The sequence below is a fragment of the Hippocampus zosterae genome, chromosome 2 (assembly GCF_025434085.1).
Source record: "Hippocampus zosterae strain Florida chromosome 2, ASM2543408v3, whole genome shotgun sequence".
In the NCBI taxonomy this organism is placed as follows: domain Eukaryota; kingdom Metazoa; phylum Chordata; class Actinopteri; order Syngnathiformes; family Syngnathidae; genus Hippocampus; species Hippocampus zosterae.
The window spans coordinates 11,498,078-11,642,256 of record NC_067452.1 but is presented as its reverse complement, the minus strand read 5'-3'; the positions used below and the strand labels follow the sequence as shown (position 1 = coordinate 11,642,256).

At 44.4% G+C, this 144,179-nt stretch overlaps 2 protein-coding genes and 1 long non-coding RNA gene across 7 annotated transcripts in view; 1 reads left to right on the top strand and 2 right to left on the bottom strand.

Moving 5' to 3' along the window:
- The window catches only part of slc2a4rg (SLC2A4 regulator), a 78,819-nt gene extending 46,906 nt beyond the window's left edge, over positions 1–31,913 (top strand). Inside the window, exons 3-8 of the mRNA XM_052056672.1 lie at positions 14,365–14,465; positions 15,964–16,208; positions 19,417–19,517; positions 23,451–23,715; positions 25,726–25,856; positions 26,790–31,913. Coding sequence (XP_051912632.1) covers positions 14,365–14,465; positions 15,964–16,208; positions 19,417–19,517; positions 23,451–23,715; positions 25,726–25,856; positions 26,790–26,901 — 955 coding nt within the window. The 3' untranslated portion in view covers positions 26,902–31,913. The remainder of the gene's footprint in view (positions 1–14,364; positions 14,466–15,963; positions 16,209–19,416; positions 19,518–23,450; positions 23,716–25,725; positions 25,857–26,789) is intronic.
- An 8,099-nt stretch (positions 31,914–40,012) lies between these two features.
- Positions 40,013–142,939, bottom strand: zbtb46 (zinc finger and BTB domain containing 46). Of its 5 annotated transcripts, XM_052056450.1 has the most exons (9): positions 142,583–142,939; positions 135,747–135,854; positions 112,120–112,340; positions 111,080–112,013; positions 57,241–57,546; positions 52,396–52,736; positions 49,405–49,458; positions 49,100–49,142; positions 45,348–49,005 (listed from the first exon to the last, which is right to left on the bottom strand). In XM_052056450.1, exons 3-9 carry the CDS (start codon positions 112,303–112,305, stop codon positions 48,233–48,235), a joined length of 2,637 nt encoding a protein of 878 aa, XP_051912410.1. In that variant the 5' UTR covers positions 112,306–112,340; positions 135,747–135,854; positions 142,583–142,939; the 3' UTR covers positions 45,348–48,232. The 5 variants fall into 5 exon arrangements, with proteins under 5 accessions (XP_051912420.1, XP_051912410.1, XP_051912400.1 ...); XM_052056440.1 differs by lacking the exon at positions 135,747–135,854 and having other exon boundaries at positions 142,583–142,936; XM_052056420.1 differs by lacking the exons at positions 135,747–135,854; positions 142,583–142,939 and adding an exon at positions 122,138–124,318.
- On the bottom strand, positions 103,225–111,073 carry LOC127595407 (uncharacterized). The gene is made up of 2 exons (XR_007961265.1): positions 106,379–111,073; positions 103,225–106,016 (listed from the first exon to the last, which is right to left on the bottom strand). It is a non-coding gene; the product is annotated as an uncharacterized LOC127595407 (long non-coding RNA).
- Positions 142,940–144,179: the final 1,240 nt, after the last annotated feature.

Below are 144,179 nucleotides of genomic sequence, written 5' to 3'. Positions count from 1 at the left end.
TCCCCGCTGTACACAGTGTTAGTGGTGCACTGCTTCCCCCTCCTGAGACATCGGATGGTTGACCAGAATTTCCTCGAAGCCGTCCGGAAGTCGGCTTCCATGGCCTCACCGAACTCTTCCCACGCTCGGATTTTTGCCTCGGCGACCACCGAAGCCGCGGTCCGCTTGGCCAGTCGATACCCGTCAGCTGCCTCTGGGGTCCCACAGGCCATAAAGGCTCGATAGGACTCCTTCTTCAGCTTGACGGCATCCCTTACTGCTGGTGTCCACCAGCGAGTACGGGGGTTGCCGCCACGACAGGCACCAACCACCTTACGGCCACAACTCAGATTGGCCGCCTCAACAATAGAGGCACGGAACATGGGACTCGGACTCAATGTCCCCGTCTCCCCCGGAACATGGGAAAAGCTCTGTCGGAGGTGGGAGTTGAAACTCCTTCTGACAGGGGATTCCGCCAGACGCTCCCAACAAACCCTCACTATACGTTTGGGTCTGCCAGGACGGACCGGCATCTTCCCCCACCATCGGAGCCTACTCACCACCAGGTGGTGATCAGTTGACAGCTCCGCCCCTCTCTTCACCCGAGTGTCCAGAACATGCGGCCGCAAATCCGATGATACAACTACAAAGTCGATCATCGAACTGCGGCCTAGGGTGTCCTGGTGCCAAGTGCACATATGGACACCCTTATGCTTTAACAAGGTGTTCGTTAAGGACAATCCGTGACGAGCACAGAAGTCCAATAACAAAACACCACTCGGGTTCTGATCGGGGGGGCCGTTCCTCCCAATCACGCCCCTCCAGGTATCACTGTCATTCCCCACGTGAGCATTGAAGTCCCCCAGCAGAACAAGGGAGTCCCCAGCAGGAGTACTCTCCAGCACACCCTCCAGGGACTCCAAAAAGGGTGGGTATGCTGAGCTGCTGTTTGGTGCATATGCACAAACAACAGTCAGGACTCGTCCAACCACCCGAAGGCGGAGGGAGGCAACCCTCTCGTCTACCGGTGTGAACCCCAATGTACAGGCACTGAGCCTTGGGGCAATGAGTATGCCCACACCTGCTCTGCGCCTTTCACCGTGAGCAACTCCAGAGTGGAAGCGAGTCAACCCCTCTCGAGAGAACTGGTACCAGAACCCAGGCTGTGTGTGGAGGCAAGTCCGACTATATCCAGTCGGAAATTCTCTGCCTCACACACCAGCTCGGGCTCCTTCCCTGCCAGAGAGGTGACATTCCATGTCCCAAGAGCTAGCTTCTGCAGCCGAGGATCGGACCGCCAGGGTCCCCGCCTTTGGCTGCCGCCCAGCTCACATTGCACCCGACCCATTTGGCCCCTCTCATGGGTGGTGAGCCAATGGGAAGGGGGACCCACGTTGCCTCTTCGGGCTGTGCCCGGCCGGGCCCCATGGGTGTAGGCCCGGCCACCAGGCGCCTGCCAACGAGCCCCACCTCCAGGCCTGGCTCCAGAAGGGGGCCCCGGTGACCCGCGTCCGGGCAAGGGAAACCTAGATCCATTTATTGTATTCATCATTGGGGTCTTTGAGCCGTGCTTTGTCTGGCCCCTCACCTAGAACCTGTTTGCCATGGGTGACCCTGCCAGGGGCATAAAGCCCCAGACAACTTAGCTTCTAGGATCATTGGGACACACAAACCCCTCCACCACGGTAAGGTGACGACTCACGGAGGGCCCCAGAAAATCCAATTCATTTTATTCTGCTTTGGACATTGAAACTGGAAAATATGACTTGCATTCAATAAGTAAAGAATTCCAATTCCAAGAAACCAAGAAACGATTAAATTCCATATTAGCGTTTGGAATTATGTTGCTTTAAAAACAATTGTAAATTTTTAAGTCAGTTTAAATATACTGTGTGTGCGGTTGTGTTTGTGAACATATATATAATTTTATTTTCTGTAATTATTTTAGGAGTATGTGACATTGGTGGTCCTCGTTACTCAAATACTGTATGTACATGTTGCTCAAAATTTATCATGCTCTCCTTCACATCAGACCTCAAAGTTCACAAAGGCTGTGGGAACTTTGATAATTGACTTAATCATTGGCCATGCAGGGGAGGGCTGTTACCTGCTCCAAAACGAAGTTTTTGCAGCACCCCTCCCCCCAGACATGAGTTTGTTTACATTTCATTTAGCAGAGCTGCGCAGAAGCCAGGCACAACGCTTTGCAAGAAAAAAATGAGTTAGGTACTGTATTGCAGAAGTGTCCCCAGCATATCCAATTTATTTCATTCAGCTTTGGACATTGAAACTGGAAAATATGACTTGCATTCAATAAGTAAATAATTGTTTCATCTAAATTCCATATTAGAGTTTGGAATTATGTTGCTTTAAAAACAATTGTAAAATTGTAAGTCAGTTTAAATATACTGTGTGTGCGCGGAGTGTGACATTGGTGAGCCTAGTTACTCAAATACTGTATGTAGATGTTGCTCAAAATTTATCATGCTCGCCTTCACAGCAGACCTCAAAGTTCAAAAAGGCTATGGCAATTTTGATAATTGACTTAGTCATTGGCCATGAAGAGGAGCGGCTGTTACCTGCTCCAAAACGAAGTTTTTGCTGCACCCCTCCCCCCAGACATGAGTTTGTTTACATTTCAATTAGCAGAGCTGCGCAGAAGCCAGCCACAACGCTTTGCAAGAAAAAATGAGTTAGGGACTGTATTGCAGAAGTGTCCCCAGCATATCCAATTTGTTTCATTCTGCTTTGGACATTTCAACTGGATCATTATGATTTGCATCCAATAAGTAACAACAGTAAGTATTCTTTAGTAAGAAATCATGTTTGCGTTGCTCAATCAGTCTTGATAACAGAATTTCCTTATGTGGGACATGACTACGGTACACGTCCTTTATGAACATGCAAGTGTGTTAACAAAATACATGTGTAAGAACACAAGCAGTAACATGCAAAAATATATGCCCCAACAACACAAATAACACAAAAACGGCAATATACAGTACAGGTATATGAACAAAATACATTATAACAAGAGTAGTCACAAAATGAGGGCTCTTTGCTCCAAAATGAGACCTATAACAGCTGGTGGCTTTTCTTCCAATCACTCACTATCTCGAACTTGACCTCCCCTCGATCACCACCCAAGACAGCGTTGCTCAGCTGATGTTGTGCAACAAATGTCTGAAGGCATCCACGGGACCCTTCAAAGTCCTCCGTGCCCATAGCGCGATGGAACTCGCCTTCTCTCTGATTAGCGCTCCAGTTAGCGCAAATTGTTTTCAAATCTCTAAATGACCTTTTCAAATCTCTAAATTACCTCGTGCCACCTTACCTCGCTGACCTCATCTGGTCTGCGCACCAGACATTATTAGAAGGACCAAGAACTAAACTGAGGCTCAGAGGGGATGGAGCCTTTTCTGTTGCTGGTCCCTCTCTCTGGAATGACCTCCCACTGAACATTCGGCAAGCCTCCTCGCTGCCCATCTTCAAAACGCGCCTCAAAACTCACTTGTATTCTTTGGCATTTGACTCACCATGACTTAGATTTGTTCTTGGTTTTGCTGTTCGGTGCTTTCTACCGTATTTATTACAGACTGCGTTACTGTTTGTTGTATATGTTAAATTGCTCCATGTAAAGCACTTTGTATGCAGCGATGGCTGTTTGAAAGTGCTCTATAAATAATGTTGAGTTGAGTTAGCATGATAGCAGGTCAAGCATTCCAGGAAACGTTCATTTACTCTACAGTCCGTCGAGCCACAAGCAACTTGCTTTGAGCATCTAATCGGATGCATTCCATGTTCTCTTCCACAGTCATTACCATTCCTTTGTTTGGATGCAACGATCGACAGGACGTAAATGTAAATGAATGGAATAGAAAGTCGTTCACGATTCCAGTAAACTCATGCTAATAGAAAGATTCTGCTGTTTTTGTGCCAAAGAGAGTAAAAAGTGGTGCAGACAGTTATTCCGCGGTATCGAACGGGAGTTGCTTGAGTTTGCTCTAATTCGAGCTTCGTAATGGCTTCCAGGTTCCATTTATCGGAACGTTCGTCCGTTGTTATGAATCGATCACTAATGTAATATCCATCCATCCATATTCCACCGCTTATCCAAGGTCGGGTCACAGGGGCAGCAGCTTTAGCAGGGAAGCCCAGACTTCCCTCTCCCCAGCCACTTCTCCTAGCTCTTCCCGGGGATTCTGAAACGTTCCCAGGCCAGCTGAGTGACACAGTCTCTCCAGCGTGTCTTGGGTTGTCCCCGGGGCCTCCTGCCGGTGGGACATGCCCGGAACACCTTTAAAACTCATTTCGGCCGCTTGTATCTGGGATCTCATTCTTTCGGTCACGACTCATTGCTCATGACAGTAGATGAGGGTTGGAACGTAGATCAACCGGTAAATTGAGAGCTTCGCCCTTTGGCTCAGCTCCTTCTTCACCACGACTGACCGATACAAAGCGCGCAGAGCAAGCAGCAGCCGCTTCACCGCTGCGCCTGTCGATCTCTCATTCCCTCCTGCCCTCACTTGCAAACAAGACCCCAAAATACTTAAACTCCTCCACTTGGGACAAGATCTCCTCCCCGACCCGGAGAGAGAACTCCACCCTTTTCCGACTGATTTTCATCCCAACCACTTCATACTCAGCTGCGAAACGCTCAAGTGAGAGTTGAAGGGCCCTGCTTGAAAGAGCCAACAGTCCCACATCATCTGCAATAAGCAGAGATGTAATACTGAGGCCACCAAAATGGACCCCCATCAACACTTACACTGCGCCTAGAAATTGCCAATGTCCGTAAAGTTTATGAACAGAATCGATGACAAAGGGCAGCCTTGGCGGAGTCCAACCCTCACTGGAAACGATTCTGACTTACTGCCGGTAATGTGAACCAAATTCTGACATCTGTGGTGGAGGGACCAAAGTGCCCGCATCAGGGGATTCGGTACCTCATACTCCTGAAGCAATCATATAATGTAATATCGTACTCAAATGTGTAATGCATAGATTTTTATTCTGGGTGAGGGAATTTTCGTTTGACAGAAGTCCATAGATGGCAATACTTACTGTAATTATGTTTCATTGAACAATTATAATATTTAAAAAGGTTTAAAAAATATGAACAGGTATATACATTTGTGTTATTACAGTTGCTGAAACATATAGATGTTGCTTGAAATTTATCATGCTCCCCTCAAAACAGACCGCAGAGTAAAATAAAAGTTAAAGGCTGAGCAATTTTAGTTTATCGTTGGCCATGAAGGGGGGAGGGGCTGTTCCCAGCTCCAAACCCTCGCAGTTGCACTGTTTGAACCTAGTTTATTCAGCTCCCCTCCCCCACACTAGTTTGAGCACGTGATCACTTAGGAGCGCGGTTCATACAGCAGCAACAAAGCTTTGCAAGAAGAGTTGAGTGTTGCAGTCGTGTCCCCAGAAAATCTAATTCGTTTTATTCTGCTTTGGACATCGAAACTGTATAATACGAATTGCATCCAATAAGTAAATAATAATGATGTTTCATCACAATTCCATATTAGCATTTGGGAATAATGTTGCTTTCAGAACAATTACAATATTTTAAGTCGTTTTTAAAATATGTGTGTGTGTGTATATACTGTATATATATACAGTATGTATATACACACACATGTATATATGCTGTGCTCATTTTAGGAGTACATGACATTGGTGTAAACAAGATTTCATAAAATATGTTGATATTGCTTGACATTTACTATGCCCCACTTCAAAACGGACCTCAGAGGAAAAGTGAAGGAGTTTTGGTTATGAAGGGGCGGGGCTGTTTTCACACCCCAAAACGTCACAGTTACGTTGCAGGAAACGAGTTTCTACAGCTACCCTCCCCCACATCACACTCGCTGACCATCAATTAGGAAACGCGCGCTTTGCTACCTGCACAAAAGGAAGGCGTTGAGAAGAGTGAGCGTACGAGTCAGCATCATCGAGAAAACCCCAGAAAGTGACGAATACTTCAGAATTAAAGCAGGTAAGACACTCAAGTTTTGAATATTTTCTTACAAGTTAGTTATTCTAAGTAATTCGGGCAGGCTCAAAGGTTCGTGTTATATCAGCATTAGAGTGAAACCGACTATATGAATAACTCTACTATGCTGTACCTAAGGAGTTGTCTCCAAGATGCAAAGTTTCCTCTCAAACAATAAACTTTCAATAGGCCGTCAGACACAACATAGAGCGCCACAGAATAGGCCGTTGGTGTGGTAAAATCAAGTTTCACCCCCCCCCCGCCGTCGTCTCGCCGTCGTCGTCGTCGCCATTTTAGTTGAGCAGAAAATTAGTTACAAATGACCCAGCGTCTTTCGCCGCCGCCGCCATCTTAGTTGAGCAGAGAATTAGTTGCAAATGGAACCAGTGTCTTTCCATATACAGAAAGTAACTGCAAAAAGACGATGTAAAATACCAAGCAATTTACAGATAACGAAGTGGGTTGAACGAAATATTATACTGTGAACCATTATCAACACAAAAGTTAAAATAAAATAATAAATAAATAAAAATAATAATAAAGGTTAAATGTGTGGATCACCAAAACCTATGCATTTTGGGCTGAAAAACCCCCCACTTATATGAGGAGAGATGCATATTTTCTATGTTTGTTAAGCTTTCTACTATTTTATGGGGACATTTTGATGATTTTTTTTGTGGCAACATACATTGTCACTGTCATCAACCTTTGCGATTTGTAACCACACTCGCTCATCGTTTATTGATCCCAAATATCCTTATTGGCAAAGCCGAATTAGTGGTGATTGAAACTTTGACTTTTCAAACGTCAAACCAGTTATTGGCCCAGGCTTATAAAAACACACTAGTGATGCATTCTCAGCATGAATCTTAACCGTATCATACTCATATCAACTTAGTGATTAGACGTTAATCGGCAAATTAGTGGATGAATGTTGATGTAATTCAAGGAGAAAAAAAATGCTCTGGCGTGCAGAGATTTAGTGAATATGCGCTCATTTTAGTCGCCACATACTAAGAGAAATTTCCTCTTCTGGGAATATAATAGGATGAACGTGGAAGGAATTCAAACAAATTTGATTAAAAAGTACACATGATGCGTTCAAAGAATTAATGTAAATATTTTAATTATATACAGAAATTGCATCTTAATAGGTGTATGAAAAGATTGACCTGGGTACAGCTCACGTGGAAAATTGTTCTCTCCGCACTCTGTGTCGGCCATCATTGTTATTGGATTGCCAAATACTTGGAAATAAGCCTCTCTTTGTGACGCAGATGATTCGCCAAATGTGTAGTGGCAACTAGTACAGTATTAAATTTACATTTAAGTTTTTAATTTTCTGAAATATCGATTGCTGGTATTGGCAGCCTCCACGATAACCTTAAAATAATGCCGGTATCAGCCTGATACCATTATTTGGTTTCGGCACTTACCTATCTTTGCCAAGCACTGGAAATGAGTGATATAGACATTTTTAAAAATTATAATAAGTTGACTTTTAATTGATTACCTGGTCAGTTTCAAATGCTTTATTTGCCCATATTAAACAAAATAAGTTATTTCTATAAGGTATTTCTGTTTTGCCATGTTAATGTGTTCGATTAATATTTTATCCCACAGAACTATCTTGTCATGTAAGCCTGAATTATCAGTACTATTCTCTAACATCATTAATTGCAATGGAATTTTCTGATCTTTTTTTTTTTTTTAATAACAGATGGACAATCCCACTGAAGATGGTGATTATTCTGACTCAAGTCTTTTTGGATCAGATGAGGAATACAAACCAACTAAGACATCCTCTGAGTCGAGTGATGACGAGGAGATATTCCATCCAAAGGTAGAAAAATTGTTCTCTTATGATACATCCAGTGAAGACTCTACAAGTCATCAGACATATGAAGCAGAGGAGCACAGTCATGTCTGCAATTCGTAAAGAAGGTAACCCATTAACCTATGTAAAAACAAAAGATGAGCAAAGAAGATCCTTCTTTAACCATAAAAGCATTTACAAAAAGGGAAGGCAAACGAGTTTGGCACAGAAGTCATTATTGCTTCTACTGTGGCCAATCAAATTTAAAGATGGCAAGGCAATTGGAAAGGAAACATAAGGAATCACAAAATAAATTCTGTGGGGGGGGTTTGTGAACACATAACAAAGGAACAAACTACACAATCAACTCTGAGACGGTCCAGTCTCCTACAAAAGGAAAGATGACAGAAGTACAAACGAGCACGAAAGCAACACATTCTACCCGTATGTAATCAACTCTTTTCACACGTAGCAAGTCTACTCCTGTAGCGTTCACACGTCCCATTTTATATCGGTGCTGCCCCGCATACTAGCATTTACTCCAGAGTAAATGTTTAAACCACCTCCTGAGCAGGGTTACATTTGCTCCGTTTTAAGCTGTTTTCAGGGGCTACACTGGTGTAACTTTGTACGTGGCAACGCTCGACATGGGGGCAGTCGGCTTTTGGGGTGGGGGGGGGGGGCAGAACGGATGATTGGACATGTCAAGAGTTTTAATTTCTCCATATTTTGTTCCGGTCAGTTGTCACGCAGTATGAGGAACATATATAAATTATATTTAATCCTTGTGTATTTTTAGCCGTTATAAATCAAATGTTTCTTGGGGGAAATAATCCGGCGTAAATTCACTCTTGCACCTAAAGCACTATGAAATGACATACAACAAAAATTTCTACTGTACAATATTACACGATCGATTACAGCATTGTTTTGGGTATTTTTGTATTTAGATTCATGTTCTTACCATTTCATTTATCAAATGCATTGCCCACACTGGACAATGTAATCTATCAATATAAAAGTTGTTTTTCGAAACCCCTGCTATTCGCGTTCAATAGAGACCAGGCTCGTTCACTGGCTGCCACTGGAATGCACTTGAAGGGGGAAGATAATTTATGGATGATGGTTATTTTGAATCAGGAATCAGTATTTTATTTCTGCCAAATATTTGCATTGGTCTAACAAAATTTAATTATGTCGGTTGGTTCACACTGACTAGCATGAAATCATACAAGATGTTCTTGTAACATACCTTTCAAATGTTATATGTTGCCCAGTAAATCTTCTCTATTCTTAATGGAAGCACGAACTTGTATTTAATACATAATACAATGATTTGCATGTCATGTTCAACCTCTATTTAATTGGCTACACTACTATGTTGGAATTGATGGCTGCAACACGTTCCAAACAAGCTGGGACAAGGTGGTTTTGGATGCAGTGCTCTCTGATAGGTCGAAGGTCATGGCCTTTGAATGTTATCTGTTTTTGGCCTTGCCGCTTACATGCACTGATTGGTCCAGATTCTCTGAACCTTTTGATATTATGGACCAAAGATTACGTAATCCCTCAATTCCTTGCAATTATACGTTGTGAAACTCTGTCCTTCAACGATTCAACTTGTGGTGACCCTCACCCAATCTTTGCTTGTGAATTCAGGATAGCTACTTTTTGACCCAATCATGGCACCCACCCATTCACAGTTAGCCTGTTCACCGGTGGGATGTGACAAACGCGTTTGATGAGCATTTCTCAACATTATTTTTTTTGCTAGCTGCTCCATCTTTTATGGAACGCATTACAGCCATTAAATTCTAAGTTAAATATTATTGGAAAAAATTAAATGTACCAATTTGAACATTGAATGTTGTCTTGTCTTTGTAATGCTTCACTTAAATATAGGTTGGACATGATTTGCAAATCATTGTATTCTGTTTTGATTGATGAGCATAATGTCCCAATTTCACTGGAATTGGGTTACTAAATGAATGCCTTGATAGCATATTTTTGTTCAACACTGATTTAGTAAAATGTGTCACTTTGTTCTCCTTTTCATGTGGTGGTATCGACCTTTAGCCCCAAAAAGGGAAAAGCATCTCTCCAAAAGAGGGAAGACTGAATTGGATGGTAAGCTTTGGATGAGGAACTATATCTCTTTTTTCATAATTTAACCAGTTAAAATGCATGCAACGTATTTGACAATGAGTGTCAAATCAGGGATGTCCCATTTCATTGCAGATTCGAGTCCAGGCGGGGACCCTGGCGGTCCGATCCTTGGCTGCAGAAGCTAGCTCTTGGGACATGGAATGTCACCTCTCTGGCAGGGAAGGAGCCCGAGCTGGTGTGTGAGGCAGAGAATTTCCGACTGGATATAGTCGGACTTGCACACAGCCTGGGTTCTGGTACCAGTTCTCTCGAGAGGGGTTGGACTCTCTTCCACTCTGGAGTTGCTCACGGTGAGAGGCGCAGAGCAGGTGTGGGCATACTCATTGCCCCCCGCCTCAGTGCCTGTACATTGGGGTTCACACCGGTAGACGAGAGGGTTGCCTCCCTCCGCCTTCGGGTGGGTGGACGGGTCCTGACTGTTGTTTGTGCATATGCACCAAACAGCAGCTCAGCATACCCACCCTTTTTGGAGTCCTTGGAGAGTGCTGGAGAGTACTCCTGCTGGGGACTCCATTGTTCTGCTGGGGGACTTCAATGCTCACGTGGGCAATGACAGTGATACCTGGAGGGGCGTCATTGGGAGGAACGGCCCCCCCGATCAAAACCCGAGTGGTGTTTTGTTATTGGACTTCTGTGCTCGTCACGGATTGTCCTTAACGAACACCTTGTTAAAGCATAAGGGTGTCCATATGTGCACTTGGCACCAGGACACCCTAGGCCGCAGTTCGATGATGGACTTTGTAGTTGTATCATCGGATTTGCGGCCGCATGTTCTGGACACTCGGGTGAAGAGAGGGGCGGAGCTATCAACTGATCACCACCTGGTGGTGAGTAGGCTCCGATGGTGGGGGAAGATGCCGGTCCGTCCTGGCAGACCCAAACGTATAGTGAGGGTTTGTTGGGAGCGTCTGGCGGAATCCCCTGTCAGAAGGAGTTTCAACTCCCACCTCCGACAGAGCTTTTCCCATGTTCCGGGGGAGACGGGGACATTGAGTCCGAGTCCCATGTTCCGTGCCTCTATTGTTGAGGCGGCCAATCTGAGTTGTGGCCGTAAGGTGGTTGGTGCCTGTCGTGGCGGCAATCCCCGTACTCGCTGGTGGACACCAGCAGTAAGGGATGCCGTCAAGCTGAAGAAGGAGTCCTATCGAGCCTTTATGGCCTGTGGGACCCCAGAGGCAGCTGACGGGTATCGACTGGCCAAGCGGACCGCGGCTTCGGTGGTCGCCGAGGCAAAAACCCGAGCGTGGGAAGAGTTCGGTGAGGCCATGGAAGCGGACTTCCGGACGGCTTCGAGGAAATTCTGGTCCACCATCCGACGTCTCTGGAGGGGTAAAGCAGTGCACCACCAACACTGTGTACAGTGGGGATGGGGCGCTGCTGACTTCGACTCGGGACGTTGTGAACCGGTGGGCAGAGTACTTCGAAGACCTCCTCAACTCCACCAACACGCCTTCCTTGGAGGAAGCAGAGCCTGGGGACTCTGAGGTGGGCTCTCCTATCTCTGTGGTTGAAGTCACCGATGTGGTTAAAAAGCTCCTCGGTGGTCATCGCGTGGTCAACAGGGAGAGTGCCTCTGGATTGGCAGACCGGGGTGGTAGTCCCTCTTTTTAAAAAGGGGGACCGGAGGGTGTGTTCCAACTACAGAGGGATCACACTCCTCAGCCTCCCTGGTAAGGTCTATTCAGGGGTGCTGGAGAGGAGGGTCCGTCAGGAAGTCGAGCCTCCAATTGAGGAGGAGCAGTGTGGTTTTCGTCCCGGCCGTGGAACAGTGGACCAGCTCTACACCCTTAGCAGGGTTCTCGAAGGTATGTGGGAATTCGCCCAACCAGTCTACATGTGTTTTGTGGACTTGGAGAAGGCGTTTGACCGTGTCCCTCGGGGAGTTCTGTGGGGGGTGCTTCGTGGGTATGGGGTACCGAACCCCCTGATACGGGCTGTTCGGTCACTATACCACCGATGTCAGAGTTTGGTTCGCATTGCCAGCAGTAAGTCGGAATCGTTTCCAGTGGGGGTAGGACTCCGCCAAGGCTGCCCTTTGTCGCCGATTCTGTTCATAAACTTTATGGACAGAATTTCTAGGCGCAGCCGAAGCGTTGAGGGGGTCAGTTTTGGGGGCCTCAGTATTACATCCCTGCTTTTTGCAGATGATGTGGTGCTGTTGGCTCCTTCAAACGGGGCTCTCCAACTCTCACTGGAGCGTTTCGCAGCCGAGTGTGAAGCGGTTGGGATGGAAATCAGCACCTCCAAGTCTGAAACCATGGTCCTCGGTCGGAAAAGGGTGGAGTGCCCCCTCCGGGTCGGGGAGGAGATCTTACCCCAAGTGGAGGAGTTCAAGTATCTTGGGGTCTTGTTCACGAGTGGGGGTAGGAGGGAGCGGGAGATCGACAGGCGGATCGGTGCAGCGTCTGCTGTGATGCGGACGTTGTATCGGTCTGTCGTGGTGAAGAAGGAGCTGAGCCAAAGGGCGAAGCTCTCAATTTACCGGTCGATCTACGTCAACCCTCACCTATGGTCACGAGCTATGGGTCGTGACCGAAAGAACGAGATCCCGGATACAAGCGGCTGAAATGAGTTTTCTCCGCAGGGTGTCCGGGCTCTCCCTTAGAGATAAGGTGAGAAGCTCATTCATCCGGGAGGGGCTCAGAGTCGAGCCGCTTCTCCTCCACATCGAGAGGAGCCAGATGAGGTGGCTTGGGCATCTGATTCGGATGCCTCCTGAGCGCCTCCCCGGTGAGGTGTACCGGTCATGTCCCACCGGGAGGAGACCCAGGACACGCTGGAGAGACTATGTCACCCAGCTTGCCTGGGAACGACTCGGGATCCCCCGGGGAGAGCTGGAAGAAGTAGCTAGGGAGAGGGAACTCTGGGCTTCCCTGCTAAAGCTGTTGCCCCCGCGACCCGGCCCCGGATAAGCGGTAGATGATGGATGGATGGAAAAAACCTTACACCCAAAGAGCAGGCAAAATCTAAATTGGAGAAAAAGACAAGTACTTTTATTTTTTTTACGTATAAAATCCACATTGTAAAGCTATCACAAGGTGGTCTTTGTGAGTATCATTAAATTGCAATTGTCATCATATTTAGGGTCTCCCAGAGCAAATTTGAGGAGACCATGGAATGAAGAAGAAAAGGCTGCTGTGGAAAAACACCTGGGGAGACTTATAAAAGGGTGTCAAGCAAGAACAATGCACTGACTGCAAAATGAAAGAGCCGCAGGCCTTGGCTCAAAGAACCTGTAAAGACGTAAAGAACTTCAAGAAAAGATCTGCTTCTTGAGTTCTTCATTTTTAAATTTAAATTTTCTTGCTGGAGTATTTTTTTTTCAATTCTTTTCTACTCTTCCTGAGCAGTGTTGTAAAAAATGTTCTACTTGAGGTGAGATTTAATGTTGACATGTACTTATAAAGTTTTACAATATATTTGATTTAGTTCCGTAAATTAATTGGCCAAAGCATGGGTCACTTTTTTTGTAGTAGTAATTGTACAGCAATCAATCGGTTCAAGTTGTGATTGATATATAATGTATAAATGAGGAACTCTGCTTATCTTAAGTTGAAACTATCAAATTATTCATAAAACAGACTACTCACACTTTTTAAAATTAAAATACAAAATGTCTGCTGTGTAATTGCAGGTTAATAAGAGAGGAAAAACTCTGAAGGCCATACCAAAAGTTGATTTGTATGCTTAACTGCAACAAAACCAAAAAAGATAAGATATTTTAACCAAAGTCACAACAGGAGTGAGGACTTTGAATGTGCCCATTCAGAGTCCTCACTCCTGCTATGATTTCAGTTTCAAGTCTACTTTTTATTGCTCTGTTTTTTAAAGAAGTTGAAGTGGGGAAAGTAGTTGGGGTGACATCTAGTGTACAAATCTAAGACTAGTTCCTCTCTAAACCTATCAGAAAGGGTGGTCCTCACTCCCTATCTGGAGTTACCCGGACCTCACAAATATAGTCTTACAGGAATGTGTGTGTGTGTGTGTGTGTGTGTGTGTGTGTGTGTGTGTGCGTGTGTGTGTTTTGAGGAATTCTCGGCCCATCCTTAAATATATCTTCCCCCATATTTTGCTTTCAAGGACAACAAGAAGTTAGTTGAATAGTTGTACTCTGAGCACACATATAACTTTAGGAGTATAAAGTTTGCTTGTGTTTGTCCAAGCGGGCAGTGTACGGTTCAAGCTCTCATGCATGTAACTGAGCTGGAAGACAAGAGTGGGTGGGAGGTTGTTTTCTTGCATCTCTTTCTCTCAGAATTGTCTGTCCTCAGGCTGCTGTTTGTTTGGAGTTGTGTTGGTCTCTGGTGTCGGCCTGAGCTTCCTTAATCGAATAAGCAGTTGTATCAAGAAAGTTGGAACGGCACCTAAACCTCGTCGGCCTCCGTGTGTGTGTGTTGTGCAGGAAGCCCTCAGGTCATGCTGATAAAGAGGTGATGGCCGCTGCTGTCCTGACATCGCTGTCCACGTCCCCGCTGGTGCTCTGCCCGTCCTTCGCGCCAACAGGTAACGCCATGACCTAACCTGCTTGGGCAAACCTGCCTGGCAGCACCCGCAGCCGAGTCTCCTCACATCCTCGCAAACCAAATACTCAGTCATGTGCCAAGCCAACTGTTCCGTCGCGACCTTATCACAGCTCCATTTTGCTGTGCTTTATGGCAAGCCATTTGAGCATTTATTCCAAATCCCTGATATCAAACAGAAGTGTGTTACACTAGTTCGATCTCTTTAAATGCTCAAATGGCTTGCCATAGTGCTTGCATTTGCCATGACAACATCGTCAGACGGTCAAAGTCCTGCCAACTTCCCCTCCCCGCCCCCCCCTTTTTTTTTTCAAAGCTCAACTTACCCGACGCTCTTTGCTCCCAATGAGTCAACTTGCAGGTATACTGATTGACGACATCATCCCAGCAAGACACAAATAGATTAGAATGTTTTATATTATTATATTATGTTTGAAACTGGTATTTGCCCTCGGCAGAGTACACTTTTGGGCGTAGTTAAATTTGATAAACAAAAGTCACAAATGCAGCTTTGTGTCGGCGTTGCAACAAAGGACAAACTGGGACATTTGCTGCATGCTTTTTGTAGTTTGGGGAAATATCTGTGACACTTGGCTCATGCATGGCTGTACTCATTGTAGTTTGTTTTTTTTTGGGGGGGGGGGCAGTGAGGGGCTGGATATGCTCAAAACTTGGCCAAGAACACATTACCATCAAGTTTTCAACAAAAGTAACTTTTGTAACTATAAAAGAAACATTTTTTTTGGACTGACAACCATTTAATTTGCATTTTCCACTGAATTGACATTCTTAAATTGACTGCTACTCAGGATTTGACAGCTGATATTGGGGCACTAATTGAAGGCTCAAAGATGTTTCAGGAGCAAAGTAATTGGTCTTCATCCAAAACGCGCTCGCATCTTTGCACTGTGAAGAATACAGTTCTGTTAAAATGAATACACAATGCTGAAATATTTTAACACAGTATTGTAACGTCAAAAGAGGTTGGTTTGGTGGAAGCCTTTTATGCTTTTTTTTCATGGAATGCCACAACTTGTATGTATTTTTTGTGTCTACAAGGTTAGTGGATAACTTCAGGAATAGTTCTTACTTTGGTTTGCATGATGTGGTCAGTCGAAGTTGTCAGGGTTTCCATATGCTTGCGGACATTTCTGTCATTTTAAAATGATGTTGAGGTCTTAAATTATTCGCTATATTAAGCCGATATATATTGATTTTACGCATAAAATAAACTCATGCCGCTGAGCAAACTCGTTCATCACATGTAGTTTGTAACCTCGAAACGTCGTATGCCCGTACAGTCGTAAACCTAGGACCCCTATAATTCTTTTTACCACCTCTCCGCGACCCACACATGATGTAAGCGGTTCTGCTGCTGGGTCCTGAAACATCATGTGAGAACGGCTGCTCCAAAATGAAAACTAATGGGACAAGATCACGACATTTGACAGCTTTAGTCAACCCAATGTGTATGCTGTCAGCTGCGGTTCCAGAGCCGGCGATTCGGGCTTGGAAGGAGGCGCTGTCAGGCAGCTACAGCAGCTCCACCAGCGGCAACTGGAGTTGGGATGCCAGCGACCAGTCGGTGCCCTCCACGCCATCCCCGCCTCTGTCCAACGACGCCAACAAGAACTTCCTGCTCCCGTCGCAGGGAGATGATGGCAGCGAAGACGTCGCGGAGAGCACACACTTCATGTTTGAGGACCCCATACCTCGCAAACGAAAGGTGGGCCGGCTGTATGTGGTGTTCCTGGCCTGTCGATATGCAGATTGTATTTGGCCTTTCAATTCTGCCCCCCCCCCCCCCCCCCCCCCAAAAGTGACCATCTGACAGTGGGTCCTGCTCTTACACGTCTTTTTTTTTTTAAAGGAATAAACATTTCTGACATTTTGACTTTGACGGCCATTCTGTTTTTTTTCTGTGCTGCTTGAGGGAAAGGACACAGATGTGGAGTGCGAGCAGAAGCAACAGAAGGTGAAAGTGATGCATATGGATGAGGATAGTCAAGTCAAGTCAAGTCAACAGTATTTATAGAGCACTTTCAAACAGCCATCGCTGCATACAAAGTGCTGTACATGGAGCGATTTAACATACACAATAAACAGTAAGACGAATCGGTAATAAAGGCGGTACAAAGCACCAAGCAGTAAAATCAAGAACAAATATAAGTAATGCTGAGTCGAATGCCAAAGAATACAAGTGAGTTTTGAGGAGGGCTTTAAAGATGGGCAGCGAGGAGGCTTGCCGAATGTTCAGTGGGAGGTCATTCCAGAGAGAGGGACCAGCAACAGAAAAGGCTCGATCCCCTCTGAGCCTCAGTTTAGTTCTTGGTACTTATGACAAAGACTGGTCCAAAGACCTGAGGCGTCGGGCAGGTGTGTAGGGGCGGATGAGCTCAGAGAGGTAAGGTGGCGCGAGATTATTCAGAGATTTGAAAACAAAGAGGAGGATCTTGAAAATAACTCTAAAATGAATGGGGAGCCAGTGAAGGGATGCCAGAGTGGGAGTTATATGCTCCCTCTTACGAGTACCAGTCAAAAGGCGAGCAGCGGCATTCTGGACCAGCTGAAGGCGCTTAATGGAGGACTGGCTGACTCCAAAGTACAGGGCATTGCAGTAATCCAGCCGGGATGTGACAAAGGCATGAATTACTGTCTCAAAGTGTTCATGTGAGAGGAGATGTTTTATTTTGGCCAGCTGTCTAAGGTGAAAGAAGCTGGATTTAATAACGGCACCAATTTGCCGATCAAGCTTGAAATCACTGTCCAGTTTAAGGCCCAAGTTTGAGACCGTTGATTTCAGATAAGGAGACAGGGGGCCCAAATCTACAGGATGGAATGTACAAGGGCCACTGGGACCAAACAATATCACCTCAGTCTTCTTTTCGTTGAATTTCAAGAAATTTTGTGCCATCAAGGTTTTGATTTCTTCTAGACAGGATATGAGTGGCCTTAATGAGAAGGCGTCTTTCTTGCTCAGTGGGACATAGATCTGGCAGTCATCTGCATAGCAGTGGAAGGGAATACCATGTTTCCTTAAGATGGAACTAAATGGGAGCAGATACGGCGAGAACAGCAGAGGCCCCAGAATTGAGCCCTGTGGAACACCACATGACAGGGGAGCAGTGCGTGACTTAGAGCAGCCAAGGCTGACACAAAAGGTCCTGTCAGCTAGATAGGACCTAAACCACTCAAGAGCACTGCCGCCAATGCCCACCAAGTGCTGCAAACGAGTCAGCAGAATACTGTGATGTCGAGACGTACAAGAATTGAGGCACAAAGTAAAAGCATGTGGCAAAATGAAACTTAATAGTTCCTTTGGCACCGCGGTGTTGGAGGAGTGTACACAGACTGCGCAAGCTGCGTTAGTGGACTCATTGGAACAGGGCAGCAGTAAAGAGCGCTGGGATGCACAAACTACTGGATAAGCGTTTCAAGGGAAATGCTTTTTCCAAACGTGTAGGCTGTGAAGAACACTGATGACAAGTATTTCCACCTCAGACCTGATCACTCTGTCTCAGTTTCTGTTCTTCGCAGAGAGTTAAGAAGATTGTTCATTATCGCTGTCGCCGACCTTGTCGTAACCACGATTAAAAAAAAAAAACACCGGAGGAATTAGGCGATTTGTATTTGTTGGACTGAAGAGCTTTGCTGTCAAGTATTTATGAGTATCATTTAAATGTGCCGTTAGAAGCTCTCCAGCACTAGAGCCGTGTAGGGGTTAACTCTCAACACACAAACTGGCCTCGCCCCCTTCTCACCGTTCTTCTCCAGAGGCTGTTGAAAGGTAGCACGAGTACACACCCACCGCCTTCCGCGGCAGGTCCGTGCCTGCTCACGGGACAGCTGCGAGCCTCTCGTACGCAAAAGAGGAAATGAATAGATAATAAAGAAACCGTTCTCCTCTTCCCATGTATGCAAGGTGAGCTTTGCGGTTGGTTTCAAGGAGGCCTGTATCGAAATGGCACTAAGGCCCTTTAATGGACTCAAGATCGAGACCCATCTCTCATTCAATTAGTGCTGCAACTACCAATTATTTTGATCATCGATTTATCATTCCATTATTTTTTGTCAATACATTGATTAAGCCACTTGAACAAATATCCATCGCTTGATTCAGAAACAGGATTCATTATTTCAAAGTGACAGTGCGGAGAATGCACAAACAAATTGATGCAGATTGATTTATTGGCCACCACTCACGCCGAGTCGCGCAACACGCAGACTGGCTAAAGCGTTCGCGAGATAGCGGCCAGCCAACTCGAGTCTCGCGATCGCCGATCCCCATGTCACTCACCACGCTTATCCCCACCATTTGAAAGCCATACAAACTCAAAAGTCAAAGATGCTATAGTAGAAGGCGAGGATAGTGACCCCAAGTGAACAAAGTTAATAACTGCACCCCACATGCAAGCTATTGTTTTTAATCTACTTTTTCCTGATCACTCCATGGAATATTCTCCTCCCAAAAAAATATTGAGAGCTGCAGACCTAATGCAATTTGTCCAGATAACGGGCGCTGGCACCTGCTCTGACAGGATGTACGGCCAGGAAAAGCGCATTTATTCTTCACGTTTGCAAGGGTTTAAAAGAGGTGAACACTCCATTTCTCTGATCGTTGGACGTATCAGGACTGTTTCGGCAGCTGCAGCAGTTGTAATCGCGGTCGAAAAGGCAGATAGAGAGAACCCCTGTATGGCAGCGTTCAACATGCCTCAAAGTCCTTTGTGCTGAGGCTGCCAGTTAAAGCGTGCGCAGAGTTATCTGGGAGCGAGCGTCATGGATCATATCCCCTCTCTAAAATCTCATCAGGGGCCCTCTAACGAGCCAACACAAAGAATGCCCATGACGTAAATGAACAGTGTCAAAAGGAGCCATGTCAGTTCCATGTTGCATGCCCCAAATCTTCTGACTCCCATGTCTGGCTCTTTCAGAACTCCATGAAGGTGATGTTCAAGTGCTTGTGGAAGAACTGTGAAAAGGTCCTCAGCACTTCCTCAGGAATTCAGCGGCACATCCGCACCGTCCACCTGGGGTGAGTTGGTCTTCTGTGTTTAGTGTTTCTGACATGACTGAATGCTAAGCTTGTGACGATGCTATTGCAACCAAAAATTGCGAGACTCTTTCGACCCAAATCTTTGAAGTGGCAGAACCGCAACACGTCCCTTCCAACTCCCAGGGTTTATGACTCCAGTCCTACTAAAAGTTCATATTTTAAGCACATTTTTAAAAGGTAAGCCTACCATCGTGGTACATTTCTGCGGCAAGCCTCTTCCAACATCATGTCATGTGACTACTGTTTCTAGTGACACTCATCTGACCGACGTGAGCAAAACTGTAGCTACCGCCAATGCTAGTTCTGTCAAATTACATGAGAGCGGACCAAAGGAGAGAAAAAGGCATGGCTCGCAAGACTTAATAACCGTGAAATTGCAGATCCTGCAATTTCATTCAGGTATGCGGTACGGGAGCATTTCAGCGACACGGTTCAGTGGCCAAGTCACACTGTAAATACACCTTGAAAGAAACCACCCCAAACTACATATGAGTGGGGCATGGAAGAAAATACAGGCACAGTCTTTCTGACAAGCGAGGTTAGAATGATATTGTGAAATGAACTATGACTCAACATCGCTCCCATTTTCAGCTTAACGCTGTCTGTGTACTTGGTCAATTAAAATGCAACTCTGTCAAAGATGACAAAGGCCCCTCTGTTCTTATGTTTTGCTTCATACATGTCATCGCTTCATGGCAAAGAAAAGAAGGGGACATAGAAGAATGTCATTTAACGTTGAAGGGCATCGGAGGGCCGCCTCAATAATGTTTTACTTTTGGGGCTGTGAATTTTCTCCCATCGGCTTAATTGTGTCAGTTATGCACCTTCATGAAATGGTTGCACTCTGGACGGAGCGACGTTTAAATAAGATGATCCCCTTTCAAATCTAGCGCTCCGCTTATTCTCCCTGAAACCTAAGTACCTTTCCTCCGACGCACTCGGGTTCTACTAAGGACTGGCACCTCTTCAAGGTGAAACTGAAACTTTATATTGCCCGTTTTGATCCAATGATCTGCTTCCGTGTTCCACTGCATGCATGACAGCCGCGTGACCTAGCGACTGCTGAGTGGTGCTGATGGCTTGGGAGTTTGTCTGGAGGCGTAGCTCACAACAGCTGCAGGCATTCGAATGGTGGCAATAGTCAATTAGATCTTGAATCTTCTTTGTTTTTTTTTTAAAGTTGACATCTGCCGGTCGTGAAATCCATATAAGTGCCACTCTCGCTGTGCAGCAGGAAGTGTTGCTAAGCAATGCTAAAACAACAGCCAGCACACCCGCGTTTCAGCTCCAAATATACATTCAGGCCAGAGCACATTCCGCTGATTAAATTATTTTAATTGCATTTATGAAATGTGAAGTGCAAATACACATGCTTGTTCAAAGTACCCCATGGGATGAGACACGCATGATACTGGGGACGATCGCTCTCTTGGTTCCGGATCCATACGCAAGTTAATTTGATACCACATTGAGAGTTTGACATCTATTCCAAATGGAGCACTATGGAATTGAAATGTGTCAGGAAGACTCCACAATCCAGCACTTGCAGGCATCCTCCGATTTCATTGTGTCACACCGGTCACGCACGTGGGTGTGGCACAGGACTAGAGCGGAAAATCGCCATACCATGAAGGTGCTTCACCAAAGCCTGTCAAGAATTGATCCAAGCGCGAACGGGAGAATGTGCCCCATAAAGCATACATTTATAGAAAGCAAATCTATCAGTCCATTTTTTTTTATTAAGTAAATACAAAGAGTATTGTAAAACAATCAGATGCTCTGCCCGTAATTCATATTTTTGTCTTTGTAACCGTTAAATAGGGTATTTTATTCAGTATTTTTCAAATTAATCGACTGCTTAATCAGTTATCAATTATTATTATTATTATTATGACTACAATATTGTCATGAGCCCCAAAAAATCCTAACAAAATCCAGAAATTGAGCTGCAAATCAAATCTTAACCATCGGGGTAGATATCATTGCAGGCCTACTACTCTCAGGGGAATGCCATTATACAACTACTGTTGTGAATCATTGCCCGCATGCTTCAGGCTGTTTTGTGAAAGTTGGTTTTTAGATCAATAATATTAGGAGATGCACCGAGGCTACAGAGCGTGTCTCGAGCAAGATTAGGCGAGCCAAATGAAGCCCCAATTCTCGTTTTGTGCCGGTGACATCATTTGTTCATTCAACGTGTCGATACGTCATCATAACAGTCGGGACCTTGCGCTGCTTTACTAGGTGTCGTCTGCATTTGTTGTGAGCTTCAAGTCACTTATTAGAGAGTCACTCTGTGCGTGAGACAAAAATTCTGGCAGAACTTGTGGAGGAATAGCGCTTGTGTTTTTTGTCTTTCTGCGGCCGGTGCGCGGTCATTGTATCTGTGTTTGTGTTTGACAATTTAGAGTGTTCAATAAGCCTGCTACGCATGTTTTGGAATGTGGGAGGAAACCGGAGCACCCGGAGAAAACCCACGCAGAACATGCAAACTCCACACAGGGAGGCCAAAGCTGGAATCGAACCCGGCACCTCCGCACTGTGAAGCCGACGTGCTAACCACTGGACTACCGGGCCACCGCACTATATATTGTCCAGTAATATTGACTGAGCAGCAATATACATGCTATCGAAAATTCCTCCGAGAACACAATGTGTGAACACGTACTGAAATAAGTATTTGCTTCCCAAGCAAAACATACAGTAAGTCTCGACTAACATCTGATGGCAAGCACAGTGATCTCTTGTTATTTGGTCATTCGGCATTTTGGCTAACTCCCGTTAGCCGAACCTCTTAAAATACTTCCAAGTTTCTTAGCTGCCATTTGGAAATTCAACGTTTCAACTCCTTCCATGGGTTGTTTGGCCACTCCTTGCCCTTAATGTGTTCCTTCTAGAGACACCTCTGTCATTTATTGCCGTGGAAGGATGCTTCTGGGCAATGTCATGTTGGACAATCCTTCCGCACTCATCTCAGTATTCCTTTTGAGAAAAGGAGGTTTCCATTCATGTGTTCATAGGACCTTCAACGCAGAGGAGTTTCTCAGTACACTTTGCATAATATCAGCCCAAAGCATAATCTTTCTACCCTCCATGCTGCGGGGAAGGGGAAATGTGTGGGAATTCTTTGGGTCCTACTCAGATTTTTTTCGTCTGTGTGTGTGTGTGTTTGTTCTGTCGAGCCGATGCCAAATAGCTCAGCTTTGGTTTCATCTGACCACAGCGCTTTCGCCTTCTCTGATTCATTTCGATATTCACAGCGCAGGCCTGTGTGATTTCTCCCCCTCTGTATGTATCCCCAGGGTATATCCGATTTAAATATGTCGAGTAAATACCACTAATAGTAATAATCATTTATATAGCACATTAGAGAAGTTGCAGTGCCCATATGTACATTAGCGACTCAAAATGTATACAGCAGTTAATAGTTGTACAGTGTATTGTTGCTGGTGTCTTTCCCCCACTTGCCTCGTGACATTTGCCGCGCGTTGCCTTCTACCGCCAACTGCTGGCAAGAAATCTGCAAACAAGATTGCGATTCAGAGTTTCATCACAAATTTTGCCTCTTTGCGGAGATGATCATGACACTCAGCTTTGGCTGCTGCGATCATTTAACAATTTGGTCATTCGTTTGGATTCAAGTTTTGTTTTTTCCTAATCTTGTGAGCCACTTCCGTAATAGAAGCACCACTCACTGTGATACTAGGTAGTGAGATAAATACAACCACAATATTGACAATGTAGTCAGCTGCGATAGGCTTCAGATGACCTTCAACCCTAATGAGGACAGACAGGATAGAAAATGGATGGATAGATCATTTCAGGTGAACGTCATTCATGTTGAATTCCAAAATGAACTGATCAGCAGAGTTAGTGGAATGTTTTCAGTGAGTTGTCGTGGCTTCCTTTCAGGCGTAACAGTGACTCGGACTACAGTGACGGAGAGGAGGACTTCTACTACTCAGAGATCGAGGTCAACATGGACAGCTTGACGGAGGGCTTGTCCAGCCTCACGCCCACCTCGCCTACAACGGCCGGCCCCCCGCCCATCTTCCCACCGCTCCTCGCCGACGTCCCAGACATCAACATGAACGGGACGTGCAGCCACGCCCCGACACCGCTCAGCCAATCGGCTCCCTCCACGCTCTGCCACATCCGCACCGACCATGCCTACCAGGTACGTCGTGCCGCAGGGGCGGATCGTGGTCGTGCGCGCGCACGCCCTCACACCCACAAACGCAACGTTATCACATTTTGCAAATGCTTTGCCCTGAGCCGAGGCGGTTTGGGAGATCAGCGTGGGAAAAAAAAAGGTCTTGGGTCAGCTACAGCTCAGCAGTGTGGGTGTGATAAAGTGAAGAAATTTTGCTCTAAACATCAGTTCACACAAAAAATGGAGTCAGAGTTTCTTTAAAATGTTTATTTATGATACTCGCTATGTTCATTCTTAGACTCTGCTGTACACGATACATGCAAAGCACGCAAGGTGGGATGTGAAAAGGTGAACAAAGCAGTGCTGCACCACTTGAGCTGTGGGGTGGGGGAGGTGCCTTGCTCGAGGGCTTGCTCGGGAGTATACTTGCAGGACCTGGCAAGTATACTCGTAAAACAACAGTTAACCTGAACACTTTTGCATAACAGCCACATTCCTTGCTGGATTGAGAGAGGCCAAGAATCCAAAAATTTTTCCACCAATTTTGTGACATTACGAAGCCCAAATCCATCTCAGATATTTTAGGATTGTATATTTTTCCTGGCATTTTTGCCTCCAAAAAGAAGGATGAAGGTTTTGCGCTAACTTAGACTGGGATTTAGAATTTGCTCCAACTTGTCAAAGGACCAACTTCCAGCCGAGGAAAAATAGCCTCAAAGGGCGATGCTGCCACATGTTTTTTGGCTACATTGTGGCAAAATACTTTGAAATGATGAATCTTGGTCCCCCCCCCCCCCCTTCCCAACAAATCTTGACTAATTTCCTTTATTGCAGTCTACACAAGCCCATAGCGATCACACACAAGAGCAAGGTGTTTATTTGTGTGCAATTTATCAAGTTTAAAAGTACAATGTGTAGAATGCATTGCCATCAAGCGGTGAACTAATAGAATGCAACGACCTAAGCTCCAAGCCGTTCATTTTGAAGCGCGTGCACTACGTACGGTTTCTTCAGCAGAGGTGTCTACAAAATGTCCTCACAAACGGCTTGACTATCCCCTATTGTGACGGAGTAAGTGCAAGTCACTTGTTACACATGCTCTCGTCATGATGTTGAGGAACTACATTCACTAATAGTTTGTCTTCATCTGGTATCCACAGCGGAATGACGGTGGCACAAAATGGCCGCCTCCTGTTGGGGCGGAACGCCCTACTAAATGAAATTTGCAATTACTTCACCCACGGCGGTGGCTTTATTTATTTATTTATTTTTAAATGACGATGTGATGGAAACTTTTTTCTTTTTTGCACACTACAGAAATTAATAACGGGTTTTTGAAAAAACGAACATTGAAAAATCCACAAATGTAGACACCGTCCGTGTCCCTTTAACCAAACTTTTTGAAATAAAATCTGCGCTTTCCAAATTATTAGGTTTATATGTGCAAGCGGCTTCACGAAACAAACACAGAAAATTGCATATTGGCAATTTCTTCCCAATGAAATGGTGAATCCCTTTTCTGTCTCCGCTGCATCGTTGCTAGTCTTCCATGTCTATCCTTCTTCTTTGGGCTGCGTGGGTCGGTAGTTATGTCTCAAGCAAATGCGCCTGTAATTTTCCCAGTGGGCCAGGACCCACCTGGCTCAGGACACATTAATGTGTTCCGGATAGGAAATGGCATCAGTGTGCCAGGACAGGTCCCGTCCAGCCATTTTCAGAAGCATCTGGCGAGTGAGACTTGGTCTTACGGCTTCAAAGTGGAAGGCCTTCTGTGTTTCCTTTTCCTGTGCTTTGTTTCTCTCTCTTGTTGCTCTTATTATCTAGGCTTGATCTGCTTATAAATGACACTTGATGGTATTAAAAGAGTTTGATGTGTAAAGGAGATGTCTTTCCCTAACCAAGGGATGGATGGTTTGTTTAGCCGATTGGTCAGTAGATATCAATACACCGATCGATTCAATAAAAATAAATAAATAAATTGTGGGATAGGCTCCGGCACGCCCGCCGTTTACTTACATCTTGTTGTATGCGCAGGGGCCTGCGGTGACTCACGTGCGTACAGTGAGTATCGGGGAAAAGCGGCAGCCGGCATCCGGCACAAATGTCATCGGTAACAAGAACCAGGCTTTAATCATGACGACGCCTAAATCTGCAGCAGGAAACAGGTACGCGGCGACGTGTTCCTTTTGTCGTTGTGTCTTGGATTTCAAACTACACATTGATTTTTCTTTACAATGCACAAAATGTGGCGAAAAAAAACCGAATAAAAAATCCTGCTCATGTTATTTATTTTTTATTTATAGCTAATTTATTTTCAAATAATCAATTTTTAATAAAATACATGCACCATTAGACATTGTTTATTGCATTTTATATCAAAGTTATTAATAATAAAACAATCATCAACTCTGTTGTTTGATTGGTGTAACTTGTCATTTCCCAAATACTTCCTTTGTTAATTCATATTTGATCAACAATAAATCAATAATTATGACTAGAGGAATATAGTTATTGCTATAAAGATTATTAACACAGTTGAAATGCTCAGTGGGCCCGATTTTTTAAAAAAATGGCGCGGGTTGTATATGGCCCAACAGGCAGATACTTTCCTCGGCCAATTAAGATATCCTTTATTTGTCCCGCAATGGGGAAATTACAATACATCCATGCACTCTATCCATTATGGGTCACCAACCTTTATAAGACGGAGAGCTTGGCTATGGATTAATATGAATGGCTACCTGTTTGATACACCCTTCTCAATGAACACATTTGCTCAAATGGCTTTTCCTCGCGTTATTCTTAAAGGCTAGTGATAGCCATCGACCGTATGTGAAGACACTGCTCATCTGAAGCATTTTCCACATGGGTGATCAACAACGATTTAACAGATTCTTGCATACAACACCTGTTGCCAGAAATGTCCGCATGCGTTTCTATTTGCAAGGGAAACATTGCAAGGGAATCACAATGCCCTACGATTGATGAGCTACATTTGATGGTGACCCTTGGTATACATCAGACATGTGCGGTGAGCGTGTGGTTGAAGTGTACTCGATATGCGTACACTTAATGCCTTCTCATGTGCTGTCGCTAAGGAAACCCCGCGGGGAGGCCAAGAAGTGCCGAAAGGTGTACGGCATGGAGAAGAAAGAGATGTGGTGCACGGCCTGTCGCTGGAAGAAGGCCTGTCAGAGATTCACCGACTAAAAGCCCTCCCTCACTTTTAGTAGCCCCGCCCCCATTTGCCAGCAAGATGAGCTCCGCTATTTGGGGCTGGAGCAGGCTTCTTCTTCTTCTGCTTCTCAGTGCTCCGTCCTGCAGAGCAGCGGGAGGTTTGACTTCGCTCTCTACTCTTTCCAAACAGAAAAAAAATGGAGAAAAAGGAACCTTCTGCTGGTTTTGAAACTTTTTTCTTAAGACTGAGAGACTTTTCACTCGCTCACTGTTGATAATTAATGGGGGATGGGGGTGTAGGGCAGAAACTTCTATTAGAATTGGGAACTGTCAGATGATATTTTTCACTTTTTTCCACCCAATGTGTAAAACGACAAATATTTTGATATACTCAGTTGGTCACACTAGCAACAGCGCGGCGTAAGCTATTGTTGACGGATCAGCGAACGGGTACACGAACCTCCAGAGCACATCAGCGTCACACTGTTAAAAAGTTGGCCAAACCTCCGGTTGAGTTCCAGCCACGTCTCATCATGGTTGTTGGAGACCGAAGTGGCGCGCGTCTTGCGCCTGTCCATCCAATCAGGCTTTCGTTACTGCCAGCCAAGACATTGTCACATTTTGCAACGATGCACAAAACCCTCTCACCACGTGGTACAAAAAGAATACGGATTCCTTCCTTTGACTTTCCCAAAATATGCCTGAGAGATGTACAGAATATAAGATGTATATTTCCCCTTCCTCTTGCGCCTAAAGATATGCACCTTGAAGAAGCGAGTCGACTTTTACAAGTATCACTGTAAGCCTGGGAGAGATGATATGCATTTGATATAGAGAGTTTATTTTCGGCACGGGCGTGCTGAATCAACTAGCAGTTGCACCGTGCAATCGGCAGCATTACAACTCGTTGAATTATTGTCTTTCTTTCTTTCATGTTGTCATTGTTGTGAGCCCAGACAGACAGGCTCGACTTTTCTTTGGGTTTCATTTGACAGCTGATGTTTTGACATTCTGAGATCGTTTGTTGTCACCGCAGATTGTCCTTAACTGCCCTTTCAACCCCCCACACGCAACCCCGACTGACCTCACGTACGCTGGATGGAAAAAGTCAACACAGCCACGCTTAAATGGCAGGTCTTTGTGCTGAAAAATAAGAGCAAGATAATGCAGTCAAAACCGACAGTATATCATGTACAAGTCAATTCAAAAGAAACATTGGGAAATGTTATGGCCCGATGAAACCAAGGTGGTTGGCCATCATTTCAGAAGATATGTTTGCCGCAACCACGTTCTCGCTTTTTTTCCCCTCCAAAATATTGAATCATTCTTTCAATTGAGTTGTACAGGTTATAAGTCACAAATACACAATTTTATCTTCGTCTCATTTTTGCATATCGCAAACCCTGCCCTTTTTGAACAGGGGTGTGGAGACGTTTTATTCCCACCGTTCACAGTGAGCCCACCATCACTTTCTGTTTGTCGGGCAGGCCTTTAATGTGGAAGGCTTTAACATTAGCACACCTGACCTCGCTGGAACATTTGTTGTTTATAATCCTTCAAGTGATCCTACGCTGGGTTGGATAACGTTCGGACACTCGTCATCAAATACATTTGAAATGCAGCTTTGACGTGATTGATAATAAGCTGAAGGTTCTTAGTTTGCTTGTTTATTTGTTTGTTTGTTTGTTTGTTTGTTTGTTTGTTTGTTTTCTTCCCAGATTTAAACTTGCTGATTGATTTTTTTAGATGAGTTAGTGAGGGGAATGCTTCACTTAATCACGAACCCATTTTGAATTCGCCCAAGATATGCGGGAGAGCTGAGGAGAATGATAGCCAGTGACAATCAAGACATTTCGATTCACGCCACCGGCAGCTTTGTGTTTTGCTAAATGACCGTCATTGGTGATTTTAGTGATGAAAGTAGACTAAACCCTCGCTCATCGTGTAGTTCGTTGGGTGTATTTGTTCCCTAAAGAGTGACATGTTTTGCTAATTATTGTAGAATTCCTACATTCAAATACCCAAGAAGCTCTTGACATTTCCCCTCTTTTACTTGACTAATTTGTGTTTTAAATTTTTATACGTTAGAACACCGGCGCAGGGACAGAGGATCCATTTCTCCGAGCATTTTTTTCAGTGCAGATTTGATTGCGTCTCGTCTGCGCAGCCCTCCATCCATTGTCACGGAAACGTGGCAATCATACAGGCTATCACAGCAGGTGCACTTGTGACCTTTGTCCTCCGTTGCCTTGGAAACGTCCCCTTTCTTGAGGATTGCCCAAGTGTATGCATAGTATCTTGTCGGTTTCCGTGTTTCTCCTTTTTTATTTAATTTTTTAAAAACTCCAGTAAAGTGATAAGCTAGCTCTCTCTTGCCCTGTGATTGGCTGACCTCGTAATGGACAGAAACCTCACAAAAGTGCCAACGACAAGAACATAACAAAAAGGAAAGCTATACTGATCTGAATCAAATTGCACTACATTGCACTGCGTAACGATACTTTTTTTTTTTTTCATTTTCTACATCAACATTTTCTATACACACGATTTAAAAGCCATTGTTCCGATTTCCCAAAACTGATGTTTGAGGGCCATTGCCCAATGAGAGAAATGAGACGTCAGGGATTAAAAACGCCTCCCATTATCATCATCATCATCTTCATGGTCCTCATCCGCTGAACTGTTCTGGCCCTTCTTTGACTAACATAGAGTTGTGTTAGTCGTGTTTCCTCCAGTGCGGTACCATTGCGTGCTTGAGGAGTTGTGTGCTCGATTCTCGCGATTCATCACGATCCTTCACGATCCTCGGACCTTCATCTGCACTGTGATTGCGCTTCCCACTCACTTGAATGAATCCCTCTGTGCATTGTGTGCGGTGTGTGTGTGTGTGTGTGTGTGTGTGTGTGTGTGTGTGTGTGTGTGTGCGTGTGCGCATGCGCTCATACCACTTGTCACCAAGATAGACGAGAAACCCAGGCGATGACTTTCCAAAGCAAGCACTTTTACAGCTCTTCCACTGGGATATGCGTTGACCCGGGGGGTGTCCAAAACTTCAACCACCCAGGGATGCATACAGATTAACAACAAAAGATACGAGGCCATTTTATTATGATTCATCTTAATTTATTCAAGACATTAAAAGCAAAAGTGTCAACGGGAGAAGGAACAGCGAATATCCGTGACGAATGGATCGCTAAACTAACTAAAAAGTTTGTAATTGCCTATAAACGGCACTATAACGCGGCAAAGCACTTTTTTAAATTTGATAAGCCGATGAGTTTCACTTGTTCCGTGTCCGCGCTTGTAGCACAAAACACTTCTCAAATCATCTTTCGCCAATTAAAATGAATGGGAACGCCATCAATTTGTAATGTGTTTATTACTCAGAAAAATAGCACTCCATCATCATATTTGTATGTTATAAAGCCGCCAACAATCCCATCCTTAAATAGAATTTAAATTATGAAACAATTTTTTTGGCCTCATTTTTTTGCTCCACTTCCACAGACACTGTGCTGATCCTTGTGCCCCCAATGGCCACTTGGGGGGAGTGTAATACAGACAGCAAATATACATGGGGGTGGGCATAGCTTCACAGTAAGCCGCAATAAAATTAGGCGATCCTGGCAGAAGATAAAGAGTATTTGCCGGTGATTTTTGTTAGATGACTCATGTCATCTGTATTTTTCTCAAGCACTGCTATTCTCCCTCATTAAAATCCACATGACAACTTTTTGGTGTTTTGGGGTGGAAGCTGTTTCCATTCATTTCAGTGGGAAAAGATGGTTTAAAAGTATTTTGTGTTACGACCGCGGTCATGCCGCGAATTGAACTTGTCTCTCAAGACATCGCTGCAACTTGATTTACTGGGGCGCCACAAAGCAAAAAGACTGCTAACATCGACGTCAGGCCCCATTTTGGACACCCCTGATTCACGTGGCGATTGCGCTTCCACGTATCCAGCTGAGCTGCGTGTTACGTGCGTGTGCGCTGCTACCCTACATCTGCTTTGGGACTTTTGATAGAGCAGCAACCCCCAGGTGACCAACCCAAGCTCCCAAGCAAGCACTTTTATCTCCTCCGTCAGCACGTGTAGCGCAAGCGCATAGAGCGCCTTCAGTCTAGCTTTTGTGTTGCACTAATTTGGCCAGTGACGATCAAGCCCGTCGTGGTGTAACCTTGACCACGCTTAACTGAGGTCGCTTGTTGCTCATCGTGATTCATTTCCACACACAAAAAGACATTGGGAGAAGAGCGCTGATGGGTGGGCGAAGAGGCGATTGTCGGCTGGCATGAGCTGACACGAGACGGCTTCAGGACTTTTGTTTTTGTACATATGCAGCATAAAGCGAACCCTGATGCTTTTTCATATATCTTATTTTGTTGTTGTTTCTCTCTTATATTAAAAGGAAACTTTTTTTTTACAGCAAGATGCTCTGGAATTTTTTTTTTTATATTGATTTGAGAAGCTGTTGTGAACATATGATAAAGCTGATGTCAAGTCAAAAATGTTGTTGGCAATAATATATTCTGTGGCCCCACACTAGTCTAAACATAATATTGTAATTAAAATTGTGGGCTAAGAATTAAGGAGACTGATCACCTGTTTTACCCCATCCGAGAAAGCTAATATTTTATGCGGCACTGCCACCGGCTGTTTTCAGATTCAGAAAACTTTATTTATCCCCGCGGGGCAATTACATCGTGTGGACTGATATTAAGCGCTCATCGCGGCTCATCCATTTAAGCCCGTGAGCATTTTTACATCAATTTCAGTCGACCGGAGGGGGCGGTGCTTCATAAAATGTCAGCCTCCTTAGATGGTTGAAAGCGGCTGAATTCGTTTTCCTAATTCCGAATCCATGAACACAAAAGTAATCAGAATACCACGTTTCAACTAGTGGGACCACATAGAACAAATGATTGCAAAGAACATTTTTGACTTGACTTCCGCTTTAAGATTCTATTGTGGCTTTGAGGACGGAGCAGGGCGGAACCTGTTGAATGTAAAACTTACAAAAATAAAAGTTGCTTTGGCCGTTGTATGTGCCGTGTGACCTGCCTCTACGAATGATTTTGGCATCCAAGTCTTTCGCCGCACTGCTTGGTCATATGCAGTATTGCTCAAGTTACAGTACCCGTTGGCAGTGGCATAAGCATTAAGTTAAACTTCTACTATTTGCTTTTTGTTTGTGACGTCATGTTGTTTGCAAGGCAGGACAACCAAGCAGAAGTTGCCTTCCTGCCTTGCGCATTCCGTCAAATGGGAGCTTTTTGTGTCTTCATACAACCTCTATGGAAAGCTGTTTGAGCTTTACTTCAATCTCCTTGAGCTCCATCATAAGATCCACGTACTAGTAGATTCTTGGTCCTCATTAGTAAGCATGCTAATAGAAAAAGGAACTCATGCCAGAAGAAGGACTATCTTACTAAAAATGTTTTATTCACTACTGCCTTCCTATGCAAAGCCGTTTGAGCATTTAGTCACTTCGTGTCCATGTACTATTTGTCCTCACTAGTAAGACAATTCAGCGCTAGAAGAACAACTAGGGTGCATATCCATCCATCCATCTTCTACCGCTTATCCGGGGCCGGGTCGCGGGGGCAACAGCTTTAGCAGGGAAGCCCAGACTTCCCTCTCCCAAGCTACTTCTTCCAGCTCTCCCCGGGGGATCCCGAGGCGTTCCCAGGCAAGCTGGGTGACCATAGATGAGGGTTGGCACGTAGATCGACCGGTAAATTGAGAGCTTCGCCCTTTGGCTCAGCTCCTTCTTCACCACGACAGACCGATACAACGTCCGCATCACAGCAAACGCTGCACCGATCCGCCTGTCGATCTCTTGCTCCCTCCTGCCCTCACTCGTGAACAAGACCCCAAGATACTTAAACTCCTCCACTTGGGGCAAGATCTCCCCCCCCGACCCGGAGGGGGCACTCCACCCTTTTCCGACTGAGGACCATGGTTTCAGATTTGGAGGTGCTGATTTTCATCCCAACCGCTTCACACTCGGCTGCGAAAAGCTCCAGTGAGAGTTGGAGAGCCCTGTTTGAAGGAGCCAACAGCACCACATCATCTGCAAAAAGCAGGGATGCAATACTGAGGCCCCCAAAACGGACCCCTCAATGCTTCGGCTGCGCCTAGAGATTCTGTCCATAAAGGTTATGAACAGAATCGGTGACAAAGGGCAGCCTTGGCGGAGTCCTACCCTCACTGGAAACGATTCCGACTTACAGCCGGCAATGCGAACCAAACTCTGACATCGGTGGTATAGTGACCGAACAGCCCGTATCAGGGGGTTCGGTACTCCATACCCACGAAGCACCCCCCACAGAACTCCCCAAGGGACACGGTCAAACGCCTTCTCCAAGTCCACAAAACACATGTAGACTGGTTGGGCGAATTCCCACATACCCTCGAGAACCCTGCTAAGGGTGTAGAGCTGGTCCACTGTTCCACGGCCGGGACGAAAACCACACTGCTCCTCCTCAATCTGAGGCTCGACTTCCTGACGGACCCTCCTCTCCAGCACCCCTGAATAGACCTTACCAGGGAGGCTGAGGAGTGTGATCCCTCTGTAGTTGGAACACATCCTCCGGTCCCCCCTTTTAAAAAGATGGACTACCACCCCGGTCTGCCAATCCAGAGGCACTCTCCCCGTTGACCACGCGATGTTGCAGAGGTGTGTCAACCAGGACAGCCCCACAACATCCAGAACCTTGTGGAACTCCGGGCGGATCTCATCCACCCCTGGGGCCTTGCCACCGAGGAGCTTTTTAACCACATCGGTGACTTCAACCACAGAGATAGGAGAGCCCACCTCAGAGTCCCCAGGCTCTGCTTCCTCCAAGGAAGGCGTGTTGGTGGAGTTGAGGAGGTCTTCGAAGTACTCTGCCCACCGGTTCACAATGTCCCGAGTCGAAGTCAGCAGCGCCCCATCCCCACTGTACACAGTGTTAGTGGTGCACTGCTTCCCCCTCCTGAGACGTCGGATGGTGGACCAGAATTTCCTCGAAGCCGTCCGGAAGTCGGCTTCCATGGCCTCACCGAACTCTTCCCATGTTCGGGTTTTTGCCTCGGCGACCACCAAAGCTGCGTTCCGCTTGGCCAGTCGATACCCGCCAGCTGCCTCTGGGGTCCCACAGGCCATAAAGGCTCGATAGGACTTCTTCTTCAGCTTGACGGCATCCCTTACTGCTGGTGTCTACCAGCAAGTACGAGGGTTGCCGCCACGACAGGCACCAACCACCTTACGGCCACAACTCAGATTGGCCGCCTCAACAATAGAGGCACGGAACATGGTCCACTCGGGCTCAATGTCCCCAGCCTCCCCCGGAACATGGGAAAAGCTCTGTCGGAGGTGGGAGTTGAAACTCCTTCTGACAGGGGATTCCGCCAGACGCTCCCAACAAACCCTCACAATACGTTTGGGTCTGCCAGGACGGACCGGCATCTTCCCCCACCATTGGAGCCTATTCACCACCAGGTGGTGATCAGTTGACAGCTCCGCCCCTCTCTTCACCCGAGTATCCAGAACATGCGGCCGCAAATCCGATGACACGACCACAAGGTCGATCATCGAACTACGGCCTAGGGTGTCCTGGTGCCAAGTGCACATGTGGACACCCTTATGTTTGAACAAGGTGTTCGTTATGGACAGTCCGTGACAAGCACAGAAGTCCAATAACAAAACACCACTCGAGTTCCGATCGGAGGGGCCGTTCCTCCCAATCACGCCCCTCCAGGTCTCACTGTCATTGCCTACGTGAGCATTGAAGTCCCCCAGTAGAACAAGGGATTCCCCAGCAGGAGTACTCTCCAGCACACCCTCCAAGGACTCCAAAAAGGGTGGGTATGCTGAGCTGCTGTTTGGTGCATATGCACAAACAACAGTCAGGACCCGTCCCCCCACCCGCAGGCGGAGGGATGCAACCCTCTCGTCCACTGGTGTGAACCCCAATGTACAGGCACTGAGCCAGGGGGCAATAAGTATGCCCACACCTGCTCTGCGCCTCTCACCGTGAGCAACTCCAGAGTGAAAGAGAGTCCAACCCCTCTCGAGAGGACTGGTACCAGAACCTAGGCTGTGTGTGGAGGCAAGTCCGACTATATCCAGTCGGAACTTCTCTGCCTCACACACCAGTTCAGGCTCCTTCTCTGCCAGAGAGGTGACATTCCATGTCCCAAGAGCTAGCTTCTGCAGCCGAGGATCGGACCGCCAGGGTCCCCGCCTTTGGCTGCCGCCCAGCTCGCATAGCACCCGACCCCTTTGACCCCTCCCACGGGTGGTGAGACCATGAGAAGTAGGGTGCATATGTTTAGTGATATTTTGGAATTTAGGGTTAGGTCCAGCAACGGCCAGAATTTGTTTTCCTAAAACGTCATAGCTATAAATGACAAGGCATTACTGTAGTAAAATGCGTACTGCAGAAGTTTTGATAGGTCAAGCTTTCAAAACAAACACTGGAAATACCTCCGAAACCTGATGTGCTTGAAAAAGTGAAGGCATTTTTGAAATTGGACGTCATAAACATGTTTAGGGACACAAAGCTGTGATGAAAGCCTAATTACAATTTGCTGGTGACCAGTGTTATTTTTAGGACAAAGAGGATCCTTAGTACATGGACCTTAAGCTGAATGTCAACCAACCGCCTTTCCATAGTATACTCGTTTTTTTCTTTTTCTTTTTTCTTTCAGTTTTTCTGTGGTTTCTGCCCCCCAAAAAGCTTTTTTTGCCATCATATTAAGCTATCAGGACCCTTCAAATGTGCACCAAGAACGCCGCCATATATATATTTTTCCAAATATGTTAGAATTATGCTGCAGTGTTATTGTTTTTTTTTTTTTTAATTGTGTAATGTCAATTTTTATGTGCATCAGCAGCAAAGCTTTTCAAATCCAACGTGGCGCCTCACAATGGCAGCCACTCTCTGATTGCTTCCTTCCGTCTTTCACATGGACCAGCGTTTCTTTTCTCTCGGGTTGGTCGAGCACCACAAGGGCCGCAAGTCTTGGGCTTTTTTATGTTGTTGTTATTTTTCCCATTGATTGATTGATGGGTTTTGACTGCTCGAGTTTCGAGGTCATTTCACATGTCCAGAATGCTTCTGGTTTCATTCGGAAATATGACACTGAATGCTATATATGTTGCCCACTCTGTACAGTAATGCATTACTGAAATGTAAACATGTCCATCATTATGGAAACACATGGAGCATTCAGTCAATATCCAGCCTCAGGTCCAGGTACTCGTATACTCTTTGTACTCACTCGTAAGTCAATGACCATCTCACCAGTAATGGTCTTGCCCCCGCGCCCCCTCACCTGTGTGGCATTTCTACAAATTAGTATGAAGACTTCGGCGTACTGGTGGGGACTTAGGCAACACAGCTAGTTGGGCCTTTTGCTGCTATCAATTGGGTTCAGCAGGCTACTAGTGCACCACAGGAATTTACTAGTAAGTTTGTCAACGAGTTGCAATGTTCCAAATAGCAATCATCGTTGTCCAATTATTCTAGGAAAGTTCATCTTCAAGTGAGGATGAAGAGCGCACAGTTTTGTATAACTACTAACATGTAGTTTTGTATACTAGTATGCCAAATGAAAAACAGTATGACAAAGACTCTAACACTGCACAGCTACATGTTAATAGTGTGGTAAAACACCTACTGGGCAATTTGGTGCTGCTATTAGCGTTCAGGAAATGAATTACCTGTCCACAACACAAGCCGAGTACTTCAGCCTTGTAGAGATACAAGTGTACAGTAGTCTACTAATTTGGATGTCCTGTGTTGCAGTTTTTCCTTAATGATAACATGCAGTTGTTGTTGTAGTATGCCAAGTTTTTGTCCAAAGAGCGTACGAGTACACAACTACATTTTACTGAGACAAAAGTAGTGGCCGTTTTGGTGCTACTAAAGAGCGTACGAGTACACAACTACATTTTACTGAGACAAAAGTAGTGGCCGTTTTGGTGCTACTAGTCGGGTCTAGGATGATACACAGTCATGACACAAGCATAGTAGTAGTCTAGTAGCGTTTCAATTGCATAGTAGACTACTTGTGCCCAATCTTGCCGAACTAGCATCATGTCTGACCAATTTAGTGAAGTTGTCCTGCGACATGGACTTTAAGATGGATAACAATACTGACATCCAGCCTATGGTTGTACTAGTAGGTCAAAAGTGTCACGGGTAGTGGGAAAAAATGACAGTTGTTCTACTAGTGTGCCCTTAGTTGTTGATGACAAGTTTAAGGTCACAGTAGTAGGCATGATTATTTAGGGAAAAAAAAGTTACAAATCCAAGCTGGATTTCAAGGCTGTCGGATAAATGCTTCAACGGCTTTCTGTATGTCTGCCATACATTTGAGGGTGACCGGATGGTTTTGTCGTCTCATCAGCAGCAGCAGCAGCAGCAGCAGCAGCGCCGCTCTGACAGGCAGACTTTGCCAGGAGTTTTTGTGTGAATGTCAAGCACCTGAGGGCTGAGCACGTTTGGTGGTCACGTGATGTATGTGATGTCATGTGAGTGAAAGCAAATAAAAAGGAAATGGAACACACCTGCGATTGATGTTTTATTTGTGTTGGGAACGTAATTTATACATTGTGTACAATGTACATCTGTCCATTGTCTAAAAACCTCATCCTCATGAGGGTTACTCCCCCATTAATCCGTTCCTGCCTTCAGAACCCCCCCCCCCCCTCTCCAAATGAGAAAAAGAGGTTGAATGCTCGACCCTACCCTGAAAACCAACTTTGAAACCCTCACACAAGATAGGAACCCTATTTTGCAAGGCTCGAAATTGGCGTTTTTACATCATAGTATGTGAGTCAAAATTCTCATTTTGCACCGTAGTCAAACACATTAAAACCCCACTACTGTGAATTGGCGTTGGGTACGTAGCGAAACGCAGAGCGGCCAACTGTTAGGGGAATCCCTGAGCTCACGGCAGCCCCTGGGAATCCCTCAAAACCGATCATGGCCTGTCTCGTGTGAGCCAGTCTGCGCCAAACCCAGAATATTGCCGCGACGTACGCATCAAGTGTCTCAGTAGTCAACGTGGGATTCACATTCGTTCTTGCGGCCACGACCTGCCTTCTCTTTCACTGCGCGAGCCGACACGAGCCGCGAATCACCATGGGAATGTCAACTACTGTTGTGACGTCACTGGCTCAGCGCGAAGGATTAGCAAATCGACTGGGGCCCAAAATAAACACCAGCAACGAGCTACCTTCTTGAGGATTATTATTGAACTAGTGAATCAGCTAAACCGGGGATGCTAAATTTACTTTTGTCACGTGCCATTATGACTGTAAACCAGGGGTGTCCAAACTTTTTGCCAAGGGGGCCAGATTTAATGTGGTAAAATGTCGGGGGGCCGACCTTGGCTGACATTCTTTACATTGAACAACAATATTGTTCAACAAATTTTAGTAAGCCAGTCTGTTTCACATTTCCATTTTTATTTTAATTTCAACAATCTTAAGAATTTCTTTTGGTTCATTTGAAACAGGTATCTCACATGCAACTGCTCATTCACTTGACTTTTTCTTAAACAGAAGTCTCCTGAGTGCAAATGGATTGATTTGAAACATAAGATGTATCACCATGACTTTTCAATAGTCACAAAACCTTTGACTCGAACAACAGGGAAATGAACAAGCAATACACATATCCACAACTGCAAGGATCATTTGAAATATGACATATCAGTCAATATAAACACGGAGTGATGTCTTGTTAACTCGTGAGTGATGCCCTCTAGTGTCTAAATGCTATTACTCATTTAGTGAATGCTATTACTCATTTAGCCACTAGAGGGAAGCAGTACTCTATGAAACATCACTCACCAGTCTACGAGACCTCAGTCAATGCAACACGTGTTCCATTGCGCCCAAACTGCGGGCCAGACACAACTGATTTTATGACAGGGGCCGAGGGCCGGATGAAATTCGACCGCGGGCCGGATTTGGCCCCCGGGCCGGACTTTGGACATGCCTGCTGTAAACCATATCAGCCTCATGTGAGCATATACGGGACTGTATTGTGTAAATTATCGGATCACTCCAAGCAGTTATTATAAAAAGTGTGATTAGTAACAAACACATGATTGCAAAATCGCAGTGTTATTAAAATTGAATACAATTGGCAATTTTGGTATTTTAGCAATGTGAACTCTATGCACACGATTTGCCTTTGTGGGTCATACAAAGTGAGATGGCAGGCGAAATCGGTCCCCTGAGTTTTGAGTTAGACACCAATGATGCAAATACAGTCTAAAATAACTGAAATTGAGGACAGTCGTGAACCTGTTGCATGACTACGTCGCATGCTAAAATGCTCGCTACTCAAGCGAAGTTGCACAAAGGCAGTTAAAGCCTTTTTGTATGTAGTTCCTTACGTTTTTGACACAAGAAATCATGTTTGTTCAATTGTATACTCACGTGAAAGTGGCCCACTGGAAATGCTTCTTGACCATAAAAGTTTGCTGTGAATTTAAGAAATATAATGTTTATTTTAAAAAGGGAAACCGATTGGTTGTTCATTATCAAGTGAAATGTAGTAAGAAAAAATATTTACATCAATACATTATCCAGGTGAATTTTCAGCAGGATACTCTAGTGTCGAAATATTCGACAGAAGCAGCTCTACGTTCATCCTTCCCTTTACGTTGTTGTATTTTTATTGTTGAATAAAACGTTTGCCTTCGGTCTCGGGGATCAACCTGCAAAAATAGCTGCTCAAATGAAGTCACAGATAAACAAACCTGCTTCTCAAAGGCAAGGTGTATTTTTTAATGTTATCCGTAGCCTATTTAGCGTTTTGGTCTTTAAAAAAAAAGACTGCATGAAACGGGATTTTTTTTTCTTGAGCACAATATTCAGTGTGTGGGGAAAAAAGGACGTGTGCTTCTGTTTTCTTGTGCCAATTCAAAACAGGTCATTTACAGTAAGACGTTCAGAACAACAGAAGAAGTTAAATCAGACTTACAGCCAGTCTTGTTTGTGCACTTGAAGAGTGTTTGTTTTCAGAGTGGGAGTACTTTTTGGAAGCTGAACAGCTTTGAAAGGCAAAATCGGTCGACGTGTCTTTTTCGCCCTCTTGTGGACAACTTTTTGTACAAAAAAAGCACGCGTGAAACAGCTTTCAACAGCAGCAATTTCAAAATTTATTAAGACTGATTGATTTTTGCAAATAATGGTCAAGCTAATTCTTCCACGAAACATGACATTAGCTTGCACGGCCCTTAGGCCAACATCAAAACTGGATGCTGAAGGTCAGCTGAAAAACATGGCGTGATCAAAACTTGCAAGGAACCCAAAACTATCTGCACAAGAGCACTTCCTCTGCCCAAATCAAGAACAAACAAACAAACAAAAAGGACAGGACAGATTGTTGTTTTTTGGGGGGTTATTTAAACACATTTTGTTACAAACACATGTTTTGTATCATCAATATAAAGTCTGTTTCATACCGAACAATATTCCCAGTGAAAATAAGCAAAGCTCAAGCTTCAAGTGCGACCTTGTACAAATCAAAGACCCTCTTAAAGTTGAGAAAATAAATATCATCGTTTTATAAATGCATATATATGAAGGTACACACATCACTCTTAGTAGAAGAACAAACTCTAAAGTAAAAAGCGTCAATTTTGAAATATAGTATACTGTAGAGATACCCATATCTATGGCTTCATGATTTGCACGTGTGAGTCAAGCAAAATGAGGAATTGTCAACATCGAAGAATTACCCATACTCCTTTGCACTAGAGCAAATAGTTCCAGTTTTGCATCGCGTGGAATGAGAGTTGTGCGCGGACGCTGAAGACATCGCTTTGGTATAACGAAACAAACACGGGCATGCAGTTGGACCACGACCACACGCACCCCGACAACGAAAAAGGACACAGGCGCTCATCGACGAAAAACGGCGGGAAGGGGAAATCTTGATTTGTCTGGAAAAGGTTTCATCTGATCCCGCTGGAGAATCAGCCAACGTGTCTCACAAGCGCGCAGGTCAACGGGTCATCGAGGCACATATTTGAGGCGTTTGTTGGCAAACGTTTTCCTGAAGTTCAACCCGGTATGAAGAAGAAGATGAGGTTGAGGCTATGAGAAGAGTGCAGGGGTTTCTCTCACACAGACACGCGCACACAAACATGAACATTCGTTGAAATCCACTCCCCAACGTCTTCGTTTGCCGCCCATCCACACCCGATCAAATGGCCACGAGCTCATAAGTGGGTCAAACAAGAACCTAATAAATAACACAAATGCAATCAAGAACGGGTATTGAGAAGTGCAGTCCATCCACGGCACCTTTTGAAGAGCGGCAGGCCTAATGTGAGCCGGACTCACGATCCCAACAGTGTTCGTTTGTCTGCACGCTGCCTCTCTTTGTCGATTGTTTGTCATGTGAGATGCGCTTTTGACGAAACTCGCCTACGCAGCCCTTCAGAGTTGCGACAACAATAACGTGTGCACTTCATCAAAATGTGACAAAGGAAAGAAAAACAAAAGCACATCAAAAATGTCCAAAAGCACCTGCACACACAGACGAAAGCACTTCTGTATACAAGGTACGAGATTGTTTTTGGTTCACTATTCATCAATTAGTGTCCATTAGTGATGCAAAAAGCATGTGCAGAATATATGTCGCAATTAATATCAAACAGACAGCTTTAATAGTGTCCCCCCATAGAAAAAAAGCAAATACGACAGAAAAAGCGGCAACTGGGACAATAAAAAGGTTGAGAAAAGCCCCATGGCTTGCGGTCCACAACAAGGCAAAGTATAAAATCTTCCTCTTCTTCTTTTTCGTTTTTATTCCCAAATTGACCACTTTATAAAACATCCCCAAATTAAAACACAACAAAGCTTAGAATCCAGCACTTAATAATAATAATGAATAGTAACATCAAGAACAGTAATCAGAGTTGCGATAATCATAATAAGACATGTCATCTCCAGTTGTCAATAACGCACGTTGAAAACATTACAACAATCTTGGGAAAGGAATAAAGACTTTGCGAGTGTCCTTGCATACGTCCCACTCTGTTCACACACACGCGCGCGCGCACAAACACACACGCACACGGCAATGTGAAAGAAAAGGGAAGAATCCGCCACCACACAACCAATAAATAGCCAACAATAACAAAATTCTCGCAATATCAACCACATATTTTCAGTCACTTTTTGTCACAACATGAATGCAAGCCAGGCCTTCACTCCCGCCCCCTGAAAAAAGATCAAGCGTGGGGGGGGGGGGGGTAGTCTGCATATTGTGAATCTTGGTTGCGTGACTGAATCAGAAGAGGGCGGGGGAAAAAAAAACATCATCAGATTGAACGAAGGCGTGTGGCACGCGTCCGCCGAGACGGACAAGCATCCACTCGGTTCACATCCATTTCCATTCCAAACTATTTTATGAACATATATTCCAAAACTCCACTGAACCGTAGCAACTGTGAACCAAACTGAAGGAAAAATGAAAGACCCCCCATATCCCTCTCCTACCTCTCTGACACTTGAGTTTGGAGGTCAAAGGCGATAAAAAACAATAACCTGCACAAAGGGTCAGTGATTCCGATGCGGCGATAACAGTCAAGAGGACGTCAATCCTTAAAGGTAGGTGCGGTCACCGAGTTGTTCAGGTCAGTCAAAATCAGATTACAAATTGTAAACCGTGGGCTCGGTTGCTTCGATAGGAGTCGATGTCATTAAAGTGCAAGTCTGTGGCAGTAGGACTCGGTCCACAGTGTGCCGTGGGACCGCCTGCCTCTCGTCCCCATGACACGTGGAGCTTTGCAATAGATTGAGACCCCCCCACCCAAAAAAAAAAAAAAGTTGATTGAGATGCTCCATTTACTCACAGAAAGACAAAAATCGGACATGGAGGGGAACCACTTCCATTTCCTCGTGCTGACAGCGATCTCTGGTTTCCATGGTGATTGCGGTGGCAAACGCACCAAGTCACAGGCCAGAGTCGGCCACGCCCTCGGCCTCAAACTCAAAGAGACTGAAGGAGCAAAACACTGCATCAGAGGTAAAAGGAGGCAAGCAGAAAAAGACGCGCGATCACTCTTGGTCAGCTGTGTTTTCCCGTTATTTATAAATCTTTGTGACAACATTTCCATCCCCAACGGAGGCCGAGCCACCACGGCGAGGTCAGGAGATTCCTGTAAGATCCCCAACAAGATCTTCACAGATGGGTCATCGAGCCGCAAGCACGGTTTTAGGAGATCCAAGCAAAGTCCCTCTCGCTCCCGTTCTGCGGCTCGCCCTCCTGCGCCGAGGAATCGCTCTCCTCCTTTTCGTTGTCCAGTGCTCGGCGAGTCTCCGCCGGCATGCCGGAATCCTTCCACTTGGACACGTGATGCTCCCCATCACCTGTCGTCTCGCCGTCGCCTTCCGCCATCATTTCCTCCTCGCCGTCGCCGTCGCACTCGGCCTGGTCTTCGTGGAAGCGATCGCCCGGGTACAACTCCTCCTCGGGAGAGATGTCCCCCCCGGCTTCGCCGCCGTGATCCAGGAGCGCCGCCATTCCCCGACCGGAGCAGTCGACGCAGACGCCGTGGCGCCGAGAGCCGTGTTTGATTCCGACACTGGCCGCAGACATGAACACGCGGCTGCACACTTTACACACGTACTTCTTGTCTTTACTGTGCACCTGCAAGATGGACGCACATCGGCAAGCACGAGTAAGTCCATTGGATACATAGGGGGCACAAGATGCAAGTCGGGGTGTATTCTCATGCTTTCCTGGCCGCAGGCACTCTCACATCCACTCAAATCTGTCATTAAGTCACCCCGAAGTCAGCCGCGCGCTATGGGTAGAGCAACCTTCAAAGGTCAAATTTGGCCAGTAAGTAAGTAACTCTAGCGCTCCATGAAGGCAAAAAAAAACTTTAAAAAGGGACAATTTAGACTAGAGTGTTCCATTAACTTGCCACGCTTGTTTATGGAATGTGGGAGGAAACCGGAGTACCCGGAGAAAAGCCACGCAGGCCCGGGGAGAAAATGCAAACTCCACACAGAGAGGCCGGAGCCAGAATCAAACCCTGCGCCTCTGCACTGTGAGACCCACGTGCTAACCGGTCGTCCGTGGCAGAATGCATTGTTTCATTCAGGACTAAAAACTCATTTTCATCCTGAATCAGCAAAGAAGCTTGTCCCCCCTTTTTAAATAAAAGGTTTCCACCTTTGGTGGTGACAGAGTATTGGTCTTGTCTTTTTTTTTTTCCTTTAAAAAACAAAAGGCGAATCCTATTTTCAAAATGTCGAGCAATTGGGCAGACAAAAAAAAAATAGCTGGCCCATCCAAACCGAGCCGCAAATTTTACTCCCAAAATTTGGAAAGGATGATACCATCATGCACCAGTTAAAACATCCCGCGATACTGCCCCCTTTACGTTGGTGACATCATGGCAACTCACCAGTGTGTGCCTCTTCATGTGTTCCCTCCTGGTGAACTTCTTGCCACAGATTTCGCACGGGTAGGGCCTCTCGCCAGTGTGGGAGCGCATGTGCCTCTTGAGGATGCACTGGTGCATGGCAGAAAAACTGCAATAGGGGCACTTGAACTTTTTACGGATCACTGTGAAGTCATTCACTGCAGGGACAGAGAGAGGAGAGTGGGGGAAGGGGGGGTAGCAGAGGTAGAGAGAGAGAGAGAGAAAAAAAGATTAGACTTGAATAAATGTCTTTTAAATAAACCCATCAATTTTCAGTGATTGCACTTCATTAGCAGGCTGCTTAACAAATAAAAGTCTCATCAATCCCCATGGCCACCCGGATCCCAGTCAAAGCTACAGTAGCCCTAGCAGCAGTTCTTCCGCTACACTAAAGAGTCAAAGGAAAAGGGATCGGGTAAACACTGGCGCTACATTGAGTCGGCTTTAGATGCTGGAGAAGGTCTTTGCGACGGACAACACTGTTGTAAACACAAAGGCTGGCTGACATAAAAACCAAAAAAAAAAAACAACACACGCACAAAGGGAAACTCAAGGTAAAGAGTGCTGACACGAGTTTCACATCTGAGGTAAAGGTCAGGTGAGGTAACGTCTAGAATTACGTCTCCAGCTGAGTCTTAAATGGTTGTTCAGAAGTGTGTGTGTGTGTGTGTGTGCGCGCGCGCGTGTAAGACACGTGAGAATGTATGACCATGAAAGCTCAGAGCTGGAGTGGAGTGAATAAAAAGCAGCGTTGAATGACACAGTTAAACGACATAAAATAATTACCTCCATTTTCATGACTTCTGCTCTGAGTAAAGCAAGCAAAAGGGATGGGGTGGAAAGAAACACGCACGCACGCACGCACACACACACACACACACACACACACACACACATACACAAAACATGCAAGAACACAAAGAGTTCAAGCTACTGCATTGACATATTGTTAGTTTTGTTGTGTGGCTGTCAATGTACATACATGACACCTGGACAAAGGAGCAAAAGCACCAACAACAGCAGATACGTTTCCACGTTTTATTAAACTTTCATTGCAACATGTTTTCAATTCTTTTTTTTTTTTTAAGGAAAATACATGTTGTCATACAGCACCTTCTCAAAAGAGACAAGATCAGAATACACACAGCAACATACTGTATACCTTATGCAAAAGAAGAACTAATGAAGTGATCCTGATGAGATCCTTCCAGCTGTTGCAGCTGCTGTCCAGGACAGCCAGCGCGTGTTATTACCTGAGAATTGGATTTTTGTGTCTGAAGGGATTTGGCATGTGGGGAGCTGGTATCAAAAAGGCTATCAGTTCCTGCTCTGCTTCTATTGGGCACATGGAAGCGCAATTACTAAGACAGAGTTCAAGGGAAACTCAGACGCATGTCTACTGCCACTGCAGGTGCACAATATTAGATAGAGCTCAAGGTTCGCCACACACAGAGCTACACGGACGAACACGTCTGAACTGGATGATCGTGCAAAAAAAAAAAAAAATACAGTATTTACTGAATCACAAACACTATATCGCAACGGTCAAAGAAGAAGTAGATGACCCTGGATAGCATAGCTGTATTGCCATAATCAGGGGTGTAAAATCTAGATTCAGAAAGTAAAAACTCTGCCACAGTTCGGCTTCAGCCGCAGGTGCTTCGACTCTGAGGAGATCGTTTATTTGCTGAATGAGTCGAACCAGCCGTGTCGAAAGCCAAAATGTGGCAACGTTTTTACTTGATGAACCTGGATGTCACACCAGTGCTAATAATACAATGAAATGAAACAAAAGGAGAGAAATGTGAGAGTCTCTTGGCCTATTTCGGCTTTATGCGATCAGCGATCGGAAGGTTTAAAAAAAAAAGAAGACAAAACCCCGATACTCGATCACCGATTCGATAAGAAGATGGAGTGATCTATTTATTCTAGTCTACAGACAACTGCCATCATAGCGTAAATGTTTTTGAAAAAAATAATAATTATTATTATTCAAAAAATAGAATGAATAGAATCTCCTTTTCTTCCATTAATGAAAAAAAACATGCATGAACATCTCGAGTCATTCAGGTGGTCGGGGCTTTTGCTCAAACTCTTGCTATCTTGAGCTTTTTCAGCTGCTAAACAAGTCTTAGGAACTACGTCAAGTTCTGCAACTTTTTGGCTCCTATCGGAAGCTGGATGAATTGTACAAGTCCGCAATGATTATTTGGTCCTACGTCGTTTGCCCCCTTTTTAGCTGCCGTCTATGTGCCGCAGTCACACATTCTTAGTCGTTTGTGGCTCGGACCGGAGCTGTATCGATTCGCCCCGGCCTCGCAAATTGCATTGACTCTATAAGTCATTGCAACGCGATCGTAGATCAACAAACGTTCGTCATGATCACAGGATATCTCGTATCATCGTTTAGCAAACGTTTCGTGTGTCTTATCAAAAATAAAAAAAATAATAAAAAATGGCGCTATTTTCGTGTTTGTTCAAACAACACGTCTGCCTGCTGGTGATATCTGTGATTGGCTGAATGTGTGCGGCCGCAAGATTACGTAATTTACAAGGGGGTGATGAAAGCTATTTGAATTAAGGACAAAAAAAAAATTGAATTAAAGAGATGTTCAAATTAAATAACACACATGCGGTAGTCGTTTTTCACTTAAATAATATGTTTTTTAAATAACTTTTTAACCACAGAAAAAAGATTTGGGACAACTATTAGTCGCACCCGACGCAAATTTAGTCTTTCTGAAAGAGTGGCAAGAAGACAACATGTAAAGTCTTGTTTTGAAGTTTGACAAGCCACCTGAGAGACACAGCAAAAAAAAAAAAAAACGGTGGGAGAATTTGCTCGTGTCTGATGAAACCAAAATGGATTTTTTTTGGAGCCAAGATGCAAAACATTACGTTTGGTGTAAAACAACACTGCACATCGCCCTGAACATACCGTCCTCACTGTCAAACAAGGTGCAGCCAATATCATGATCTGGGCCCGCTTTATGCTCGCTCTAAATCTTTGGCGGAAATGAGTGTGAATCCAAACAAGTACGATCTCCTGCAGCTAGTTGTTGTATTACTCCGGTTCCTTTCATTGAGTCCTGAGCTCACCAGTATCTTCCCGCACCAGTGACATCACTGAATTCATCGTGTCTAAAGGGCACCTGCCCCTCTGTCGCCACTTCCTCTTTTGATTAGGGGTCAAGGGTTAAGGAGGGCTGTAGCCACAAAGGACCAATTACGGGCCATCTCTGGCCACTCTCAAAGGCAAAGACCTCAAGATGCGGGATGGAGAGAAAAGGACACTACCCAACCCCCCAGCTGACTGCCACTGGCCCATTGTTTTGGCTTGCAGCTTTCCATTTAAACCGCACGACAGAGAAGACCTCAGGTTATTATGGTGACAAAGGACAAGCTTCTGCTAATCCTGCACCTGGAGGTGGACGCGGCACTTTTGTTCAAAGCATCTTTGAGATTCAAATGCTTCTGCGGGAGAAGAGCAACTGGTGCAGTGCAACTAATGTCCTGCAGGTGATGGTGTTGCTTAGGGTGTTGAGACAGCACGGCCTGGCAGATTGGGATTATTTCGAGTTGTGCTTTCTCCCTAATTGAGAGGAGGATAGGAAGATAATGTTTGGAAGGAAATGGAAAGTTACTGGCAGGCATCACAACATGTGATTGTCTGTAAGGACTTCAAGTACTTCATACATAAATTCATTCAACGGTAATAAGACCAGCTTTGCATAGACATTTTTAAGATCGTCTTCAATATTCTGAGGGTATAAATTAAATTCACTTCTATCAAAATCGAAATAAAAGATTACATGTCAGGAAGCCTTCTCATCACATGAGTGGCGTGAGTGCACATGTGAGATGAACAACTGCTGGCTTTGAATAGAACTCTGCATCATTGAGATTCTCTCAGTTCTCTACATCCAAAATGCTACGGTTACTAATTTCGACGTTCAACTCTTCGGAATACCTCCACAGGGGGACTCGATCACCATCCTGAGATGTGCTCGTGCTACTACCTAGCACAGCTCCTGGCACAGACCCCACCTGGCAGCATACTTTAATGTGGGTGGCCAGGTTTTTCTGGGTGCTAAAAGACTTTGCACACGCCGGGCAGACGTGGCCCCTTTCTTTGGAGTGCACCGAGGACAAGTGCCTGTGCAGGTCTGTGCGGTCCCTGAAATGCTTCAGACAGTACACGCACTGCATGAGCTTTTTCTTAAAATGGATGGTCTTCTCATGGCGGTCCGCGTTGGACTTGAGGGTGAAGCTCGCCGGACACCGCGAACATAGGTAGCGCGCCGGCGTGGGCTCGGCCACGGCGGGGCGATACAGAGATTGGGGGTATGGGAGAAACTGGGACTGGCAAGACCGGCTGAACGGACCGGGCACGCTTGGCCAGTCCAGGGACATATCCACGAGAGACAAGGTGTGGCGGTACTCATGCTCCCTCAGAAACTCCAGACTGCCGAACAGCCGCTTGCACAGGGAGCAAGCAAACCCCTGCGAGGTCCAGGCACCGGTCTCTGGCAGGACCCCTGATTTGCTCTCTTTGGCCATCGCCGCCAGACCCTCGACCTGGCTGGAAGCGATGAACACTGACGTCGGCGCCGTCAGAGAACCGGCACAAGTCGAATTGGCCATCTGATCCCCTTCAGGAGGTGACGCGTCACCTTCCGAGCCTGAACGACACGGAGAATGAAAATTATTCAAAGAACTACGTGCAAGCCGCGACACAGGCACTCATGACCGGAATACTCAAGGCTTTGGCATTACCTGTGTTGTATTCCTTCAGCTCATCTTTGTCCTTTTCACCGTCCTGGAAGCACAAAATATCAGGTTATTCCACAAAAAAAGAGTAAAGAGTGTTTATGAGAGCTTGTCGTGCATGTAGGAGGCGGGCAGGTGAGAGAAGCAAATTAAGGGCTGGATCCGACTACTACTTGGCAAATTTGCGCTCTCGCGTTGGCACTACATCACAGCTATACAGCACTGCTTAGTGCTGGACGATATTGGCCATTTCAGGTATTCTATTGAAAAAAAATATGTACTCCACACTTGCAATGCTAACTTTTTCTCACTTTGTTTTGAAGGGAGATCTGTATGAAATGATTCATGCATCCCGTGCTGCTGCTCTATAAAATTATCAAACGTAAACAGAAGCAAAGTTAGTTGACATATTTTTGCACACATTGGCGTAAGAGGCATAAAGAATAGTGTTTCAGACACATATTGAGATAAAAAAAAGAATAAATAGACATACTTTACTTCAATGTAATATTGAGAACCTTTGCAGATCCCAAAAGTCAAACTCAAAACTCAGTGCTGAATTGTGACGACAAATCACATTTGTAACATTATATGGATTCAATATACTACATGCATCCATTTTCTGTATCGTTTTTCCACAACATTAATATACTTTCAATCTTTTAGGCCACTCCTCCTGGCTGACAGACGGGGAGCCGTAACATTGCTTGTTCAGCGGTGTGTGTGGCATCATTTTGGATTCTCTCCGACACCAATTAAATTGTCTCCTTGTTGACTCCTCAAAACTGGATGCGCGCGGCTTTAACGCGGTTCCAGCGAGACCTCCGCCAGGTCACCCAAGCACTTTTAATTCTGGTCTTTCAAAAAGACATTAAGTTAGCTTAGCAATCGGCATGGCTTCCCGTCCTTTCCCTCAGTGAATTACTCTCCGTGATGACTTCATGAGAACGATACTTGTAAGAAGTGCAGCTTATTTGCCGCCATTGAGGGGAGACGATGGCGGTTGTGACTGCTGAGTTAGCAGCGAGACATCAATGCGTTTTGCAGGTTGCCAGCATTAGCCAGACGAAACTCACTGCTAAACTTCCCATCTCTAGCTGCTGCAGCGTCTCGCCGGCTGCAGGAAACATAAGGAGCCCATCACAGCTTTTTGGGACGTCTCCGCCGTTCAAATTTTGGAAAAACTGTGATTATCAGTTTTGGTCTTCTTTTTGTTTGATGAGGTTCAAAATAGAAACTGCGACGCTCTTGTCGTTTAAAGACATAGCCAGCATGCTGTGAAGGCTTTTTTTTCTTAAATAATTACGATGTTGTTGTTAGTTTATTCTTTCCCAATGCAGGTTATTAGTATTGAAATTATTTCACCCACCTGGTTAATTATGAATTTTCATTGTCTCTTAGATTTAATTTTGCACCTTAGGTTTGGTATGTTCAGTAACAATGTATTGTGATTCCTTTCGCTGTATAATTTGATTAGTGGAAGCTTTTGGCCATCAAATCAAGCAGCATTTGACATATTCAGTACTTGCAGTATGCTGCAGATGGCATATGACAATAAGATTGTAAAAAAATAAAATAAAAAAAGACACGATTCAATGTTATCTTTTGTCTTCCTGATATATCGCGTCATATCGCCCAGCTCTACTAGTGTTGAACCTCTTCTCGGTCAAAACACTGGCAACACTACACGACAGATATTACAATGTCACTGATTCCCATCTTGTACAGTCATTGGGTGAATCGTGTCAAATCAAGCCGTCGGTGGAGGCGGGACAAGAAAACGTGTCAACGCTGCCGCTGTTGTGAAAGCGCTATATAAATCAGCATGTACTGTATATATTGTATTGTAACGCTACCGGATGTAACTTTTATCACAGTGCCAACAACAATCCTATTGACAAAAGCGATCACGTTTGTTACAAGAATCCTATTGCTGGGAAGTCGAGGTGCTGCAGGTGTATCGTAAGTCTTTCGTTGATCCACTATGCTACACGGAAGGTACTCCCCAAAAAATAAACAAACAAAAATCAAACATGACAGACTTCCATTTTTGCATGACAGGACTTTTCAGAAGCCAATTTGTTGATTGTGGATTATGTCCCACTACATGGAGATAATTCCTGACAAAATACTGTATGTTGGGCCCAATCAAGTCGAGATAGCGAACCTGGACAAAAAAGTGTTTGAAAACGTTGTAGTCTGATCCAGCCATAACATACGATGTGAATGCAAAAATCTCTTGTTGGAGGCTTGGTGAGAATGAAAAGTTGATCTAAAATAACAACGCAAACGGGACCCCCCCCCCCCACCCCGTCCTTTCTGACATATGCTCTCCTGACTACAGTCATCTACCTTTATCCACTCCTTCACCCACACCCATTTCCTCGGCCCCCTACATCATCCCTCGTCCTGATAAAAGGGGAATAAGAGGAGTAAAGCATGCACTTGGATACACGGATGGCTTGTCCTCAGAGACGGGGACAATAGGCTAGTCCCATTTAAATCAAATATTGCCCATAAAGGCTTGCTTACCCACACGCACAGGCTGGCACCAAAAAAAAAAAAAACAACAACCCACACACGGCCACACAGACACACGCAGAAAAGAACAAACAATTTCCTGCACTGCAAGAGCAAACTTCTCATTGTCTTCTAGCTCGGCCGCTATCTGCCATCAAACAACACATGCTGGCTGTCATTGTGTCCACATGTGTCATCTCAAGAGTCCCAACTACAGGCTACATTAGCACTAGCAAACCTCAGGCCCTGGCTATATACAGTAAATAATAATAATATTAATACATTTTATTTGAAAGCGCTTTTCATCACACTCAAAGACACTTTACAAGAGCTTAAAACACAGGATAAAAATGTGCATTTAAAACAAGCATACATCATTTACAAAAACACATTTAGATGAACAAAAGATGTAAAAAAAGATCTAGTGGATCTAGTGGACACTAAAAAGATGTAGTGGAAGAAAAGAGACAAAAGTCAAGAATAGAAAATCTGGAACGGAAGACAAAGCAAGCTGGAAATGTGCCAGATTCCACACAGAACGAAACACGGCGAGGAGACTGAGTGACGATGGGCCCAATAGCCTCCACTGTGTCCCGTAACTAAGCTTTGTGCCCACCCTCCACCACATCGCTGGTCACTTCATACCCTCCATCACCACTCAGCCCCCTCAGGGACTTAACGAGACAGGCTGAGACAGCCTCCCGGACGCTCGTAACCGAGTGCGCGAGCGAAACCCGGAGAACAGCCTCCACCTGGAATTGAGCCGGGCTCTTTGTGCTTACCTCAGGCAGGGTGGAGGACGCCAGGTCCTCAGGGGCCTCTTCCACTTCCATGTCCAAGGTGTCTGATTGTCGCCGAGGTGCCCCCGCCCGCAAACCGGAGGCCTCCAGGGACCGAGGCTCAGCGGGGACCGGGGGAGTGGGCGGAGTGGAGGGGCGGTATGACGATGATGTTGATGTTGATGATGATGATGATGATGATGGTGGTAACGGTGGGGGTGTTGGTAGAAGATGAGGAGGAAGAGTAGGAGGAAGAGGAGGAGGAGGAGAGGAGCCAGACCCCTGTTTGTTTTGAATAGTGGCCCCTGGCCGGAGCGTGCTGCAGTAGTTGTTGGAGCGGAGCCCTGAGGAGCACAGGAAACGAGTCTCACCCACCCACTCACGTACAACTGCAAACTCTGCTAGCAGCTGGCCGCTAGAACATAACGGGAGAGAGTGGGCAGGAGGGGTGTGTGGCGGGGGCGCTGGTGGAGGGGCACACAGTGGCTGCCAGTGCTGTACTGTACCATCAAACACGATGGAGAGGGGGAGGAAGAAAAATTCTGAAGTTTCACTTTCCACCAGCCGAGGGGAAAGGGTTAGGGCTTCTCTTCTCTCTCTTTTCTATTTGCTCCTCTGCTCTCCTTCTCCTTCCACCCACATGCATGCACATAGGATGATGTGTGTGTGCGTGTGCGTGTGCGCGTGCGTGCGCTGGCGCTTTGTGAATGAGTAAAATGCATACAAGGCGAGGGCTTGATGATCCAATGTAGTGTGGAGTTGGAAACTGTTTTGGAGAGGTGCCATCTTGCAGCTCAATTGAAGACTTTCTGTACACGCAGGGCAAAAGGACATGGGCCAGGAAGGATGTAAACCAGCAATGCGTTCAAACACAGAGAATTAAAACATAAAAAGAAATCTTCCAAACCTCCCACTAACTATTCCCACACTGAGATTTTATGTTCACCGTGCATTCATATTGGTGAGCGCATTGCTGGTACCGTGTCCTGTGAGAGTGCAACAGTCTTATGTGCCAGTGAGGCCAGCAAAGTTATGCGGTGGGTGAACCATTTATTGGCCTCCTCTACACAATGGACACAATCTCCCAACACCGAAGCTTGACCGTGGACAGATTCCTGGAATGTTGAACCGCCGCACCCGACACTCCCACTTAGTGAGAACACACACGAATGCTCAACTCCCATTTTACTTCCCACCTCGAGCCACATTAGGAGGGGCCAAATAGCGAGGGAGGAGGTCCAAGATGAGCAACATGAAACACACACAAACACTCACTGGACTACTCCTTCAACAGCACATGCACAATATGGCAAAAAAAAAAAGTCGGTCTCAAAGACACTTGAGAATCCCCTCAAAAGGGATCAATACCATCATTGGAAAGGTGTTTCGATAGTGCCGCTTGTCATGGATCTTGTTGGAATTGTGCATTGGATGCATATTTTTCATACCTGCGAATGTTTATTTCGTTCAATGTCACACCACCTTAACCTCCATAAACAGAGCGTCACCTGAAAAATAGTGTTCACTTCTAATTGTGCTCTTTTTACCAGCCCCAGTCCCAAAAAACAAAACCAAAATGTAATTTCCTGTAGTTGAATGACCTCAGCTGTCCAAATGTGTGGGTTTTTTTCTGCTTCCTGGCCATCACCTCCCCACTAAACAAATCATGACACGGGCAAGTTATTTTGGGGGTTTGTGTTTTTCCTCACAATTGTTTGAAGATAGACAAGAGGAAGTTTTGAGTCAGCTCTTAAAAAAATAAAAATCCTACTTCTGCTCTTAGTGCTTTTGTCTTCCATTTGCAGACATCCGAGCACCTGAAATCCAGATGAAATGATCACCCAAACCGTGTATTGAAATTGTTTCATCTCAATTGGAAATTTGCTGTGAAGAGTCCGAAGACGATAGTTTTTGTTCTCAATGAAACATACTGCAATGCGAGCGAGATTGAATGTTCTGCACACACAGTACACAACGGCAGCATGGACAGGTGCACTGGGAACGGTTCGGGGAAATCCGCTGTCTGACATGGATTGTCTGACACACAAAGGAGGAACGGGGTCAAATCCCATTGATCCTAATTGGATTTGGGAGTCTGACTGACGTACACACATCGTATTGACCACATGCTGGGACGCATGTTGCAGCAGACGCCTCTGCGAGACAGCAAAGTGATGCATTTGAAAAGCACCTTTTGAGGTGAGGGGCAGCTCAGCAGCAAACACTTCCTCCACAATACAGCATGCATCTATTTATATGCCTTCATATAAACGTTCTGTGCAGACGGACTCGGTCCAGGCTGTCGGGTTTGTGCCATTTATCTGGATATAAGAACAATAACGAAGGGAAGCCTTTCCCCGCTACAGTTGAGAAAAGGGCAAGTATATGAGGGAATACGTAAACAAATGAGCTCGTGAGGGGAATGTTCAGATGTCTTCATTGGATTGGACCGGGTCACTTTTCTTTACCTCCTTCCTGTCCGTGATCAATACTTTCCCAGGATCTTAAACAGCCCCACTTTGATGTTCCGCCGCACTCAAGCATAGACAGGGGAAGTGAGCCAAATGAGGAGGATGCGAAGGATGCGGCCAGAAGGGTAAGGGAAGGCAGGCTAAGGAGGGGTGAAGGAGAACTGGATGGATGGGTGGAGGGAGTCGGGGAAGGGAAGGGAACAGGAAGAATGTCAAGTGGCGGGTGAAAACAAGCGCATGGGGGGGGGGGGGGCAACACGTGAAAGTCTGATGACTTCTACGCCCAGTAATCGTACAGTTTATTTTATGCCTCCATAAAGACACAGGGACCAGTAGTGGTAGGTAGGGGAGCTTGTCGACCATTTCGCTGAACCCCTTAGTGTGCGGACATATTACAGAATAACCGACCAACACCTTCCCCAAGGTCTCTTGAAAATCTGCAAAAATAGGGAGACACATAAAATACACCACACAGCGGTCCTCGAGTACCGCACCTGGACATGTCTGATCGACACAGACCTTTTTCTCTTTGAAACCAACTTTCTTTCATGCACCAAGCAAATTGAATTGAATACAATGCTTAATATTTTTTTCATTCTCTAAATCTCTTATTCATATACAGTCAAGGCTGGGTCGACGCATGAGAGTGAGCCTCTTGTCTTCTCTGGAGCTGCAGTCACAGGCTCGTGGCCTGTGAGAGCATCTCAGATCTTTTGAAGGCAACCGAAACATCTCAATCTCACACACTTTGCACTCGCATAGGTGAGGCGCACGAGCGAGCACATGCGTGCGTGTGCATGCGTTTCGATCTATTCAGTCGCCGGCTTTCATTTTGTAGCTGAGTGGGGCATGACCGGGCGCAGAGTTGTTCCTCTTTTTCCTTTTCGTTTTTGCAGTGCTCAAAGGCAGACGCAGTTAAGGACAAAAGATCCAATTACGACCAGTAAAAGCAATGAAACACAAACACACAACGTGCATCATCTTGACTACACACGCCAGTACGCACACTCAAACACGCACACACGAACGCACGAACTGGAAAATAAGAAAAAAAATTGCTAATGTGGTCAATTAGGATGTTTCACTCTCAGTTGTTGAAATTATTGATGGGATTTTTTATGAGCTTCTGGGTTCTACTAAATGCTGCATCACTTAGCAGAACATGAAGTGTAAGCAAATGTCTTAGAAAGAAAAGATAACGGCTAAATGCAGTTCCAACAACAAATGAATCTATTTTTTTTTTCACTTTTGGAGACATTTCATGTGCAGTTAATTGAGTGATAAAACTGACAAACAGCTGCAGTGATGCACTCAAAGGAACTTTGACAAATAACCAAACAAATCTTCCCACGGCAGCACAAGCTATCCCAACAAAATGTTCTCACACTGAGTCACCGCTGACGAGTCACCATTGACAACCACATGCAGTCGAGTGGCTCCACTCATACGCGCGCGCGCACATGCACGCAAATGTTTACTCTACAGTAGGTGCATACCGCAGGCATCTTCAATTGGCAGACCACAGTCCTTGTGCGGAACGAGTGAAGGTTTCATGCGGACCGATGATCAACTCCTGCTGAATATCGTACGTGCATCGTGACCCAATTTTTTTCCCTCACACAGATCGCTGTCAGATCTAAGATGAATAAAGAAGGCCAGTGAACTGACCGCACATAGACTGAGTCTGTGAAACAAAAGGTGATTCAATCAGGCCGGTGTATCAGCAGATGGCGCGGTGGCAACAGTTTTTGCCATAATAACTCGGATTTTTCTCCTGTGCACGGAGCATTTCAGTTCTACCATAGCCCTTATTGTGATCATGTGACCAATTGGATCCATGGATTCCAAACTACTTATTTTCTATATTGGGTCAGCTTTTCTTGAAATTGTTGAAGTATCTTTCTCTTTCGCTGACAACTTTGGTTGTATCTTCTCTTATGGCTGGGGTGGTACAATCAAAAACAGTTCTTCTGTACTCTCCTGACATTTGACTCTCAGTTTGGAGACAACTTTCTGGTTTACTTTGGTATCCATAAACATAATGGTGTTAGTATAGTGAGAGCAGAAATTGACCCATATAATAGACCTCGGGTATTTTTGAAACTGAGAGCAACTTCTTGGTTGTCAGTTTGATACACACTTTTGAAATAAAAAAAACATATTAAGAACGATTAATAATATTATTGAAGGGCGGACACTGATCATCTTCATGATTTCTCCCAATAATGACAAAACAAGGTAGAAAGCTGATCAATAAAAAAAGCAATCGATCTATTTTATCCAGATTCTTAGGTAATCGCAATGTGATATTACTATTTTGTGACACGTCAAAAAATAGGTCTCGAATGTGTGTTTGTGTGAGTAAATAAGGACTTACACGTCAAGGAGTGTCCTCCTTTGGGAAGGTACTCATAGAGCAAGGGGTTATCATCTCCCATCAGCTCAGCCCGCAGTGACAGCAGGCTGTTCTTACTCATCAGCGCCGCCTTCAGGTTGGCCACAGAAGAGATTATCCCACCGCCGCCTCTGCCTCCGCCTCCGGCGCTGCCTCCACCTGCCGCCTCCTCCGATTCGTTGGTACCCAGGAAGCCAGACTCCACTGCGAGAGCCTCTTCCTGCTTGAGAAAGAAGTCCAGGCGTTCGCCGCGGCTGTCGGAGCTGTTGGGCTCGTTCACGTCTGCGTCTGAGTAGACAGGAAGTGACAGGAAACGTGAGAGGGCTGAACGATCTTGAAGAATAATCATCTTTTTTTTTTCTTTTTCTTCTTTCTACCCACAATCTTGCTGCTGTCGACTGTAAATTTCCCCAGTGTGGGACAAATAAAGATAAGATAAGATATCCTTTATTTGAAAGGATATCTTCTTCATAATCACGATAATTTGACATTTTTTTCACAACATTGCGATTGGTATTTAACATTCTTTCAAGGTCCTCTTTCAAATTTTTTTTTTAAATAATCAAAGAGTTAATCTGTACTACAGTAAACAAGGTCATACATAACCGTTTTGGTCTCATTGTTTTTCGCCTTGGATGATGCTAAAATGAAGGCAAATGACCCTTGAATTAATATGAGAGTTTATTTATTTACCTCAATTACAGTTGTGAACTTACTAAATGCAGTCTTGGCTTCACAAAAACTTCACAAAGTTCCACCAAACAAGTGTAGCATAAACGAAAGTCCATAAAACATAAATCCGATTGGCAGTAATAACGCGAACAAATTTGTGGCTTTAGCTCAGGGGTAGGGTAGGGAACTCCAGTTCCTCGAGAGCCATTTCCTGCCGGTTTTAGGTCCCTCCCTAAAACAAACACACATGATTCAATTGTTCAGGCTTCGACAGAGCTTGCTGATGAGCTGATCATTTGAATCAGGTGTGTTGGAGTAGGGAGGGACCGAAAACAGGCAGGATATGGCTCTCGATGCTCTTCAACCTTTTCAACGTTTTCAAGGAACAATGACGCATGAACGTGTGGATTACACTTCTTAATCACTCAACTTGTCCAGACACAACATAAATAAATACATCAATAACTAACTAAATAAAATACACATACAGTATGTTTCTCCTGACAAAGTCAAGCTATTTTTCATAGTTTGGCTGGTCCTGTGACTTACACTCGAGAGCTCGGACTTAAAGACAAAATCCCTGTTTCATTATCATAATAAATCGCTGAGTATAATTGCACGCACACAATTTCAGGAGGTAGTTGAAATCCCCGAAGACGAATTGGAAGAAGAAGAAAAAGTAGTCGTGGCAACTGCGTGATTATGTCGTGTCTTTGCTGCCGTCTCTCACGGCAATAAACGAAGGGAGTGTCTCTCTAGCTAGCTTGCTAGTCTCGCACGCAACATCCAATCAAGATGTATTGTTGACAGCACCAAAGGATGTAAAATCCAAGTCAAGGTAAGCCATTTTAAACAAACAAAAAAGAAAAAGAAAAATGTTTCCGTCGTTGGAAGCGATAGTTTCAAATCCAATCAGAACACCGGCATCCACCAACAGGATAAGAGTCTGAAATCTGCTGTTCTACGTCTTGGTTTTTGTAAAATAAATTACCCCCAAAAATGTGACTTATAATCATGTGCATGTTGTTTTTCTTCTTCATGATAGTTTCTTTTTAGTGGTGCAACTTACAATGCGAAGTAACTTGAAATGTGAAAAATATGTTACTTCATGTAAAAACACAGACCGACAGAAATGAAGCAGAGGTGGTCACCATCACCCCACCCTAATTGCAGCCTTTGCAATTTGGAAATTCCATGCTACTAGATTTCAATTTCAAATTGATTACAAATAATTGTTCAGCTTCTACCAAACTGTTCATGCAACTCGAGCCAGAAAAGCGCAAGTCAAGTGAGCGGCAACGGGCAATGCCTCACACAGCGTTGCCTCAACTTTACAAGCCTCTGTGTAGGCTGTAGACTCCACCAGTCTGGATTTGTGACTCACTCGTTGAGAGGATAAAAAGGATAGAGCTCATACAAAAACGTATTTGAAAAAGCCGTCACGATTTCAAGCCTTCACTTGACAGTGATATCATCTTGAGCGAGAGAGAACACTACAAACGCCGTATTAAAGCAATTCTTCTCACCCTCTCAGCAGAGCCATTGTTTACACGCAGACAAGCGTTACATTTCATTCAACTCTCGTGCTTCATCACCAGAAGTCCGTCCGCTAAGGTTAGAAAGTTCGGAAGGAACTCACACATTCCGTCTGAGTATGGACAGGCGAGAGTGTCGCGAAGCTGTCAGCATTCGTTGTGATGTTGGAAGTTCCACAGGAGCGCTGCAACAAAGCTGAGGGCAGCCAACATTTCCACAAACCTACAACTACAACTACAGCACTGATACTTTTCACTGAGCACTGTGAATACCTTTGCATGGCTTATATGATTGACATATATTGCTTATCATTTGCAAGGAGCTGAGACAAGCTGAGACATCTACTGCATACCAGGGGTCACCAACCTTTTAGAAAATGAGAGCTAATTCTTGGCTTCTGGTTGACACAAACTTCTGAAATAAATTTGCTTAAATTACCTTGAACAAAGTTATGTTTCAGTTTTGATTAATGATGTACATGTATGCAAAGCCACTAATCATGTCAATGAATTCTAACAATGATTTGGTAGCTGAACAATGTCATACGCAACACTTTTTTTATGTATCTCTCTGCCAATGTTTACATTTTCAAATGATCACCTTGTCATCACTCTGAGAAAATCAATCTCCCAGCACTGCTGAGCTATTTTTAGAACAGGCCACAACGGGCTGCTCACGTGGTCCTTGCAAAGCTACATGGTGCCAATTGGCTTGCCGGAAGCTCAGGGGCCCTACAGGATTCAAGGGCCTATTTAGATTAATGTATTTTTTAGATTCAAATTTGATGGTTTTCAATCAATCACTTTACATTCTCGGCACGGGTTGGATTATGTGCAGCAGCACTGTGGCCGTGATTATGGTGCATGCCAAGAGAGTGCCAATTAGAAGTCTTGTTGAACTTTCTCTCAGTCACTTTGTCACTGCACCAGTTGACAAAGCCCATTCTACGGTTCCTAACTGAATGCCAAAAGGCGTATAGGATGGCATTAAATTCCACATGATTCTGGCATTTGTTTATTCATCAGTCATTTATGATCATCTCAAGAACACAGTAGTAATCGGCAATGACAATTTTCAGCCAATTGGACAGAGACAAGGTTCCCATTATAGAGCTCCAGACGTCGTATGACTGATCCCTGTGTGCATTTGTTTACGCAGTCATGCTGGGAAGATGGTAGCGGTGACAGTCGAAGGATTTACGGTTGAGAGCTGTGATAAAATAAGTGTTCATCATTGAATATTCCCTCCAAGTGAATTCATCCATCCATCCATTTTCCGAATCGCTTGATCCTCACTAGGGTCGCGGGGGGTGCTGGAGCCTATCCCAGCCGTCTTCGGGCAGTAGGCGGGGGACACCCTGAATCAGTTGCCAGCCAATCGCAGGGCACACAGAGACGAACAACCATCCACACCCACACTCACACCTAGGGACAATTTAGAGCGTCCAATCAGCCTGCCATGCATGTTTTTGGAATGTGGGAGGAAACCGGAGCACCCGGAGAAAACCCACGCAAGCCCGGGGAGAACATGCAAACTCCACACAGGGAGGCCGGAGCTGGAATCGAACCCGGTACCTCTGCACTGTGAAGCCGACGTGCTAACCACTGGACTACCGGGCCGCCTCCAAGTGAATTCATGGAATGGAAATAATGAGAGACAGTGCAAGCTGAACAGGTTTGATATTACAGCTCGCTATCACGCGCCAGGAGTACTTTTTCCAACTATGTCGACGGCAGTCACTGGTGAGCTCTTGCGAGCGTTCGCTGTCGAGAGGGCGCACCGGATGGGGACGAGGGAGGCGCTAGCGCTCTCATTCATGGCAGGAGCTGAACGCCAGTGCTACGACTTGGTTCTGCCTTTGGTATCCTTTGAAATGCTCGCTCCTTCATTTGTCACCTCTTTTGATACACTGGTGCACAACAGCTGTCTACAATTGTCAGAGTGCGGAGTTTTCTCAAAGTTTTCTACCCAGCTAAAATGGCATCAGGGATGTGTGTTCCCAAAGTCTGGAGCTCTATCATTTAGTTGTGCGTTTTGGCACTTTGATTCTTAAAGACTATTTTGACCTGAGCAACTGTTGAAGGCGCATGAGTGTGCTAATTTGGTTAAGTGCAGTTCTTTATTATATCAGTGCAAGATAAACAAAAATGAAAACATGCAAGCGAACGTCAAGGGTTTAGTCCACGTGAACGACAATGGTGGACTGTAATGTATGTTGGCTGTGTAGTCTTGCCTTGTGCAAAGGAAGTCAAGGTGACAGTGATGGGAGTTTGCCTCCATGTCTGGAATGCTGATGGCTCCACAGCCTCTTCACACAGCGCACTCGGTCAATGTTGACCACTCTCATACTTGTCATTTTCATCACCCATAGAGATGAATGACCATTGACTCAGGGGGGGAATGTTCAAGTGCAGATAAATGTTTGTGACCATCATCATCATAAATAAGACAATGGAATATGCTGTTGACAATTGTGTAGAGTTGTATCATAGTATGTGGGGGTTGTCATGTCTCATCTAATCAAACATGCATGGCAGGCTGATTGAACACTCTAAATTGTCCCTAGGTGTGAGTGTGAGTGTGGATGGTTGTTCGTCTATGTGTGCCCTGCGATTGGCTGGCAACCAGTTCAGGGTATCCCCCGCCTACTGCCCGGAGACGGCTGGGATGGGCTCCAGCACCCCCCGCGACCCTAGTGAGGATCAAGCGGTACGGAAGATGAATGAATGAATGAATTAGTACCGGGTCTGCAAATGATGCATCTCAGTTCAAGAAGCTAACAGTGTTGACTTGAGATGAGAGTGAATTGAAAAGAGAGGGTTGAAATGATGGGAAATGCCATGAATCTATTCGAGCCACCCCCCACCCCCAAAGATAAATAAATAAACAATAAAAATTATTATAATGCGTTTTCATCCTCTATCCTTTGTTAATACATTTATCCCCATAAGGGTTGCGGGTGGGCTGGAGCCTCTCCCAGCTGTCTGCCCGAAGACAGCTGGGAGTACACCATGAACTGGTCGCCAGCCAACTGAGACGAACACAGAGACGAACAACCATTCGCACTCACAATCACACCTAGGCACAATTTGGAGTGCCCGACCTGCCACGCTTGTTTTTGGAATGCGGGAGGAAAACGGAGTACCTGGAGAAAACCCACCCAGGCACGGGGAGGGCACGCTAACTCCACATTGGAATGTGGGAGCCGGAATCGAATTCTGGACCTTTGCACTGCGAGGCCGACGTGTTAACCAGTTGATTACTGTTATGTAATTAAAAAACATTATGTAATGTGTTTTTAACTAAGCTAAATAGTACTCTCGGGCTGCCCAGTGGTTAGCACGTCAACCTCACAGTGCAGATGTGCAGTGGTCGATTCCAGCTCTGGCCTCCCTGAGGGGAGTTTGCATGTTCTGTCCATAAGTGTGCGTTTTTCCGGTTTCCTCCAACATTCCAAAAAATACATGCATGACAAGCTGATTGAACATTCTAAATTGTCCCGAGGTGTGAATATGAGCGTGGATGGTTGTTTGTCTCTATGTGCCCTGCGATTGGTTGGCAACCGGTTCAGGGTGTCCCCCTCCTACTGCCCGAAGACAGCTGGGATAGGCTCCAGCACCCCCATGACCCTCATGAGGGTAAAGCAAAAGGAACAAATGAATGAATAAATAGTACTCTATAATAATGTACTTTATAAAAACATCATAATAATAACATATTTAAAATTACTTTAAAGAATTAAACAGGTTCTGCATCACGATTTCATGCTGCAATGCAATTTGTTGCGATCACCGGGGTAGGGGGGGGCAATATAATACAGACAAAGTTTGTACTACAACTCAATTAAATGCTTAAATCACCATTTTTCGTCGAGGATAAAGAAGATATCCATGTGGGTCTTGTTGTATAATCTGTCTTTCTTTGTTGCTTCAAAAATCCCAACTACAGTACTCATGCTAACTGTTAGCATGTTAAATGGCTTCTTTACATTGTTTGTTAGCACTAAGCGAATCGGACGTTACTAATGCAAAGCTGTATAAAGGTGTTGTTTCTTTCAGTTTGATTGTAAACACCAGAATAAATTCACTATACTTTGAAGTGGTATCAAACAACAAAAACCATTAAAGTTTCAGAATTGTTGTGAAATTAATTGAGTTTCTGTCACTGCCACCATAAAGTAATATTTCCATTAAAAGAAAATGATCCCGTAAAACTCAGAAGTATTATCATATGTCTCGAGGCACCACTGTGATTAATACCAGAAGTGACTTTTTTATTAAAAAGGTTGTGTTGATGTAGTCATTTTGTGATAGGTGCCTCTTGTGTACAGTGACAGAAAGGAGAAAGTGACACAAAGGTAGATGGAGCTTTGGATTGTCGGAGTGAAGAAGGATGTTGAAAAAAAATGGCAAGGGAACATATAAAAGAGCGGGGATGTTGATCTGTGGAGGAAGGAGACTAGATACGTAGAAAATGTGCACACGCGTACACACATGCACACACACCCACACACACACACACACACACACACACACACACACACACACATTCAAAGTTAATTAAGAAGAAGGTGTAGGGGTGGGTGCAAGGGGACATGAGGTGCAGGAATTTATCAGAGCTCTGCCCCCTCCTTCAGTGGGCAGCCTAGCAGCCACGGGAGTCAATCAATAACATAGATCTGCTGTTGGCCAACATCAACAACAACAACACACACACACACACACACACACACACATACACAGGCAGACAAATGGTAGGAGAGGATGCGATTGAGAGAGAGAAAAGAGTGTGACCTCTGACCCTCGCCTCACGCTACTCATCTTTTCAGCAGACGAGTGCGTGACCATTGGCCACTTTTCCCAGCACGGCTTGGACATGCGCGTCTACAGACGGAACGTATGCGCTAATTAAACAGTCATCAAACAGTGACAATACTTCATTCACATGACGCATGGCCAACAAGCAGCATGCACTCAACACACGGCAGGCGTCCCTTACCCAAATCTGTGACATGGCTCTCTGCGTTAGCCGCCAGGGACTCTCCCGTTAACCTGATTTTTGAGGATTTACCCACATTCCAGCGACTAAGCGCCAGATATTAGAAATTAGTATTCAGCTGACCACAAACAGGCTCCCGCACAAAATAATGGGAGTACACCACATAATCCTCTTTCATTTATGTAAGCGTAATTGGGTCGGCATAGATTGTGCGTTTCTTCAATCTCATCCTGTTCCGACAGATAAAATAATTTACGGCGGCAGGAACAGTCCACACCTAATCCAGGCCACGCAGTTTATGGATTTTGTCAGAGGGATGCCGGGCTTGCTCAGGATTTGCACAGACAAATGTTGCGGTGTCTTTTGGAGGCAACAGGTTTATCTGGAGTTTTAGACACGCAGCAGTCACATCACTCCTTTGGGCACATATGTTGAATTGCTAACAACCTCCCAATATCAATGGTTTTGACGTGGGAGCAGGGGGTGTTTTCCTCATTTTTGCCTCATTTTTTTGGCCTCCACAGTGGTTTCTGTATGGAAAGGGGAATTTCAATTTCACTCTGATAAAGGAGTGAGAATAATTTCGATTTCCGCTTTTTGAAGAGATCCTCCGTTTAATTTTGTTGCCATGGAAGCCAACCACTCGGCATGCACAATTTTGATAAATAAAACCCTCTCTTTCAAATAAAACAGCAAATATGTGGTTCCCTTTGCACATGTGTATGAGCGGGGACCCGAAAAGTCTTTCTGAGCACTGTGGTGAGCTTCAATGCGGTAACAAGATTGGCCTTGAAATAAAAGACATGACTTGTGTTGGACTAAATCTGGCAGGGGACAGAGCATTTTTCAGCTATTTGCAGACCTCCACTTCTTGGATGATACAGCTGATTATGTGGTTGCAGTGTATGTGTGCGTATGTATGCGGGGGTGTGTGTTTATTTGATGATGGGAGTTGTATTGTTGCAGTGAGTGCTAAAACACATGAAATGAAAAAGGAGGAAAAGGAAGAAAAGGGAGGTCAAGGTCATCTGACAGTTTGACCCCTGATCCTATGTTTTAATGTTCTGATTGTGCTCATGGAATGTGTGTGTGTGTGTGTGTGTGTGTGTGTGTGTGTGTGTGTGTGTGTGTGTGTGTGTGTGTGTGTGTGTTGTACCAAATATTCCCGTCCCCCCATTCCCTGAGAAACACTACTGCGGGGGAGTACAACTCAGGATAGCTAATAGCACCTTCTCGTAAGATAAACAGATTTTAAAAAATGGAAAAACATCATTCGTTTTTCACTCCAACTTACCAACATGCATGCACGCACCGACGCACACACAATGTGGCACTTTCCCTCGGCCTCTCAAATATCTTCAACCCTAACCCTGCTTTGAAAACCTCCTTGGACACCCGAACCCCAATGCAGTGGTTCTTAACCTTGTTAGAGGTACCGAACCCAAACAGCTAATATGTGCATTCACTGAACCCTTCATTAGTGAAAAACAAAAATGACTTTTTACAAAGACATTAAAAAGGCATTTAAAAAAAGTAAATAACATTTCAAGAAATGATTATAATTTTTCAAAAATATATGATGTACTATCACAACACTCATAACGTCGACTACTAAGCAAACTAAATGTCCCGCAGCACTGATTGGGCAAGCAATGTCATGTGATCATCTGCAGCCAGTGATGGCCAAGCGGGCGTGTCACAACTAATTGACACGTTGAGTCGGGTGTGTCTTAACCTCCATGGCAGAGTCTCCGTCGGACCCCTGAGACCGATTCACCGAACCCCTGGGGTTCGATCGAACCCAGGTTAAGAACCACTGCCCTTGTGTAAAATCATCCTTTGGAATTAAATCCTAACCCTACTTTCAAAGCTGAGATCCCACACTGTGACAGTTGCGCAAAAGTAACCAAACACAATGGAGAGCATTTCCAGGATGGTTAAGGAGCAAGTTACGGAGGCTTGTAGTGCATTAGGGAGCTGTCAGAGAAGAAAAAGGGCCTTGCCTGCATGTCTTGAAGTGCAAACAAGAGAAAGATTTAATGTCTCTGAATTTGTGTGTTTGTGTGTAAGTAAGAGGCCTTGAAAGAATAAGTTGACAGGATAAAACCTAATAAACAAAAACAGAAACTGGTGTCTTTATGCTTTATGGGAAAAGACTGAAAAAGCTGCAATATGCCTAGCGGGCCAGCCAGTGTCATTTTGTAATGAATGCTTGCTTTTCCTTGTCTTCAAAAAAAATCATGCTTTATTTTAAGGAACATTTGGGAGCTTTTTTGTGCACTCCTATTGGCTTGTGATCAGTTCATCATAGGCTGTAGCATGTCTGAGAACCTAGTAGGGATACGGGATAAGTCTGATAAACAGACCGGGTGTCATTGTTCCTGTGCAGTTTTACATAATTGGGATTGGGTTTTCGCCCCCCACCAAATTTGAAAAACTCTGCGAATTAATGGAAATACTTTTGACATCACAAGATCCCAAGTGTGACTGGTGAAGTTGGCAGTCTTGATTGCTGAATTTGTGTGGGACGAGAGGCAATTTGCTGTTACAGTAACAAGCCAGCCCAGAGTGGGTAGTCAAGAATACTAGGAGATGTCTTGGTGGGCCGGGCTGCTACATGCACTGCTTGGGGCCTGCTCTTTCAGGCCGCACATTAATCTCCTCCATACGTTGGATCCATTTTGAAAGCAGTAGATAAAGTGTGTTCATGACATTCAAATCTATTATTGTTTTCTCAAATATATTAGCAGGCCATTATATTATTTATAGCACTGACTGCACAACCTTTATGACGAAATATGTACCAAGCGGCAATAAATTAAAATGAACTTAAAAGAGCAATCATGTAACAGACCACTAAAACCAACAACACTGAAACATGACACCCTGTCTGTACAAAATAATCAGAGGTGGGCATCGTCAATTTGTCAGTGAACTCCTATCCTGTCTGGAAGAAATCAAAACCTGGATGGCACAAAATTTCTTGAAATTCAACGAAAAGAAGACAGAGGAGATATTGTTTGGTCCCAGTGGCCCTTGTACATTCCGTCCTGTAGATTTGGGCCCCCTGTCTCCTTATCTGAAATCAACGGTCTCAAACTTGGGCCTTAAACTGGACAGTGATTTCAAGCTTGATCGGCAAATTGGTGCCGTTGTTAAATCCAGCTTCTTTCACCTTAGACAGCTGGCCAAAATAAAACATCTCCTCTCACATGAACACTTTGAGACAGTAATTCATGCCTTTGTCACATCCCGGCTCGATTACTGCAATGCCCTTTACTTTGGAGTCAGCCAGTCCTCCTCAATTAAGCGCCTTCAGTTGGTGCAGAATGCCGCTGCTCGCCTCTTGACTGGTACTCGTAGAGGGAGCACATAACTCCTACTCTGGCATTCCTTCACTGGCTCCCCATTCATTTTAGAGTTATTTTCAAGATCCTCCTCTTTGTTTTCAAATCTCTGAATAATCTCGCGCCACCTTACCTCTCTGAGCTCATCCGCCCCTACACACCTGCCCGGCGCCTCAGGTCTGTGGACCAGTCTTTATTAGAAGTACCAAGAACTAAACTGAGGCTCAGAAGGGATGGAGCCTTTTCTGTTGCTGGTCCCTCTCTCTGGAATGACCTCCCACTGAACTATCGGCAAGCCTCCTCGCTGCCCACCTTCAAAGCCCTCCTCAAAACTCACTTGTATTCTTTGGCATTCGACTCAGCATGACTTAGATTTGTTCTTGGTTTTACTGTTTGGTGCTTTCTACCTCCTTTATTACCGATTTGTCTTACTGTTTATTGTGCATGTTAAATCGCTCCATGTACAGCACTTTGTATGCAGCGATGGCTGATTGAAAGTGCTCTATAAATATTGTTGACTTGAACTGCCATTGAGATCACCCCATTCCGTCCGAGTGGTCAACGACAGCCAACCGTACTTACTGGTACTACATAATACGGAAAGATAAGAAAAGAAGAAAACCTATGCAGTATTTGTCTCACAATGGAGAAATCCCCACAAAATGCAGACACATAGCCAAATAAAGAAAAAAAGAAAAGTCCCACAGACCACAATGATATTGTCCCCCTATTTTATTTTTGGTTCCACCAATCACTACGCTGTGTATGTGTGTCTGTCCATCCATTCATTTTCCGAACCGCCTGATCCTCACTAGGGTCGCGGGGGGTGCTGGAGCCTATCTCAGCCGTCTTCTGGCAGTAGGCGGGGGACACCCTGAATCAGTTGCCAGCCAATCGCAGGGCACACAGAGACGAACAACCATCCATGCCCACACTCACACCTAGGGACAATTTAGAGCTTCCAATCAGCCTGCCATGCATGTCGTCTTTGGAATGTGGGCGGAAACCGGAGCACCCAGAGAAAAACCACGCAGGCCCGGGGAGAACATGCAAACACCACACAGGGAGGCCGGAGCTGGAATCGAACCCGGTACCTCTGCAGTGTGAAGCCGACGTGCTAACTACTGGTCCACCGGGCCGCCTGTGTGTCTGTTGTTAGGTATTTTTTATTATTTCCGTATTTGGTTGCGTCAGTTCAAGCTGATCAGTGGCATTGGTAAGCAATGGAGGGGAATCCTACGCTGTATATTTTGTTTAGAAGTAAGGTCGCGGCGGCAGTTAGCTTCTTGTAACAAAGACCTTTCATTATTTTGTGGGAAAATTCTCGTCATTATAATGAAGTTTATGTTATATCTAGTAGTTCAAATTTGTCCTCTGTGGAGGACATTTGTGAACCTAAATATCTCCCACCCAGTGCCTCCAATCACATTAACTCCTTTTGTTACTCTAAAGAGGACATTCAGTGCTTTCCAATGATACCAAATTTGTAGGGGTTAGAAAAAGTAAGAAAATGGCTTCCCTCAGTGCAAGCACTTTTTATGGGAAGAGGAAAAGTAATACTTTTTATCAAACACATTTTGTCTTGAAATGCTGATGGCATTTTAATTATAAGACTCTTATGAACACGTTAAAGTGTTGTTTGAGTTGTTTTAAGTGTATTTGAGCTTGTTTAAAAAATGTAGCGGAATTTCAAAAATTTCTTTTGGAATAGTCCAATTACCGGTACTTCACATGGATTGGAGAATTTCAAAATAAATGTGATTGGACATCATTTTTTTTCCTGGTAGTCAGGAGGATAAAGGTGTTCGTTGTGAGGAAAAGTTAGCAATTGTAAAATTAATTACGTGAAATTGGGAATTTGAAATGTGAACGTAAACGGGGTACATTGAAACAAGGAGGTTTCTATTCTCATACTTAGTGACTGTGATATTGTAAGCACGTCCAATTGTAATTCAGAATTTTCATCTTGGTGAAAGGAAAAGCTATTCTGGAATATTACACTAGCAAGGGTTAAATTGTACATCTTGATTAAAAAAATCTGTTTAAGTTTAAGTGGGCCGGACTCAGCCATGAAACTCCAGAGCTGAAAATGAGTCCCACTCCCAACTTCTTAAGAATATGTGTACTAATACCGTTTGCCCCAAATTTTTGAACAATTTTGCACCACTGCTCCAATGTCAACAGGCAAGCCATGCTTCCAAAAATGGTAAAGCCTAAGAAGTGAAATGTTGATGATCTCACATTCGTCTGAATGACTCCTGAAACAAAACAAAACAAAACAAAACAAAACAAAACAAAACAAAATAAGTCCCGTAAGAGTAAAATGACTTTTGGGAAACCTACACGCTATGTCGGCGCCACATGATCTGTGGTTCTATGCGCAACAACATGTCTCCTCATCTGCATCTATCGCCTCTTATCTTCAAACTGTTCCCATGCTCCACATGCATGATTAGTGTGTTTGTCCTCGAATGGACAAAGAGGGGAGGCCGAGGTGGAAGGCTATACCTCGGCTTGCTGATGCTTAAGAGGGTAAAAAAGTAATTTCAGACGCGAGAAGAGGGAGGGAGGCACTAAAACAGCTCAAGAATTCAGACGCAATTTAAAAAGCGGTGTGGGAGAGGGGAATGAAAAAAATGTCGGGTTAAAAATGGAGGGCGAATGGAAAGCAAAAAAAGCTGTTATTCTCTTTTGCTCCCAGTCCTCCTCTCTGGCTCGCTCTCCCTCTGTTGTTTTTAGGGACTAGCCAGGGCCACAGCCTCCACAAGAGATGGGGAAGGCTGATGGTGGTAGTGTGTGTGTGTGTGTGTGTATGTGTATGTGTGTGTATGTAGCGTAGGTATAGGGAGGGCAGGCATAAATCAAGCAGAGCCTGAAGGCTTTGGAGTAGGGAGGGACCGAGGGGTGAGAGTGGTAGAGGACAGGAGAAAGCAAAAGAGAGAAGGAGTGAGAGACACGGAGAGAGAAAGAGAAAGAGAAAGAGAGAGCGAGAGAGCGAGAGAGAGAGAGAGAGAGAGAGAGATGTACAAGTGGAGACGGTAGTACTGCTGGGGGATGTTGGAAGGGGATGAGGGGGAGATAGTGTGGGTGGAGGGGATGAGATGAGGAGAATCAGCGACTGCACGAGCAGAGGGGTGAGAGGTGGACAGCGGGGTGATGGAGTGTGGGTGGGTGGGTGAGTGCAGGGGATCCAGGATGGCTGGGGGGAGGGGGGGTGCCGTAGGTGGGAGTGTTTGCAGGGGGCAAGATGAATTTATAAAGTGAATCATTTGAGTGGAGTTATTTTGCCTTCATCTGCAGCTTTTGACACCCCTGAAGAAAGGTTTTGGATGAAGATCGCCAAGTGCTGCATAAACATGTTTTTCTTCAGGAAGTTAAAAAATCAGGCTGTGAAATGAGGACTGTGCTTTGGCGTACAGCGCACTCGCACAAATGAGTTGCTGAGGCAACATGGAACTGTTCTGTTTCAGGGGTCATCCTGAAACGATCCTGGTGTCACTCAGGGTTAGTTTCACGGCCCAATGGCACTCACTTGTCCTAATCACAAGCATTTTAATTCCATGAAGAGCTCAGCGCGTCTCATCAGAAGCCACCTACTGCCTGGTCCATCACTCTCAAAGGACTTGTGTGACTAAAGTGACAAATCACTGCCACGCCTGATTGAAATATTCATAGTTGTTACAATGTTAAAAATAAGAAACTTGAAAGTGAGACTCATACACTTAGAAAGAGGCAGGAAGAGCATGAGCACCATTTTTGTGATGTGTGAATAGTCATACAGGGTGAATGAAGTCTTGTAAAATGATATTGTCATACAGCAATAATATCAAAGCCTTTTGAAAGCATTAGAGATCCTGAACACGATTTTGCACGAGGTACTTCTGTGAAATGTCACTTCATCAGGCTGGAATTCCGAGCACTTCTGCGTATTTATTTTATTTGAGTTTTGTTTCATACATTTTCACTCCTTGTTTCCTTGGATCATGAAGAAATTCTGGAGGTGGATAAAACTTGATGGCCTGCTATTTCCTTTTCATCACCCACGTTACAGCCTTTCATCATTGATTTCACAGGTGACAAACACTTAAGTATTGATAGAGTTCTGTGCTTTTAACTTTTTTTTAGACTTCTAAAGAAACAGCGAGACATGCTTATATACGAAGACATTACTTCTAATTGAGTCAAAAGCATCATGGTCATTATTTGTTTAATGACAAGAAGATGTCCTCGAAAGAAATGCAAAATGGGCTGTCGCACTGAATGGCGGTGAATATTTTAAGGTGAGCAAGTGAATAAGGATCTCGGGGCGGGGGGTGTGCACAGGGGTGGAGGATTGTAGGGGTTTGACGTAATCTCGAGAGTTAATGCAGTTTTAGAGGGAATGCAAGGGAGGAAAGTAAAGCGGATGAGTGGAGGGGTGATGACAGAGAGAGAGAGAAAGAGAGAGAGAAAATGTGAAGGTGTATGTATTTTGTTGCAATATATTTTGCACCGCAGCAAATTGTGTGGAGCGTTCACACGTACAAAGCCGCTGAGCGTGACTGCGCCGGCACAGCGTCGGTGCAGCCCCACTTGCGTTCACACGGTAGTTTCTGCAGCGGAGCAAAGCGACAGAAAACAAATGAGCTGTCGTGTTGGTTCTTTTTAAAACGTATACACAACTCAAGCAACTACTTGACAGGCACGTCCTTCTCCTTCTCGGTCTCCGTGCCATATATATATTCATTCATTCATTCACCTTCCGAGCCGCTTGATCCTCACTAGGGTCGCGGGGGGTGCTGGAGCCTAGCCCAGCTGTCTTCGGGCAGTAGGCGGGGGACACCCTGAACATGCAACATGCAAACTCCACACAGGGAGGCCGGAGCTGGAATCGAACCCGGTACCTCTGCACTGTGAAGCCGACGTGCTAACCACTGGACTACCGGGCCGCCCCCCATATATATATATATATATATATATATATATATATACACACACACACACACACGCGCACACACACACACACAACCGTATTTTCTGCGCTATAAAGCGAGCCTAAAAGAATTACATTTTCTCAAAAACCTCACAATCCAATGTGCCTTATATGTGGATCAATATTCAGATTTCCTCGACACAGTATTTAATTTTATTTATTTATTTATTTATTTTTTCCCCAAGATGGCGCCCGAGTAGGCAGCCTTCGGCAAGTGCTCTTCAAGAGCCTTGCTTTTTTGTTCTTTTTTGCTGTTTTTGTTTTGTCACATGTTGTTTGTTGTTTCATTGTGTGGACCTGATATGGACTGTTTTCAGCGCTTTTTGGCCACGACATTCGTCAAAGGAGCAGTATCTGTGCTTGGTGGTTGCGCCTTCTCGGCAGCACGCCTGTACCAGCACAGATTTTGATTGGGAGGAATATCGGCGCCATTGACTGTCGGTGCTTGACAGACCTAGGGCGCTTGTGTTTTTTGCGTCAGTAATGGGCAGCATTTTTCACAACCCTGATTTGTTCAGTGGCTATGTCAGCGCTGTTGGACAGTTGGCGTTGGTGCGGCTGGATGGATGGCCGCTGAAGTTGAGGATGAGGAGAGAGGAGCATCGGCGCAGAGCGCCGATGCGTATTTGGAACCGTGAGTCGCCGCTTGGAATTGAAATGGATTTCCATGGGACAGGAGAAAGAACCATTCTCTTTTTTCGTCAATGGATGCTACAGCTTCTTGTTGACTTTGAAACTTAGCTTGTAGCCGACGTGTGCACATTTTGAGCATGACGTCTCTGATCCACTGGTTAAAGGACACTTTGATTCTCTCCTCTTTCATCTCAAACTGCTTCAAACAACAAAGCGTGTGACGGAAAAGTGGTTAGGACTGCACGGCTGTCCGTGTTTTATGTTTTATGTTATGTGATGTGTTTATTATTTTCCATCCATCCATCCATCTTCTACCGCTTATCCGGGGCCGGGTCGCGGGGGCAACAGCTTTAGCAGGGAAGCCCAGACTTCCCTCTCCCTAGCTACTTCTTCCAGCTCTCCCCGGGGGATCCCGAGGCGTTCCCAGGCCAGCTGGGTGACATAGTCTCTCCAGCGTGTCCTGGGTCTTCCTCGGGGTCTCCTCCCGGTGGGACATGCCCGGAACACCTCACCAGGGAGGCGTTCAGGAGGCATCCGAATCAGATGCCCAAGCCACCTCATCTGGCTCCTCTCGATGTGGAGGAGAAGCGGCTTGACTCGGAGCCCCTCCCGGATGACCGAGCTTCTCACCTTATCTCTAAGGGAGAGCCCGGACACCCTGCGGAGAAAACTCATTTCGGCCGCTTGTATCCGTGATCTCGTTCTTTCGGTCACGACCCATAGCTCGTGACCATAGATGAGGGTTGGAACGTAGATCGACCGGTAAATTGAGAGCTTCGCCCTTTGGCTCAGCTCCTTCTTCACCACGACAGACCGATACAACGTCCGCATCACAGCAGACGCTGCACCGATCCGCTTGTCGATCTCTCGCTCCCTCCTGCCCTCACTCGTGAACAAGACCCCAAGATACTTAAACTCCTCCACTTGGGGCAAGATCTCCCCCCCGACCTGGAGGGGGCACTCCACCCTTTTCTGACTGAGGACCATGGTTTCAGATTTGGAGGTGCTGATTTTCATCCCAACCGCTTCACACTTGGCTGCGAAACGCTCCAGTGAGAGTTGGAGAGCCCTGTTTGAAGGAGCCAACAGCACCACATCATCTGCAAAAAGCAGGGATGCAATACTGAGGCCACCAAAACGGACCCCCTCAACGCTTCGGCTGCGCCTAGAGATTCTGTCCATGAAGGTTATGAACAGAATCGGTGACAAAGGGCAGCCTTGGCGGAGTCCTACCCTCACTGGAAACGATTCCGACTTACTGCCGGCAATGCGGACCAAACTCTGACATCGGTGGTATAGTGACCGAACAGCACGTATCAGGGGGTTCGGTACTCCATACCCACGAAGCACCCCCCACAGAACTCCCCGAGGGACACGGTCAAACGCCTTCTCCAAGTCCACAAAACACATGTAGACTGGTTGGGCGAATTCCCACATACCCTCGAGAACCCTGCTAAGGGTGTAGAGCTGGTCCACTGTTCCACGGCCGGGACTAAAACCACACTGCTCCTCCTCAATCTGAGGCTCGACTTCCTGACGGACCCTCCTCTCCAGCACCCCTGAATAGACCTTACCAGGGAGGCTGAGGAGTGTGGTCCCTCTGTAGTTGGAACACACCCTCCGGTCCCCCTTTTTAAAAAGAGGGACTACCACCCCGGTCTGCCAATCCAGAGGCACTCTCCCCATTGACCACACGATGTTGCAGAGGCGTGTCAACCAGGACAGCCCCACAACATCCAGAACCTTGAGGAACTCTGGGCGGATCTCATCCACCCCTGGGGCCTTGCCACCGAGGAGCTTTTTAACCACATCGGTGACTTCAACCACAGAGATAGGAGAGCCCACCTCAGAGTCCCCAGGCTCTGCTTCCTCCAAGGAAGGCATGTTGGTGGAATTGAGGAGGTCTTCGAAGTACTCTGCCCACCGGTTCACAACGTCCCGAGTCGAAGTCAGCAGCGCCCCATCCCCACTGTACACAGTGTTCGTGGTGCACTGCTTCCCCCTCCTGAGACGTCGGATGGTGGACCAGAATCTCCTCGAAGCCGTCCGGAAGTCGGCTTCCATGGCCTCACCGAACTCTTCCCATGCTCGGGTTTTTGCCTCGGCGACCACCGAAGCTGCGTTCCGCTTGGCCAGTCGGTACCCGTCAGCTGCCTCTGGGGTCCCACAGGCCATAAAGGCTCGATAGGACTCCTTCTTCAGCTTGACGGCATCCCTTACTGCTGGTGTCCACCAGCGAGTACGAGGGTTGCCGCCACGACAGGCACCAACCACCTTACGGCTACAACTCAGATTGGCCGCCTCAACAATAGAGGCACGGAACATGGTCCACTCGGACTCAATGTCCCCCGTCTCCCCCGGAACATGGGAAAAGCTCTGTCGGAGGTGGGAGTTGAAACTCCTTCTGACAGGGGATTCCGCCAGACGCTCCCAACAAACCCTCACAATACGTTTGGGTCTGCCAGGACGGACCGGCATCTTCCCCCACCATCGGAGCCTACTCACCACCAGGTGGTGATCAGTTGACAGCTCCGCCCCTCTCTTCACCCGAGTGTCCAGAACATGCGGCCGCAAATCCGATGACACGACCACAAGGTCGATCATCGAACTACGGCCTAGGGTGTCCTGGTGCCAAGTGCACACGTGGACACCCTTATGTTTGAACAAGGTGTTCGTTATGGACAGTCCGTGACGAGCACAGAAGTCCAATAACAAAACACCACTCGAGTTCTGATCGGGGGGGCCGTTCCTCCCAATCACGCCCCTCCAGGTCTCACTGTCATTGCCCACGTGAGCATTGAAGTCCCCCAGTAGAACAAGGGAGTCCCCAGCAGGAGTACTCTCCAGCACACCCTCCAAGGACTCCAAAAAGGGTGGGTATGCTGAGCTGCTGTTTGGTGCATTTGCACAAACAACAGTCAGGACCCGTCCCCCCACCCGCAGGCGGAGGGATGCAACCCTCTCGTCCACCGGTGTGAACCCCAATGTACAGGCACTGAGCCGGGGGGCAATAAGTATGCCCACACCTGCTCTGCGCCTCTCACCGTGAGCAACTCCAGAGTGAAAGAGAGTCCAACCCCTCTCGAGAGGACTGGTACCAGAACCTAGGCCGTGTGTGGAGGCAAGTCCGACTATATCCAGTCGGAACTTTTCTGCCTCACACACCAGTTCGGGCTCCTTCCCTGCCAGAGAGGTGACATTCCATGTCCCAAGAGCTAGCTTCTGTAGCCGAGGATCAGACCGCCAGGGTCCCCGCCTTTGGCTGCCGCCCAGCTCGCATTGCACCCGACCCCTTTGACCCCTCCCACGGGTGGTGAGACCATGAGAAGGTCGACCCACGTTGCCTCTTCGGGCTGAGCCCGGCCGGGCCCCATGGGTGTAGGCCCGGCCACCAGGCGCTCGCCAACGAGCCCCACCTCCAGGCCTGGCTCCAGAGGGGGGCCCCGGTGACCCGCGTCCGGGCAAGGGAAACTGGATACCATCGATTTTATTTGTCATTAAGGGGCTTTGTGAGCCGTGCTTTGTCTGGTCCCTCACCTAGGACCTGTTTGCCATGGGTGACCCTGCCAGGGGCATAAAGCCCCAGACAACTTAGCTCCTAGGATCATTGGGACACACAAACCCCTCCACCACGGTAAGGTGACGGCTCACGGAGAGGGTTTATTATTTTACTTTATGTTATCTGTTTTGTAAAGCGCTTTGTTACAGCTGCCGCTGTTGTGAAAGCGCTATATAAATCAGCATATATTGTATTGTATTGTATTGTATTGTATTGTTCTGTAAAGCACTCTGGTACAGCTGCAGCAGTTGTGAAAGCTCCATAGAAATAAAGCTGTATTGTATTCCCTTTAGCAGAGCTCTATCTACTGGATGCATTACGCAACCGCAGCCACAGTTTTAGCTTCTATTCATTCTATGTGCCTCATAATGTGATTGATGTGTGCCTTAACTTCAAAGCATCTTATAGTGGCGGAAGATTTTTGAAGAAATGGATGGGTGTGGTGCATTCTGGCGATATCTGTGACCAAAATTCAGACAAAAATTGAAAGTAGAATTTCCACTTTTTTATTTCCTACTCCTGATAAGAATGGAAAGTAATACTTAAATAATGAATCACTTCTATCAGTTCGGCGATTTAAACATGTTTTCATTTGTTTGCATTTGTCTTTGTAGAGTCAATGCAGTCAGACTTGGGTTATTTCCTTTTCCTCTCTTGTGAATGCTTCTTTATAGTCTTCTTCATTTCTTAGTTAATTGATGAACAGTCACTTCTGAGGGAGCTTATCTCATATGCCCTCTTATCTAAAGACAAAAGAATTAAGTGAACAATTCAGTAAAAAGACATCTAAAATTGTCCCTTTCCCAACATTATACATATTATAGTATAGATACAGAATATACACAAATATATATATATCATATAATTTCCACACCGTACAGCAAAACATGTTAAAGAAGTTGATCTGTCGTAATTACTATTAACGTTTACGTCTCAAACTTGTTACGTCACATTGTATTGATATACTCGACTGGATTGCTCACTTTCTATGATAGATATAGATCTAGTAATACTAATAGTATAATGAGTTGCCTTTAATATTTGTGTATATATTTAAATAAATCGACTTCTAGAAAGGTCGGCAAACCTGGTAAATCATATATATGATTTTAACTGACGGAAATTTTCTTTGCTATTAGAAAGGTCGACAAACCTGGTAAGTCAGTTAAAATCATATTAACTGACTTTCCAGGTTTGTCGACCCAGTCAGTTAAAATCATATTAACTGACTTACCAGGTTTGTCGACCTTTCTAATAACAAAGAAAATTTCCGTCCAAGTTGTTTTCCTCAAGCCATGACCACTTGAATGTGTTCCTAACACTCACGTCTATTGCACGTATGTCACCGTGCCTGTCTACCTGTTTGAACATTGCGTTGGGGCCGTACCTGGCCGATCACGTATGAATTAGTTTACACAAAACGCTATTCAAATACTAGACATTCAATGATTAATCTGCCTTTTGTGTGCACACGTGCACCCTTTGTGGCTTCCGCTCTCGCCAAAACTGAGAAATCTCCGAGATATGGCGAGGCCATGAGAATACGAGGGAGGGGGTGTTACTGTTACTAGTGTTAGTGCCTCAACATGGCTACGCTCGAGAAAGCAAAACAACGAACTCAAACGTGTGTTCGTTCAATGTTGTCAACTAATATCCGGATTAATTTTAGGCCATTTTTTGCCTAATTCCGGGAAAATTCTGTGGAAAAGAAATGCATGTTGCCCAAGCAAAAAATGTTTACCCAAACGAGCAAATAAACCCACTGCAATGAAAACACAAACTCCCTGGCCGAGATAATTATAAGCAGCAGGGAGAGGAAGAAATAAATGAAGATGTATCGGCAAACAAGGCCGCGGGGGAGGTGGGGGTAAGGAGGGTCAAAGTAAAAGCCGTAGAGAGGGAAGCGGGGAGGGGAGAGAGCAAATCAAGTGAGAATGTGTGATAAAGAGTTTGCTCCTGAAAGGTGGGGTGAAACCGAGCCAGTTGGCGGCAAGGAGCGAGGTGACCAGAGAGCGGGGGAGAGCTGTGCCTGGGGAAAGAATGCTGGGTGGGGAAGGAAGGCACACACGCATGGCTTTGTGCTCAAAGCAGAGGGAGAAAGAACTTGCATATTGTGGCTCCAGCATGGGAGGAAGTCACCAACGGCCAAGAGCTCAAAAGTCCCGGGGAGGAATTAGCGGGGTGAGGCAGAAGAACGAGCTCTTGAGTGGACGGGTAATGGAAAGTGAAGTGGGCGCGAAACAGCACACGTCCGGCATGGGACCCTGCACGCAGCCATTGTGGCAATTAGTAAACGTTACAGAATTTCTGGAACTCATGACCAATGTTTTCAGACCTTCATTGAGTCAAGACTGGGTGGGAAAATGTGCTTGTCAGAAAAGTATATACAGGGCTGATGAACACTTAATACGTGGAAAATGTGGGCAAAGCCCTCACCTCAAAAATAAAACAATAAAATGAATCCGACTGTATATTGCTGAGAAACCTGGGATTATTAACGATGGCAGCACAGAACATCCCGGAGTGAACGTTTGCTGTAATGGGCTATTTTGCAGATCCCATAAATGATGTCAACGATCGATCAACAAACGATGTCATTACAACCGATCACCGATTCTGCATAAAATGCAAAATATCTGCCAATCAGATCTGTGTAATGTGTTTTTTTCCTTTTTTGAGGGCGGGGTCTTTATTCTTTGCCTGAAATGGAGACCAACCCTTCAATTGTTACTCTAGACATTAGGGTCAACCAGTTCTAGAAACCTATATTTAATACCAGTACTTCCGTGCAATTCATCAAAAAACAAGCGAAGCATCCTGTATATTAGTCAGTCCACGTGTAGCAATTTTATGTAGAATGAATAAAGGTCGGACGAAAGAGCTGCGGTAGACTCGAGCTTACTTACTTTATTCAACCTCCGCGGCCCAACACAATGAAAAATATGGCCACCAAAACCGCGATGGAAGACAAAAGTCTCATCCATATAGTAGCTTACATCTCCTAGTTGACACCAAAAACATAGAGAATCAAACACTGTACAGCACATATACCGGTACACGACAACATGGTCAACCAAGCCACAGAAATTTCACAAATGAAACATCTTCTAATTTAATGTGCAAGTAAAGTATGGAAGTCAGAATTTTGGTATTGTGAAAAAAGTACTCTAGGATTAATCGGGAAATGTGCCAATGGCCCCAAGATTTTGGTCCACATAGTGTACAAGTCTGATTAAGCCTGCCATTTTCTGTCTGTGACTCCGGAGTGTTATTTGCAATAGGATAAAATAGAGAGTTTAATTTCTTCCATGATCAGGCGCTGACAAAACCCAAAGACAGTAGACAGACAGACAGACTAGTGTTTCCAGAATGAAATGGGATGTGGTGAAAAAGACTTGCTTTGAAAAATATTTATTGCTATCTGAGCAACCCACAAGAAAAATAAAAATAAATATTAGACATCATATATCATATTGGAAATAAAATGCATCTTTTTTACAACTCCTACGTATTGCTATTAAACCCCCCTAAAATGTGCAATTCTGCAATATATGTGCTCATGTGCGTATGACCTGCCTCCTTGATTTTGTCCCTTTTTTTCCCTAAATGTTCAAAAGAATTACAGGAGTCGTCACATGAAAGGCATTGTACTAGCAATCTCCATATTGTCGTTCTGATTTCTTCAAGCTTTTAGGTGCCGCAAACAAACGGCTGCCTGACAAAGGCAAAAAATAAATCAATACAAATCTCAAGACAAAATGACAATCCTAAACAAACAAAAAGAGAGAGCAGATGACCAGCGGATAACGTTTCTTGACAAACTGCCCATGTCCGTCAGCGTGCCGCGTCCAAACAGTACGAAGGAACACTCCAAGGAGCCGAGGTTGATCAGGGCGGCAAGAGTACATCCCCTCTCTGCGCTCATCTTTCCCATCTCATAACATGAAGACTGCTTCTCTGTGCTCGTATCCTTGGCAACCTGCCTCCAACAAAGGAGAGAGCTCTGGCCTCAGCATGGGAGGAGTACGGTGCCATGGAGAGGAAAAGCAAGGCTAAGGGAGATAGAGGGAGATGGAAAACTGGCAGACAGTCTGGGCAGCGAGGGAGAGCGATGGAGCAAGTCGCAGTGTTTACGCTGCACTCTTGTGTAGCTCAACATGAGCAAGAAAAACTGAGGGTGAAACAGGAAGGAAGGGAGATAAAGTGAGATGAAGGAGGAGGGGTGCGGGGGGCGGGATGGCCAGACCTGTGCAAGCTGCAGCCTTAGCATTTGTGAACCTTTGTCACTCTTGAGCTTATGGAGAGTGTAGAAGAGCTGGGCACTTGATCAAAAATCATTTTGATTTGGGCTTCTCACAATCCTCAAAATATTTCCATCGAAGAAAACCGATTAATGTGTATGCAACTTCCTGTGAAATCCCCCCGAATACACCTGTACTGCTTGCTGCACGTAAATCCCTTAGTAGGCTTTCAGATGTTATCCGACACCCCAGTTGGAGTATACCACCGAAACAAACGCACAACAATGAGTATTACACACATTGTATGTTTAAACAGAAGACACAGCTCGTTTTAGAAACACTGCTCGTGCTTAGGCTGGCAGTCAATGGAAAATCCCATTGATGAGTTGGCAAATTATTTTATTCTCTTAAATAACGAATATTCACATCCAAACGCTGTAGGGACAGACATAGACACATAGACATAGACATATCAGACAATCATGATAATGATTGCTGTTACGTAATCACCTGGCCCTGAGGTGTACAGCGTGATTTTTAAAGTCGCTTCCCCTCTAATGGAGGAAACCGTTTCTCTTATTGGAAAGAGGATGAGGATGGAGCTTGAATGGAGTGTGAATCGTCACGCATGCATGCCTCCCCATCACCCATTTAACGAATAAGTAATATTACAAGTATGGTGGTGAAACCAAAACGTGTTCATCTCCCTTTCCTTCTTTGCTACCAAGCTGAGCCACCACGATTAATTGCTTATGATCAAATCAGCATAAGCTGTGCAAATTAAAGAGCGGTCCGCCCCCTCCTCCAACCCCCACAGCTCCACTTCAGCCTCCCACCCGCCCTCTGATGACAGACCCAGTGGACAATGCAATAATGGACAGTGAATGCTCGCATATTTGCAAATGAGCAGATTTTTGGTGGGCTAGCTACGGTATTGTAAAAAAAAAAAAAAAAGGAACTACTGTATTTAAATTTGTATCTTTGCTGTGTTCATGATGCCATATGAGTACAATAAAAGTGTAAGTGTTAAACAACATATTTCGATCCATTTATTTTATTGAATAAACCTGGAGTACACAGCTGCTGATGTAATAATGTTCATTGTAAATGCATGGTTTTCAAACATTTGCCCTTGAAACATTATACTTTTGAGTATCCAAATTCTTGGTTATGAATATCAGTCAAAATAGAAAAATGGGGTCTCATGATGAATGTTTACGGAACCTAAAAATTAGTTACAGTGGTTCCCCACCACATGAACACTTTGAGACAGTAATCCATGCCTTTGTCACATCCCGGCTCGATTACTGTAATGCCCTGTACTTTGGAGTCAGCCAGTCCTCCATTAAGCGCCTTCAGCTGGTCCAGAATGCCGCTGCTCGCCTCTTGACTGGTACTCGTAAGAGGGAGCACATAACTCCGATTCTGGCATCCCTTCACTGGCTCTCCATTCATTTTAGAGTTATTTTCAAGATCCTCCTCTTTGTTTTCAAATCTCTAAATAATCTTGCGCCACCTTACCTCTCTGAGCTCATCCGCCCCTACACACCTGCCCGGCGCCTCAGGTCTGTGAACCAGTCTTTGTCAGAAGTACCAAGAACTAAACTGAGGCTCAGAGGGGATCGAGCCTTTTCTGTTGCTGGTCCCTCTCTCTGGAATGACCTCCCACTGAACATTCGGCAAGCCTCCTCGCTGCCTATCTTTAAAGCCCTCCTCAAAACCCACTTGTATTCTTTGGCGTTCGACTCAGCATGATTTTACTGCTTGGTGCTTTCTACCGCCTTTATTATCATTTTGTCTTACTGTTTATTGTGTATGTTAAATCGCTGCATGTACAGCACTTTGTATGCAGCGATGGCTGTTTGAAAGTGCTCTATAAATACTGTTGACTTGACTTGACTTGACCTGGTAATCCAACGGAACCGAAAAATGGTTCCTGTTCATTTCTGAACAAAATTTGTCGTAGCTAAAACGACTTCTATAATTTGTCCATTGATTTTTATTCATTGTTTCTTATTGAAATCAGAGAGAATAAACTTACATTACAAAGATAGGGAGTTATTATTTGGTTTCCAACTATGGCGAATCACTTTCTTGGCCCATATTTTATGGAAATCTCCGGCTTTACGCCTGTGCCATTTCACGTACGAGTCCCGACAGCAACAAATGTGCATATATTTCGCAGTATTTTTTTCAAAAAATTATCAAAGATTCATAAAAAGGCATTAAAATCTGCGTCAGCGACAGTGAGCAAATAGCCAATCGGCAACAAGACTGGCGAGAAGCGGCAGAATCTTTAAGGTGGCCAGACTCTGTTTATATACACCGCTGGACATATACTCTACCGGAGGCTCAGCTCTTCTCTCGGCTTCTCAGTATGGCTGTATTATCATTGGTTCTTTGCAAAGATAAAGAACACATGCATGCATGCAGGTCCTGTTTTACGGCATATTTATTAACTTGAGTTGAATGACTTCATATCATGTGTGTTAAGCGCTGCAATTCGTATTTGTTTGTTCACGTGTGGTCATCAGAATCAGAATCATCTGAGCCAAGTATGTAGAACACACAAGGAATTTGTCTCTGGTATAACACGCTGCATTAGTATTGTTGTAAACAAGGACATGACAAATAAGTATGGAAACTCGTGAGAGTTTGTGCTAACATGTTATTCAGTCTAGCATAAAAAACTAATACGAGAGTATTTATGAGCTTCATGTGAAAGTGGTTTGTCTGTTTTGAATAATTTAAAGCTGTTTATGCAAAATGGGTTCATGATTGTGTACATGACACAAGCACGGTGTTGACAGTTGACGTTTCGCTCCATTTTATGTGATTTGCCATCATCTTGTTGTATCTACTGTATACCCAATTTCAAATCCTTTTTTGAGGGGGCATTATTTAATTGTCGATTTTCGCCTTTCACGGCAGAACCTGGTGAATATAGAGAATTCACTGTACAGCTTATTCAAGGCTACAAACGTGTTATTTCCTCCTTCTCCAGAGAGGAACATAGTGCTTGGAGATGGCTCGAAATGGAACAAGGGGTTACTGTGCACACACGCGCACACACACACGCGCACGCACATGCGCACGTACACACACACACACACACGCGCACGTATACACAAACACACACACACACACACACACACACACACACACACACACACACACACAGAGTCAGCGCCCTGAGGAGAACTAGCGCTATCTTGCCCTGCCTCTCAAAACTGCTCCTCTCCCGGCCTCTCGGACGCTCTCATTAAGAAGCCATTAAAGCGAAGGTCAGCGTGAGACCACATGACCCCTTCCTAACCCCAGTAACCCACCCAAGGGAGGGCTTAGAGATACACACAGCCGTCTAGGATGTGCAAAATAGGATGGAAAGAGAGCCACAGGGAAACAAAAACATGAGCATGAATGCGGACAAAAATACAATTAAAATATTTGTAAAAACTTAGGTTCACACTGTACTGTGTGTCTCGTATGTATGTATGTATGTATGTATGTATGTATGTATGTATGTATATATCGTCATTAAAAAAGTATTTTCCTCCGATATATATTTTAAGTTCTATGTTGACATGAAATTGTCAACAGATGTTGGGAACAAACCAAGTACTTCAAAAATACAAAGAAATTAAAATAACAATAATGAACTGTGTGTGTAAAAGTGCAAAATACACAAGGAAAAAGTATTGAAGAGACCAACTGGTATTTATTTAAGATGTTGGAAACAAGAAAGCCTTTGTTTGCAATGACAACTTCAACATGCCTTCTGTATGGAGAAACTAGTTGCATGCATTATCGCTTATCCTCACGAGGGTCGCAGGCATGCTGGAGCCTACCCCAGCTGTCTTCGGGCAGTAGGCAGGGGACACCCTGAACTGGTTTATAAATCCTACTTCACGGGTTTCACTTATCACTGGTTCTTTTTGGAACGTAACCCCCGCGATAAACGAGGGATTAGTGTGGTGTGTGTGTGTGTGTGTGTATAGATATACATATATATATATATGTATATCTACATATATATATATGTATATCTATACACACACACATCCTTTGTGTGGCTTGTCTCACTGCCAGTTTGTCGATTCTTTGTGGATTTGTTTGTGGATTTCAGCTCTGCGTTCAACACCATCATCCCGGAACTCCTCACCCCCAAACTACTCCACCTCGGTGTGTCCCCTGCGATCTGCCAGTGGATCCTCAGCTTCCTGACGGGACGGACACAACGGGTGAGACTGGAAGCAACAACATCATCAATACGCACTACCAGCACTGGAGCCCAACAGGGATGTGTCCTCTCGCCACTGCTCTTCTCTCTCTACACAAACGATTGCACCTCAACAGATCCAGCTGTCAAACTCATAAAGTTTGCAGACGACACCACGGTCATCGGTCTCATCAAAGACGGCGACGAGTCTGCGTACCGCCAACAAGTGGAGCAGCTGGAGCTCTGGTGCGGCCGACACAACCTCGGGCTGAACACGCTCACGACTGTAGAGATGATCGTGGACTTCAGGAAACATTCTTCTCCTCAGTTGCCCCTCACACTATCCAACTGCCCTGTGTCAACCGTCGAGACCTTCAAGTTCCTGGGAATCACAGTCTCCCAGGACATGAAGTGGGAAGTCAACACCATCTCCATCCTGAAAAGGGTCCGGCAGCGGATGTACTTCCTGAGGCTGCTGAGGAAGCATGGCCTGCCACAGGAGGTGCTACGACAGTTCTACACGGCAGTCATCGAATCAATCCTGTGTTCTTCAATCACGGTTTGGTTTGGGGCCGCCACAAAAAAGGACAAAATCCGACTTCAACGGACAGTTAGGACGGCAGAAAAAATCGTTGGCACCACCCTACCCACTCTTGAGGACTTGCACACTGCAAGAATCAAGACAAGGGCACGGAAAATCCTCCTGGATCCCCCGCACCCTGCCCACCACCTTTTTCAGCCACTCCCCTCAGGCAGACGCTACAGATCCATGCGCACCAAATCCAGTAGACACTTAAACAGCTTCTTCCCTCTAGCCATTAACTCCTTAAACAGTCACTGACATAGTCACTCCTCTTGCACCACAAAATGGTACTACAAAACTACTGGTTACTCTAAAATGGTTCCATGATTTTGTTGTTTACGATGATACTAGTGCAGTGTGTTATACCGGAGACAAATTCCTTGTGTGTTCTACATACTTGGCCAATAAAGATGATTCTGATTCTGATTCTGATTCTGATTCTGATTCTGATTCTCTACATGTCACGTTCCACCACTTTTTTTTCATAGTGAACCGAACCTTTTCGCTTTTGACCGCCTATTATACCTCTTGATCATTTTGTCTCTCACATGTACCGACTTTCACCTGGATTAATGGTTTTATTTTTGCCCTCACCAACGCTGATTCAGGTATTTGAGTAAAAATCAGCTGTGCCTAGTTCTAAACAATAATCCGAGTGCAATATTCTGTATTTGTGTAAAATTCGTCTTAACAGGTTCTATCCCTGATAGCTCATCTACATGATTGCCATTACATATTCACTGCCCTACATGAAAGCTCCTTGGCATGGGGGGGTTGGGCCACCATTTTCTAGAAATTACTGTCGTGGCAATAAGCTGTGCACCTGAATTAAAAGATGTGGCTTTTTTAACCTATTTTCAGAAGCCGATCCTTCTTTTGTATGTACGCATGGTCTGAAGCAGTTCTAAATTTGTGCTCAGAATGCGCACAAATTCAAGAACAAGGCTGTTGATCACACATACCGACATTTTGCACATAAATTGGAGCGATTGAGTGTAATTATCTTCCTTGGGACTGCTGTAATTCTGATTTTGGATGGTTTTGGATTATTCTTTTGTTAGATGATTGCTCTTCGTGTAATTGTGACCATTGCTGTTATGACATTCCAATTTCTACCTACCTACCTACCTACCTAATTTAAGACACAGTGTTATCAAGCAAACTACATTTGGCGCGGTCATTATAAAGTGTGCATCCCTTCCTTTATAGATTTGTCGTTACCACAGTGGTTTGAAACTCCAACGTTCTGATATGCCATGAATCATGGGCATCTGACTCACATACTGTAAGAGTGCGCTCTCACTGTGATTGAGAAGAGTGGAGGATAAAAGCATTACAGACAGGGGCAGGCTGAATAAGTCAGAAATCACAAGAGTGCAGTCTGATAAGTTCAATGCGACTTTCGGAAAAGGGGGTAATTTGGTAGTGGAGAGGAAGACGGTGAGGCTGCTTCCTTAGTCGGACGCTGGAATGTAGAGAGGGCGTATCCCGGTGTGTATGTGTGTGCGTGTGTTTGTGTGGGGGTGTTTTGCAGTGAGTGTATATGTGTGTTTGTGCCAGACAGGAATCCCTAACCCCCGCAGATTCCGTCTCCACTTATCAAGGACTGAACAGAGGGATATGCAGGAGGAGTCGGGTCCGGGTGTCTCACACTATTAAATCCACCTTTAAGGCCCCGTTGCACCCTTCCTCCTCGAGTGCACACGCACACACACACACACACACACACACGCACACACACACACACACACACACACACACACACACACACACACACACACACCAGGACCTTGAAGCCGCATGTCTGATGCACCAAAGGAACCACGGGAAGGCCAAATAGTTTCACTATGAAAAGAAACATCAAACTATGACCACCCACTCCCACCCCATGATTCCCATTTCTAAATGGATCTTTGAAAATCAGAAATGTACCCGCAAATCTCATTTGTTCCCCACGCACTCTGAAAACTACGGTAATTTCAAAGCTGGTGCCTCAAATGGATGAAAGAAAAAGAAAAACATAACTACTGTTGTTGAAGGTGCTACCTGTCATTTTCCAGAAAGGTCACGGATGACATTTATCCATTGTGTTGGAAAAAAATGTTGTGACTGGTGGGGGTGCCCTCTTTGACAGCCGTGACAGAAATTTACACCGGCCTGTGCGGGGCAGAGTCTAAATATGGGTAGTGGCCCAACACAGCAGTGTACTTGTCACAGGCCAACAGGCCACCTGCGATGTCGAAACTTGCATACACCATAGAATTTAAAGTAAGCAGACTTGCATTCAAAAAACAAGTGTCTTTTTCTTTGTCAACCAGCAGTCACGGATTTGCATTATCACTCAAACGAATTGCATGTGCTATTGGCAAAAGATGTAAAAAGGGCTTCAAATTTAAACACTGGCTATTACAGACAAGAGTTGATTGTTGAAAACATCTAAGCAAACTACATTAACACAACATTCTCTATCTTTTTTCCTGCCTTCGTGTGAGTTCCACCATATATAGTACTTCAGACAAGCCACGGATTTTCCTGGCATGACACAATTGTTTGTATCTGTAAGGTCACTTTATTAGAGAATTGTCGGGATTCAGAAGACCGCAGCCAGGTTTGTCGGCTTCATGCTCATGGTTTTGCACATGACAACTCAAATCCCGTTTTATATTTAAAAGAGGCTTTCGGTTACCATGGCACATTTGGGAATGCACCGCAAGCGCAAAATGAAGTTTGAAGTGGTGGAATTGGAAGTGTTAGGAGAAGAGGCTCGCAGACATTTGTACATTGATCGCTCCGCTGATTTTGTAGGAGCCAGCAACCATGTGACAGCCATGTTGTTTGATTTAACCCCTCCCTCTTAGTGTGGTAATTGAATGTCGAGGTATGTCCTTACCCTGCGTATCATTGTGTTTAATTTTAAGACTTGGAACAGCGTGCCCCAAAAACTGCTCTCGGAGAGGCCAGCCCCAGTTGTCACACTGTGCTGAAATAACCAGACTCACAGAAATGAAGAGTGAAAGTTGAGATGAAAAAGCTTTTGTCATTGTTGATGTGGGATGACTCCTTGTGAGTGGCTCCAAGAAGCTGCAAATTTGTTTTGCGAAATAGACGATATGTTGCGATCATTTTTGTTGGCATTTCAAAAATGTTGACGGTGGCGTTCTTCCCTCTGCCTTTCAGATCGCTCGCAGGCACCCGGTGAGCAACTACCTTTCAGATGTAGCAACATTCCGCTTACGCAATTCATCTCAGTTTTGACTAATCATATTGAATGTGCTAATTAATTAATTTGCCTACACTGATCCCACAATGAGCAAAATTAACTGCACAACAATTTAACGTGTTTGGCAGACACAATCTTGGTTGCGACGGTAGAAAATCTGACACTTCCACACACATTCCAGTTTATTGTCAACATTGAGGCCGTGTCCTTTTGTCTTTTTAGTTTAAATATCAACAAAATTTTCCATAGGCTTGAACCAATCTTCAGCAAATTGTTTGATCAAAAACAAGAGTCAAGTATGTGCTAGTGTGTCCATACATTCCTACTGACAGTGTTTGAGTGTGCGTGCATGCATGGTGCCTGTGTTTGTATGGGGGGCTGGGGGGGGGGGGGGGGTGTTGGCTGGGAGTTCAGTCATTTCAAGAATCATCGAAATAAATGAAGCGCAGACTACAAGAGCTTTTGCACACTGTACAAGATGATATGGTGCTGGGATGGTTTAAAGAGACCAAGTTCGGCAAGATAGTTGCAAAGGACAGATAGCAAACTATCTCCAGCTCTTCTATCCAACACACCCACCCACGTCTGCACAGTTTAAGCCGTAATTCTGTTGTGTTTTCAGCCTCTCACTCCTAGTGTCTCCTTGCTGTTGGCCAACTCCAATGTAAATTTAACATGGTCTCTGTTAAAAGGGGTGGCTGCATAGGGGGAGGAGGCGTCGTCACAAGAAATGATATGAGCGATGAAGGAGAAGGCGGTATGGAAGGAGAGAAGGAGGTGAAGGAGAGACGGACAGGAAACTGCCTTCTGGTGGTGCCTTCAGTTGTGTGTTTGTGAACATGTGGGTGTGCATGTATGTATATGATTACATATACAGTATACATGTATATTCACATACTATATACCCACATGCACACATACAGTATATACATACATATCCGCATTCATATGCATTAGCTGTATACGACTTGAATTGTGGCATCGCGCGTGCGTGTGTGTGCGCGTGTGTGCTCAATGCCTCAATGAAAGAGACCCACCCACTGGTTGTAAACCTCGACATCCTGTGCAGGTTGTCCGTTTTATCCAAACATCACCCCCCCCCCCCCCCGCACCCGCACCCGTCAAACCACCCCCTCCTCACATGACGCCCCTTTCCAACTGATGTGGCGTGGGTGGAGGCCACAGAGGGAGCGGGCACAGCAAAGAGAACAAAGCTACCTTACTCAAATAAACAAGAGTAGGGGAGAGGAACTCCAGGTTGGCTGAAAATGACAGAGTGCAAAGATTCAGCCATTAGCTGACAGTAATGTCTCTTCACACACTTTTCGCTTCTTTATGTCAGACTCGAGTTTCCAGCTTGTGCTCAAATCGCTCTTTGTGAATGTCAGGTACAGTGAGACAAGCCACAGCCCAGCGGTGCTGCCAGGCTCATGGCTGCAGGGTCCATTATGGGGGCGATCAGATCAGTGGGAGGGAAGAACGTTACCTCGTTCACATCACCAGAACTGAAGTTCCGACATGGACCTCGCATTGACTTGAAAGGGTCATACGTACGTGTTTCTAGTGTATTATTTTCTCAATATCTACTGAGAGATACAACACAGAAGCATCAGGGGTTGGCTCAACTAGAGAAAACCACGCACAAACACAGTAGGTACCGAGCATGACCGCAAATACTATGGCAAATTCCCCTAAAAGCGCTTATGAATAGCGTGGATAAATCGTTTTGAAAATACATTTACCACAAACGCTTTACTAGCATTCATTCATTCATATTCAAACAATGCTGCACCCATAAAAATCACGACAGCAAACAGCTTAAAGCTAAGCAGGCACATACCCAATATACAGTGCCTGGATGTACACTTCAACAATTTGGATTATGATGACAAAAAAATGTATTTGACTGCACAGCAATGCGCAAAGTGCTGCGTTGGTCGGAAAGGCAGCTGCTTCTCAGTCCGCTGGGCCAGTTAGCGCTTCGGATGTTGACTGACCAGAAACCGCTGAATCCACACACGACACAACGTGCAGGTTGGACATAATAAGTTTGACGATGTCCCGCTGAGTTGTTGTTCCAGATGGCACTGGTTTCGATGCCATGTTTAGTCCGAAAACTATCGTGAGGCAAAGCTGACAAGGACACCACCATTACAGTATATCTCTCCAACTGACTGTCAATCTGAAACCTACAGTGGCTGTTAGATTTGGGATTGGACGAGAAAGTCGGCAGAACTTCCACCAACACACACAACGGCCTCCTGCCTTCTGCTATGGAAGTTTGGTTGAACAGACAAATAGTTTGATGTGTTTTCTGCGTTTTAGAGGAGTGTGTCCCACCACAATGAAGAGTATATTAAAAATATTAACTTATTAATCAATTCATCAATAATGGGAGTTAGGTTTGTAGGTTAACAAAGCTTTTTTAAAATATATAACGTGGAAACCGAATCATAACCCACAAGCCCACTCAGACCTTTTGATCGTCAGAGTTCAGAATAAGCGACTGGGGTGTAATGCTGTGATCGGTCCGTATTGTTTGTCCTTTCATGTAATGCATGTGTGTGTTTAAGGGTGGAGTTTCACTAATGGTGGGTGGGGGGGGAGGGTCTGCCGTGAATTGTGTAACCACAGAAACCTCCTGACCCGCCCACTCTGCATGCTGTGCCAACAGGACATCCTGCCATGATGCGCAGAGGCTGGCTCAATTCTTCGACCTGACTGATAAACGCCAAGAGACGTGGGGGCTGTACTGTATATACTGCATGCAAATTCTCACGAGTGAGTGCATACATTGTGTGTGTGTGTGTGTGGGGGGGGGGGGGGGGGGGGAGCGGTGGGCATGGCTCACTCCAGCACACACACGTGCCCATCCCAGGTGCACGCAGGGTGGGATTTATAATCGTTAACACCCCCGCACCCTCATTTTCTGGCATGCTCTAGGGGCAGAAGGTGGGGGATGGAGGGAGGCGGGTGGTGGTGGTGGTGGTGGGTGGGGGCGGTGGGGTGGGGGATGTTGCTCGACGTTCTGGGGATAAAAAGGACCATCAAGATTCTGGAGGGTTTTTTTTCTTTCCCTGTCCAATGTGGCTGGTTTAAAGCCATATAATTAAAAATAGAGCACATTTAGAGAAGGCAGAACTGCGAGAGAACAAGACAGACAGCAAGAGTGTGAAAAATGGTGTGAATATGTGCGGGTAGGAGAAGGAGCTTTTAGCTGGTGGACTGCCCATAATGTCCAGCAGGATGTGAGGTCATACAACAAGGATGGCTGGTGGGCGGTGAGGAAAAAAAATGGTTGCCACGGCAATATAATTTTTTTTTTTCTTCTTAAGGCTGAAATGAGGCTCTCAATAAAAAGAATAGTGGGGGAAGAACAGCCTGGTGCATGGGAGGTGGGGCAGACAGGCCATCGGAGTCAATAGGAAGGGCTGAAATGATCATGTGTGTAGTCGGGGGACAAAGAGCAAATAGAGAGAGGGGGAAACGGCGAGGTGTGGAACACAATGCGAGACAACAGATAAAGGAGACTGTGGAAAAAGTGAGAAAGCCCAACCAGGGGCCAGAAAAAAGAAGACACACCAGAAGAGAATAGTGTGGGGGTGAGGGAGGACGGCCTTCGTTGTGATGAAGGAGTCATCCGACGCATGCGCATGAAGAAAAAGGTGCAAATTCAGTTCACACGATTTGAAATATTAAATCTATTTTGGGTTTTAATGAAGGAGGAGTGAATTAGGGAGGACATATGAGAGTAGATTATTGAAACTGAAAAGTGAGAAGAAGCGAGCGAAAAAGTGCAGAGGTTGAAAGCTGTTCATGGTGTTTTAAATATTCAACCTATTTCAAGTTTAATGAAGTGCAAATACTATTGGGAGAGACTTAACTGGAATACAGAGAGGAAGGGGGCAAAAGGGGGATCTGATTCATTATTTTAAGTGTTCACCTTTAGACTGCAGAGACTTGGGGAGACAGGGCACAAGGCGACAGAGAGCGAGAAAGAGCAAAAGTTGGTGCGGAGGCTCAAGCATGAGGTGAGCGGCGGGGCGACGCCGGTCTGCAGGCCTCAGGTGAGTTCAGACGGTTTTGCAGCTCCACAGGGTGAAGGTCTGAGCACCAAAAAGTCAAACCATGCGGCACATGCCCAGAGTTGATGCTACAACCTTCTGTTGGTGTCTCTGTGAGCAGGTCTGAGAGGATGGATGAGTGGTTTGTTGAGGAGAGGAGAGTTGGATAAAGATGTTAGATTTTTTTCCTTTTAATTTAATTTATCCATGTGTACCAGCTCGAGGGGAAAAACAGAACAGAACAAGAACAACCCACGTCTAAACTCTTGTGTGAGCGTCTCATTCTGGCCTTCTACCAAGTTGCCAACCCCCCCCCTAAGCTCCCCAAAGAGGGTCATCAAATCATTTCATATAAAAATAATAAATACCTAAAATAATTACCATGTTGCAATGTCAAGTGAGTGCGGTGTTGGGGCTGAATTCAAAACGAGCATACAGAAACAATGAACTTTGGGGAGGGTTGTTGAAAAAATGATTTTAAAAATTCCCATGCTAAACAATGAGTAGGATTTTGCCAAGACAGGATAATAACTTGAGATAAAAGGTTACGAAGAATAAATTATAATACAGTGGTACCTTCAGATACTCTCAACGCTTCATCTAGCCATTCATTTTCTGATCCGCCTATCCTCACAAGGGTTGCGGGGCATGCTGGAGCTTATCCCAGCTGTCTTCGGGCAGGAGGCGGGGGACACCCAGAACTGGTTACAAGCCAATTAAAGACTCTAAACACTTATATCCGCTTCGCCATTGGAAACAATTGAAATACCTTCCAGCCTCGCCCAAAATGTTTGTGTTTATTTTAGTAGTTTGTTCATAAGGAAAAATAGTTGCAGCCCTGATGGATTGCTAACTATTATTTTCGTGATCTGGTGGTTATTTTTCTTGATTAATCGCTGAATTGGATTTTCAAAAAATATTTAAATTTCCATCTATTGACTTAAAAACAGGACAATGACACTGCACAAACATAAATTAATGATGATTCAGTGACTGGTTTGGTCTGTAACAGAAAATAAGCAAAAATATTGATCGTTGTTTTCCAGTAAAAGTAAATAAAAGCAAATGGTTTTATTTGATCAAACACACTCAGTGAGCTTTCATGGAGGGGTACACACATTTTATAATGTTGACTGTTGAGAATATGAAATTGAGCATTTGGACAATTTTAAATTAAAACATATTTTAACCATTTATCAATTCTCAAGAATAATTGTCAATTGAGGCTGCACCTCTACAATCTACGTGATTGTACTTCACGAAGACAGACAGAACAGTGCTAGCATAATGAAAGTGAAGGTACATTTTTAAAAAGAGTTTATTGATTTGATGCTGCACTCCAATTCAGAGTGCTGCTCCTTTGGGTGTGCCCGTGTTGGCCACGAGGAGGCAGTATCATACAGACATGCAAACGCAAACAAAGAAGTAGCAGTCTTATTTCTTCGACGCTTGCGCCATTGCAGAGACAGGCACAGACTGCAGCGGCATGTGTGTGTTGTTGGGAAGGTGATTGGCTGCCAACTCCCATCCATTCGGGAGCTGTCCATCTCCAGGAACCGGGGAGATGCAGGTCGGATGACAGCCAACGCTACTCACCCATGACACATCCTGTTCCACCCTAGGCTATGGTGTGTATACACCAGAACCCTCCTCAACATGAACAGACTCTTCCCCTCGGCTATAAAACTCATGAACACTAGATACACCATCACCACTTAAAACTTCACACGTACATTAGGTTTAAGGTTTCTTTTTGCCCAGACAATGTGAAAAACAAAAGAGAAAAAGTGACAGTTTTGGCTGACGCTTAAGCCTTCATCAGAGCTGTCACTACTTCCCGGTCAAGGCTGCGCTCCAACTCCTCTCCCCGCCGCCGCTGAAGCAATGGGTCCCAAGTGTGTGGGAGCATGTAACCACCCCGTCCCTGTTGATTGTGCCATCTCCACGCCTCCTTATTTTGGTTATTTTCTCCATCTTTTAAATTAATTGCTTTCTGATGTGATGACATTCCCTTTCTCCCAGTCCATGATGTGATTATTTTTTTTCTGCAGTGCTCTGTTATGGCTGATTTCTTGTCCTGCTTTTCGTTTTTGTGTCCTAGTATAAAGTCCTGTGTTTCTTTGTCGCATTCTGTTTGATATTCTTTTTTGCGGGTGCTGAATCAACTATGTAAGATTTAATGCATTATTTGCATGGGATATGGTAGATTATGTTACATTTTTTTTGTCCGGTGTTATGGTGTTTTTTGGGTGCACAAGTTTTTCTCAAAGTTTCTGGGATGGTTTTATTACAGTGTGTATTGGATGTTTTCTCATGATGCGTTGAATGGGTTCTGTAATTCCTCTGACATATGGAACTGTTATTGAGTCCTTGTTTACACTGCTTGTTGCCTGTTGTGGTTTTGTTTTTCTTGCTTTTTTCTGTTGGTTGTGTCTGGCTTATAGTTTTCCTTTGCTCATGGGCCATTTGGGGCATTGGCAGAGTGTAAGAGTGTGTTGCATGTGGTTTTCTTCTTTCTGTCTGTCCTTGTGGTCTGTTATCTTGTTAGTCCGGTTGCATAGTTTTCTAACTATGGAGAGTTTGTGTGCTGTGGGATGTTCTGACATCCAGAGGAGGTACTGTTCAGTATGTGTGGGTTTCCTGTACAGTGGTACTTACTGTATACTTATGAGATTAATTGATTCTGGAAGAAATTTCTAAACCAGAAAAAGTTGTAAGTCGAGATGTGTTTTCCATGTAAATACCCTAATTTGTTCCAAGCTACTCAAAATTCAGACATAAATGCTTCCTAAAGCATAAATATGCATCAAAATATATAACAAATACATGTTACAATTAGATTATTACACAACAAATTAGGACTTGTGCATAATGTAAATAACAAAGAATAGAGTGAAGAATAAAAATGATGGTCATTTAAATTTTAACTGCATCCTCATCATTTTTTTGTCCTCTTGAGTTCATGTTCTCTCTCAGAAGTGGTATTTGCCTGCCGTTTTGTTAAGAATTGATCCAAGGACGTTTGCTTTTTTCGGCTTTTAAAAATCCTTTGAAAATGTACAAGACAAACATCTGCATAGTAAGCGATTGCCCGGCTGATCAACACTTTTTCTGGGTGATTCACACTAGGGTAAAACTATCGGAATACATCATATTCTGAGGGGTGAATGACGAGGCCATTGCATAGACACATATCTATCTATATACACCAGGGGTGCCCAAATATTTTGGACCAAAGATCAGCTTTTCGATCAACCAACCTCCCGCGATCCACCCGTTACTGCGCACACGCATGCACATACAAACCCACGCCAGGATGAGCAACAGCCTGACACGGAGGCATGCGACGCACTTTTGCCTGTTAATTATCGTATCTCATGTGTAACGTTTTAAAGTGCTTCCCTGGCCCCTCTAGATTCCTATTCTTTGCCCGTGCCCTCGGTGAATTGTACACGAAACAAACTCTGAATGAGAATAATAAGATATAGGTCAACAGCTCTGATCACAAGCTATAATTGCAGACTGCTGAGCGCAAACAACTTTGCGATCGACGTAATGGACAGCCCTAATCTACACACATAGACACATTCGGTAGAAGTCCCTCTTAGCCAATGGGATGCCAGGAAGATGCTAGGTATTAGCCAATGGCAGAGCAGCTTTAAGCATGTTGAGTTCAAGAAACTAAGAGCTGCAAGTGGCAGGCCATACTGTATTTTTACCTTTCATATCTTTCGTAACAAGAGGCACTATTTTCTTGTTGAGACGTTTCGTGACTTCAAAATTTCGTAAGTAGAGGTAACACTCTACACAGATGTAATATTTTCTAAAAGGCGTAAATAATACAATATACAGACACTAAATATGAAATCATCATTGAAACGTATCATGTTCATTCATTCATTCATTCATCTTCCGGACCGCTTGATCCTCACTGGGATCGTGGGGGGTGCTGGAGCCTATCCCAGCTGTCTTGGGGCAGTAGGCGGGGGACACCCTGAATTGGGTGCCAGCCAATAACAGGGCACACAGAGACGAACAACCATCCATGCTCACACTCACACCTAGGGACAATTCAGAGTGCTAAATCAGCCTGCCACGCATGTTTTTGGAATGTGGAAGGAAACCGGAGCACCCGGAGAAAACCCACGCAGGCCCGGGGAGAACATGCAAACTCCACACAGGGAGGCCGGAGCTGGAATCGAACCCGGTACCTCTGCACTGTGAAGCCGACGTGCTAACAACTGGACTACCAGGCCGCCAAAAGGTGTCATGTTATGTTATGAATATACAAGTTCACCACAGCATGGCACACGGCGGCCCGACAGACTACCACCCAAACAGGCTTAGTGTAGGACCCTGGACAGTTAGGATATGATTAAAAAAAAACGAAACAAAAAAAACGGGATGAACATCATAGCACTGTCACACCTATCCCTGATGCTTACTGCGCCTTGTTTAAGATGTTGCACATTGTTTAAATTCTTCTTTTTTCTTGGTGCATTTATCTCATCTCACCCCATCTCACCCCTCGGGTGGTGTCCGTCGCTCATTCAGCTCGGGTCCTCTACCAGAGGCCAGGAAGCTTGAGGGTTCTGCGCAGTATCCTTGCTGTTCCCAGCACTGCACATTTCTGGACTGAGATGTCCGATGTTGTTCCCGGGATCTGTTGCAACCACTCATCTAGTTTGGGGGTCACCTTATACAACTCCAAGCATTCAGTGATCCAAGTATGTGGCATCGAGTCATAGGCTTTCTTGTAATCAATCCAAGCTGTGCACAGGTTGGTACGTCGGGACCTGCAGTCGTGTGCGACTGTTCTGTCAACCAGGAGTTGATGCTTGGCTCCTCTAGTATCTCTACCAATGCCCTTCTGTGCTTCGCTCATGTATTGATCCATGTGTCCACTTATCTTAGCCGCAATGATGCCTGACATGAGCTTCCATGTTGTGGAGAGACAGGTTATTGGCCGATAGTTGGATGGAACTGCACCCTTCGAGGGATCCTTCATGATCAGGATCGTTCGCCCTTCGGTTAGCCATTCTGGGTGAGTCCCATCCCTCAGCAGCTGGTTCATTTGTACTGCAAGGCGCTCATGGAGTGCTGTAAGTTTCTTTAGCCAGTAGGTGTGGACCATGTCCGGGCCTGGTGCTGTCCAGTTCTTCATATCTGATACTCTTTCCTGTATGTCTGCCACTGTTATGGTAACTGGGTTCTGTTCAGGGAGGTTGCTGTGCTCCTCTCTCAAGGTCACCAGCCATTGTGCACTGCTGTTATGTGCAACCTCCTTCTCCCATATGCCTTTCCAGTACCTTTCAGTTTCCAGTCTTGGTGGGTCGGCTCTGTTGGTAGGACCCTGCCACTGAGCGTACACTTTCGCAGGTTGTGTTGCGAACAGCCTGTTTGTTCGTCTGGCCTCATTCTCTTTCGTGTACCGCTTTAGGCGACTGGACAAGGCTTGGAGCCTTTGTTTGGCAGTTTCGAGTGCTTCAGGTATGGTCATCTGGATGTACCTCTCGGGTATCGGCCTTTTCATCACACCTCTCTGGGCCTCCGTCAATTGACTCACATCTTTCCGGGCCGCCTTGATCTTAGCCTCCAACCGTCTTTTCCATGGTGGGTAACGTATCTCATGGCTTCCATGGTTGCTCTTATAGCCCAGAGTCTCCAGGATCACTGATGCTGAAGCGTATATCAGATCATTGGTTTCTGTGATCGTTACGGTAGGGATCGCCCTCAGTGCTGCATTCACACTTTCTATGAGACTTTCAGATGGTACTTCACATAGCCGTTGTAATCGGTTTCTAGGTTGCCCAGCTTTCATTCTCGCCATGATCTTAGCTTTCAGGTCAGTTGCTGCCTCGCTCAGCATTTCATTCATTGGGGCTGGCCACCCAATCTCATCATCTGCATTCATTGGGGCTTGCCTCCCAATCTCTTGTATGACCTCCTCCTCTGATCTGGCATCCTGGGGCACTTCGGCATGGAACCTGCGTTGTACCTCATCAATCTCAAGTTGTGACAGCAGTTGCCGTTTGTGGATGTTGGAACACTGAGCTACTAGTTGTTTCGTGGTCAACCGTGACTGTGGGTTTCGAAGTAACCATTTAGCCCACATTCTCTGCATGTAACCCCTCTGACTAGGGTTGCTTGAGTAGTAGCATTCCAACAGAGCCATGTTATCGCATCTCACCCATCTCCGCTTTGTTCCAGTAGCCCATTTTTCATCAAGGTGCTCTGGTTCCCCAGCACCTGACGCAGACCTTGTTTGGCCGGGCGACGTCTGAGCCGGCATGTCATTCGTTTTATTGTCTCTCATCATTGTATGAGGTAGGCATTAGCGTGAAGGATCTTGCCCAAGGACCCACACTGGATGGTGTTATGTGCTCATTTTATGCCCCAAGCGGGATTCGAACCACCGTCTCCCGTATGCCAAACCGATGCCTTACCAACAGAGCTATCCAGCCGCTATATATATATATATATATATATTGTATATACTGTAGATTTATATATATACTGTATATACTGTAGATTTATATATATACTGTATATATATATATAGATAGATAGATAGATATACTGTGTATATATATATATATATGCCATTTATAGTCAAAGCAATGAATGAGAACGCATCGAACGGACACACTCAACTCGTGTTTGGTGTGATTTCTTTAATTAACTCTGGGGCACACCGAAAAAAGTGGGAGGGTGGGGCACATATTCCCAATTGTTGAGTTACTTTTCTGACAACCAACTCCACCGACATGAGATGCGAAACAATAAATTGGGTGTTATTTAGTGTCATACAGATGATGATGATAATTTTTTATTTTTTTAATACCATGACAGCTTTTGATCTGCAGATGCTTTTTATCCAAGGTCAGGTGGAAACAGCGGCTAACAACCTAAAAATAATTTCAGGTAAGTATTTAAAGCTTTATGGCATCAGCTGCGAAGCTGGAGGCTATTCAAAACTTTCCTTTTGAAATTGTCAGCTCGAATTTAAAAAAAAATGCAGATAATCAGATTAGTGAGGCCCATCTGAAAAAGTTCCTGTCCTTTCTCACATGTGAGCATCTCAAATATTTGTGCCAGCACACAAGGTGAGCATCAGACAAGCGGAGATCACGTGTCACAGTCAGGAAGTTGAGCGCATCGTGGCCCAAATAAGGCCTAGTGAACACAGCAGATGTTTGCAAGGGAAGAGGATCTAAAGAAATCAAATCCTCATTCGTGCAACTGTTTATGTCAACATGGACACGCCACATTTTCAAACCGATGACCCGACACACAGCTTAAACACGACCATACATTATCCGTATGTGGTGAAAATAACCCATTCAAATCCTCAGTCAGGCAATTGCTACATTGTCGGACTGTTACCAGTGACAAAACATCAACAATGATCACGCCTAATAGTCAATGTGGCTGCTGCCCTTCAGTGGAGGCAGGTCATGACGAGTTACATTTGCACCATTTCTCAAGTAACTTTTTGGATAAGTTGTACTTGTCAGAGTTGTTTTAATACAGAATACATTTTACTTTTACTTGAGTGTCTTTGTAAGAAGAAAAAAAAACTAATTTTACATTGAGCTACATTCCGCTTCAGGCCTGAGGATATCAGAAATGAACAGAAACTGTTTTTCGGTTCCGTCGGATTACACAATGGGAAACCACGGTAACTAAATTTGGGTTCCGTAAACGTTCATCATGGGAATACATTTTTCTATTTTGACTGATATTCATAAACAAGAATTCTGAATTCTCAAAAGTGTAGTATTTAAAGGGTAAATGTTTTGAAAACAATGCATTTACAATGAACATTATTACATCAGCAGCTGTGTACTCCAGGTTTATTCAATAAAATAAATGGATCAAAATATGTTGTTGAACAATTTTATTGTTCTCATAGGACATCATGAATATAGCATAACACAAAATCTGAGTTTTTTTTCCAGTCTCACAAAGATTAACTTACTGATAATCAATAACTATGAAACATGGTGGCCATCAGTAACATATATATACCATTGGCCACAAGTAAACAAGCACTGTTAACATGATTCTGTGTGTGTGCTATTTATGTAAATAAACATAATATCAATGGCTACTCAACCTCTTTATTAATACAAAAGCATGTAATCGGAATTGAATGATTAAAATAATGTGATTAATCTCTTTATATATATTAAGATATATATATTAGAGCTGTCAGTTTAGTTTTTATTGGCATTAATTTAAATGAATTTTAACTGGATTAAAATTTTTCTCGCGAGATTAACGCGGCTCATGTCACAAGTGGATGTTACGTTGCTCTATAAATACACCAGAACAAAACAACAAGCGCGCTGCAGAAGTCCACGCCCATGTCTGTTTTGCCAGCCACGGCAGCATGAGACACCGAAAACGGATACTTAAAGAGTTTATGAATGGAAAGTTTACTTTTAAAAAGTTGCCCGATTGCTCCACTGACAAGACCAAAGTTATCTGTTCTTCTCTCTCTCTCTGTATCATACAGGTATAAGGTGTATGCCACTGACACGATTGCTACTTGTTTGGAACTATTTTGTGTGGAAGGTTACAGTGTTCTGCGTCCATGTAAAAAGAGCGGGTGGAGCTTCTCTGTGTTTGTCGGACAGTGGTAGCGACCTAGTGAAAATAAAACGTCTCCAGTGTTGTCATCGAACCAAGTGTAATCATTCGAAATGAGGTCTCCACAAAAACTGTAGAGAGACTTACGCACAAGAAGGACCAACACAATCAACATAGCCTGACTGTGTAAGGGGGAGTGACCACCCCCCCCCCCCACCCACACCGTTCAGAATGGTTTGCCCCAGCAGCACGGGGGAAGTGCGTGCGCTTTTTTGTACGGCGGGCAGTTTGGAATACAGCGGCACATAATGAACGCTGGTGTCCGGTGTCTCGTTATTCTTCAACAAACATACAGAAACAGACTGCTGTGTTCAAAGTAAACTTGAGAAAAACGAAGTATGCAACCATGGTTTAAATCTACTATAGGCTGAGTACTAGTTTACCTTAGATGTGCACTTTATAATGTTATATTGCTCTGTTTTGATTTTATTTAAAAAGCTGTTAAAGCAGCTGTTGTGTGACAAAACATTGTTTTCACTGTTGTTGATGGATAGTAATATTGTGTGAGAGATTATGTGTGAATAACTGCTCCAAGTGAAATATGTTCATGTAAAATTGAAAATCGAAATTATTATTTCAGTAAATATTTGCCTTTGGCACATAGAAAACTGATTCATGATTCCATGTTGATGAGAGCATTAAAATGGAGGAAAATAGGACAAAAAATGTAAAAGGAAATTCAGAAACGATAAAAAATGTGTGAGTAATCACGATTAATTTTTTAGTCCATTTGAGTTAATTCTGACAGTTGCATTTTTAATTAGATTAAATATTTTAATCGTTTGACAGCTCTAATGTCAAACGATTATATATATAATATATATATATATATATATATATATATATATATATATATATAGAGGCGGCCCGGTAGTCCAGTGGTTAGCACGTCGGCTCCACAGTGCAGAGGTACCGGGTTCGATTCCAGCTCCGGCCTCCCTGTGTGGAGTTTGCATGTTCTCCCCGGGCCTGCGTGGGTTTTCTCCGGGTGCCCCGGTTTCCTCCCACATTCCAAAAACATGCGTGGCAGGCTGATTAAACACTCTAAATTGTCCCTAGGTGTGAGTGTGAGTGCGAATGGTTGTTCGTTTCTGTGTGCCCTGCGATTGGCTGGCAACCGATTCAGGGTGTCCCCCGCCTACTGCCCGAAGACAGCTGGGATAGGCTCCAGCACCCCCCGCGACCCTAGTGAGGATCAAGCGGCTCGGAAGATGAATATATATATATATATATATATATATATATAGAGAGAGAGAGAGAGAGAGAGAGAGAGAGAGAGAGAGAGAGAGAGAGAGAGAGGGAGAGAGAGAGAGAGAGAGACTTACAGTATTGATACGGCTTGACGTTCTCCTTGCAACCCCAAGACGACGCACTGTTTAATCGACTATCAATTTGATCAAAGAATCGACCACATGTCATTGTTAGTTCTACCGACTATTACTACACCTTGGGACAAATTTTTATTTCATTCATAAAGTTACCATGTCTTCAACTAGTAAATTATAAAATAACTAAGACTGTTTCATAATATTTTTCATAGCGATTAGCCTTTAGATCTAATGACTAACTTCAAGTACTTGCCTCAGACTCGTGCCTGCCATTGTATTTCTCTTTTGTGTTTTGTGCATACACACACACAATCATTCTCCAGATGATTTGAAAGAAAAATACGACTGGCATTCCCATTTCTTAAATGTAGTAACTACTAAACTCACTTGTATTCTTTGGCGTTTGACTCAGCATGACTTAGATTTGCTATTGGTTTTACTGCTTGGTGCTTTCTACCGCCTTATTACTTATTACTTGTTACTGATTCGTCTTACTGTTTATTGTATATGTTAAATCGCTCCATGTACAGCACTTTGTATGCAGCGATGGCTGTTTGAAAGTGCTCTATAAATACTGTTGACTTGACTTGACTTGACTTGACTTGACTTGACTTGACTTGACTACACCGGTGTTTTTTTTCGCTACCATCTCTATCCATCATCCACGCGCTTTTTCAGCGTGCAGACTAAAATAGCAACCCGCATGTGCACATAATGTTTCATATTCCACCCCCCCCCCCACCACTTAATAAAAACAAAACAAAACTAAAGTAGAATAGAAGAAAAACACTCACGCACCACACCACAAACACACGTACAGGCATAGTGAAATCACATTGATCACACAGGGGATCACATTTATGGGAAACTATTTTTCGTGCCATACAAATGATCCCATGGAAATAACACGCTCGAAACGATCATTACCGTGAAATCCTCAGGCCTGCGCTTGCTACTTGTATTTTTTGTAGGGCCCAACCGATGAATCGGACATATGAAAATAATAAATAATCATTATCGGATAGAGTTTTGCCAGTTTGCCTATTGTGCGGTTTTACGGCAAATGTGTAAACATGGAAAGGTCACTTAAGACCAATTGTTGTGGCTCAATTTGCCCTATTTTGTTATTTTAGATGAAAGCAATATCATACTTAAGTGATATTGTTGGGAAATAATTGAATTTGTGTATTTCTCTTTTCTGTTTTTCTCAAATTGAGGTTAATTGACTACCGTATTTTCACGACTATAAGGCGCCATTAAAAGTCTTATATTTTCTCCAAAATGGACAGGACGCCTTATGGTGCGGAGCGTCCTTTATATGCGCTGAGTTCCAAAATCTGACTGCCAGCCGACACGCTGTTTATATGGAGAAAGGCGGAAGTGACTGTGGCCAGGCATGCGGGAAAGAAGTCAGCCAATCAGGGAAGGGTGGGCGTGTATATATACACATATGGAGAGGGAGAGAGAGAGAGAGAGAGAGAGAGAGAGAGAGAGAGAGATAGAGAGAGAGAGAGAGAGAGAGAGAGAGAGAGAGAGAGAGAGGACAGGCAAGCTGGGGAGCAGTCCACGGTGAAGGGTGGGCGTGTAAGTGGACGCTAAAGGGACGCCGCAAGCCAGTACCAACACTTGTATAGAGTGTGGCAATGTGCATTGTTGCAAAACAACTCCGGTTTTGGTTTCTAAGAACCCCTGAAAATAAATTCGACAAAGAGACACGCCTACGAAGCTCAGTTCAAACTTAAAGCCACCGGTTATGCTTTTGGCATGCGTGCCCATCTCACAGCAGCAGTGAAAAACCAAGTCAAGCAAATGAACTCTGAGCTTGCCGTTATTCCCGGAGGCTTGACTAAAGAACTCCAACCGCTGGACATTGGCATCAACCGGGCGTTCAAAGTAAAGTTGCGAACGGCTTGGGAACAATGGATGGCTGGCAAACACAACTTTACAAAGAGTGAGAGGCAGCGCTTGGCGAGTTACGCCACAATACGCAACAACGAGTTTTTGATGGATTACGGTACTTGCACAATTGTTCAATTCTTTCTACACACGCACACGCTGCCACCATGTTTCGCTCTGTTCTTTACTTTCAAATGTGGGAAAGCTTCACACGAGAGAAATGTTGACTTTGCTGTTACTGCTCCTTTCCGCTCGGCAATGCGTAGCAACTCACACTTTAGCATGTGATGCGTTCAGTGACAACTGGGATGTGCAGTCCTCTGCTTCTGATACAGAGAATGAGGACTTTGATGGATTTCTGGGAGGTGATTGATCGAAAAACGTGAGAACATTGTACGATGGCTAAATAAAATACACCCGAACTCAGTTCTGCTTTCGTTGCCTTTTTAGAAACATGTTTTTAGCTTGTATCTGTATGTCTTGGCATGCTACCGTATGCTTCAAGCTAACGTGTTAGCGTGGGCGCAAGCATGCTGTATGTTTAAGCTGGCGTATGTTTTACCACTGTAAAACTGCGCCCGTTGGTACAGTGCGGTCTGTATATGTGTAAAATACAGAAATGTCACCCATTAATGAGACTGCGCCCAACCGTACGGTGCGTCGAATAGTCGTGAAAATACGGTGTTTAAAAAGTAAACAGAACAGATAAGTTACAATCAGCGACTCAACGTTTACTCGATGCTTCAGTATTTTTTTTCACTAAATCCTGTTTCGATCTACTCAAATTATTTAGAGGACTACCACCTTATACTATTAGCGACTAATTCACATTCACCTTCCGAGCTGCTTGATCCTCACTAGGGTCGCGGGGGGTGCTGGAGCCTAGCTGTCTTCGGGCAGTAGGCGGGGGACACCCTGAATCGGTTGCCAGCCAACCGCAGGGCACACAGAAACGAACAACCATTCGCACTCACACTCACACCTAGGGACAATTTAGAGTGTTCAATCAGCCTGCCACGCATGTTTTTGGAATGTGGGAGGAAACCCGGAGAAAACCCACACAGGCCCGGGGAGAACATGCAAACTCCACACAGGGAGGCCGAAGCTGGAATCGAACCCGGTACCTCTGCACTGTGAAGCCGACGTGCTAACCACTGGACTACCGGGCTGCCCTATTACCGACTAATATGACTCAACATTAACAGTATTCTTATTTGAGTGTAATTTTGGCTCCTCTGCCCAACTCTGCTCTACAGTAACACTGGTAAAACAATTAGCATAGATTCTGCTTGGTCACAAATGTCATTATGGTGGATTGGTATATTGGAATTTCAATGGTTCAGTCAACAAACGTGTAATGGAAGCTAAAGCTTTGGAGCTCACCAAAGTCATTCACAACTCCAGAAATTGAACAAAAAGAAGACGAGACAATCAATTGGCATGTCTTACCTCCTAATTTGGATTTTTCATTTTCTTTGACAGGTTTCTGTCTTTATGATGTTAATACAAAAGAAAATGTCACTGACAAGATATTGTTTGCAAAACATGTGACTCAAAGTGAAACTCGGTCCCATTTATATTTATGTTTATTTTTTTTAAGTCTTAAAAGAGATTGTACTCCGACGGTCCACTGTACTTTCTTTGCAGTTCTGTGTTGAATGTAGTAGCTTAAAATAGAGCTATACATGACTTTCTAATTCCCTGGATGTCCATATGTCCTTTACATCTGATTCGGATCTCCTGCAGGTGCCAAAATCCTTTACTTACAGAGACTTAAGACTTAAGTGGGCATAAGCCTAAACAGATCTTGTGTATTTTTGACCGTCACTCAGTATAAGCTGACAACCACTTTTGTTCCGGTGAAGATTTTGTTTCTCCCTTTTAGTGTTCACTGGCTTGACATGACAGAACAGAAGAAAGCTCTGACATCAAATCACCCCCCGCCCCCTCTCCACCCCCAGTGAAGGGTCTATGTGCTCCTCAAACAATAATGACCTCACAAAACCTGTTCAGGGAAGAAAAAAAAACTCTCAACACTCTCCGAGCACAAAGAAAGAATAACCTAACTGTCCGTGGTTCTACGCAAAGCCTGTTTGGGTGGTGGCCATGCTGTGGTGGCCCTATATATTCATAACATGATGCGTTTCAATGACTATTTCATATTTAGTGTCTTTATATTGTATTATTAAAGCCTTTTAGAAAATATTATATCTGTGTACAGTGGCACCTCTACTTACGTCTCTTCATGCGAAATTTTCAAGTTACGAAACGTCTCAACAGGAAAATATTGCTTCTTGTTATAAAGGACATTACAAGATAAAAAAGGTAAAAATACAGCATGGACTACTACTCGCAGCTCAGAGTTTCCTCAACCCAACATATTTCTAGCTGCTCTGCCATTGGCTGTTACCGAGCATCATCATGGCATCTCATTGGCTTAGAGGGACTTATACTGTATGTGTCTACGAGTATAGCTAGATCAACAGATAGATGTGTCTATGCAGCATCCTCATCATTTGCCCTTCGGGATATGAGGCGTCCCGATTTTCGTAAATGTAGATCACCCAGAAAAAGTGTTCACGTGTCCTTGGATCGTTTTTTTACAAAAAAGGGAGAAAACACTTCTGATAGGGAACATGAACTAAAGAGGGCAAAAAACTATGACTTAAAACCACCACTTTCCGGGCATCGCTCCTCGTCCTTTCCGGAGGTGCATCCACGGCGGATCCACGGACCACAGCGTGTTAGCCGGCCTGGCTAGGTCAGTTGATGTTCATCGCGGCAGCGATGTAGCCGGCGTTGGCTTCGGACTATTCGACATTCTTTCGCTTGCTGGGAGGGGTTTTCTTGTCCAGGAAATCCTGTGTACCCTCGGCCCGTCTCAGCAGGATGGGGTGCAGAGCTTTCAGCCGCTCTGCCCCCAAACTCTGGAACTCACTCCCACCCGACATCCGAAATATTGATTCTCTTCCCACATTCAAATCACATGTCAAAACCCACCTATTTAAAATCGCATACTCAGTTTAAATTCATCTCTCCTTTTATTATTTATAATTTTATCAGTTTTTTAATTCTTTTTTTTAATGTAAGGTGTCTTTGAGTGTTTTGAAAGGTGCTTATAAAATGAAATGTATTGTTATTATTATTTTTATTCCTTACTCAATTATTTTTTTTCAAATTATGCACAATGTCATTTATTGTGCAATGATCTAATTGTAACATGTATTTGTTACATATTTTGATGCATTTTTATGCTTGAGGAAAAATTTATGTCTGAATTTGGGGGTTTTTGGAACGAATTAGGGCATTTACATGGAAAACGCGTTTCTGATTACAAAAATTTCTGTTTAAAAATGTTCTTCAAGAACCAATTAATTTCATAAGTAGAGGTACCACTCTTACTTACTTTTCTCATTCTAGAGAGACGATGCACAAGAGAGAGAGAGAGAAAGAGAGAGAGAATTTCCATTCATTCCAATGGGTAAAGATGACTGAAGATTTGAGTGTTTTGAGTTACGAGCGTGGCCACAGAAATACAAAGCTCATATTTCAAGTCGATAGAAATGCCAAAAATTTCAAATTTTTGTCCGATTGTGTCACACAAAGTCCAATCATTCTTTCAAACCACCAATGTTTTTTGAAAGCAACGCAACTTCTACCTGTACTCCTGTACTGTACTGAATGGTCCTATCTAGCTGACAGAAACTTTTGTATCAGCCTTGGCTGCTCTGAGTCACGCACTGCTCCCCTGTCATGTGGTGTTCCACAGGGCTCAATTCTGGGGCCTCTGCTGTTCTCTCTGTATCTGCTCCCATTGGGTTGCATCTTAAGGAAACATGGTATTCCCTTCCACTGCTATGCAGATGACTGCCAGTTCTATGTCCCACTGAGCAAGAAAGATGCCACTCCTATCCTGTCTGGAAGAAATCAAAACCTGTTTGGCACAAAATGTCTTGAAATTCAACGAAAACAAGACAGAGGTGATATTGTTTGGTCCCAGTGGCCCTTGTACATACCACCCTGTAGACTTGGGCCCCCTGTCTCCTTATCTGAAATCAACGGTCTCAAACGTGGGCCTTAAACTGGACAGTGATTTCAAACTCGATCGACAAATTGGTGCCGTTGTTAAATCCAGCTTCTTTCACCTTAAGACAGCTGGCCAAAAAAAACCTCTCCTCTCACAAGAACACTTTGAGACAGTAATTCATGCCTTTGTCACATCCCAGCTCGATTACTGCAATGCCCTTTACTTTGGAGTCAGCCTGCTTGCTTACTTTATCTGCTTGGCTGGAGTCAGCCAATCCTCCATTAAGCACCTTCAGCTGGTCCAGAATGCCGCTGCTCGCCTCTTGACTGGTACTCGTAAGAGGGAGCACATAACTCCTACTCTGGCATCCCTTCACTGGCTCCCCATTCATTTTAGTTATTTTGAAGATCCTCCTCTTTGTTTTCAAATCTCTGAATAATCTCGCGCCACCTTACCTCTCTGAGCTCATCCGCCCCTACACACAAACTCACTCACAGACATGCTGGAACAACAACCCCAATGTGTTCCCACAAGATTGGAAGCATAAAAATTAAAACCTGCCCCCAATAAGTCATTGATTGGTAAGTAATATGTATCTCAAGACGAAATGAAAGTGGAGGAACGATATTACTGAGGACAAAAAAAAAATCCTCTCCTCTACTCCTATACTTTTATTTTCTCTCGCATTACCCAACACTCTCTTCAATATGTCTACCTTTTTTTGTCTGCACGCCCTTTCCAGAGGTCCTTCCCTAAATCCCGCAGAGAGGGGGTGGAGCTTAGGATAGTGAGGACGCACTGGTAATCCGTGCAGTGACCCAGGTCAATTCAATTATCCTGTTTTCTTTAGCTGTGCGACGTGTGTGCCCATTTCACAGCCAACTCCCTTAATGCGCCCAGGATTAGCTTCTCTTACTTTTAATGATCTTACTATCGACGCCTTGGGCCCACAGCGCACTTAAACCCCCACCAATACGCGCGCACACACACACACACACACACACACACACACACACACACACAGCCAGGTGTTTGTGATTAATTTGTTTTTGTGCAAAGAAATTCATTAAGTATTGTGAATGTAGAGAGGCTTCCTAAAATGGAAATATGTATTTGAACGTGAGATTAGGTTTTGCTTCTTGATGCGGGTGAATGAGTGTGTTTGTATTACATAAACAAGAGCAAGAAGAGGATTGGATCATCTATCTGCATTTAACCCCGTTTCACCTCACACCTTCAAGATTTGAGATAACCATCTTAGTCCCAACATGTTTGTGTGGAAGCAAGCTAATCTCAAACCCTGAAGAAAAAAAGAGGTCATACTCAGCGAGTAAACACCACAACATACTTTGCATGCCATGCACACAGTGACTGACATTTTCTCAAGATGAACTGTGAATGGAATTTCTTTTAAAAGACAAATTAAATTCCGAAATTCCCACCAAAAATGAATGAAATCATCTGGAAGATAGGTTGCTAACATTCACCAAAGTAATTGTTCACATTTTTATCCTGATGTGAAGCATCAATTCCAACCTGACGAAGCATTTTGACATTTTTTTTCACATTCCAATTTATAGAATCAAGTATTTGCCTTGTGTCCACTTTCAACTCATCACACCCTGAGGTTTTGAAGGTGTGATTTGTCTCCCACACATTTAAAAATACATTTTAAGTTGAGTTAAGAGCAGTGCGGTTCCAGTTTAGCAGCTCTTTAGACCTGCCTCGGTGACCGAGATCATCATCCTAATTGACTACACAATGTAAAACGGTTCCCTGTCATGACACGAAAATGCAAACGCGAACATGTTTTGTTCAAGGAACATCAAAAGTGATCCCCGGTTGTTCTGCCGGGTCAAGTCATAACATACCTGGGAGATCCTGTCCATTGTAGTTCCAGCCAGCCACAGCGAGCATGGATGGAAGAGGAGATGCAGGCCTGCTGTCCCTGTTCCTCTCCCTTTCCCGGTCTCCTTCCCAGTTCCTCTCAGCCTGCTGGGTTATATGTCTGACTGTGTCCTTGTTCTTCCTGTTCTTCCTCCGTCCCGATCCTGATATAGGCTGCCAGGATCCATCTCCCCCTGCATTTGGGCCGCCTAGCGCCTGATGCCGTTGGCTCTGGGCCGCCTCCATGGGGGTGTCCCGGGGATGCGAGGAAGAGGCAGGGGACACCTGCTCCTCTTTGACGCTAACAGGCCTGTAGTCATGCGGCCAAGCAGGCTGGGAGTCATGACAAGTTTCTTCCTGGCTCTCGTGGCTCTTGGGGGGTTCTTGGTCCTCCTTGCCATAAGTGCTACCTCCCTCGTGGCAGCTGGCGATGGCAGAGTCCCCAGAGGAGTTGGCGGGGCTGGTACGGCGTGCCAGCCAGGGGGAAGTGCTGCGACCAGACATGATGGAGGCGAGGGCTTCGGAGGCCATTCCGACTATCCCACCTCCTCCTAAGCCCACTCTGGTTACTCCCCCTGCTCCCAGTATGCCAACTCCGCCTCCGCCGCCTCCACCGCCTCCACCGCCACTTCCGATGCCGGCTGTGACGACGGCTCCCATTTCAAAGTCGGCCAGTTCGTCGGCCATTTCGGAGCGGATGCTGATGTCGAGGGCGGCCTTGATGAAGCTGTGGCATGCTTGGACAATGTCTGTCATTTGCAGGTAGCTGGCCGCCGACATGACCTCAATGACGTTTTTGCTTGTTAGGGCGAGGTGAGCGGAGTACATAAAGTCGAGGATGGCTTTGAAGCCCGTCGCCGTCACAATGTCCAGGTGAGTGACTGTAGTTTGAAGGTGAGGCTCTGAACCTTTTTTAACCTGAGGCAGAAAGAATTAGGGGTATTTATTTACATCGTCGAGACATCGTGGAGCAACATAAAAGTCGCTCCCTTGTCACGACTTCAGCGAGAGTATCGAAGCTCACCTGGCAGTAAAGAGTCTTGAAGTAGCGGGAGGAGCCCAGGAGGACGTTCTTGTGGGCCTTGAAGATCTTTCCATCCACAATGACACAGGCGTCACAGAGGATACCGTGCTGCCGCTGCTCGTTGAGCTCTCGGAGGAGCTGACGGTAGTGAGAGGAGATCTCCATGTCCTCCTTCCTGTTGTTCATCTGGGTAGCTGAACAAAAGCCTCTTTTCCAAAATCCTGAGAGAAGAAGAAATGCATTCGTGTAAAATTCTGCTGTTCTCCTTCACACTGCATTATTGTGACTCATAATGGTCATGAGAAACAACATTTCTCAATTTGGTCACTTAATGGTGTCATAAAATGGGTTTTCTCTGAGCTAGCCTATGAGCAAAAACATAGATAATTCTAACAATAAAAAAATGAGAAGGTTTTGCTAAAAAGTGTTCGGAGGGTGATAAATCCAGACCAAATGTGACTAAAATCGAAAAAAATACGATCTGCAACTTCGGCGAGTGACCCTCGCATGAATATAAAGTCAATGCAACAAAAAAATTAAACTCCTGGTGATCTTATTGAGTAAAAATTTTTTGAGGCGCCACATATATTGTTCTGCATTGTGCTTTTATTGCATCGCAAAATGTGTGGTTGGGACTGTCAAGGAAGAGGCGGATTGCCATGGCCGCTACAGCTACATAATAACAACACAAAGACAGGAAACGAGGTGGGGGGGAGATAGTCTGGATGTTTGACAGATTATAGGCTCGGCTCATTGACTGCACTCAGGTATTGCGTTGACAGAGATTCTCCATGGTTCGCTTTTTCAGCCTCAGACACATGTAAAATTAGAAGTATCGTCAGGTATTATTGCGAAACACTTGCACGAAATGTACGTACTTCATTGGTACGGCTTGGCGGCGGCTACAACATGGCATTCGCCTACAACATGGCATTTTTGACTGTCCGTAACTTCTGCTACGTTTCTAAGTCGCTCACTCGCAATTCAAATTTCGAATTGCAGCAAAGCGGTGGGCCAATTGGTCACCACTCATGAAAAGTAGTGGCAGGACACCGCACACTACACCACAGTTCGGCGGTGTTAATTCCCTTCTCTGTGTGTAATGGGTTCATTCATACAGTACCGGTACTTATGTACATGTCAAACTTTTAGAAAGATACAATACCTCAAAATGTTACTGTAATCATACCTTGTGAGATGCTCCACTTAATAGACCTTGTGCTAAATCCAAAAATTATGACATGCGCTCACGTACTACCAGCACATGGTCTGCCGTCCATCTTCTAAAGCAGTCATTTATGAAAGCTCGCATGTCATCTCCTGAATTAAACATTTATCGGTAAATAGTGTGCACTTACATTGCATTTTATCTACACCATATGAAAGCGCTTTGCAAAGCCTCAAGTCTCACCCATTCACACACACATTTGGAAGGCTGCTGCCACGTAAGGTGCTGCCAGCTCCACCAGGAGCAAATTAAGGTACAAAGTCTTGCTCACGGTCACGAGGTTTGAGGATCAGACCCACAACATTTTTAGGAGACACCCACTTCGCCACTCAGCCATATTTTCAGAAGTGAGAGGTGGTTGAAAGTAGAGCTGCACAATTCTGGCCAAAATGATAACCACAATTATTTTGATCAATAATGTGTTCACTATTATCAGGAATAATCAGAATGTTTCATCATTTAAAGGAAAACATCTGTATCTTTTTACCTCAACTTTGATACAATCAAATCTGTAATACACTTTCAGTGCAGAATAATATGTGAAAATGAATGGATTATCGTTTTTGAATAAAATATAGAATAATCATATTTATCCAAGGATTAATTCTTTTTTCAAGGTTCAACTGAATAAATATTCATGGATCTGACCTGTTATTTAGGCAACGTATTGAAGCCGTGACCATGCACCCCCCCCCCCCCCCCCCATCCCTGGTAGTTGGCTGACCAATGGTTGTGAAAGTGCTGATGAGAGAGAGAGGTGAGATATCCAGCAGAGCTCACATTTTAACCCGACGGAAAACCCGCAAAGCCTACCCGACTCTAGTCCAGGGCGGCCCACGGCCAGCATTGCGGGGCCTCTCCCCACCGGTGCCATCGCGTCCCGGCCGCCTCGGAACCTTATCCTTAGTTGCGGGAAACCCAACTTTCTAACCCCCGTCGGTGGGGCAAGGTGAGTTCAATGTAAATATCAGTCAATTAGGATAATGCAATCGTGGCAGCCAAAATTGTGATCACGATTAAAATTCGCTTCATTGCGCAGCCCTAGTTAAGAGCCACGCATAGTACATGCTGTCCCTCCGCGATATTTCAAGATTATTAAATGCAAGAAAAGGTAATGTGAAAGTTTTCGTTTGGAATTTAAAGCTCCGGCAGCACAATGGTGTACATGATGCGGCCTGTTGCGCAGATGGGGCGGGTTTAATACCCGTTAATGCCCCAATATCGGTCCCAAACACGAATTTAAAAGAATTGCATCATCAAATTTGAAGTGCTTCGGCAGACGTTGCCAAATAAGATAAGATAAGATATCCTTTATTGGTCCCACACTGGGGAAATTTAAAGCCTCCAGCAGAAGTCGGACCAAAATTCGCAGCAACTCGGGAATTAAATAAACTGGACATTGTTTCAATTCTACTCCAAGGAGAGGAAGTATATTTAGCAAAAGAAAGACACACCAGGCTAAGGATCACTCAAAAGGGAATGCGACATAAAGACGATGACATCAATAGAAGCCACATCTCAACCGCTGCAGTTTGATGTCTAAAAACGGCCCGGCAATAAATACACGGAAATATCTGAGTTTAAACACTCCCTGACAGGTTGATTTGAGTGTGTGTGTTGGGGAGAAAAGGTTTGTGTAGTGTGTGTGTGTGTGTGTGTGTGTGTGTGTGTGTGTGTTTGCGTGTGCGCGTGCGTGTGCGTGTGCGTGTGATAGCTCATTAGACGTGACAGCTACATTACAACATGTTCAAGAAAGAGTTGAGAAGGAGGGAAAAAAAGCACATTTCGGGCACACCACCAACACTCACCACAAGCGTGAAATTTAGCATGAAATCAATAAAGAAGGCCTCGCTTTCAGCACAAGACAAAAGCTCTCTTGAACTTTCACCTCGAAGCTTCTGCTCTTGCAGTCAGGGTAATGGACGTGCATCTCCTCAGATGACGACAAAGTAAAAACCCATTCATGACAATCTGAAGAGCGACATGTGCATGCATAAATAAACATACAGATGAGAATTTTTGGATTGCGTTTACGATTGTTGATCTATTATACCGTTGTTTGTTGTTGTTGGGTTTTTTTCACAAAAGGCATTTCAAGTTTGAACACAAAGAGATGCAGGTGATAACAAAATCTTGAGGGAAGGTGGAAATTGACAAAGGCAGAGGTGCACGTCGTCGCTCGATCGAAACATTCAAGGAGATGGCGGGAAAACAAGGCCAAACAAGCCCAAACACGCACCCTCAAACATGAACACGGAACACTTAAGCAGTGCATTAGCAGCTGCTTTCCCGCTCTCGTCTGGACAAGGACTAAATCGCGGGGACGCCCAACGTTGCCAAACGCAGCGGTGATTTGTTTTGGGAACGCCACAGCTGTCAGGTCTCATGGGCCGCTCTGAGAGATGACAGCTCGCCTGGGCCAAGGTGACAGCAACGTTTGCTCCGGGGCCGGCACACTTCAGGTCATGTTTAGCAAAGCTCTGCTCAACCTGATGGCTTGTAGGATCACATAAATCCTCAATGTCTCCCACGTCTGCTCGGACAAGCGAATATCCTGTGAGCAGCATTGGACGAGGGCGCGGAGGAGGAAAGGGGGGGAGCGTTTGATTGATTTTCTGCTAATTCTTCATCTTTTCTTGGGCTTCGTGTTCATTTGAATCAGCGAAGAGTGAGAAATGCGCGTTTCATAAGGCAACTTGATATAGGTTTTTTTTTTGTGTGTGTTTTTCTTCCGGCTGCCGCATTGCTGAGAAAAAATCTATTGCTGCTCTAACCTTGAGATATTCTTTTACTTCTGTGTTGTGGCATGATGGAAACATCGAGAGTCTTCTCCAATCATCTTTGCAGACAAACGGAGGTGCTTGAAAGACACAGCCTCCTTTCTCTTGCTTCTCAGGGCCACTTGCATTCAACGTTGAAAACCAGCCTATTTCTATTAGATAGAAATGCTCAATTGCCACACACACTCAACACTAGAAAGGTCCTTCATTCATGTAAATGCCCCGGTATTTTTTTTTCCTCTAACTATAAAAACACAGGGTCAATCTCTAACAAACATGTCTTAAAGGAAAAATCACAATATGGACCAACGTGTCTAGCCTTCAATCCATTTCACAAATCAAGATGAATGTATCATATTCTTAAATCGCCACCAGACTGACGAGCAACATGTTGACACAACAGCAAGGAGAAAGCAAGACAGCAAATCACGTGCATTAAAAATGACATGACCGACACGCTGTTTTGAGTGGATATAAGAGGCATTTTTATTCGAATCAGACAGCAAAGAACTGCATGAAAGCGTTTCTCGATGCACTTTCACGCTTCCGACTTACTTCTCGAAGATGCGACATTTCTCATGAGCTTAGGAAGAAGAGACTGCGACGCGCTGCCAGGACAGGGCGCCAAGCGAGGACGAGATGATATATCAACTTGTCCTCAATTGCGTTATCATGGCGATCATCAGATCGATCCTGATGAAATGGGCGAACAAGCGGTGCTAACCTGGCATGAGAGGGCCTTCTGAGAGTGATGTTTATAGAGTTGTGGCTAACAACACCAACACCGGACTTAGTCTAGTATACACAAAGCAATTTGGCTGTTTTGGTCTCGATTTTGGACCAAGTTCGACAAATGCCAGACTATTTGAGAAGATTATCCTACAGGATTGACAGGTGGTCTGAGGCGTGTTAAGAATGAATTTATCCCAATAATCAAATCCAGAATGGTTCGAAACCTGTTCAATGTTTCGGACCAAAAATCTTCAAGGTGTGTGGAGAAACCAACAATTCCCCAACTTTATTTGACTCTGAATGGTGAGGTGGAACCAAACGTAGCCAACTTACTGTCGTAAGTGGGTTGCCAATGCGGCAAGAATTATTTTCCAGTGTAAGTCACTTTTCTGCACTTTTCACTTTCGACCCCTTCGGTAATACTCAGGAAACATCGGCACGAGGTAGCCTGCAAAAATTAGGCCTTCTTTAAAAAAAAAAAGAAAAAAAGGGGAAAAAAAGCATACCAAATAATTCTGTTCACAGAGCCCAAAAGTCAAGTGCAACTCAGAAATGGAGGACCAGATCGTGTAGCTTGTGAAGCCCAAAAGTGTTTCTTTTACATCCAAAGTGTGCCAAGTCCACCATCATTTCCGCTTGACGTGCCCTCTTCAATGTAAGCATCTTGTGTTTCCAGGGTGTTGCTTTATCTGCTTCTTCATTTTTTGTGAGATCATATTAAAAAGGCAAGATTTCTGTCTTTGAGCTCTACATTCCAGATCTGTGGTGGGACAGGTCTGCGTGTGATAGTTGGTGTTGAGATTATATGACGAGTAACTACTGGTTACTCTAAAATGGTTCAATGATTTTGTTGTTTACGATGATACTAGTGCAGCATGTTATACCGGAGACAAATTCCTTGTGTGTTCTACATACTTGGCCAATAAAGATGATTCTGATTCTGATTTTGATTCTGATATTGGAGCGTACCACACGCAGTATGAGCAACATTGTTAAATGTCGGCTTTTTATCTTCATGTCACAGAGTAAAAATCCTTTGAGATTTGAAAAATTCTCACGTGTGTAAAAGGCATAAGAAAAACGTTTTTGTTTTTCCAAGATGGCAAGTAGGCAGCCGTCGGCAAATGCTCTTCAAGAACCTTGCTTATTTGTTGTGTTTTTGTCTTTTGTTTTGTCACGTTGTTTGTGGTTTCATCGTGTGGACCTGATATGGACTGTTTTCAGCGTTTTTTGGCCACGACATTCGTCAAAGGAGAAGTATCTGTGCTTGGTGATTGCGCCTTCTCGGCAGCACGCCTGTACCAGCACGGATTTTGATTGGGAGGAATGCCGGCGCCATTGACTGTCGGTGCTGGACAGACCTGGGGCGCTTGTGTTTTTTGCGTCAGTAATGGGCAGCATTTTTCACAAGCCCGTTTTGTTCAGTGGATATGTCGGCGCCGCTGTTGGACAGTCGGCGTTGGTGCAGCTGGATGGATGGCTGCTAAAGTTGAGGATGAGGAGAGAGGGGCGTCGGTGCAATCTAATCTAACCTAATCTAACGAATTATAACTTTTTTTTCCAACTTGTGTCCTGGATTGTACAGGATGCAGGAATACAAACAAAATACGACATTCTGTGAACATCAAAAATGCATTAAAGGTTGCCTTGACGAAAACAAACAAACTGAAAAAAGAATCATGATGGGGAAAGAAATGAAGCACGCAAGGGAGGAAAATGTTTGCTTAATCACACATTGGTCCAAAAGACGGAGTACGTAGTTAATCAGAAAGGAGGAAGTTTTTAAAGAGTGCATTTTGACCTCTAAAATCTGCGCGCGCCTAATTAGCTTGTTTCTTTTCAGCATGTTCAATTCCCTCCAGTCACTTTTCCAAAACGAGCAATCCCAAATCTCTCCAGTGTTTTTCCTCAACTTCTTTCCTTGGAAATCTGCTTGATATATGAACTACATCCATCCTTCCATGAATTTTCTACAGAAGACACAAGAAGGCTGACATTTGGTTTTGTTTCGGTGAAGCTGCCACCAGAGATCCGAGGCTCTGTCATTCTTCTGACTCCAAATGAAAAGTGACTGTCGTCATTCAGCCCTGCCCGATCAAGACCCGCACGGGCATGCACACGTACAAACACACGATCGAGGGCCCCCTTGCTCGGAAGTCACACATACACACATTGCTCCTGTCCTCAAACAAATAAGCGCACGCAAGAGCTAAAATGCACACGCTTAGCTGAGCCTTCGTGGCGCTTTGTGTCGGTCACATCACAGCAAAGTCACTTGAGGCACCGGCCAGACGACTAAAGTGATGAGACGTGTGATGGAGTGAGAGGACGGGGCTTCTTCCTCCTTGTGCTTGTTTCTCTATTCAATTTGTCGCTCCGAGCCGGTCCACTGCTTCCTTGACCCGAGACCAATACAAACGACCTTCTGGACCAAACACGGAGACAAACTTTATTTATGTGAGGTTTGCCTTGACTCGCTTCCTTTACAAAAGTCGATAAAACACTCTATAAAAGTCACGTTTGCATTGTATCGATATTGATGTTACCCAATTTAAAATCAACTGAAAAGTAGTGGATTTTGATTGAATATTAAAAGCAGGAAAAACATCATCGTGCCCAATTTAAATAAAACAAATAATAAAAGCAAAGATTTGGTCAATGTAAGTAGGTTATGGGCTATTTTTAGTTAAGATCTCTCCAAATCCTATTTTCCCATTGAAATGAATGGAAATGCCGCTAATCTGTTCCAGCATCCCAAAAGAATAAAAAATACCAAGTTTGCGGTGTGCTATTTTTTTAACAAAGGTGTTATTCCATAATATTGTACTTTATAACAACATCCCATAATCACCTCATTAAATATTAAAAGGATTAAACACTTTTATCACAGTGGACGTCTGTACAACATAGACGTCTCAGCTCCTCACAGAAAATAATGAATATATTACTGTGAGTACTGTTATCTTGAAAGTCTAAATGCTTTGCTGCTGTGTTCAAATGTCAGTTGCCTCAAAAGGGTTATATATGCGTTTTTGAATATACATTCAAATTAGCATTACGCTAGAAGACTCAAGGTTAAGCTATGTGTTTTAAAAGTTTTATGTTTACTTATACAATAAAGTTTAACTTCTGGGAGAGGCAAAGTGGAGAAAAGTTGCAAGCTGCATCCACTGCCGCCATGCAGCGCTCTTTTCTCAAGTTTGCGCTTGCAAGTCAGAGCAGAAAGAAAAAAAAACAGCTGAATAACACGTATGTTGAAAAACTCTAACATCGAGTCACTTATAGCAATAATTATTTTAATAGAGTCATACTGTAGGTGAATATATATCCCAATTGTATTGTGCCCCCTGCAAGCTATGGCATCCTTAGCAATTGACGATATTGCGTGAAGGGTGAAAACACAAGTGCCAGGAGGAACATTGCTGTGCAGGTCATGTCACCTATGTCAACACTGCTGTCTATGCAATTTAATACATTTTGACAATATGGGTCTTTTCAGTAAGTAGTGACACGTTATCCTTTAGTGGCTAGTATGCTGCACAGAAAATTGCCACCCTCAACTAATCACGCCGCATACAACTTGCACTCGTCTGCTCAGCAAATGTCACAGTTCTGTGCATTGCTTGATAAAAAGGCTTCAGAGGAGTGAACAAGGGAGACAAAACAGAGTTGCAGCTCTTGTGACTGGTTGGAGTCAGACTCTGTTTCAGAGCTCCATATAGCTGAGATGAATGGGCAGATATTACGGTATCAATGAACGATCATAACATGTCATAAGTCATTGGTTATTTCAGCAATCGGTCAGCAATTGGAAAAGCAGATGAGTTTGGTGTTCATGAATAATACCATGAAACAAACAGAAAGTTTATTCTTTATTTGTTTGCTTTTGTTGATGAATATTGTAGTTTTGTTTTGTTTTTGTTTTTTGTCACAGCAATAGTGGGCAAATGGGGCCCTTTGATTGAAACATTGATTGAACAGATAGAAACAGATCTATCTGTTTGAAATGTTCCATTCAAGGTAGTTACACTGTGCGTACAGTAAACAGTATACTTATGCGGGATAGTCTTCTGTCGGTGATCACTGTTTTTAAATACCATGAATTTGTAAAAAAAATAAATGTTTGTTTTTTTTCCACTCATGTGCATATGAACTGGTTGGGTTTGGTACCTCAAAGAAGGTTACGAACCACTGAAATAGACTATGTAGAAAATGCACAAATTCACAATGATTTAGTTCATGACAGTGTGAATTACATGTCAGAAAGCAAGCAAAAAATGGACTCTTTTTTTTCCAAAGTAAAAGCAGATATTGTCTCAAGTATTTTTGATTACCGGTAAATACAAAGGTAATCAGTCTGCTTTCGTGGACAACTACAGAAATCTGAGAATATTTACTGTTGAGAAGCTGAAATCAGAATTATTGTTGATTATGATATTCAATTAACAGTCTAATAAATGATTACTTGTTGTGCCTCTAAAAGATCTGGAAATTGATCGTGTCAGCCCTAGCTAGAACTATTCTAAAATGTTTAAGCATGTATTTTGAGGTTCAGAACATGTTATTTAATAATTGATTTGGATCCTAGTTCCCCCGTGACAGCCATTGGTTAGTTTTGTGTCAGGCAAAATAAAGAGAACTAAATTTACCTTTAAAACAACAACCTCACTGGCTGTTTTATTTGTCATGCTTCATAAATTCCCACCATAGTCGAAAATGGCTCCTCGCTGCTACACTCAGTCTTCCTTCACGGCATGAGGGCAGTGAAAGGTGACCATGAAAAGCAAGCATGGAAGCAGAGCTGGACAAGAGGGATCCAATGAAAGAAGGAAAGAGTAGGTGAGGTGAAAAGAGATGAGCGATAGACAGCGAGTGAATGACAGGAAAGAAGAGGAAAATGACTCAGGCAGCAATATTTTTAAACAGCTTTGCTTCCACTCAACGAGGCATCAAGGCCATTATCCCGAGGTTAATCCCCAATCCGACGGAGCTGGCAGCCTTTCGGGACAAGCCAGCGTGTTCGCCCATCAACAAGGCAGGAAACGAAAATAACACGCACGCACAGAACCAGTGATAGACAGGTAGACCAGCTACATAAAAAAAAAAATCATTTAGAATTTATTCTTAGCGTCTCCATTTTCTTTACATTCTGCACTCTTTTATCTCCTCTGGCTTCATCTTTGCGGCGGCTCTTTATATCTCACTATTTTACATATTCTAAATATCAAGTCAGCACACTCTTTTTTTCCACATATACAGCCTCCATCTATGCACCTACCCGTCCCATCAGCTTTCAGCATGCTGTATTTTCCACCTCCACCTCTCTTTCCCTCCGTCTTTCAGTCCGTCCGTCTGCGCGCCGGCTGGCCGCCCTCCAAGGAGCCAAGGTGGAGGAGAGAGGGATCGTCGTGTCATGTGGAGAGGCACCAAAGAGGATCCAGGAGGCTTAGAGAGACTTAATGCTACTTCCTTCATCCACCCTCGTTCCCTTCCATTCCTACCCGCACCGGAAAAGTCAGGCCAACAACCTTCACAGACGCCTCGGACGGTCACCCCTCAAACTGTGGAGGTTCACGGTCTGTGATGGAATTAGCCTCCGGTCTTGTGCCTGTCTTATGACATCACCATACCGGTCGCCATCTCGTCTTCTCACCTCCAGCCGCGCGAGGTGTTAAGCCCTGGGGATCACCTTGAAATCCAGTCGTAGTAAAGACCGACTAGGATCATCCCAAAGTGACAGTTTCTGTTTGGCTCCCCAAGCCCGCGGGTGACCCCACAACACCAGTCAGTGACAGCGATTGCATATACGTCACCGGATTGAGCTCTGTTTGCACATTGTCCCGTCTTGTCTCTTGTCATGTTCACTCAAAATGGCAGTCTGTCAAAATTCTCACTCTGGGAGGAATTGCCACGCCAAGCCGAGTACAACAAACCAAGAGTTTGGAATCGGATGAAGGGATTCTTATTTTGCGGGAATGTTTTTGTGAGTTCAGTTACAGAAAACCTGATCCAAAGTTGCCTTGAAATTAGAGTGAAACAGTATAACTTCATTATTTCTCAACATATCCTTTCAACCCTTTCATTTCGTCTGCTAGTCCTTCTCTGATTGGCTGACAAGGTTCCATTTAAAATATCAACCAATAAGCTTGTATGGGCAAATTTGAGGGGTCTTCAAATTTAGGTTTAAATATTTCAGACATTTGCAAGCCACTTTTACTTTGGAAAAGAATGATCGACATATTTCCAACATTGCGGTTTTTCATCTTTCTTCATTCTGGTTCCCATTAACCGCAAAAACTCAGGCTCTATCTAAAAAGCAATCCATAATCAAAATTATGATTTAAATTAGCATTTGTGGCAGCTCTAGCGCAAAAGTAAGATTATTTGAACAGACGTATGGGCAGTAGGTCATGTAGTTTAGTGTTCAAATGTGTATGCGTGAATATTTTTCATTGATTATTAGTTATAGAGGTGTTCATAATTCCACAAAGATGTTGGCCTCTTGTCACCTAGCTACTCAATTTGTAAGTGTGTGTGTGTGTGTGTGTGTGTGTGTGTGTGTGTGTGTGTGTGTGCGTGTGTGTGTGTGTGTGTGTGTGTGTGTGTGTGCGTGTATATGTGTGTGTGGGGGGGTGTGCGTGCACGCGTCGTTTCTGGGCTATCTTCCTCTCCAAGCCCACTCGGCCTCCCATGGTAACAACCTGATGGACGACCCGGGGCTTAGCCTAAATTTTCTCTCTATTAAAAGCTGCGAATTGCAAATAATAAAACATCTCATGACTACAGTTTGGGAAGCCAAATGAAAAGGTGCAGGAGGAGGTGTGGATGATTGGGGCCCTAAGACAAAAGAGGGGTTATAAAGGAAGGCAGAGGGCAGGATGGGGCGAGTGAGTGGGAGTGGAGGATGTGACAGGCAAAGCAGGGAGGATGGAGCAGTTCAAGGGGACACAACAGATAACAAGACACGGAGCCTTTGTTTGAGACTTGCTACCATGAGCTTAGCCAGCAGCCAGGCTTCACCACTTATGTAAACAGAGGTGGAAAAACAAAAATGAAAAAATACGGATTTTGCCTCGCATCTACTTCCGAACAAAGACATAATTAGACAGCATATGGTCAGATCCATACATTTTGGGACATGGACGCACTTGTGCGGCCCGGTAGTCCAGTGGTTATCACGTCGGCTTCACAGTGCAGAGGTACCGGGTTCGATTCCAGCTCCGGCCTCCCTGTGTGGAGTTTGCATGTTCTCCCCGGGCCTGCGTGGGTTTTCTCCGGGTGCTCCGGTTTCCTCCCACATTCCAAAAATATGCGTGGCAGGCTGATTGAACACTCTAAATTGTCCCTAGGTGTGAGTGTGAGCGTGGATGGTTGTTTGTCTCTGTGTGCCCTGCGATTGGCTGGCAACCGATTCAGGGTGTCCCCCGCCTACTGCCCGAAGACAGCTGGGATAGGTTCCAGCACCCCCCGCGACCCTAGTGAGGATCAAGCGGCTTGGAAGATGAATGAATGAATGAATGAATGAATGAATGGACGCACTTGTCATCTTTTTGCTGTAAACACCACCGCGATGGATTTCAATTGAACCCGCAGACTTCCACATTTATTTTGAGTGTTGACATCAAAATTGGGTGATCGGTGTACGAATTCCAGCTGTTTGCAGAAATGCCTTCTATTTTTGAAGGGAGCAAGATAATAGGATAAATGAACAAAAATGAATCAAACTTTGCTGCGATTGGCTGGCCACCGGTTCAGGGTGTCCCCCGCCTACTGCCCGAAGATGGCTGGGATAGGTTCCAGCATCCCCCACGACCCTTGTGAGGATAAAGCGGATCAGAAAATGGATGGACGGATGGATGAATCAAACTTTGACGTTTTTACCTCCGCCCTCCCCCAAATCCTTTGCAGTCAATTACGGCCTAAGGTGCCGCACTTCATCCCCAATCATGCTCTGGCAGGCCTCAACCGAAACTGTTTTGTTGTTGCTTGGGGAAATTTCCCTACAATGTCATCTTCAGCACTTGAAAGTAATGCTTGGTCAGATTCAGGTCAGGTAATTGATTTGGACAACAATGCATAACATTGCAATTCTTTTCTTTTGGTTGTATGGCGTTTGTCCATTACACTGTGAAGTCCCGTCCAATAAATTCTGAAATATTTGGGTCAAAATGACCAGATAATCAGATTGTCTGAAATACTTCAGAATTGATCCTGCCTATTTGTCAGCAGTCATATCTAAGACTGGAAACTAGTGGTTCGGCATCACCGTTTAGGAGTTCAAATTGGCATTTTGCACCTCAAACAAACAAAATTGAAACTAAAAACTGTTACGAATATTAAAACAGGTATAAGATATAAAATAATCAGAGTGACCGCCGCCACTGAGGGCTTTAGTTTTCCCTGCGCTCCCTCCGAGATGGTCTCGAGTGGCGGGGGGCTTGGCTCAACTGATCGAGAAACTGATCATCTCATGTATGAGGCTGTCTTAACGCCAAACTGATGCGTATTATAACAGACGTCCGTATGAAGTGTAGATGGTAAATTGCAATGTGCAATTCACATTAGTCCTCGCGGCAATGAGCCGCTAATTATATGTCAGCCAGCTTGCAACATCACTGGCTCAGCACAGGGCCGTAGCTAGTCATTTTGGGCCCAAAATAATCATAGACAAACACCCCACCCCACCATGTCAATACCACCACCCACAAATATATTAGTTCCATTTAGACAAAAAGTGAGTTCTGTGATTTAAGTCAATGTGTTCTACTTTTGAAATAGTCAGCAATTGATGATGTCTGAAATTATTCTACTAATATTTATCACAAAAGATTTTTATTTCTCATCTACTAAATGCCCACAAAGTCTGGGGAAATAGGATATTGGAGGGGTCGCCTCGTTCACCAGACCTTTCTCCTCTTGAATTTTTTTTCTGATGGATGTTCAAGGAAAAAGTATACGCCCTGAATATTTAAGATTTAACCCATTTCATCCCACCGGTCACATTTGTAAAGGACAACAATGATTTAATTTACAGGGCTCTAAAGTGTGTTATTACTGATTACTTAAAGGGGCTACCAATGACACCTGATTTTGACTTTTAGATGTCTGGGAAAAATTGGGATTATATGGGTTAAACCACTATTTTGTCAGTTATGTATTCTTTAATAAAACCCCTGCTTGCTTCAGGTCCCTAGGACATTCGCAAATGTTCAAAATTTCTTGGCGACAATGAAAACTATTTGCCAACAGCTTTTGCAACCTTGAACGAACCCCAGTGAAAAACCACCATTCACTATGTTGGCAAATACTCATATGCACCCATTGAGTTACCAACTTAAGGGAACCCGCTTCATTGGCAGCAATGCATACCCACCTGGCCATGGAACAGCTGAATCGACAACTCTTTTACACCCTTCAAAAACGGTGCCTCCCGTTTTTGAAGGGTGTCCATCCATCCATCCATTTTCTGATCCGCTTGTCCTCACAAGGGTCCCAGCCGTCTTCGGGCAGTAGGCACGGAATACCCTGAACTGGTTGCCAGCCAATCGCAGGGCACACAGAGACATACAACTTAGGGTGTCCCATTAACCTGCCATGCATGTTTTTGGAATGTGGGAAGAAACCAGAGTACCCGAAGAAAACCCAGGCAGGCACAGGCAGAACTCAACACAGAAAGGTCAGAGCCAGAAACGAACCCTGCAAGTCTGCACTGAGGCTCACCAGTCCACCACCGAGCCACCCCGGGACATTTACAAATTGTTGTAATTCCCACACCTTCACTTGATTTAAGGTAAATGCAGTCGAAACTCGTTTCAACCTTATGATTTCACCCCTATAAACGTTCACATTTAAAGTCCCAATTTCACGTGATTCGTTTTCCATTTGTTGTTGTTTTGCTGACAACAAACACATTTATTTTGTAAACTTCCTTTTGGCGACCAGTATTTTCCCACAAAATAATGAAAAGGCTGTCATTACAATGAACCGTGAGAAGCTAAATGCCACCGTGAGCTTACTTATGAACAAAATCTACGGCGAGGGATATCAACGTCACGTACTTCCAGAGACACGACACAGTCCTGAGCACATGGTCCGGAACATGTCTGGTAAACGGAAGCAAATCTCGCTGTCTGTGTAGGCTGAAATTGTCTCTCACTTTCAAAAAGGAGTCTCAAGGACAAAGCTCAGCCAAGACTACGAATTGGCAAAGTCGACAATTTTGACAATCATCCATTATGGGCAACAAAATCATGGCCAAAAGATTGAAAGATGATCGTGAAGGGCTTCGGGGTGCGGCACATCCCAAATTGATGACCGTTGTCTTCATCGGCGGCACTGGCAGTCGCTTAATGGGGTAACATTTGCTGACTGAATGTTTTCAGAGATGAAGTAGGAACGCTCGAGTTGTTTGTTTCATTTTCTTATGCAATCGAGGTACATTGTAATGATGTTCGACTGTAGCCTCATATTAAAGCTTAAAGTCTGTATTTATAGCACATCATGCTTGTTGCATTTCAAATCCACGGTGGCATTAGGAGCCGCCAAAAATTGTGAACCGCGCCAATGTTCCAACATGTACAGTATTGACCTGACTGTACAACTGCAAAGTGCACACTCTGAGTTTCAATCCCAGTGCCGTATCCAAAAGTCTGAAAAATATTGCAATGCTCACGTTGTCTCTCTCATATAGTCAACAAAAGTAACCAAAATATTAGAAACCGCTCTCAGTATGAGCGTGCAGTCAGTAGTACAATTAAGTAAAGCTTTAAAAAGTCAAACATGACAAAAAGGCAATGCGCAAGAAATTCATGTTCAAAAATCATCATGAACTGGGAGCTCATTGTTTTTTACTAAGATGTGTGCTTTTTGAATGATGGTGACTCACTGATGGGGAGCTATCTGGTGCTGAGGCGGGTGTCCAGTGAGTTAGTGTGTGAGTGCGTGTGTGTGTGTAAGAGTAACTCCGTGGTACTGTCACTTTGTAAGAAAACAAACAGGCATTTTTCTTAAATCCACACTTCCGCTCACACGAGTTCAGCAAAGGAGAGGTGAAAAAGATGTGCGGCTTAAGTCAGCCACAAGTCCATACCTCCCGATGTCTCATGGGCAAATATGGCAAATTGAATTCATAAACAATGCAGAGCCCGCAAAAGCGAAATAAAAGAGCCCAATTTTACTACATTAGCTTCAGCATCAATACGCCACATTCATTATCTTCTTGAGTCTATTATAATACAAAGATGTGTTTATAAAAGCACACTTATATAGAATGGCCCGAGGCTGCCGCGTCACTCATCAAGCTGATCAAAACGCCACCACAATCAAACACGGAGGAATCGTTGAGCGCTTTGGCAGATCTGTCCTTCAACAGCAGAAATGAAAAAAAAGGAGGTAAGATAAAGGGAGAGGAATCAAGGAGAGTGGAGAGGGGCATCTAAATATAGAAAGACTCACATTTTTGGAGTTGAAGAAAAACGGTGAAGGAGAAGAAAGAGGGTAGGAGGACGAGGATGCGAAGGAAAAGAGGAGAAGGATGAGCGATGGAGAACAAAAGCGGCGTTGTGGCAGAAAAGGAACTAGTAGCTGGAGATCGATGTTCTATGTCGCGATACTCAGTGGACTAATGGAGAACTGGACAAGGAAGGCACTTGAACACAAGACTCGCTGTCGTACAGCACCACTGCAAATGTCCATCAATCAAGAGTGCAATATGAGTTCCTTTATTGTCCTTTATGAGAGTTAAACGGTTGCTCTGAAAGAAAGCACTTTGGAACAAATGTGGATGTAGCTTTAAATAATAATTGGCCAGTTGGGTGATTATGATGTACTGCTACTATTGTCGGATCAGGAATTTATCCGAAAATAGTAGCGGCACACGCAGCCCACGGATGCATGGGATCCAGTTTTTCAGTTAATATAAAAAACAACAACAACAACAACAACAACTTTATGTACAGTATACTGTACTTTATGATACACGTTAATCCTCCGTTGATAGTGAAGGTTATGTTCCACATCCAAGTCCATGAGTCAAAGAGACAATAATTTGTTGTTTTTTTTCTGGCGACATTTATAGTTTGGGCCTAAAAATACCATTCCAACCAACTTTTTCCTCACTAAAAAAATGTATGTTAAATTCACTCAATTGTATTTGATCGAATGGTTGCACAAAATAAAAATCACCTGGATTCAGATACATTGATTAAGTAGATTATACATGCCCTTGAAAAATTTTTCTAAAGCCAGTTGTTTGATTGTGTGCAACTATTGACAAAATTAAATTGAGTAAATTCAACACACCATTTTTTTGGGTGAACTTATTCAAATACACTTTTCAAACCGAAGTACAAGATCTGCAAGCATACAATGTATTGAAAAGACATAATAATGGAATAAAAATGAATAGAACATTCATAATTCATATGAATCAAGAATTCATCTGTGCTGTATGTTACACATACAGTACATTGGACAATAAAGTTTATACAATCCAATCCAATAAAAATTGAATAAAAAGTCATCCAGTACAGGGGACCTACCAGAGAATATGAGTAAGTAAAATATGGTGTATGGTTAAGTGACAAAGGCTATTTGAAATGTCACGCTATAAAATCATCAGAAGTTTGAGAAGCAGAGCACTCCCCTCCCCCCCCACCCGCCACACCATCCCCCCACTGACAGCCAATGTTTTTTGGGGAGACCGATCTTTGGGAGTTAAAAGGAAAAGGCCATGAAAAATGTACTTTGTTGTGCCTTAAGGCTAACTCCACTGTGATGAAATTAAAAGGCTGAGGGACATCCTCACATTGGTCTGCTCCTCTCTCCACGTGTCATCTTTTCTGTACGTCTGCTGGTCAAATGTGCTCGGACATTAGACTATCACCTGTTGATTAACATGAACGACCGTCACCGCTTGCCGGTTTATGGTGCTGATGGTGAACTCCGGCAACCACTGCAACCATGGAAAGTGGAATTCAAGACAAAGAAATGGTAACAGCTTTGAAGCGTGCTGTCAGTGGCCAAGGACAATACCCACCATGGAACACACAAATTCCCCTCCTCGTGGGGTCGTGACAGTGTCACGTGCTGGTCTAAATGCCGATCACCCACACCAGCGCCACCAAAACGATCGGGTGGCGGGGGCTGAGGCAGCACAAGCTAAGCAAGGAAGTGTGCGCCTGTGAGAAAACGAATAAAAAGAGGGCAAGGATGAGAGCTAGAATTAACAATGAGTGAAATGTTGTAAAGCGGGAGAAAATGGAGGCGCAGGAGATGAAATGAAATGAAAACGGACGTTGCAAGCGCACGGTGTGCATTTCGCCGACATAAAACTCTGGTGGGGGGGGGGGGGTGAAAAGGGGATGTGGACTTTTTCACTTCTGTTCGCGTGTGGCTTCTGAACAGGAACTCAAGTGACAAAAAGAGAAACAATGAGTGATCTGTATTTTAAAGAATCCCCATTGACAGACAAGACTGTACATTCATTTAGATTAGATACTCATAAAGAGAACAAGCACAGTCGTACATTCCGCTGATTTCTCAATGCTAATGAAGGTATTTCCAGCTTTTAAAGCAGAACGATGCAATCAATCGATTTTCGAAACCTCTCATGTGGGTTCATTTTGAGGCGTGAGGAGGGGGGGGGCTGCACCTTAGAGCGGTCGCTAGTCATTTACAGGGCATAAATGAACACACATTCATTCATACTCATTTTCAAACCTATGGGCAATTTAGACCAGTCTTCAATGGACCTTAACATGCAAATTTCGGAACGTGGAAGGAAGCCGCACGAGAAAGCCCAGGCAAGCACACGGAGAACATGGAAACTCCACAGAGAGACAGCAAAAACTGTGGAGGCAGCTATAAAGGGCTAAAGGAAGTCAGCCTTACAATTGCTAAAAAGATAAATATGATCTGATCTTTTTAGCATTTAGCATTGACACTTGTGCTAACAATTGAAGTGTCTGGATTGTTTCATCCATTTCATGCCCCCAACGTTTTTTTTCTTGGTTGCACCAGCGCAAACGATGGTTGCACAAAAGGTGTGGAAGGCATCACACTACAGAGTTGTCTGTTATTTCCTGAAAAATCGATCTGAATGTTCTTAGTTGTATATTTCTGTCAGGAATATTCCAACGGCACTGCGCATGGGAAAGTGCTTTAAATGTATTTCATATTCATGGTTCAAAAATAAATCACTCAACAAAATGATCATTTACTTAGCAGTGACAATGAACTTTGCACAAAAATAGTTTTACATAAAATCAGGGGCCCAAACATTTTAGTGCTACTGGCCATTTTCATGTGAAGACATTTTGAAGGACCAAACTAAAAACAAATGATTAAAACTATCACTCACCGTGGCTGCCGTGGCCAAATGTTAATTACTATTTTGACAGTAGGTCACAGAGCAGTATCACAGCGACTGTTGGCCATCCATCTATTTTCTGAACCACTTAATCCTCGCTAGGATCGCAAGCGTGCAATAAAGTTGTCGTTAGTTGCTGTCAGCGCATATTGGACATCATAATCTGGCGTCAAAACTTCAATTTGTGCCGTTGCTGCTTCGGGCATCTGAGCACGCGGTTTGGTTTCTATGATAAATCAAATGAAATAGTCCCGAACATAGTCATTTCCTAGGAGTTGTTGTTCCATTTGACCCGTTGTGTGTGTTATGGATCTGGCATTGGATGTAGAGAGGCTCGTCAGCGAAGGATGAGTGGCTCGCATTGTTCCTTATAATTTTCCATGCGTCCAAGCACTCAAAAAAACTCCCTGATCTTCGCTTGGACCACAGTGAGCAACATCAGACATGCACACAGCCACAAAAACCGCCATCACACCTGAAATCATAACACGTTACACGCTGTCGGTATGTTATCAAAAAGAAAAAAAGTCAAACCACCTATTCATCAAAATAGAGCACATCATTGAATAGAAATGTATGACATGAAGAAAATTAGGCCTAGTTTGTAAGAACTGGTGATGGATTTATGCCACGTTTTATGTTGTGAATCGGCCCTAATTGTTCCCTCACATTTCACATTGATGAGTTCCAAGCTTGCCCCCATGCAAAGAGCGAATAGCCGCCAAATAGAGGTCGACATTTTTTTCCTATTTTTATATTTGAAATTTGAAATGTTTATTTTCCTTTTTTTCTTACACTTTACACTGTTGGTCAACTTGTTAGCGTGTCGGCCTTACCGCACAGAGGTGCAGGGTTCGATTCTTCTATGGGCCTTCTGTGCGGCGTTTGCATGTTCTGCGTGGGTTTTCTACGGGTAATCCGGTTTCCTCCCACATTCCAAAAATATGTGCGGCAGGTTATTGGAACGCTGTGAATTGTCCCTAGGCGTGAGTGTGAGCACGGACGGTTGTTTGTCTATGTGTGTCCTACGATTGTCTGGCAACAGGTTCAGGGTGTCCCCCACGAGCCTTGTGAGGATGAGCGGATTAGAAAATGGATGGATGGATGGATTTACACTTTACTCCTTTATTATGACGTTACGAACCACCCCAACCTCCCCCAACCGCCCTTGGCATGGTTCCCACCCATCTAAATATACTACACATAATAAATGTAACTTTTATAAATGCAAAATGAAGAATAAAACGCAAACTGTAGACTGTGAGAGGAGCATGATTTGTGACCTCAACAGTGGACGAGTACGACGGAACATTGGCTCACAACTACGTAAAAGTTTTTATTTCTATCCTCAACTTGGCATACCGTAACTAGAATCCTGCTGTGCATTTTAGTCACAGGTACAATCCTGGTAAATTAATCCATCCTTAATGCAAGCCTTTTTGTTGGTGTTCAAAACCAAAGTTAGTGGCCATGAGGCTCGCTCATGCTGCTACTGCTTCTTCTTCCTCTTCATTATCGTCATTTTCTTCGCTCTTCTCTCAAAAAGAAGAAGCACTGCCGCTGGAAGTAGTCATGGCAACTTTCGCTTCGTATAATAAAATCAACAAGGACTTGAAAGACACATTTATCCACCAGGATTGTAACCTTTGGCTAAAATTAATTGTGGGATTCTAGTCTGGTTCCTGTATGCTGTTTTAAGACAAATTGAACAAAAACTTGAACATAAGCATTTGCCGATGTCCTTGTCGTGCTGTCGGTGGCTGAGCGCGTTGCGCTCACAATTTCTGAACGCAGCTTTTTACTGTGCGGCCTATCCAGCTCGACACATTTCGATAACGTTCTGAGTTTCCAAACAGAACATTGTTCGGAAGTGCCGTTCGGTTATCCAGAAAAGACACAGTGCCTAAGTACACGTGCTCCAAATGGGAACACGGTGCTTCAGTGTGCCAGGCAGTCCGGATGGAAACAGTTTAAGCACGAGCTGCTGATTGGTTTCGAACATAGGTTCCGTCGGGAAAATAATAGGAGGGCGCTCTGCTCGCGTCAGATTAAATTACCAAATGTGACCCTAATGTTCATCCACTTAGAAGGAAGAAAAATAACAATAATAATAATAATAGTAAGATAAGATAAGATAAGATATCCTTTATTCGTCCCACACTGGGGAAATTTACAGCCTCCAGCAGCAAGAATGTATGTAGAAAGAAGAAAGGAGGAAGAGAAAAGAAAAAAAAAACAACAAACATCTTTCAATTAAATACAATATGAACACAAATGGATAAATCATAATACATTTTATTTATAAGCGCCTTTCAAGACACCCAAAACACTTTACAATAACAAAAAGCACAAAACAACACGGGTTGAGCAGCGGCAGCCAAACGCGCCAGCGTTCACTCAACCCGGAAGTCAGAAAGAAAACCACCAGCAGGAATAGCAGGAAAACCACCGAATTTGGAGGTTAAACTTGAGATAGATAAAGTTATGGTCACAATTGAAAATCTGCAATAGAGTGAATCCGCAAAAAATGAACCTCAAAGCAGCGAGGGAACACTGTAAATGGAAGAATAGAATTGAATAGTCAATTTGTACCGTAATCCAGTGACAATTAAATCCAGGCAATTATAATATCCAACAGTGAGGGGCAAAGTAGAATTAAAAAGGAAAAGGGGCAGCTTGGTCGTCCTCACTCACCGGTGTCCTCGTTCTCCACCGCCGGGCCAGTGCCACAACGGACGTGGCCAGGCGACCACCACGGGAGCTTCGGCTGCGGCTCTCATTCAAATGAATGGGAGCCAGCAAATAGTGTACTGTATATGCTTGAGGAGGATTTTGCACCAAGTTTCAATACTTATTACCAATATTGTTTTTAGCGTCGAGCAGACTTTGACAATAATTTTCACAGCAGCCACATTGTGAAATTTGGGGGTCTGCACGCTAAAATTGAGCACAGCCAAGAGCCAGAAAAGTAGTATTAGATTCATTCCCAGTTGCGTCACAAGAGGCTTGAGATGTTTTTTTCTGTTTCATGCTATAATCAATATTTTGTCTAACTTTGCATTTGCAAGGGTTTTTTTTTTCTTTTTTATGGGGGGGGGGTTGCAAACTTTATATGCATTTGCTTTGTATGCAGTTTACCCTCTGCTCACTATGTTCCCCTTCTTCATCTCATTGCAGACCTGTATTGACCTTTTGCATTTCAATTCATTTGGTTTATGGGGCCAAAGAAAGCAGATCGCGATCCTGCAAGGTGTCCCCGCTTGGTAACTGTTGCACTAACAGGATGTCCTGTATAAATGTGATCTTGGGTCAGAAGGAGGGATATAAATGAGAAAGGGAACAGGAAGAGGGTGAAAATGTGAAACAGAGGAGACATAGGGTAAAAATGAGAAATAGAGTAGGGGAGGCCACAGGAGGCACCTGGCCCACTTACAGTAGGGTGGCGGTGCTGCAGGAGGAGGAGAGATGGAAGATGGAGGGGTGGGAACAGTACTGGAGGAGGATGAGTGGGAAGGAGTAGAGGGCACGGAGAGGATGGGGGCCGGTGTGAGGGGAAGCAACCAAAAGGTGAGCCGAGAAGAAAGCCGTTAACACTAAGCCACAGTTTCGTACATTTGATAAACATGTTTCCAACATCATCTAGAGTTACACTGCAGAATTTCACTTTGTGTACTCTTTGGATTTCAGATCCGTTTCATCGCCCGCTCTACCACCAAACACCATGAGGTGAGGTTTGCTTTTATTAAATTATTTCTTACAGACCCTTGCTGGAGCATTATGGTTATCAGTCATTCTTTCATGTCCTCCTCTGAGCACAACAAATGAGCGTCATCTGTAAATGTTTCTAAATATGAGAGACGGTCCAAATATCATTCAAACAAAGTAGACATGAGTTGGGACCTAACACCAAATCTTGTGGAAAACCATGTTGCTCTTTTACAATATGGTTTTATCATTTGATTTTAGAGGCTAGAAATGATTATTAGCCTATATCAGGGGTATGGCTCCCTGAGAGCCATATCCGGCCTGTTTTCGATCTCTCTATCGTGCAACACACCTGAGTCAAACGATCAGGTCATCAGCAAGCTCTGTCAAAGCCTGAAATAATAAAGATCAATTGAATCAGGCATGTTGGAGTGAGGCAGGCAGCGTATGACTCTGGAGGAGCCCTAGCATATATGACTAATTTGTCACGGCGGTCATGGTTCGAATAAGAAACCAGGTAAGCACAACTCCATCTGGAGTAACATAACTTGTAAGCCATCCATAGTGTGATGGGAAACTGGATGCCCAGGCATCTCACACTCTTCTAAAGTTAAATTGTAGGTTTACCTTACCTACAATGACAGCCATATAGCTTCTGGATAAGTGAGAGAGTGAGAGAGAGACGCACCCAAGGGTACTATGCTCTTTTGCATGTTTTGGTACAAGTGACTCATTAGTGAATGATATGTTGACAGAAAAACGAATCAAACATTTGACAAACACAAGTGTAGCTAAGATGTGCACCCACTCTTACCCCACTACCCCAAAGCCCCCCGACTCTGAAGGCCAGTCAATGGAGCGGAGCTTCATTCAACTCTGCCGAGGCTACCAGATTTCAAGCTTCCCAAGGTGGATGTTTCATCTGTAAAAACAAGATGTGACAAATGTGAGGGACCCCATCACAACACCAAGGGTGGACAGGGAACGTCACAGACACCGTAAGAAAGTGAGAAGAGTAATGTCCAAAATCTCACGCCGCACTACAGGATAATAGTGCAGATGTTCCTGAAGATGTGGGTTGAAAAAAAAAAAACGATTGGGGCAGCTGGAGAGATGGAGAGAGTACATAGGTGGGGACTGGTGGAAAAGATGTGGCCTTGAAATGCTTTGAATGGAGGTGGTGTGTGGGCATGTGACGAAACACTAACACCTCACCCAAAGTATGAATAAGCGACCACAACAAGCCGGCAAAGGTTCAATCTCTTCTCCCGGCACACTGGAGCAGCCCGCCTATAGCACTAATATCCCATAATTCCACCCACAGTCCTCGCTCTACCTCACATCAATGAATATTTCATGTCCTGATGGCACTTTTAAAGCAAAAACTAATTAGCAAATCCGAGTTGATCTGGCATTAGTCATATCAGGCCAATTAAAAGCCAAGTCCTACTGTACATGTTAATAGCAGCCAAGTGGAATAATTGTATGGTGAGCAGGCGGGGGAATGTTAAACAGGTCTTGTTAGTGGCACTTTAGCGCTCCAGTTCACAACTGGATTACTAAATTCTGCAAATCCGGATAATGTTCAACAGCGCCAAACAGAGTCCATCCATTCATGAGCGTCACCATCAAGTCGGAGCACGAAAAGCTGCGTACAATTGAAACACATTCAAATCCATCGGAGAGAAAAAAAATTAAAGGACATTTTAACAATAAAAATGAACAAACTCTTCCAAAAAAAAGGCTGGTAAACATTAACTGTAAATTTCCCACAAAATGGGGGGAATTAGAACAGAAAGCTAAATGTTTTTTTTGTTTTTTAATGAAAATAATTTCAACTCAAATTCCCCCAAGAATGCGGAGGTGAACTGTAAGATGTTTTCTAATGAGGAAAACTCCACTCTATATATACTATTATACTTTATAAAAATACCCCTCTCTCTGTTCATCAGTATGGTACCAACATTAGTCTTTGCAAAGATAAAATTTGCCTGTGAGTAGGGATGCACAACAATAAATTGGGCGTTTTTTGTTATCACCCCCACTGGTGTTTTATATATATTTAATAGTAATGCTTCAAAGAATGAATCACTCACAAAATTACGATAGTGACATTTCAACAACACAGATTGCACGCATACACACGATAATTACAGTAATTTGTTTTTATGGGTCCTTTTTTTTTTTTAAATATACATACAGTATAACAAACAAAGGTTCAAGGATTGGCACCAGTGCTCAGGTCAGATGTGTTCTAGAAGCAGAAAGCTGTCTTTGCACTTGTCACATGATGATAGCAGTGAGCAGCCAAAACTTGTGAATTCTGTCACGACTTTAGCGAATTTTAACCAGAGGAGTTTTGATTAAGATGAGCAGTATGGACACACAGAATTAAATATGAGATGCTTAAAACAACAATAACATAAAAAGACAAAAGCACGTTTGGTTTCATCAGCCTCTGTCTCGGTGTTCTCGCCCTCATTCACTACGTCTCTCTGTCTCATACCTGAGCTTTGATATGGAAATCTGGCACCAGCCGCAGCCTGAGGCTAGAGGACCATTTCTGAAGACGTATTTGCTCCAAGCCGCTCAATTTCTCATCAAATGCTCATGCTGTGTGTATAAAAGACACATTCATTCACTATATATATATATATATATATATATATATATATATATATATATATATATACACACACACACACACACACACACACACACACACACTTGTTTTTGTCTTTCAGCATCGTCTAGAAGACTAACCTTACATATTCTACACAAGTCTGGCTTTCTGCACAATGCTGAAGACTCTTAAGTCACTCATTAATGAATGACTAGGAGTTTATCTGTGTGCATCTGTGCGTGTGTGTGTGTGCGCGCGCGGCACTTTCCACTGGCCTGCCTGCCAGGTAATTACATTGAGGATGCCTACCTATGTCCAACATTGTGGGCCATTCAAGGACAACCGGTGCAGCATGTGGGAAGAAGTTCAATATAAATCAGAATAAACATGAACTGATGCTGGCCGATATCATGTGTCCCTTGTCTTTACCGTAAAGTTCAATTGATTGTTAGTTATTTAGAGTTTATTTCTTTTTTTAATTTCAATTTTACAAGGAGATTATTTATTAACTAATACATGCATTTAATTAGTCACAGCTACTATTTCTGAAGCGATGCAGTGTTACAAAACACAAAAAATACGCTTCCATTTTCTTTTTATTATTTTTAATTAATGGGGGGGGGGGGAATAAGCAAACCCATTCAAAATTGATTTCCTAATTGAAAATGTAATGACCAAGATCAGCTCTGGTGGACAGCCAGGTGCATACTTGTAAGTGTTCACATCGCTGTGAAATACAAGCACATGTGTGTGTGTGTGTGTGTGTGTGTGTGTGTGTGTGTGTGTGTGTGTGTGTGTGTGTGTGTGTGTGTGTGTGTGTGTGTGTGTGTGTGTGTGTGTGTGTGAAGTGGGGGTTGTTCCTGTTGATGAGTCATCAAATTCACCAGTTTCTAATTGGGGGTCAGGGAGATGAGATCGCTAGATAGCGTTAGATAGATGTACAGAGATGACAGCTGCTCCACACACATCCCCCACTGGCTCCCCACCAGGATTAGGAGCACCTGTATTCACAATGTGCGACAGAGGCAGTTAATCTAAAAAAAATTAAGGAGACATCCGCGTGGGTCCCTGCGAACCACAACCGGCCGTGCATCGGTGTGAGTCTCACAGTATTGGGAAATGCAAGAATGAGACACAGCACCTTCGGGTTCTTTTATCATCTTCAAAGGTGAGGACCAACAGTTGATTTGGTGTCATGTTAGCCAGACAGGTGTGCAAATGAACAAACTATCACCACAAGGAAAGCGGCAGAGAGAGCGTGCATGCCTTAATGGAGCATTTGACCTCTTTTATCCATTTCTCTCCAGTCATTAAAAGCTGTGTGGTTACAGTCTATATAAACGTACACACTGGGGGGGAAGCACAGTGCGTCCCTGGGAATGGAGCCCACGAAACAATGAGCACACATTTCAGCCTACAACCTGCACGGGGGCACTGAGCACCTCCTACACACCGGCAGGCTAGCACATGCATCACCAGAGAGGGGGCAGCGTCACGAGCCTCCAAAACGGCACCCGAATCAAGCCCTTCGTTTTCTCGCCGTGCCTCCCACACTTATTGTGTGCCTGGAAGTCTAGGACTGAAAGGCCCCCCTCGCAAACAGCTCACCGATAAGGCACTCAATGCTGCAGGGCCCATGAGCTAGGCACCATACCCTCCGCATTGCTGTCGACTGCGTTAGAATGTGTGTGCGTGTTCAATGCACAGGTCTAATGGTAAGCAAAGCTTGTAAAACGTGTTCAGGACGATATCGTCTTTGTCTAAACTGAATCTTCCTTGAATGATCCACAATTGAGGCTGCGTGTGAGCAAAAGACAGTGGCGCCTTGAGAGACGAGTGTCCCGTCTGCATGTTTCATACATCGGCAACACGCTTAAAACTGCTTTTTCAAAAGGAAGCCAAACTGGCTCAGCGCTGGGTCCAAAAGGGACAGAGCCGATGCTGGGTTATTTGTACCCAGCACTTAAGGTTGAGAATTTGAGTCAGTACGTTGGGTCTTGATTTTGATAAAACAAGGGATAAAAAGTAGCAATTCTGATGAGTTAAGGCAAACAAGAAATGGGTTATCCGGTTATCAGTATAGCTGTGGTTGAAAACAAGACTTATTTTACAACCGACATGTTCTAAGAAAGAAGAAAAAAAACCTCAAGCGCATGACATGTTCTGCACAGCTTTTGCACCGGTTGTCCTTCTTGACACAACCCACACATATGTGTGGGTTGTGGTATGTATGAAAACGTACAGGTGCAAGCCCAACCCAAGATGTGATTGCTAAGTCGCTTGTCTCTTTTCATTCCGGTCGTTAACTCATCAGTCAAACATCATCGTGACGTTTGCTGAAGTCGGATTGCTTTCTCAACGCGAGAGACCCACCAGCGCTTACGTCTGTCTAACCACAGTCCAACCAGCCTTTGGATAACCAAAAGCAAGCAGAGGATGTGTTCAAATCTTATCTCAGGTTATCATCTTTAGAAAGAAGTCTCAGTCACGAGACAGACCCGAGTGGAAAGTCGTTTCTAATCTCACAGGCAACGTGCAGCTAATATTTTTTCCATCTTTCAGTTGATCTCGCCCCCGCATGCCTCCTCCGTTCACCTTCTTGCTGGCGTCTTGGTCAATGGTTTGAGCATTGCTTTTCACACACACACACACACAAAGATTGAGGTAACACAAAACACCACCTTAGGGGGAAGCATAGGGCTGCTGGGGTGAAAGTACAAAGCATTACTGGGGAAAGTCAATACAGGTGGTGTCAAGAAGCCAGACAACCAAAAAAACTTTTGGGCCACGCAAAACTGACGCAAACATGCACACGGACGCAATATAATAATCACACGATAATTGAATAACTCAATAAAGGAATTTGGAGGGCTTAATCGTTTCAAGATGGAACTCTTAACCTGGCATGAGGAGGTCAAAACAACTGCACAAATCCATCCGGGCTTAAAGACAATTTGGGAAATCACCCGATAGTCTTTTAATCCAAAAATCCAGTTAGTCACTGTCAAATTGAGCTGTGTGGGCCCTGGACGTTTAGAGGGTTTCCTTTCAGCAGAAAAGGCTTTGCTCCATGTTCATCGAACATTAACTGCTAGATTGATGGAGTGATAGATGCATAAGGAGTGGAGATAGTATGTGAATACTGTACACATAAAGAGTCTATACGATTTAGAATGATATTGCATGCATCCAATCATGAATTGTGCATACGGCTTATCCTCATTTGGGTCGCGAGTGAGCTGCAGTCGATCCCAGCCAACTTTGTGGGGAGAGGCAGGACAGAGCCTAAACTGGTCACCAGTCAATCGCAGGGCACCAATTGACAAAAACTACTCACACTTTAACAAGAAAAGGCAAGAGTCATCAATACAAGCAAGTATGCATAATTGTCACCTTTTAGTAAAACACAATAAACCCCACAAAAAGACAAGAAGAACATTCAAACTCATTTCAGGAAGGCCAGAGCTGAGATCTGGACCCAGAACATCAAGGAACCAGTATGTCAATGATGACAACATCTACTGTAAGCCCCACCGCACACCAAGCGATGTGGCCAAAAGCTACTGAATGGGACAATCGCAAAAAAAAAAAAAAAAAACTTTCTGAGACTTTCTGTTGCACATTATGCAAATGTTCCTCCTACATAACACTCACAAAAATTGTGAGCCCTATTGTTCGTATCGTGAAACAATTTTTTGGGTCTTACTTTAAGAGCCCTCTTTTTTTTTTTACTGAACCATAATCATGTCACATTTATGAAGGAAGAAACATCGCCGCATTGATGTGGCCATACTAAATCCTAATACAAAGAGGAAATGTGCCACCATTTACGGATGGCACTCCTGCATTTCATTGAAAGAGACACTCCCCCGTGCCTTGCTTGTACATCCACAGGTACATTCCACTGCCATCAAGTGGAATCCTCACATCTCCAAAATGATCACTTCTCGGGAATTAAAATAATTACACAAGTAAAAAGATTTTGTATTATTATTATTATTTATTGTTTGTTTGTTTGTTTGGGTGTGTCTTCAAGCTCCCTACTTGGTTTATGTATTTTCTCCAAACAATGATCTTTGTTCATCCAGCTATGCTGGCTCCAACATGGTGATAGGCAAAACAATGAAATGCATTTCCACTAGATGGCAGAAGGAACAATCACCTGTTGCCATTCGTACAACAGAATAACCTCTTGGTGATCGAAGAAACAGCCTCACATTTCCCACATTTGTGAGGAAACTGAGATGTGACATTTTATGCTACTCCGGTTTGTTGGTGTGCAGTAACATTGTAATATAAAATTGTAGCATTGGCACGAACACTGGTGTCAAAAGTGATCATGTACTTCCTGGTAGTCAAAGTTGGTCTGTTGGCGCAGCAGAAATTTCAGCTGGACAAAGAAGAAGCCCCCTTTGGAGGTTAACTGAGGCCAGACGGAGGAGGGTTCAGACCCAGTCTTCCGCTCTCCAGACGGCAGCACAAGCGTTGCAAGCCCCGCTAAAAAAAAGTGCTCCTGAAGCTGCGAGGATCACACCAACGACTAGTTCTTTGTCGCCAAAACTCAAGTTTCTGTTTGAAAAGTTAACTCACGAGAGCGGCGTGTCAACACAAACAAAGTCAGACAAGTGCGTTCCATGTTCAATTGTGCGATGCGCCACGCGTGTCAACGAGTGTGACAGTTTCCACAAAGCGGCAGACAGCTGCGGAACAGGTACTTTCTCACCGCTCACTCTTGGGAGGCTGTCACGGCGAGCCCCGCGCAGCCATCGTAATACCACTCCTATTTATATGAAAGCTCAATAGACACACGGGGGGGGGGGGGGGGGGGGGGGGGAGAGATCCATACGCATGATCGTGGACGTAGTGTCATGAGTTGCAACTCGAAACTGGACACGCCACGGGAACTCGTAAAAAGAAAAATAAACTGAGTAAAATATGCGCAGACACGCAGCGTGGCTAAGTCTTCGAAAGCCGATTAAAAAAAAGAATAAGCTTTTATTTGTAAGGAAGGCGTAAGTGAGACCTACCTGTTACCCCATGGGCTCTGAATGGGCTCCGGGCTGCACGGCGATGTCGCTTCCCTCCGAGTCCAACGTGGTGTGACAGCCCCGGGACACGACACGGTCGGGGAGGATGATGAGTGAAGCGGGGCGGGGGTGGAGGGGATGTCCACTCGGGAAGCTCAGACCTCTCCTATGCGTGTCTTTTCTGCCAAGTGTAATTCCCCGTGTTTTCTCGCACTCCCCAGCCCCGTTTTCTCTCGCTCTCCCAGCTTCTCCCTCCCCGGCTCTTCCGTGTCTTGCTATCAGGAGCCTCCCCACCCCTCCCCCTCATCTCCTCTCCTTCACTCCCTCCCCCATTATACTTTCTCTTCCTCCCCCTCACCTCTGTCCCTCTTTCTCTCACTCTCCCCTGCGCGTCTTCTTTCTCTGGGCAGGCATCCTCCTCCTCCTCCTCCTCATCCTCCTACCACAATAAATGAATATATTATTGTGGTGCAATAAAGCAGTGCTTCCAAACCTTGATTGAGGCAAGGAAGACATTTTACCCCCCCCCCCCCCGCCCCCCGCCTCCTAAAAAGAAAGAAAAATTCCAAAAGGCCACATACTGTGCAGTCATAGTCATGAATCTGATGCATCAATTGATTCACGAATTGACTTTAGCAGTATGAAATGAAGGCATGTTTCGTTGAATGCAAAGCTGATACACTTTTTCTGGTGTACGAATGGAAACAACTTTTATTCTTCTGCCCGTCACTATAGACAGATGAGCAAAGGGATACTTGTGTTTAAGAAATAATAATCTATTGAAAAATGAAGATAAATCGCATAATTATACTTGTGTAACATGGCACTCAGCTTGGAAAGGGATGGAAAATACATTGATCGTTTTAAATTGATTTGAAATGTCTTGAAAATTTAATAATGCTTTTATATAATGTAGGAAATGCATTGAAAGAAAATAAATACACTAATAATGAAAAAAATCAAAATGATGAGAAATAACACATCAAATTTTAGGAACATACGTTTCAACGTGTATATACATTTTGCACATTATTTCTATAATTATTATTATTATTGTCTTATTTTAAATTCAAGTGAGACTAGGTATTTATTGAGATGGGAAATGGTTGGATATGAAATCAAATATTTTTACATGCATAAAAGATTACCCAAATAATTTTTCTTGTTTACCACCAAAAAAATAAAATAAAATAAAATAAAATGTAAAAAACATGTTCTGATTTTCATGACAACATACAACATATTTTAAGAAAAACAAACATGACATGTTAACATGGGTAAAAAGATGAGAAGTTGAAGAAATAATAACAATCATCATCATAATAAACATAATCGAGGTGGCGGCGTTTTGACGTATGCAGTGGGTGACACGTGTGGCATCTGTTGCCATGGGACTCACCAGTGGGCAGGGACTCGGGAAATGACACCCCCTCTGGTGGCAACCAGAGGAAAAACACCACTCGGTGGGGAGGTGGTGGTGGTCGGATGATCGGTGGTCGTTAACAGTTTGACAAAGTGCCTGGAAAACACCGTCTCGAGTCACGTGGTGTAATTTTTTTAAATGAATATTTCTGGGGTAAATTAACATGTTGAGTTG

What these genes read in the sequence shown, in the direction of transcription:
- zbtb46 (XM_052056420.1), bottom strand. Translation starts at nt 122,159, where the DNA reads ATGCTGAAAGCTGATGGGACGG. An exon ending in GCTGAAAGCTGATGGGACGG is followed by an intron (nt 112,341 to 122,137) that starts GTAGGTGCATAG and finishes TTCTTCTCTCAG; the next exon opens with GATTTTGGAAAAGAGGCTTT. An exon ending in GCTGAAGGAATACAACACAG is followed by an intron (nt 49,006 to 49,099) that starts GTAATGCCAAAG and finishes CGTGTCGTTCAG; the next exon opens with GCTCGGAAGGTGACGCGTCA.